We start from the raw sequence: 131,167 nt of genomic DNA on the forward strand, positions 1-131,167 counted from the left end.
TGCATATAGACTATTCTAGATTAAATCAATTATGTAACAAAAAATATACCTGCATGTGCTACTTATTTGTTAAAATTATGTCCAAATTTTATATATTTGCTCAAAATTCTTTTTCCCTTCGACAGAAATACATAACTTTTTTTGTTTTAAAAGATAAACACAAGCTGTTTTCTGTTAAATTATTTGTATATTCTGTTTTATATAAATGACCTTTAAAATTGTGTAATTTGGTTTTCAAATAACTCATATTTATCAAATGTAGAAATAACGTCTTTTTTTGCTCTATACTTATTAGATTTAAAAAAAAAATGCACTATTTACGTTTTCATGAAAATTGGCACACACAAACTTCTTACGTAATCAAACCAAATGGCATTTAAAAAAAAGATGGGTCTATGAACTCGTTTTTGAGTTAAATAAATTTGAATGATAAAAATCAGTCGAAAGATTAATCTTTTTTCCGACAAGTCATGGTTTGACGCAGTACCACCTATAATAACCCCGATACGGGAAATTTAAAACAATTTAATTCTGAAAACTCAAGGCCTTATTCATAACGAAATAATTGATGAAAAACAAAAATGTCAGACATGAATCAACGACAACGAACGAACTAGAGATGTTTTACTAATTGTGGTGTGTCGATGGATATGTTCAAATTGTCGTAGCCATAATAGTTTTCCCCCATTTTCGATGTGACCTATCAAATCATGGTTATCATCCGGTTTGTACAAATACAGCAATGCGATGGATACCACATCGGGAAAAAGATGTGTTGCCTGTCCGGGCCAAGTGCAATCAATCCCGTTTTAGGGGGGTCGTGTTACTTAAGGAGGCTCGAGGGTATAAAAATTTCAGAAAAAAACAAACATTTGTTTTTCATTACAAATTTTATTTATTTCCTTTTGTAGTTGTTACTTTATCATATGGTACAAAAATCATTCAAAACAATCAATTCGTGTTGGCACCTACATGACTTTCAAAACGTATACATCATTGAAAAAGTTCCAAATTATCTCCCTTTGGTGGAAAAATGCCATTTTTTGGCTCTAAAATTGAAATATCTTTTTCAACTCATCGGTGACCTATCTTTTTTAATATAATTTCCATATAAGCTGTACTTAAACTAAATCATTGTAAAATTTTAGCGATTTCTGTAATAAATTTCTTTTTTTTATTTCGATATTACCTTTATTTCTCCTATTACTTCAACAGAAAACAAAACACCTAAATACAAAAATGTATGCTTCTTCAGACTCGGACTTCTCTTGAACTGAATTTTAATGTGCGTATTGTTATGCGTTTACTTTTCTACATTGGCTAGAGGTATAGGGGGAGGGTTGAGATCTCACAAACATGTTTAACCCCGCCGCATTTTTGGAGCCTCTGGCCTTTGTTAGTCTTGTATTATTTTAATTTTAGTTTCTTGTGTACAATTTGGAAATTAGTATGGCGTTCATTATCACTGAACTAGTATATATTTGTTTAGGGGCCAGTTGAAGGACGCCTCCGGGTGCGGGAATTTCTCGCTACATTGAAGACCTGTTGGTGACCTTCTGCTGTTGTTTTTTTCTATGGTCGGGTTGTTGTCTCTTTGGCACATTCCCCATTTCCATTCTCAATTTTATTCTTTCGAAGGCAGATTGTGAGCGCAAATGAACGGTGACCCCACTTTTTTATTTTATTTTATTTTTCTATTAACTATAAGATAAAGTTCATTTATAGAAAAATATAGAGAAATCCTATATAAATGATTTAGACCCGCGAACCCCCTTAATCTGTATTTTTCTATGCTTTTTTAGTAGATCGGTGTCTATCTTTTGGTCGTTTGTCGTTTTGCCATGGCATTGATAGTTAGTTTTCATTTTAAGAGTATGACTATCCTTTTGGTATTTCTTCTTTATTTTTTACATCGTTTGGAATTATGCTGACAAAAGTTATTTATTTTATAAAGTTGACATTTTTTATTTTTCAGATTGTTATAAAAAGAGGCATATGTAGTATGATTGTCAATGAATCAACAATTATATCCACTTGAGACAAAAGTATGTGGGTATATTAAACTCTTATGTCACTATTCAGTTTAAAACTCCAAATCGTATACTAAAGTAGTAGGAGTAAGAGCCCAGGTACGACAAAATGTGTACTAATAGGAACGAGTAAATCAACATCGTAGTATAATAAAACAGTCAATGTAAACAAAAACACATATTATATGACTGACAGGATCTGACAAGAACAAACCTAGCTTCTGCATGGGGACCGGTTATTTTGGTCAATATTCTTTAAAGATGTAAATAACACATATTGTATTTTGAATATTTTAGAGATTTTATGGTACATTTGTTTTATTTTAGTCAAATGCTTATATGTCTGTGGCTAAAGAATCATATACTAGTATGTTTCACTTTTTTTTTTATCTAAAAATATCTGTATTACACTTTTCTCTGCTTAAGTGACAAATAACCCGACCTACAACAGTCGAGTATCCCTGTGAATAAGTCACTGAAATAACTAGGGAATTTACCCAGTTAATTCGTATTTATAAATAGTTAGTTATGTCACACCTCTGAAAAAGGGGGGACATATTGTTATTCTACGAAAAATTCCTCCACACTTTTTGTCCAGTTTAGTTCTCGGAGATGACTTGACATATATTGATAAAATTGCACCATAATGACAATCCCCATGTGCGGATGTGCACTTTGGGTTTGGAATTTTCAAGATGGAAACGGCAAATAATGTGAAAACCGAAAAATGGTCTAAATTGAATAGAACTTTCAGAACTTATATCTCATCATTCGAAAGCGTGCCATTCATCTTAAGAACTTTCAAAATGGCTACCGTTGTCATGGAAGCAGTCAAAACACGAAAAAACGAAAAGAAATTCTTAGTTAATTAAAAACCAATTGTTTAGTGAACAATTGAAGGTCTTTCCACCGTAAAACATGTATTCAAATATGAAAGAAGCGAAATTAGGTTTAAAATGTCATTTCAATCGTCAAATGATATAGCTTATTACACTGATTAAAAAAATATATGGTTTCTTTTCAATATTTTTTTTAAATAATTTGTTACCTCCGGTCTGCAAAATGTTACTTCCGATACTATTTGATTATTTACTTGACACTGATTCCAAAAATATCTGATTCTAAATACTTATATTTCAAGGTCACTTCCGGTTGTTTTTTTTCAAAGTTAATTGGTTTGAAAGCAAACACTCCCATGGCTTTATCATGTATACATATGAGATAAAAGTAAAGGTCAAAATCTAGAACGTCAAATCAATATATTAACTTGAGATCAATTTCAAAGTTATAAACAAAGGATCTCAAATCAAAAGACCATATGTCTTAATTATATTTGGTTTATGAGTTATATCACAATAAGCGTATTTTTAAATACAAGAGGGGAGAAAACTCCCTTTTGCGTTCAACGTACCCTTGCAATCTTACGACATGTCGCAACTAACAATTAAGTAAAAATAATTTGTCGATATGTTATACAGTTTTTGGATATAAGTGAAAATAAGCCAAAATCAAAAGTTAGACTATGAACTTGACCTTTGACCTTGACCTAATTTTTATTTTTTTGGACCAAGGACCTCAAATCAAAAGATCCTAGGTCTCTATTACTTATGGTTTACCAGATAGAAATGCATATCACTTATATCAAATGCATAAGGGGAAATATCGCTTCGGTCAAAATACAACTTACAAATCATGCGAAAGATATAACGAGCAATTTTATAAAATAAATTTGTCGTAATATTTTACGGTTGCAAAGGAGTAGTGGACACAAGGAAAACAGTGTTTGGGGAGATAACTCCTACAAAAAAAGCTGTTCGATTACGCAGGGTAAATGTCAAAGGCGCATAAACTGTTCAATATCATATACCAAATATCTCAGCGACATATTGAGAAATAAATATTTATAGCAAGAACAAAATTAGGCGTAAGAAAAAAAAATAATCAAAAGAAAAACAATAGGTCTTTCCACAGAAAAGTTGAAAGACCTAATTAATCAATCAATCGTTACAGATACGACCCCCAAACCACATCTTTGTAACAGCAGTGTGAACTGTAGAGTTGATTGACGTTGGAATTTTGTAGATTTCTGCTGTTACCATGGAGATAAGGCTTAAAGTGTAATATTGACCCATATGGGAAAAAACGTCGAAGTAACATGTTCTTATAAATTTTAAGCTCATTCCTGTTAAATGCTATAGAAATGCAATCTGTCTTTGAAATTTTCATAATGGCCGCCGTTGTCATGAAAACGGAAAAAAAAACAACATTGTACACCTCTCAATTTGAGACCAAAAGAGTATGTGCAGACGATCAAATACAAATCTGTACTGAAAACATCTTCTAGAATACTAGAAGAAAACTAATATACATTTGTACAAATTAATGTGCTTCTATTCTATACAAAATCGTGCTTTGAAGAGAAAATCGACACTAACAGAAAAAGAAAACGTACACATAAGTGACATTTCTGCACTGGCATTAAAGTGCACATTTTTGTCAGGTTCTGCACTTTCATGTTTATCCCGTCCTGATGAAGGTAAATAAATCCAGACACACGGAATTAACCGTGTTTTTTTCATCTTATAGAACTGGTTATACCACTGTTGGTAGATTTTCAATGGTATCACCAACTAAATAATGATTTTTTTTTCGTGATTTAACGCTCGTCGTTAAACACTCATAATTTGTTTTTTCACAAAAAGTGCATACTATTTCCTACAATGACAAAAGAAATTACATTGTGTGCATTCCGTCTCTATACATGTTATCTGTTCAACGTCCCCACCTGAAAAAAAATAAATATACTAAGTTTTCGCTTATTTTAATATTACTTTATTGAGCTTAATGATGACTGTACTTAGCTGATCTTAGGTAACATTAAATAAATCAATCTATAAAATATGGCGGGAAAAGGCTTACTCGGACTTTTACCTTATAGTTGCATTGGTATTACTTCGATCACATATCAAAAGAAAGAAAATCAAGAGTCTGCTTAAACTTTGTCAAATGACCTTTTTAGAGCTATTAAGGCTTATATTAAAAGATAAATAGGTGTAATGGGTCAAACTATTTTCCCTTGTAAGGTATAGAAAAGCACCATGAAATCCGAACATCTGACACAAATTCCAAAACCTCACCTAAGTACATCCTTAAGGGAAAATTACAGCAGACTCTCAATATCGTGATATTACCCAATGGCATGTGACTTCTGTATATAAGACGAACTTTTGTCCAATCGTCGAAAGGAAATAACCTGTTATAAAAGTATTTGATAACAGAATTATACTTTCAGAATACTTGGCCATATCGTTTTTTTTGTTTTTTTTTTTGTTTTTTTTAGCCAGGAATACCCATATGCCCATAGAACACCGACCTAAAGCATGAAAGCTGGCCAATCTTAAAAATTAAGATCAGTAAAGATTTAGGTCTTGCGCATAAAGCGTCGAACACAAAACATTGGTCTTTAAAGGTTTAATTGTATATGAATTATGTACTATCATATAAAAATCACTAGGCAATTTTTCTCTATTTTGAGTCTCGTTCATTTATATCTTTTGCCTGGCGGAACGCCTTTCATGCATTATGCTAGCATTGTTCAATTTGTTTTCAAAAACATAATAATAATATTTGCATTTTGTAGATTTGTTTCGTTTGAATTTTAGAAGAAACAAAAATAATATTGTATCATTATGTTGTTTGTTATGAGAATGCATATAATTATTTAACTTGATTATGAACTGAATTTAAAAAGAAGATGTGATATGATTGCCAATGAGACAACTCTCCACAAATGACACAGAAATTAACAACTATAGGTCACCGAACGACCTTCAACAATGATCAAAACTCATTCCGAATTATAGACATGAAAACTATTTTCAACGTTATAGGGATAATGATGTACTACACTTAACGTAACTATCTCTATTCATATTTTTACTATTCTATACTTTTGATATGTAATCTATCAAAGTAAACTAAATTGTCTTCGTAAAGTGAGAGAAAAACACATTAATACTAAACAAGTCTACGCACAAGAATTTTAATATAAAATGGCGTTACGGGCAACATGCTTATGATTGATCATGTATTTAAAAAATAAATAAAATACATATATCAATCAAGAAATTAAATTCACATTATTCGAGCATCTATCGCTGCAACTGCAATAGACGATAGAGTGTAGATGTATAAATGTGACTTCAAATAACTTAGACCATAAGGAGAAAGTTACGAGCCGCTTGATTATACATCTATCAGAAACATAACTCGTAGAGTTTTGAATGAAACCTCAAACAATGTGAACTTAATAGCAAAGAGAGCCTTTAAAAGAGAGTATTGACAAGAGCTTGAAGCATAATTTGAAGAACACTTGTTACTTCGAAATATTATACCTCTCTACGCGTGACATGTTGAGCGCTGGCCCATCCCATGTCAAACATAGGTAACTCAAGTATATTAATACCTTCTCTTAAATTTTATACCTGCATGCTGAGCGCTGGCCCAGCCCATGCTTAGAGGGTATGGGCTCACTTTGCAACCTTAGACGGATAACCTCGAGTGAAAAAACCATTTGCACACTAAAACATGTATCCAAAAGAACTGTCAAATGGACAAACAAATGATTCGTTCACCCGACGAGAGGGCTGCCTAGTTACCCGTTTTATTCAGGGCTGCATGAGAACTCAGGTAATAATTTTGTGACAAGTAAAGAATGGGTAAAATCCATTATTACATTGCCCTCATAGCACGTTACCAAAGCACAAACCACAATCTCGGAGGTGTAAAGGGGCGGTTGGCGGGTCAATAAATACAAATAAACTTATTACAAAAATAAACATGTATATCTATCCTATACAAAGTTTCAACTTCTTCTATAACAAAATTTCTGATAGCTATAGACGATGTTGGGAAGGAGTGACCTCCAGTTTGACGCGTCTGATTTATCAGATAATCTTTGACAAAGTAGAATTTCAAAACACTGCGGTTAAACAATTTTCAGACATCATAAATAAGTCAAGAATAAGAGATAAAGATACAAATGGCAGCTGCAAGGAAATAAACACTTACATAAACTTTAATTAATGAACATTAATACACATATAAAATGCACGATGGAAACACTGGTCTGAATCATTAATATGTAAACTATCAAAGCAATCTACTGTGGACTCATTAATTTTCGTGTGGATCAATTTTCGTGGTTTGCTGAAAACTTGCATTTTCGTTGATATTTGATTTCGTGGTTTTGCGAAACTTGTTCCCACTCGCCTTATAATTACAGCTCCTCTGGTCATGTTATAACTGGGGATCTAATTTAAACATAATTCAACATGAAAATCTCCGAAAGGTGATTTCTCATGGTCCTAAGTTTAGAGAACCCCAACACATCAATTGGAACCACCATAACTTCAAAATAATTATGGATTCCATTGAGGACTACGCCAGAGCATGGGCTAAGCGAGAAGAAGTTGAACTGGACACTTTGTCAGAATGGGTTAAAACAATCAGGTCTCTGATAAAACATCGCATTCACAAGTTGAAAAACTGTGTGAACGATCGACCAAAGTCCGTTTTCAGAGACAAAGAGGCCATGAAATGTCTATCCTCTCTTCATGAAGTTGTTGTTCCTGCGGACAAAGCTTCAAATAATATTGTCTTTGTATGTAAATCGTATTACTACAAATGTCTTGTAAAAGAATTGGGTATAAAGGAGCACTCAGGTAATCCCACATACCTGAGTATCAGGTCAAAGAGGATCAAAGAAGCCAGATTATTTAATTTCACTTTCAGATATATTGATGATGTTCTTTCCATAAACAATCCGAACTTTTCTGATTGGGTTCCATAAATATATCTTCCAGAACTAGAGATTAAAGAAACAACAGACACGGCTTGCTCCGCTTCATTTTTAGACTTACATCTCGAATTTGACTTGCACAGTCATCTCAGTACCAGAATCTATGACAAACGAGACGATTTTAATTTTGAAATTATAAATTTCCCCCACCTAAGTAGCAATATACCAACTTCCCCTGCATATGGGATATATATTTCCCAACTTATTCGATATTCAAGAGCTTGCAGCTCCTACTCAGACTTTGTAAAACGTCAGCAGTGTCTGAGTAGACAGTTGATGAACCAGGGGTATGTCAAACAACGTCTCGTCCTTTTTCTAAAAAAGTTCATCGGAAGGTACCAAGACCTTGTTGATAAATATTACGTATCAACTTCACAAATAATACACGATGGTCTTGATGTATAGATTCTGCGCACTGATGTTGTTTATCATCTTAACAACGTGTTTTATAGTTCTTTCATTTGTCTTTGTTCTATTATTAATATTACTTTTACTGTTGAATGGTTTTATGGGATATTCGTTTGACTTTAAAAATACAATATTATATGACAGCCGATGATCTCAAGAATGCTATACAAGCATTTTTATTATTCAATCCAAGACTACCATAACTTAGCAGGCACCAATTTAATTGACCCGTGACGGGTTTCTTTTGGGCATGAAAGTTACTAGTCTGCAATATAGCATGTATAGAGAAGTATCATGAAACAAAAAAAGACTAACGATTATAAACCGGGAAAAAAGTTCTGTATCTATTAGATATTATCCAAACAACATTTCTTATAGTCCAAATTTAGGCTAGGGTCCAACCTATATGCATTCGTTCGGGGGTTTCAAAAATGTAGTTTTGTACGGCACTAGAATATTTTGAAGCTTTATTGGGAATATTATATTAACCGTTTTATGCAACCAGTTATGCCATGGTTAATCCTGAGTGTGCAAGATATGCATTAAGTGTATCTGATGTATTTAATACTCCCGCATCCTCTGGCATAAGTAGGTTATTGAACCTTATCCAAAAGCTTGATAAAAAATGTCTTATCGTCAAATCTGATTATTTATATCAATATGTAAAAGTCTAGTTCACTACTTTCATGCACGAGACGTCACAGGGCAAGACTTGGCAGTGAACCAATAAAAATAATCGATTAATTGAACACATTGGATTAACGGATGGAGTCACAGATTCAAGGAGTCTGGAAGAAGTTTAGCAAATTATAAATCGTATCGGTTTCATACGACAAGCATCAAGCTGCAACTCTCATTATAAATAATTCCATACCGAATATGAAAAAGAATCGTAATCCAACGTTAAAGCTAGTTTTTGAGTAAAATTTAAGCTACTGTATAATTATGTGAATTAGACTAGTTGTAACAGGATCGGGGTCGGTGACTGTGTTAAGCAAAATGCTATCATTCGGCAGAAAAAATGATACAGATGATATTGTAAGATTTATTTGGCAGGAAAATATTTCATTGTAAGATAGTTTCCATTGCCATGAAATTTTATCCTGGAAGTTAATATATTTAATTGTTAAAAAAAAGAAATATCTGCAATAGTATATGGCATAAGACTAGACGTGTATTTGAATATAAGATAAATTGGTAAATAAAAACCAAATAAATATATTACAATGGGAATTAATTTCACAGATTATAATTTAAAAAAATATCGGAAATTGATTTTTAAGTAAATATAATTCTTTTAAAAGACAATTGTCATGGAACAAAATATATGAAACAAACCCAGACGTAATTTCACAGATCTCAATTATGAAATAATATCATGATCACTGAGAAAATAAGGATCAATATGTTTACTGCAAGATCGTTTCTAAATTTCCGTAAAATAAATTGCGCTTATCCGTTTGGAATAAGTTTTCTACACGTCCAACCAAACTTCAAAACCAAATCTTTATATATCTATGGAAGAATTTAGTAAAGGTTTTAGGTAACTTGTGGTGACGAATTCCCTGGCTTAAAATTTTACTAGTAATATATAGATTCCATTAGTTAAAATGAAAAATGTCACAACAGACACGGGCATAGCGAACGAGTTGTAAAATATAAACACCGTAAGCTGGTGCCATCCACAAAGGGAAAATTAACAATAGGGAACGAAAAATCGTCCCTTTTGTCGTAAATTTTAGTGTGGAGTTTCCCATGTGAAACAGAAATATCTAAATCTAGGAAAGGACAGGTATTCGAGACGTGAAGCAAGTAAACATGAGCATGCATATTGAAGATTATGTTATATATTTTACATTAAATACATTCGGTGAACAAAAACATTTACTATAAGAGCTGTCCCATACACTTTATTATTCTCATTAATTCCATGTGTTTTTTAGCGGTAGTAAATTCGTACGTACTAGTCCAGAATACATTGAAGCTAGTTCATTGAGCCGAGGCCATATTTAACTTCAATTTCGGAAATCACCATACAAATTAATATATATAGGCTTACGTCAAGTAATCTAGACTGTTCTCGACCTGGGTAGGGTACAAATGTACAATAATTGCCTGTTTTAAATAAAGTCGGAAGAAACAAGAGTAAGAAAACTTTAAAAAATGAAGTTCAAAAATAATGAATAAAGAAATCCAAATGTAAAATGAAAATAAAGTATTTCAAAAGTTAAGTAAAAGTACAAAAATTATGCTTCACGTTGTGTTTAAAATTAAAACTTATCAAGATAAAGGGCCGGGTGACTAACTCTTGCCAACTGCATTTAAAGTGGCTGCTTACTATGTCCTCAGAGAAGTGACGGCCTGTGCACGGTGGACTCCGATTATCTAATTAAAAGATGATTTAAAATTCCTAATCTTGTCATTTATCAGGATGATTTTAACAGAACCGGTCCTTAAGTTTACTTGAATAATTAAATATTCTTAAAAAACATTATAGAGACATCAAAGTTAAATACTAAAACAATTAAAATAATAATCCTAACTTTTATCTTAATATTTTCAAATCACATACATGCATATTCAACTTAAAATAAACAATTAATTACAAATGACAATCAACAGTCTCGGAACCTTTTTATAATCGTAACAAGATAAAAACAAATCTCAATATAAACACCTGTAATGTTTAAAAAAAGGAAAACTTTGAATGCATTACAAGTACCTTATCTGGATAAAGTAGAGTTAAACTGGCGCTCCATATGTAATTGCACTTTGATTATTGCCCTTTGTTGTTTGTCTGTACAGGTATATTTTTATTTTAATCATGTTAATATTTATCTGCACTTTCAACATGCTTTATAAACCTAACGTTTTGAAATTTATGTATAATCAGAAGCTAAATTATACATAGGTGAGACAACAGTAATTATTGCTAAGGGAAATTAAAACTAGTAGGCTTAAGTAAAGTAGTGAATCGTCCTTGGTTGAAATGCGAAAATCATTAGACCGACGTCACAAGTTATATTTAATCACGAATGTTGGAATGAATTTTATATTCAGATATGACTTTCATCATTGTTGTTTTAAAAATAATTGTAAAAATGGTCGATAAGATGATAAAAAGAATATATTATATAGGTAAACAACATTTCTTATGGAACGCTGGAATAACATTTCAATTTCTTAGTAAAACATTGGTTAAATGTGTTTTTCATTTCAACTGAATTGAGCAAAACTATAATGCATTAAAAGATATAAATAAAAACAGCCAAAGAAAAATGAACTTGACATTAATTATAAAGTACTTGCAACTTACTGTTTTGGCAATCAATCAGGGGTCAGCGATTAGTCACTGATCAGTCAAGTTCACGTTTAACTCACGTCACCAATCCGTCAGACTTATAGTTAAAGTATTTGACTGATCAGGCGGATAGGACCGATTGACCTTTCTGACGGATTGAACTCTCATACGTCACATGATAAACTAATACAAATTACAGAATCTTAGTTTCTTTTCATACAATTGAAAAGGCGGTTTCACAAATATGAAACTTTCACGTACAAGTGGTCAACATTTTTTTTATTAATTATTCAGTAAAGTTTTAAGAATTTAAAAATAACGATAAAACTAAATTTAAATATTATTATTCATGTTATCATGGTCATTAAAGAATGGTCATTTTCTAATCTTTTTAGGCTATATATTTTCAAACTTGGAGAGTTCTTGACTGTCCCTTTGGTATCTTTCGTCCCTCTTTCTAAGACGTACAGTGTTAATCATGATTTTGAATTTATCGTTTTCTGAAAATGTTCTCGAAAAAAATATGAAATGATCATTAATTGCATATTTCAGAGTATTATTTTCAAATATTTTTAAGTATTTTATCTTTATAATTTTCAAATTCTATAAAAAAAATATGTCAAGGCCATTTAGATAACAAATTACTAATGTAATTGCTGCATTTTCTTTTAAAAATACGAAATATTTGTAATTTTGAACAATGAAAACAACATTATAGTACATTTTTTCTGATATTAAATGAAAAATAACTAATCCTAAACTATCAAAAGTACAAACATCCCATGGCGATCAATAATTTACATTCAAATAAAGAAATGATTGCATTCTCATTCAACAAAACAAAAGTTTATGCATATTTATCCTTCATTTATTCACATTTTACCTAAAATATTCCTGATGTACAAAAAGTACTGAAATTAAATGGTGATTCATTATTTCTATCAAAATGAAGATATTATTGCATTCATATTCAACATGTTCAATACAAACTAAAGTTTAAGCATTACTCTATTAACAATATTATGAAGATATCTAACCTTGAGGCCTTTGAAATAACTAGTTACAAATAACATTGCATTTTTTTTTGTCAAAACAAGAGAAACAGGTTATTTTAAGACATTGCCAACAACATTATAGTATATTCAATACAACAAAGATTAAGCGTTATTCTTTTTAAAATATTAAAATTCTTATAAAAAAAATCTTAAATTGGAGCCTTTAAAATAACTAGTTACAGATAATTTTGCAAAATTTGTTTAACAGAACAAGAGAACACTGGTGGTAATTTTAAACAATGCAAGCATTATTTTTTGGTATATTTTCTCTGATATTCTTTTACTTTTATGAAAAACAACCAATCCTAAACTATGAAAAGTACAAACATCCATTATGGCGGTCAATAATTTTCAAAACAATAAGAAATGATTGAATTAATTTAAAAGATTCTATTACTTTTTTTCGAGATCATGAAGATAAAGAAGATTGGTCATTAAAGATTAAGGCTGAATGTTAATAATGTTATTCCCCTTGTAATCGACTTAATAATATTTCTTTCCCGTACTAAATCAAATATTAAAGATACTGGCTACAATTACATTGAAATGTAACAATAATAAAATAGTTATTGTTACATTGGAGACTTCCGAAACAAAAAAAGTTGAGGAACAAATCATGGTAACAAATGATAAACAAATCGTATGATTTCTTTGTGATTTCAAAGTTACAAAATTATACATGCAAATGAGCTAACAAATCACAATAACCATGATAACAAATCACAAACAAATTGCTTACAATTCATAAGCAAAAAATAAACAAATTGTGAAGAAATTGTTTTGAAATCATTAACAAATCAGAAGTAATTGCTTTCCTACTTCAAGCAAATCACAAACAAATTGTTTTCAAATCGTAAAGAAGTTGTAAAGAAATTGTTATCAAATCTTTTACAAATCAGAAGTAAATCATATTCCTACCTCAAGCAAATCACAAACAAATTGTTTTCAAATCGTAAAGAAGTTGTAAAGAAATTGTTATCAAATCTTTTACAAATCAGAAGTAAATCATATTCCTACCTCAAGCAAATCATAAACAAATTGTTTTCAAATTATGAAGAAATTATAAAAAAATTGTTATCAAATCTTAAACAAATCAGAAGTAAATCTTATATTCCTACCCCAAGCAAATCACAAGCAAATCGTAAATAAATTGGCATCAATCATCAATACACAGATTAAATCATTTACATCCAGATCAAAAATATGTTCTGCCCTGAAACCCCCAAACTTTGAAGCGCAATTGTCTTTATTTTACCTTTAATACATATGTAGCTACTTTTCTAATTACAAAAAGGATATACATACTATCTATGGTTGCGATGAGGGACGAATTGTTCCCTCTGTGTATGTTTCTATTACTTTTCTCCCGAATTGGACTACATCGTATAATGAAATTTGAAAAAAACCAAAGCCAACCACGTGTACTTAGTAGAAGGATGTCGAATAGGTGAGGGGTCTTAGCCTTTGTCCAAATCTGCTACATTGTAATATAGCTTTGTCCATTTTGCTCGGGACCTGGTCAGCAAATAACAATTAAAACATTGAAACTTGCCAGTGAATTTTGTCTGCTGGCTCGGAAAGCTAGACTTGGAATGAATGTTTTGATCTTTTTCATGTTTTTACACATCTTTTACACAATTTTATTTTGAAAATTAATACTTACAGCACAAAATTATCATGATTATAACGAGATACTGAAATGCACAGTTTCTGAATTTTAAAGATTAATTAACGTGTGATTAGTATTAGTTGAATATGTGAAATTGTAAATAAATAACTGAGATTCCTTACCACTGTCATCTTTCATAGACTGAATAAAACTCCTCATCTTGCAACCTTTTTTGTTCAGTAAATGTAGAACAGTATTTGAATTTGACCTCAACCGGAAGTCAGAGAGATAGATAAACAGAGAAAATTTGAATGCATTAACATTTTATTCATTGTAGAAATCATCAATGAATCGCACCAAGAGAGCTAACAAAATTAACAAATCATATTCAAATCATTTCATATGATATTCAAAGTTACCAAATCATAACGAAATCACACCATTCTAGCTAACAAAGTTAACAAATCTCTTTTAAATCATTTCATACGATATCCTAAGTAAACAAATCATAAAGAAATCGCACAAAAACAGAAACAAATTGCTTGCAAATCATACAATAGAAAGAAATCACAAAGAAATCAGTTTTAGGGAATTTGGAAAATTCTGATTTGTTTGTGATTTTTTTAATGAATCGCAAGCCAATGGTACTAACAAATTGAAAGAGATTTGAATACGATTTGAAAGCAATTTGTTCATTTATTTTTCTTATTTGGGTTATTGTTGCGGGAATGCAAAGTTTGGTAAGGAATTAGTGACTTATGACCATGATGACTGTAACAATGATACTTGTGTCTACAGTTACTTTGTGTTATTGTTACTGCAGATTGATTAAACTTTAACTTTCTATATTTCTATATGTTTGTTCTATAACTTCCATGATCTCACTTGTATTTTGTTTATCATTTAGGAAGTCTTTAGCCTTTAACATGGCAACAGAACAGATTACAGATCACTTAAAATAGAAACATATCTCATGGCAGACAAGAAATTAGAGAAATGTTACATGTCTTATGAAAATATAGATATGGCAGAAGGTTCCAGTATTATTTCTTCAGACAATATTAACAACAAGTTAGAAATGTTTATATACCAGCAAGACCAGAATGGTCAAGTAAAAACAGAGACAAATGGAGTGTTTCATAATGGTCAAGTAAAAACAGAGACAAATGGAGTGTTTCATAATGGTCAAGTAAAAACAGAGACAGATAAAGTGTTTAATACTGGAAATTTAGAGGAATCAATTAACATATCTTCTGACCAGATCGCAAACAGGTTAGAGGCGTACAACAGTAGACATGGCAGTACAGAAACAGCTATTTCTATTGATTCTAATTCTCATATAGGTAATTCTAATTCTCATATAAGTAATTCTAATTCTCATATAGGTAATTCTAATTCTCATATAAGTAATTCTAATTCTCATATAGGTAATTCTAATTCTCATATAGGTAATTCTAATTCTCATATAAGTAATTCTAATTCTCATATAGGTAATTCTAATTCTCATATAGGTAATTCTAATTCTCATATAGGTAATTCAAGCAGTTTACAGAATGACAACATAACAAATTCCAGTGAAAAACCTTTTGAATGTGGGGTATGTGGTAAAGGGTATATTAGTAGTTATTACTTGACTGGACACATGTTAAAACATACAGGTGATAGACCATTTCCATGTGAAGTTTGTGGTAAAGGGTTTCGTATGAGTAGAGACTTAAAGAGACACAAGGTCATACACACTGGTGAAAAACCTTATAAATGTGAGGTATGTGGTAAAGGGTTTAGTGATAAAGGATATGTATTTCATCATAGGAGATCGGTTCATGGTGGTATCACCTATAAATGTGATATGTGTAGTCAAGAGCTGTGTAGTAAATCTAGCTTACAACGTCACTTATTAACACATACTAGTGATAAACCTCACGAGTGTGATGTGTGTGGTACATGTTTCAGTCAGAAACTGGGATTACAGAGACACATGCGAGTTCACGTTGGTGATAAAATTCATAAGTGTAATGTTTGTGGGAAACGTTTTAGTTATGCCCAGGGTTTGAGAAGACACACGAAGATACACACTGGTGAAAAACCCTTTACCTGTGATGTATGTGGTAAAGGATTTATTCAAGCTATTCAGTTACAAAATCACAAGAGAAAGCACGCAGCCAAAATCGTTGATGATAAAATTCACAAGTGTAATGTTTGTGGGAAACGTTTTAGCTATGGCCAGGGTTTGAGAAGACACACGAAGATTCACACTGGAGAAAAACCCTTTTCCTGTGATGTATGTGGTAAAGGATTTATTCAAGCTATTCAGTTACAAAATCACAAGAGAAAGCACGCAGCAAAAAACGTTGATTATAAAATTCACAAGTGTGATGTTTGTGGGAAACGTTTTAGCTATGCCCAGGGTTTGAGAAGACACATGAAGATACACACTGGTGAAAAACCCTTTTCCTGTGATGTATGTGGTAAAGGATTTATTCAAGCTATTCAGTTAAAACATCACAAGAAAAAGCACCAAGAAGATAACATTAATGAACAAATGTCTGTAATGTCTGTGGAAAAAAGTTAAGTCTACGTTTTATCTTATAAATTCACAAATTTGAACACACATTAAAGATGTTCCTCACTTCATTGTTGTTTTAAAGGGTTTATGTACCTAATAAACATTTGAGAGCACACAGGGGTAATAAAAAATATACATCATTTACATGATTGTATGTTATCTGGAGATCACTGGTTTTAAGGCAATTGGCATAATCAACAGGTGGTAGTCAGCCTTATTATTTTGGTAATATTTATAGGGGTATCTCCAGGTCAATGATACAAATATATCTTATTTCACTGTCATACAGTTTGAAATGTCTTATGTATCTGGCCTGGAATAGACGTATTTACACTTGTATGCAAATTTGTCCGCCATTACGTAAAATCACACAGGTTCCCGTAAACTTTGACATCATAGTTTAAATTATTTTACGTCACAATTTAAAAGTGATTGTTGCTTGACGTCAAAAGGTGATTCGGAGTAGATCAAAGGTCATTCGGAGGCAAGATTCAGCTAAATACCAAAAGTGTAAATACGTTTATATATAACAATAAAAACATACTTACGTAATTGTCATGATAATGTTGGTTAATTTATAGTACATGCCATTGTGAATCATTGTAAACTGCCACCATAATGTTACACTAAGTTTTACATAATTGTAGACCTGAAATAAACATGATCAATCAGTATTTTCAAATGGTAGTATTCCAAATTTTATGATTTTATCACTTTTGTTAGTTTTCAAAATATAGATACACTGTCATGACTGTATACATGATATATTCTAGCAAAAACGGTAGTGCTTCAAGACTTTTATATTTTGTATTTAAATATTTGAACATTGTTGAATTGTATGGAAGTTTTTTTCAAAACAGTAATTGTAATGTGATAGTGGTTTTTCATCAACATAGTTCTGTATGTTATCATGGTTATAATAGCCTGAGACTAGTTAAAATGTAGTTTCAGATAATAAGATATATCTGGAGTAGCTGGTTGTTTTCATTTTTGTTGAGCCTGCGACTTTTGTCGCAGAATGCTCGACATAGGGAAAGTGATCCGGCGGCGGCGATGTTACCTTACTTCTAAAAAGCTTCATGTTTTAGAAGGTGGATGCTTTATACAAGTTTGATATATAGATGCCTTATGTTACAAGTTTCCGTCTGTCACATTTTTATTGTCCTTGACCTCATTTTCATGGTTCAGTGACTATTTGAAAACAGTTAAGATTTTTTGTAATGTTAATTTCTCTCTTAATTATTATGAGTAATAGGATAACTATATTTGGTATGAACGTACCTTGCAACGTCTTGCAAGGTCCTCGTGCCCGTCTGACTTTCATGAATCAGTGAACAAGGTTAAACTTTGGTGGTCAACTCCATATTCCAAATACTATAATCAATTGGTCTAGTTTATTTGGTGTATGGAATGATTGTAAGGTGTACATATCTAACTTGCAGATGTCCCCTGACCTTGACTCATTTTGATGGTTCGGTTGTCAAAGTTATGTTTTGGTCTGTTTTTCTAATACTATAATAATTGTTCATCGTAATAACTGTATTACAGTACTAGATCAGCACAATTGCCACATTTGGTTAACTTAATTTTTACACAAGTAAGAATCGACCTACAGAGACTTCCGGTTTTTGGTGAGTATCATGTCTTTCAAAAAAGGAAACCATTGAGTGATCGTTGGTATACAAAACTAGTTGAAAGTTGACAACCTTCCTTTTTCCCAGGACCTGGCGTCAGTCGTCTTTTGTCGGTCGTCCCTTGTATTTCTCAATATATTCTCGTCTAAAACTACATTTTACCAAACTTTGCTACTACAAATGTATTACAACTGGGGTATTTAGTTTAAAAAGTATGTCCATTCACCCCGTTTGCAAACCAATATTGTCGCCAAAACAAACAAAAAAGAGGTAAAACGTAAGTTATGTTATTTGCCTTGAAAATGGACATGGATAAAGAAAATCAGACAGAACAGACATGTACGGAATGTTGAACTCTGCCTATTTAGGTATAAGAAGATGTTATATGAGTGCCAATGTGACAAAATTAACTTTCCGTCCAAGTCAAAGTAAACCATTGTAGGGCAAAGTACGGTCTTCAACACTGAGCCTTGTTTCATCCCGAACAGCAAGATAAAATATCTAGTTTAAAATCTTTCAAACGGGAAAACCAACGGTATAATCGATAAAAGAAGAAAAAAAGAGAAACAATTTTAAACCACATCAACAAACGACAACCACTGATCATTAGGTTCCTGACCAAGAACAGGTGCAAACAAATGCAGCGGGTTTTAACGTTTCACTAGGTACTAACCTTCGCCCTTACCTGACACAATAGTGCAACATATAAAGACTCACTATAAAATATCAATTGAAATGGCTTAACTCAATCAAAAGACGTATTAACACAAATGAACATACATTGAACTATGGCACAATGTAAATACAAAATCAATATAATAAAGGTGAGATCTTCAAAAAATTTCAACAAGACAACCATATAACCTTGAACAAAATACCACCAAATAAAATAACGAACACGGTAAATGTAGATAATTCTGTTGCAAAAATATAAAACAACACGTTTAGTAATTTATTGCGTCCGAAGCGCTTTTCTGGATTTACCTTCATCAGGAACGCCCAAAGCCAAACATTTGAAATCCGAAGATGTATAAGTACCGAAAATCGTTGAAGAGCTATATGATAAAATACCTAAAATAAATAGCCAAATTCATCTAAAGCCAACTTTGCCTGAGGGAGTTGAAACCTTAGTTTCATAATAATTTCAAAATTTGAAAACGTAAGGTATACAGCAATGGATAACAGAAATATTTGTTTTACAAAATAAATAATTATGTTGTTCATAATACACAAAAAAGGGACTGAAAATATATGTCATACCAAACACTTATCAAAGCTGGTATATGATATAAAAAAAGAGAGAGACGAGATATAACCCTGAATAAGTAAACATTAAATAGTTAAAAATCATTACAAATTCTACCAACAGGTCAAATTAACATGAAAGTACGATTTGAGAGTACTTGCAGTTACTGAAAGCTCGGTCTAAAAATCAAAAATAGTTATCAAAGGTACCAGGATTATAATGTGGTACGCCAGACGCGCGTTTCGTCTAAATAAGACTCATCAGTGATGCTCATATCAAAATATTTATAAAGCCAAACTACAATGTAGTAGAAAGTTAAAGAGCATTGAGGATCCAAAATTCCTAAAAGTTGTACCAAATACGGCTAAGGTAATCTATGCCTGGGATAAGAAAATCCTTAGTTTTTCGAAAAATTCAGTTTTGTAAACAGGAAATTTATAAAAATGACCACATTATTAATATCATGTCAACAGCGAAGTGTTGACTACTGGGTTGGTGATACCCTCTGGGACGAAACTTCCACCAGCAGTGGGATCGACTCAGTAATAATAAATATCATGCATCAGAGACTTAAATCAACTAAAACCCATTCCATGGATTAAGTATTTTAACGTCATGGACAGTCAAAGAAGAAAGGACTTTTGCAATGCCAAGAATAAAAGTATCGACAGGCTGTAGGATATAAAGGAGTACACCTCTATATAGAAAAAAATGAACGTGGATGTGTACAACCCGTTTGAAACGTACAAATTTAGTTATGTTTTCAATTGCGGTGACAAAATAGATATAATTACAGCATCGGTAAGATAGCCTTTATTAAAAAAAATAGGTTTAAAGGTTCGATGAGCAGAGTTTACACGGATCACATAGGGATTTCCACGCTTTTAATACAATATTATCGTAAAATTTAGGATGTGAAATACCGTTTTTTATAAGTTTACTACAAGTTCAGACAAATTTACTTAATATCAAATCTTTGAAAGAATTTAGTCAATGTTTTAAGTAATTTAAGGTAACGAAATCCCTGACGTTTTACTTTACCAGTGATGCATCGATGCGTTCGTTTAAATATTTGACATCAATACTCTCACGGGCATAACGGAGGAGTTGGGATGTATGAACACCGTATGATGGAGGCGAAGAGACATTGCCGTCTAAAAAATGACAACTAACAATAGGAATGCAAAATCGTATCTTTTGTCGTATATTTTAATATGGAGTTTCTCTTTAGAAATCGAAATGTTGAAATCTAGAAAAGGACAACTACTGCTGTTTATATTAGATTTGGTTATAGTAAATTACGTTGGGTAAATTTCGTTAATATATTTAGAAAACTCTGGATTATTTAATGAAAAAATATCATCAACATAATGAGGCAGACTTAACTATATCGGTTGTATCTTTTATCTCTAGTTTGAAAGGATAGATGCTTTCAACATAGTCACCAAATGTTGAGTTATTTAGTGAGAGAACATCATCTATATAGCGGAAAGTAAAGTCAAAGGATATTGCTTACTTCTTTTGTTTCTTCCTAAGAAGTTCAAGTCTGAAGTCGGCCTCATTAGAATAAAGGCATAAGTTTGCAAATAGCAAAATTTGGCACAATTGAATCTCATTGGAATGCCTATACATGTAGTTGTTAAAACACGTCCTCGAGCTCCAAACGTAACAAATATGTTGTCAATCAAGAAATCAACTTCTTGTTAATGTCAGTTTCACAGATTTTGTTTTGATTTTTTTTGTTTGAATCAGAGTTATTCTTTACAAAGTAGGATTTATTCCTCCCTAAGACAAGATACTTGTATCTACGATGGCCATTCTTTTTTTATGAAACAAAGCAATGTTAGCTCTTTCAATTTGTCTTATAGTTTGAAATGGGGAATTCTTGTGTAAAGTGTCGAAAAGTTAAATGTTTTAATACTATTGCAAGTTGAAAGAGTCTTAGATTACATGTATTTTAAAAGATCTTTATGTATCAACATCTGATTCACACCGGCTCTAGAATAGGCAGTCTCAGAATAACTTTGAAAATGGCTTTGATTGCTGATAAAATAGATATGTTAATAATTTAGGAAGAGGTTTCGTGGAGCACTTGAAAGACCCAGCTGTATATCGTTGTGTGTAAGGACACTGACTAGTACGTAGTTTAGGTATCCAATACAGTGATGGAAGATCAAGTTCTTTATCTTTTGTTGGAAACAAAGGAACAAAGAACAGACCTATGATTATCCAGGATGTTCTCTTTGATAATTGTCGTGGGGGTACATGTTGAGTTTCCAACTGAATTGTCAATACCTAATTCATTTATATTCGAGTTGTTTATGTAATTAGATTTTCACACAAAAACAATGTTGTATGTGGCTTTATTTGTGTATAGGGGCAAAAACATATTTGTAATGGAAGTAGGCCAAGTGTATTGCAAAATTTGGGTCTTTAAAGATTGACGTAGCATGGTATTGACAGACGCCATGTAGATGAGTTTTTTTTCAAATATAGTTTTTGTGACTAATATCTTAAAAAGTATAATAGATAACAAAAATTATTAAGAAGACACGATCAACATTTATTATAACTGATGAAATCGTCAGACTTCTCAAAATAATGAAAGTGTTTCCCTTATTTAATGACGATGCTTACCAATTTATGACGCTTTTGCTTTACATTTTAAAAGTTTCAAAATAGATGGGTAGAAATTTGAAATCACAAAAAATGATCAGAAAGACACGATCTACATTACTATAAGATATCATGAGGAAATAATTTGACGACTCAGTTATACAAGATCTACTATTATCTCATTTCATTTTATCTTATATTCTATGACAAATTTGACAGGGTTATCGGGTTATCTTTCTTGAAATAAGGTAACCACTAACATATTTTATAAATCATTTTACCCTTTGAAAGAGAGAAATTAATATAGACCCGTCAAATTAATGATCGAATTGCAATAATTGATCAGAATATCACCGCTTTTACATTTTTTCAATGTGATAGATATGTGTTATCATGGTTATGAGCATCTTTTGATAACTGCTTAAAATCTGTGTAAATATTTCATTCGTGTCTGTGCTTAAACTCACGAAACGTCCAACCAAAGCTTTTCCAACTTTAATATGTTGTTACTAATGACGACATGGAGGTCAAGTTTGATGTTGACGATTTTCACTTTCACCGTTCTGGAGTTATGGTTCTTAAAAGATTGAAAAATGTTTCCAGACGTGTCCCTGCTTTATCCATAGCTTTTCAAATATCATGAATATTGACATGTTGTTAATGGCGACAAAATGGAGATCAACGAAGTTAAAAATCATTAATGTCGAATGTCACTTTTACAGTTCAGGAGTTATGGTCCTGGTGATATTGAAAAATGCCAGTTAAAAAATCCGGTTTGCTGTCACTTTGACAGCTTCTTGTTTTATCTTTATTGGTAAGACCAAGTACAAGAACCTAGAAATTTTGGAAAGCGACACCTGTCCGCAGGATTTCAGTTTGTTTACACAATTGTTTGAACATTTTTATTTTTTTAGCAGTATTCAGTATATAATTACTGCTTCTTCTAGGCCATTTATAGATAAAATCTAACACTCTCATAAATCACATGTATATGGCACTCTGCCTGGTTCTTATAAAGAGCTGTACTTAAATGACTTTAGAACTTATATTTAAATTGAATTTAGTTAATTTATTGTATAACAGTAACTGTACACACACATACACGGAACTCGTGACAGAAGTACATGTTTGTTGCTATAAACAACATGGGTATATTCTTTATTTTAATATTTTGCAAAAAGAGTAAATACTGTTTAAGCATTATGCAAAGTTATTTAATTGTATTTGGTATTAGATTTTATGCGATTAAATATTAAATAACGGTAGTATGACAAAGATTTTATTAATTTTAAAAGTTTATATTGTTCCCATAGCAACAAATTATTATAAAATTCGTAAGGGTTCCGCGGAACCCAGTGTCTCGCCTACTTTTGCTGTTAATCGCAGTCTCAACAAAAGTGAGGAAAAAAATCAATAAAAATTTCCCTCTCAATACTGTCTTTTGATTGAAAGAAGCTTCCAAATTTGGTAAAAATCCAGGATAGTTTATGAATCTAATAAATGTTTTATAAACTTTAACTGCAGACTGTATGTAATGTTAACTGGAAGAAAAACTAAGTCCATTTATAAGTAAAATACAGAAAAAGTGGATTTTATTTTTACAAAATTTACTTCTGAATAATATCTTATGATCAGAAACAAGCTTTTGTCCAAGTTTGGTAGAAATCCAGGATAGTTTAGGAACATTATAAAAAATTTAAAAACTTAAACCACAGAGTGAATGTTTTGTTAATCTGGCAAAAAAACTAAGTCCATTTATAAGTAAAATACGGAAAAGTGGAAATTTATTTTTACAAAATTTTCTTCTTGATACTATCTTATGATCATAAACAAGCTTCTGTCCAAGTTTGGTACAAATCATGGATAGTTTATGAAAGTTATTTAAATTTTAAAAACTTTAACCACAGAGTGAATGTAATGTTTCCTCGCAGAAAAACTAAGTTTATAAGTAAAATACGGAAAAAAATGGAATTTTATTTTTACAAAATTTACTTCTGGATACTTTCTTATGATCATAAACAATTAAGCTTCTGTCCAAGTTTGGTAGAAATCCAGTATAGTTTAAGAAAGTTATTAAAATTTCAAAAACTTTAACCACAGAGTGAATATTTGTGGACGCCGCCGCCGACGACGACGACGACGGAATGTAGGATCGCTTAGTCTCGCTTTTTCGACTAAAGTCGAAGGCTCGACAACAAAACATTTGAAATTACGTATCCTTTTTAGTTGAAATGATTCAGTTTATTTTACATATTGTATTATGCATTAACCTGTAATTTAAGTTTTGTAAAGCTGTTAAACTTGATAAAATAGAATTTGAGCAATTTTTATTTAAATTAGTTAAAATTTACATAGGGCTATGCCCCTTAATTTAGTTCAGTTGTGAAATTCTAAATTTATTATCAAGTGAGGCTTGCTTTTTTATTGTGTAATATCTGTCGCACTTTGATTACTGATTTCCAACAATAAACATCTTCATTTACCAGAACTTTCTCTTTGTTTTACACCAGGCACTAAAAGTTATTAGACGCAGCAGAAAAGTCAGTACGACATAACTAATAAGATAAAAAGTTATTAATTATAGGTTAAAATATTGTCTTAAACACTGGATCACACCGAGCAGCAAACAATAAAGAACCCCAAAATTACTTAAATGTATAAAAGCAAACAGGAATTCCAATGTTCTATATTAAAATGAAGATGTGGTATTACTGCCAAAGAGCTAACTCTTCACAAGAGATCAAATGACACAGACATTAACAACCAAATATAGGTCACCCGGAATGGCCTTCAACAGTGGACAAACCCCATACCAAAAAGTCAGGTATAAAAGGCCCCAAAACGGCTTTATTAATGTACCAAAAAAATAAAAGGAAAACAAATATGATACACAGCAACTACAAATGACAACCACGGATATACAGGCTCCCAACTACATACAGAGTCTGAACATGATAGCGGGATCCCAACCCCTCTCCCTCTCAGTTATACCTGGGATAGTGTCTGATATCACAGTAAAACATAACTTGAGCAAGACCCATAAAAATCAGTATTAATCTTTATAAAACGAAAAACGTGAAACACCTATGAAACATAGCAAAGAATGACAACCACTGAACAACAGCTATAGATTCCTTTAAAAAATAGTTCTAGTTCAAAATCTCTAATCGGATATGTGACCTTCAGAACTGATATATTGCACTCACCTTTGCTCAGATATACGATAAAAAGTAATTGTATAGTAACTGAAACCTAAATAATTATATCTGAAAAATAATGAAAGAAATATGCCATAAAATTAAATGTTTTAATTATGAAATAAATATAATAATAATCCCCGTCTTTCTGTTAATTTTTTTTTACAACAAACACCTGTTTTGGTTATATTTACTGGATATAGATATGTTCCTAAGCAGTTCGTATACGTTATTATAGTAGTTACGGTTTCTTAGGTCTATCATATGTCAAATCAACATTTTGTATATTGTTAAATATTTTTCAATGATGTGGGTACGAAATAGTTAAAATTGCGCTCCATATGTATATAATTGTTTTTGATTATCGCCCCTAGGTTTTCCGTTTTACTGTTCGGCTATTGTTTACTTTGACTTTCATTTGATTCCAATGAGAAGGTGTTCCATAATTGGAATTAAATACGCATAGGAGAAGAAGAAGTACTTCATGTACGTAAAACAACTATTGGAAAACAAATACAAACATGGTGAGTTGATATGTATTTTTGTATCCACAAAAACTCATACCTTAGAAAACAGTAAACACAATGTTCTAGCTTCAAAATTATAACGGCATATTATCTATTTACAAGCTTTCTCATGAATCTTTCAACGGGTTTTCATCATTATCTTCACGATTATTAGACCGAATTTAAACCATATTTGTAAACACAAATATTGTAAAAACGCCTATGGAACGTCGAAATAACATATACGTAATGAAATTTTGCTATTTTATATGTTATCCGGATAAACGTACTGTGACCCTATCATTTCTTTTGATATTCTCAAAGCAAAAGCTAAAAGCTACATGAATATGGAACGCCACAGCTGTCTTATGTGGAACTCTGATATTTACTTTATGTTGTTTTATTATTACTTAATGATATTTTTTCTTTACTTAATATGGTTTTGACATTACGTAATGATGTTTTAATATAACTCAATAGGGAATAGTCATTCTATATATAGATTCTACCACTGCATCGAGTGTAATACGAAATTTATCCACTCGAGACAGTTAAATTTTCAAATTTAAAACGCGAAGCTTTGAATATTTAAAATGTAAGAGTGGATAAATATCGTATTACACGAGATTTTGTGGTGGAATCTGTTTCTCTAATGATTTTCGAACAATATTCAGGCAATCTTATTCCTTCTTTTCGAACTATATATAGATCTGCAAAAAGATGAGCTCTTTCTATGTGACGTTTTCATGCCATCACAATAGGAAATTCAGAGAAAAGCAAGAACATTCGACGTCATAATCGTATTTTAACCAATGAAGAACTGAGATCAAACGAACCACACGTTGATTAAATTTTTATACGACCGCAAACATTTTAATTTTTCGTCGTATATTGCTATCACTTTGGCGTCGTCGTCGTCGTCGTCCGAATACTTTTAGTTTTTGCACTCTAACTTGAGTAAAAGTGAATAGAAATCTATGAAATTTTAACACAAGGTTTATGACCATAAAAGGAAGGTTGGGATTGATTTTGGGAGTTTTGGTCCCAACATAATTAGGAATTAGGGGCCAAAAAGGGCCCAAATAAGCATTTTCTTGGTTTTCGCACTATAACTTTAGTTTAAGTAAATAGAAATCTATGAAATTTTGACACAAGGTTTATGACCACAAAAGGAAGGTTGGGATTGATTTTGGGTGTTTTGGTTCCAACAGTTTAGGAATTAGGGGCCAAAAAAGGGCCCAAATAAGCATTATTCTTGGTTTTCGCACAATAACTTTAGTATAAGTAAATAGAAATCAATGAAAATAAAACACAAGGTTTATGACCACAAAAGGAAGGTTTGGATTGATTTTGGGAGTTGAGGTCCCAACAGTTTAGGAATAAGGGGCCAAAAAGGGGCCCAAATAAGCATTATTCTTGGTTTTCGCACCATAACTTTAGTATAAGTAAATAGAAATCTATGAAATTTTAAACACAAGGTTTGTGACCATAAAAGGAAGGTTGGGTTTGATTTTGGGAGTTTTGGTCCCAACAGTTTATGAATAAGGGGCCCAAAGGGTCCAAAATTGAACTTTGTTTGATTTCATCAAAAATTGAATAATTGGGGTTCTTTGATTTGCCAAATCTAACTGTGTATGTAGATTCTTAATTTTTGGTCCCGTTTTCAAATTGGTCTACATTAAGGTATAAAGGGTCCAAAATTAAACTTAGTTTGATTTTAACAAAAATTTAATCCTTGGGGTTCTTTGATATGCTGAATCTAAAAATGTACTTGGATTTTTGATTATTGGCCCAGTTTTCAAGTTGGTCCAAATCAGGGTCCAAAATTAAACTTTGTTTGATTTCATCAAAAATTGAATAATTGGGGTTCTTTGGTATGCCAAATCTTACTGTGTATGTAGATTCTTAATTTTTGGTCCCGTTTTCAAATTGGTCTACATTAAAGTCAAAAGGGTCCAAAATTAAACTAAGTTTGATTTTAACAAAAATTGAATTCTTAGGCTTTTTTGATATGCTGAATCTAAACATGTACTTAGATTTTTGATTATGGGCCCAGTTTTAAGTTGGTTCAAATCAGGATCCAAAATTATTATGTATTGTGCAATAGCAAGAAATTTTCAATTGCACAGTATTCAGCAATAGCAAGAAATCTTCAATTGCACAGTATTGTGCAATAACAAGAAATTTTCAATTGCACAGTATTGCGCAATAGCAAGAAATCTTCAATTGCACAGTATTGTGCAATAGCAAATATTTTCAATTGCACAGTATTGCACAATAGCAAGAAATATCTAATTGCACAATATTGTGCAATAGCAAGAAGTTTTCAATTGGAGTTATCTTTCTTTGTCCAGAATAGTAGTTGAATCAACTTAAATTATTGTTTTATACAATATACAATGTATATTCACTTTTACTACCAACTGATAAATTAAAACAATCTTTACCCTTCAGTGATAACAAGCACTTTATTTTACATTTTAATATTTTATGATGTATTTAAATGAGTAGTTATTGTTGCAAACTCCATTAGAAATTTGAATTGAGATCAGTTTTAGAAAAAGGGAAAGGGGGATGTGAAAAAAAAAATGGTGGTGGGGGGGGGGGGGTAAATTTTTCTCATTTCAGATTTCATAAATAAAAAGAAAATTTCTTCAAACATTTATTTGAGAGGATTAATATTCAACAGCATAGTGAATTGCTCAAAGGCAAAAAAAAAACATTTTAAGTTCATTAGACCACATTCATTCTGTGTCAGAAACCTATGCTGTGTCAACTATTTCATCACAATTCAAATTTAGAGCTGAATCCAGCTTGAATGTTGTGTCCATACTTGCCCCAACCATTCAGGGTTCAACCTCTGCGGTCGTATAAAGCTGCGCCCTGCGGAGCATCTGGTTTTTTTTATACAATGGGTGCATAAAGGGATAAATTGACAAAAAATTAAAGAAATATATATATATATACGTAAAATTCACAGGCACTTGTCTCAGAATTTGTTTTTCTATTTACCTTAATATAATAAGGTATAAAGGAAATTTTTTTCTGAGACAAGTGCCTGTGGTAAAAATTGATGAAAATGGGAAAATCATCTAAATTAGGTACTTTCAACATGTTCAAAGGGCGGTACCCAACTTAGTTTATTTTGACACCTTCTTGAGGAATGAAAAAAGTGCACTGCAAAATCCTGGTAAGTTTTTATTTTTCTAAAACATTAAACATTTTTGAAATTTATTTATCTAGGGCATGCTATGCCTGAAATGTTTTACAGATGCGGTTTTTCTGTACCCTAGAGTAAATTTTGAGGTCAAAATACAGCCATTTTAGGCAAAGGGTCCACACGAACTTTAAATACGAAAAGATACATGTATATGGAACGCCACAGCTGTCTTAAGTGGAACTCTGATATTACTTTATGTTGTTTTATTATTACTTAATGATATTTTGTCTTTACTTAATATAGTTTTGACATTACGTAATTATGTTTTAATATAACTCAATAGGAATAGTCATTCCTTAATGATATTTCGATATTACACTATATGGTTTCGTATTGACTTGATATAGTTTTGTCATTACTCAATATGGTTTTGCCATTACTCGATGTGGTTTCACCATTATTTAATATGGTTATGTCATTAGTCAATGTGGTTTTGATATTACGTAATGTGTATGTGACTTAACGTAATGTAGTTGTTTCATTACATGATGTGGTTTTGTTATTTCGTAATGATGATTTGTCTTTTCTTTATGGTTTTAACATTACGTAATGATGTTTCAAAATTTGACGATTTTACACTACTTGATGTGTTTGTTTCATTATTTGATGTGGTCTTGTCATTCTTTGATGTGGTTATCCCATTACTTGATGAGGTAAAACCACGTCACCAATTCGGAAAAACCTGTTCTATTTTAACAATGTTTAAGATAGATTACCATGTTGTATGTGCCTTGTATGCGTGTGGCCATCCATCTAATTAGTGTTCAAATTAAAGTTCGGGTTACTGTTTGAGTTAAACTTTGAGTTAGTTTTCGAACTCAAGTCATGCTTAAATTAGAGTTCTAGTTAGCATTGAGGATCATTGAGTTTCGAGTTGGACTTCGAGTTTGAGTCACATTTAAAGGCAGAGTTCTAGTTACAACTTTGAATTTGAGTCACTTCTTGAGGCAGAGTTTGAGTAAGATTCGAATTTAAGTCTCATTTAGATAATTAAGATTTCGAGTTGAAATTCGAGCTATTTAATATGTCTTTTTGAGTTCGTAATTAAATTTTCTATCGCGGAACAAGGGCTTTTGCTCGGGCTTCCGAAAAGAGGGCCCCGGGATATACATACTAAATAAATAATGTTGCAGTATACAAAACGCAACATAGGAGTTGAAATAAAGTTAGATGTGGTGTGATTGCCAATGAGACAACTATCCACCAGAGTTTAAATGCAGTGGATGTAGGAAATCATATATAGGCAACCATACAGCCTTCAACACTCCGTATAGTCAGCTACAAAAGGCCACCATGCACTATGTCATGTATGTGACAAAATCTATTTTTTGACAGATTTCAATATCGTTTGTTTAATGTGCTTTTGATGGGTATCGCCAAAGTTAAAGTTCAAATTAAAGTTCGAGTGGTTGTTCAGAGTTATTTGGAATGAAAAAGGGGAACGGCAGACAATAATAAAAAAATAAAACCCAAACAATTTACAGTATTTCGGACATAATTGGGATATCCCCAAACCACTTGGTCCTGTAATTTGATTCGAAGTTCTCAAATAGAAGCAGTATTATAATCAATTTGTAAAATAGTCCACGGAACGCTGTGTCTCGCCTGATATTGCTGCTTTCAGTGTAAAAGCGTTATTTTGATCGGCTGTACATTCATTGGTAAAAAAAAATTTAAAAAAATGTTTTTCTGTAGATGCTTTTTCCTGATATTGAGGAAAAACTCCTATCCAAGTTTTAAAACACTTCATGGGGGTAATCAATTTATCATGTCAAAACAGTTTACCAATGTTAATTCGTTTTTTTTTAACTAAAACAAAACTGTATGGTTTTCAACAATGAGCAAAACCCATACCCCATAGTAAGCTATAAAAGGTCCCGAAATGACGCCACTTTCGACGACGTTGTTCTGCCGCTACATTGATGTCGCAGGCTCGACACAGATCAAAAGACTAATACTTTTTTGTTAACAAATGAGACACTTCAAATCATCTCACACGTAAGTTACAGGAAAATCGGGGGAGGGGGTTTCGGACTAAGCGACAAAGCATCAATACTATAAAATAAGAATTCTCCGATTTTTTTTAGCGTTAATGATCATTTGAACATATGCGAATATCAATCTTTTACTTTTAATCAATCGAATTCTCTGATCTACCTCGCACTAATTGAAAAATACACTTTTTGGAATATCGGTTTCACATGTGACGACGAACATGTTCCAATTGTCGTAACCATAATACTTTCATCTTTTACTCGAATGTGAACTTCCAAATAAAACCAAATCACTCGGTTTGTAATTTCGCGAATAACACGACGGGTGCCACACGTTGAGCAGAATCTCCTTACCTTTCTGGGATCACCCCGATGGATATAAATTACCCAGTCATACCGTTCTATTGAGTCAGCCAATTGAAACTGAAAGTTGGGGGCATAATGTTTAACCTCTGTCCGTCCGTCCTTCTTTCCGTCCCATTATTGGTATATAGTTATTCCGCATAACTCCTCCAACAGTTTGAATCCTAGGAAGTTTTCTTTTTACTGTCTGTTTGTACATATATTGAAGGTGTGCTGCATGTGGTCAGGGTTTAATTTTTATCAATATGTGCTCTTTTGGGAGAAAGTTGAACTTTGTCATTTTTGGGAAATTTACTTGCACAAGTAGGGCGTTTCAAGATAACTCCTCCTACAGTTTGAATACTAGGAATTTATCACTCTGCTAGCTGTTTGTACATGTATTGAAGGTGTGCATGTGGTCAGGGTTTTTTCTTTTTATTATTTTTCCTCTTTTGGGAGAAAAATTGAACTTTGTCCTTTTTGGGGTATAAGCGGTTAAATGAGTGGAGTGCAGGGGCATCACATTGTCTAGTTTACATTTCTTTTCTCGTGTTGTGCTGTTATACTACTGTTACAGTCCGATGTTCGCTCACATACATGTTAAACTCCGCCACGTGCACTTTCTTTATGTACCTGCCCCAAGTCAGGAGCATGCACATGAAGTTCAATTGTTGTCGTTGTATACATATGTGTCATATTTGTTTTTTGTACAATAGACCGTTAGTCTTTTCGTTTGATTTTTTTTTCACATAGTGCATGGTGGCCTTCTGTAGCTGACTATACGGAGTGATGAAGGCTGTACGGTTGCCTATATAAGAACCACTGCATTTAAACTCTGGTGGATAGTTGTCTCATTGGCAATCACACCACATCTAACTTTATTTCAACTCCTATGTTGCGTTTTGTATACTGCAACATTATTTATTTAGTATGTATATCCCGGGGCCCTCTTTTCGGAAGCCCGAGCAAAAGCCCTTGTTCCGCGATAGAAAATTTAATTACGAACTCAAAAAGACATATTAAATAGCTCGAATTTCAACTCGAAATCTTAATTATCTAAATGAGACTTAAATTCGAATCTTACTCAAACTCTGCCTCAAGAAGTGACTCAAATTCAAAGTTGTAACTAGAACTCTGCCTTTAAATGTGACTCAAACTCGAAGTCCAACTCGAAACTCAATGCTAACTAGAACTTTAATTTAAGCATGACTTGAGTTCGAAAACTAACTCAAAGTTTAACTCAAACAGTAACCCGAACTTTAATTTGAACAATAATTAGATGGATGGCCACACACATTTAAGGCACATACAACACGGAATTCTATCTAAAAATAGAACAGGTTTTTCCGAATTGGTCTCGTGGTTTTACCTCATCAAGTAATGGGATAACCACATCAAAGAATGACAGAACCACATCAAAGAATGACAAGACCACATCAAAGAATGACAAGACCACATCAATTAATGAAACAAACACATCAAGTAGTGTAAAATCGTCAAATTTTGAAACAACATTACGTAATGTTAAAACCATATAAAGAATAGACAAATCATCATTACGAAATTAAAAAAACACATCATGTAATGAAACAACTACATAACATGAAGTCACATACACATCAAGTAATGTTAAAACCACTTTGACTAATGACACAACCATATTAAATAATGGTGAAACCACATCGTGTAATGACAAAACCATATTGAGTAATGACAAAACTATATCAAGTCAATACGAAACCATATAGTGTAATATCGAAATATCATTAAGGAATGACTATTCCTATTGAGTTATATTAAAACATAATTACGTAATGTCAAAACTATTTTAAGTAAAGACAAAATATCATTAAGTCATAATAAAACAACATAAAGTAATATCAGAGTTCCACTTAAGACAGCTGTGGCGTTCCGTATATACATGTATCTTTTCGTATTTAAAGTTCGTGTGGACCCTTTGCCTAAAATGGCTGTATTTTGACCTCAAAATTTACTCTAGGGTACAGAAAAACCGCATCTGTAAAACATTTCAGGCATAGCATGCCCTAGATAAATAAATTTCAAAAATGTTTAATGTTTTAGAAAAATAAAAACTTACCAGGATTTTGCAGTGCACTTTTTTTCATTCCTCAAGAAGGTGTCAAAATAAACTAAGTTGGGTACCGCCCTTTGAACATGTTGAAAGTACCTAATTTAGATGATTTTCCCATTTTCATCAATTTTTACCACAGGCACTTGTCTCAGAAAAAATTTCCTATATACCTTAATATATTAAGGTAAACAGAAAAACAAATTCTGAGACAAGTGCCTGTGAATTTTACGTATATATATATATATTTCTTTAATTTTTTGTCAATTTATCCCTTTATGCACCCATTGTATAAAAAAAATTTAATCAACGTGTGTTTCGTTTGATCTCAGTTCTTCATTGGTTAAAATACGATTATGACGTCGAATGTTCTTGCTTTTCTCTGAATTTCCTATTGTGATGGCATGAAAAAAAGGCGACCATGCCTGATGACGTCACATAGAAAGAGCTCATCTTTTTGCAGATAGTTCGAAAAGAAGGAATAAGATTGCCTGAATATTGTTCGAAAATCATTAGAGAAACAGATTCCACCACAAAATCTCGTGTAATACGATATTTATCCACTCTCGACAGTTACATTTTAAATATTCAAAGCTTCGCGTTTTAAATTTGAAAATTTAACTGTCTCGAGTGGATAAATATCGTATTACTCTCGATGCAGTGGTAGAATCTATATATATATCCCTTTTTTGGGGCTATGATCGTGAAAAAAATCTCAGTTCCACAATTATTCCTTTATTTCATACTTTCACTAAAGATGAGGTCTGTAGGATGAACAATCTGAATAAATTTAACTTGAACAAAACTATAGGTAGGTGATTTATATAAAAAAATTGTATCATATTTTGATGCTTTTTTGTGTCAAATTTACCATGCTGTCGATTTTGTAAATTTTTTATTTTCCTTGTTTTAAGAACAAAACGCATATTATTTCAACTTTTTTGTTATAAATGATTGAAAAAATACACATCTAAGTACTTTGAAAAGAAAAAAAATAAGGCTACAGGAAATAGCTATGATTTGAGATGGGTACATTCACATACAGAATGTGAGTGTAGGTGGGAGGGATGTTAAACAAGTTTGTAAGCCCTCAACCCCTCCCTGGATAGTGGTGTAACATTACAGCATAAAAATATAAAATCAATTGAGAAATGGCTTAACTCATCAGATTGATAAAAAATAAACTTACTACTAACAAAAAATCAGATCTATAGTGGAAGTTGACGCTATGCTTGTATTTTGTTTACTATTTACAAAAAAAAATGTAGCATACAGAATGTGAGTGTGGGTAGGAGGGATGTTAAACAAGTTTGTAAGCACTCAACCCTTCCCTGACCTGGGATAGTGGTGTAACATTACAGCGTAAAAATATAAAATCAATTGAGAAATGGCTTAACTCTTCAGATTGATAAAAAATAAACTTACTACTAACAAAAAAATCAGATCTAGAGTGGAAGTTGACGCTATGCTTGTATTTTGTTTACTATTTACAAAAAAAATGTAGCATGTTAAGGAAATGTTCTTTTACTTATTTTTTTTAGCCTTTAACATGCATGTTTGACAACTGATCAAAGTACAGACCATTTTGAAACATCCTTAATCCAGTTGATAGTTGAAAAGAAACAATAGAAATGGTAAATCTGACAAGTTAGAGATGATGTATACGTACCAGCATGAACAGAGCCAACAGCAAAACACAGAAATAAATAAAACCTCTAAAAATGAAAAGATAGATGGATGTTCTTTAATCTCCCCTAACCAAATATCAAGCAAGTTAGAGATGTATATATCAGGTATGTACCAACAAGACGGGAATGGATGCGAAAAAACAGAAACAGATGAAATGCTTAATAGTGAACATTTAGAGGGATCAATTGACATGGAAATGACTGATATCTCTTCTGGCCAGGTCACAGACGGGTTAGATGTGTGCCAGAGTAGAGAGGAAAGTACAGGCACAGTAATCTCCCTTGATCAGATCGCTCATAAAGATCATTCAGGCGATTTACAGAATCACATAATAATAAATTCTAGTGAAAAACCTTATGAATGTGGTGTATGTGGAAAAGGGTATAAATATAGTAAAGACTTGTATGGACACATTAGAAAACATACAGGTGATAATCCCTTTCCATGTGATGTATGTGGTAAAGGGTTTCGTATGAATAGAGACTTAAAGAGACACAGGATCATACACACTGGTGAAAAACCGTTTAAATGTGATGTATGTGGTAAAGGGTTTAGTGAGGTAGGAAGTGTATTTAAACATAGGAGAACGGTACATTTTGGGGATAAACCATATAAATGTGATATGTGTGGTCAAGAGTTTAGCCAGACTTCTAACTTACAAACGCACATAAGAACACATACTGGGGAAAAACCTCACAAGTGTGATGTTTGTGATAAAAGATTTAATGGAAGTCAGGACTTACAGAGACACATGAGAACCCATACGGGTGAAAAACCTTATAAATGTACTGAATGCGGTAAAGCCTTCAGTGACATAGGAAATTTAAACCAACATAGGAGAACGGTACATATTGGGGATAAACCATATAAGTGTGATATGTGTGGTCAAGAGTTTAGTCAGAATTCTAACTTACGGAGGCACACAAGAACACACACTGGTGACAAACCTCACAAGTGTGATGTGTGTGGTAAAAGTTTAAGTGGGAGTCAGGAATTACAGAGACACATGAAGATACATACTGGGGAAAAACCTTATACATGTGATGTATGTGGTAAAGGATTTATTCAAGCTAGTCAGTTAAAAAATCACAAGATAAAGCACTCTCAAGAGACGACATTAAAGACCAAATGAATGGTATGTCTGTGGAAAAAAGTAAAGTTTAAATTCACAAATCAGAACACATACTGACGATAAATTTCATAACCTGATTGATGTTGTATTTAAGGTTTTGTGTACCAACAAACACAGGAGAGCACACACTCGTGATAAACTTTATATTTAATATGTATTCTAGTTGGAGTTAACTGGTTTTTAGACAACTTGCATATAGACAACATGTACATGATGTACAACTGGTGGCAGTTAGTAGATATAAGAAGGTATGAATATCAATGAGACAATTCTCCATCAAAGCCACAGTTATAAAAGTAAACCATTATAGGTCAAATTACGGTCTTAGCCTTAGCTCGAACCGAACAGTAAGCTATAAAGGGCCCAAAAATTTACTAGTCTAAACCCATTCAAACGGGAAAGCTTTATAATTTTTATATTTTTTATGTACAGCTTGACATGTCTTATTTATTTAGATATAGGAAGATGTGGTATAAGTGCCAATACTCAGCTGGGACAACTCTCCATCCAAGTCACATATATAAAAGTAAACCATTATAGGTCAAGGTATGGTCTTCCACACGGAGCCTCGGCTCACACTAAACAGTAATTTAACATGGAATAACAATGATGAAAAATTAGCAACTTAATTGTCAGATGTATTACATGCAATTGTAAACAACCACAATGATTTTTCACAGATGTGACAAACTTTACATATAATTATGATACATGTAGTTGTAGTCCTGAAATAAATTGTAATATTCAAAATTCATGATATAATCAACTTATTAAAATGTAGATCTATTGTAGTATAATTCTAGTGCATGTTGTGTTTCAAGAACTTTATTCTTTGTTTTTATTTTTGAATTGTGCATGTTATATGGAAGTTTTTTTCAAACAATAATTGTCTTGATGAGACAATCTATGTTCATCCTCTTAATCATCATGATCATGTTCATATATGTTATAATTGCCTGAGATATGTGAAGATGTAGTTTCAGATAAAGATATATCTGGAAAGGAGATGTTTTTTCTCTTCTTTTATTAAAGTTTAATTTATAATCTAAGGTTCACATTAGTTTTAAATGCAGTGGCGGATCCAGAGGGGGGGTTCCGGGGGTCCGCACCCCCCCTTTATTTTGGCCGATCAATGCATTTGAATCGGGACATATGTTTGCACCCCCCCTGCACCCCCCCTTTGCCCTGGGCTAGCACCCCCCCTTTCGAAAATTCCTGCATCCGCCACTGAAATGTGAGGTTCATAGATTCAATATTTCATTATAAATAGATATCAGAAATTGTTGTATGAGCATGATGAGTGCCAATGAGACAGCTCTAAATCCAAGTCACAATTTGTAAAAGTAAACCGTTATAGGTAAAAGTACGGCATTCAACACAACGATTTGGCTCACACCGAACATCCAGCTACAAAGAGCACCAAACTGACTAGTGTAAACCCATTCAAACATAAAAACCAACTTAATCTATAAAAAACGAGTATCGAGAAACACTTTTATATGAATCACAAATAAACGATAAACGACAACCACTGAACATCAGGTTCCTGACGTTGGACAGGTGCAAACAAATGCAGTTGGTTAATTTAAACCAATAATAAACGTTTATTATAAACGTTTTAGTAGGTACAAATCTTCACCCTTATATTACATGAAACAATAGTGTAACATCACAGCATAGAAAGACACATTATAAACATGATTAAATATCAAATAAAATGGCATAACTCAATCAAAAGACATATTAACATAAACAAGTGAATATACACTGAACGAATAAATTTGTTCTACCACACAATGTAAATACAAAATCAATAAAAAAAAGGGTGTAAAGTTCCCTAACAAGTCTCGTGAGTCTATATAAATGTAGTAAGTATATCACGTATATTTACTAACAGACATTATATTTGTTAAAACTAGGAATTTAAAAAAAATGTAGGAAAAGAAAAAAATACTTTGAATAAGCATGATCTAAAGTAAAATATTTGGGTAAATTTGGTACCATACGAAAGCTCAATTACTAGTATTCACTGTAAACCCTTTCATGCCCTTTTTGAAATATTTTTTTGACGAAAAAAAAGATGAATTTGAAACTAGAGGTTATACCCTGTTGCTCTTATCATGCTTATCAGAAGTACATGTTTTTATACTACGTAACTTCCTGGAACCGATGTAATGCGACCTATAATGCAATTAAAGTCCTATTTGTTTTATTTTTTCCAATAATAGTCGTGATGAGGTAGTTCTAGACATGATATGACTGTCACTTTATTTGAACCAAATAAACAAAATAGCTATAATTATAATATTATATAAGCTTGAAATTGCAGATTTTACTACGACAGAATCTTGATTTTAGTTCCAAAGAGTTTTGTTTTAGGTTATAGAGAATAAATATTTTAAGGTTTTTCTTGTCATAGAACACACCGAGGGGTGTCAGGATTGATCAAATGAAAGACCGACTGTAGGAAGGTCTTTCTTTGAGCAATCCTGACACCCCGAGGGGTGTTCTACGACAAGAAAAACCTTAAAATATGTATTATCTGACTTATATACCGTCAAAAAATATTATTTTTTATAAAGATTTTCAAAATTTAGTATCCTATATTACCGACAACACAAGATGGGATATTTCTTCCTAATGCGTTCAGGTTTTAATACGCCCTACGTCTCATTTAGAATGTGAAATGAAACTCGCTAATTAATCTAGATATAAACCTTTTATAAAATATTATTCATACACAATAAAAATTACTGTAACTGCATGAAGTAAGACACAAATGTAGTGTTACCATCCGATAACGGTGTATGACAAATACAAGACGCATTGTAAGTAATTTATTGTACCACAGTTTATGGAAAAGGGGGAGGGGTATCTTTTTTTTTCTATTTGTAATGTCATTTCTATCGCGGAAAAGTGGTTATTTTTTTAACAATTTTAATTTAATCGAAGGAAAAATTCAGAAAGATTGTCTTTTGAATAGCAATACATTTTATTAACAGATAATCAGGATATAATTATATACCCTCCGCACCCGACCCTTTTCTGAGTTACGTTAATGTTATTCAATAGAATATAAGATTATCTTATTAGTTGATCATTTGATAGAGTAAATGGTATACATAAATTAAAAAAAGTTAAAAACTGACACAAAGACGAATATAAATACATGTAGGTCACAGTATGATTTCCTATTCAGCGTTTATCGCATGAAATATTTGCCACTGGACGTTAAGCAAGCAACCAAAAATCAACCAACCTATTCAGTGTGACTCAATAAGATTTTCAAAATCTAACACACGAATATGTTAAATCTGGCGTTTTATTTATGAAAGTCTATATTAAAATTCATCTCACATATATGATAATATTTCTTTATTGTAGCGATAAATTAACAAAACTTCACGCGTTATTTGTTTCTAAAATTAAAATGCGGGCAATGAAGGTTTCTTTTACATCTATCATTGATTGAACTTTAAAATATAAATTTCTAAATCGGCAACAAAAAACTATCAGACGAATAAAATTTTGAAGTAAATTATAGATTGCATTTTTATCAAGGAAAATAATGACCTCACACAGGTCATTATTTTATGCCTTTGAGCATATTTCATTGAAACATGGTATCGTCCGGGTTGATTCTGAGAAAGAATGACCTGTCGTTCTGAAAGGAAATAACTCCATATAGGTATATAATTTTGGATGATGATTGAATTTTGAAGACAACATTTAACGATTATGTTAACAAGGTTAGTTATGACACAGAAAATATTGAATTTTGAAAATTACATATATGCATTGTACTGAATGAAGGTTTGGTTTTATTTTGATGACATGTTTAAAAATCGTGAATAAAATTTAATGATGAAGCTATTCAGACATTGTGTTAATGTTTTTTTTTGAAAATCTCATTATTGTTCATCATGTTCATTGACATATTAGTTTGTTTTGATTATGTTTGAAGTGATTAGATTATAACACAATGTTGACTACTGTACCCCTTCTTTTGATACTTTTACCTATTGTGTCTGTTTGTTTTGTTCACACATTGTTGTCAATATAATGGAATTGTATGCGACTGTCATACTAGTGAGGCTTAGTTAGCTTCAAAACAAGGTTAGAACCACCATTTTCTATAAAAGAAAATGCATGTACCAAGTCAAGCTAAGAATATGACAGTTGTTTTCCATTCGTTTGATTTTGCCATTTTTTAAGGGACTCTCCATTTTGAGTTTTCCTTGGAGTTCTTTTTTTTTTTTTTTACTTTTACATTACTAGATCTGCCCAATTGCCAATTTTAAAAATGCTTCATATCATACTTTATTTCTTAACATGTAATATGAGTAATAAAAGACTTTCAAACAGATTTCCAGTTTTTTCAACCGGCCCTCATTTTCAATTTCTAAATGTGATAATTCAGTCCCTACAAGTGTTCGCGAGGGCCTTAACTGTTTGCTTTTACTTTTTACGATAAAAACGTTTCACGTCTCGTGGATTGTGAATAATGTTCTCTGTGAGAATGGTGAGGAAAAGCCTGTCAGCAAATATCTTAATGATATCGAAATAAGTAAATCCCGAGCTAATTCCGAATGATTATTAGACGGGTTTTTTTTAACGTTTTTTTTTATCCTTTCTTGTGTTAATGTAGCCATCGTAGAGCAGTGATATTACGACTATGTTTTCTGGTTATTGATGTCAATGATTACTTCGACTTGCGAAAGAATCATTCTTGTGTTTAGAGGTTAAGAGTAAATGTTTAACGTGAAATATGTAAAATTTACTCCACCAACTAAGTATCTGACCGTTTTAAAAAAAAATATAATGGAAAAAAATAGTTGTTAACTTTTTCAAACAAACAAAAAGTTAAATCAGTCGTGACTCTTAAAACGTACAGAAGCCTATTTTAGTTTACAAAATATAAGAGAAAGAGTGCGCACTAAAACAAAAGTAGGCGGGGACAAACAGATTATTCACCTAAAGCTTCAAAAATGAAAAAAAGACCCAATGTATTGTATTTATTATGGAATACCAGAATTTATTTTGCCGTTTATTTATATCTAAATTAAACCCGATTGCAATTATAAACTAGTAAATATTTACAAGGATCGTGACTATCTTGTAATTAGTTGTCGAAAGACTAATTATTGCCACTCTTTGTAATTTAAGACGTCACAAATTCAATGTAACATGTATATACGAACAATATATTATTGCATATGATGATAAAAAGTTCGGAAGATAAGAATATTAATCATTCTTTGAAAGTTGAAGATGTAATTGTAATTGGGAGGAAAAGTTACTCAGATAAATGTTTCAGAATTAAAGATTAAAATATTAACTAATTTATATGAAAACACATGAGATCTATGAATTAATAAAACATGTTGTAAACAACCTTGAAGGTTGATCAAATTAATGGCGAAACCAATAAAAACTCATAATCAAACAGATCCGTGTTTAAAACGCAAGAAACACTTAAATCTTTACATTAAAACTTCTAATACACGACGGGTGCCACATGTGGAGCAGGATCTGCTTACCCTTCCGGAGCACATGAGATCACCCCTAGTTTTTTGGTGGGGTTCGTGTTGTTTATTCTATATCTATGTTGTGTCATGTGTGCTGTTGTTTGTTTGTCTTTTTCATTTTTAGCCATGGCGTTGCCAGTTTGTTTTATGAGGATGACCGTCCCTTTGGTATCTTTCGTCCCTCTTTTTTAAAAAAAAAGGCGAATTCAATACATTTCAGAAAGAACATCGGGCATGCAATATTTTGTTTAAAAGAGTTAAGGGATTATTTAGAAATAAAAAAAGTAAAATATTTTTAACGTTGTCTTATATTTCACGTATCAGCATATGCTAAATAACCAGTATGTAAGGTAAAATTGTTGTTTGTATAGTATAAAACATCAATCGTCAGCGCCAATCTTTATTATGTAACGAAATCTTTCTTAATATTTAAGTCACAACCTAGGATAAATCGGGAAAAAAATTACAAAACAAGAATAAGAGTTTTTAAAATACATATAGCCCGATAGAGAAATTCCAAAAGATAGGCAGCTATATTTAGTGCTTCCTAGCAGACATTTAGTAAATTGATATAAAATTGAGAATGGAAATTGGGAATGTGTCAAAGAGACAACAACCCGACAATAGAAAAGACAACAGCAGAAGGTCACCAACAGGTCTTCAATGTTCAAAGTTCCCGCACCCGGAGGCGTCCTTCAGCTGGCCTCTAAACAAATATATACTGGTTCAGTAATAATTAACGCCATACTAAACTCCAAATTGTACACAAGAAACTAAAAATAAAAATAATACAAGACTAACAAAGGCCAGAGGATCCTGACTTGGGACTGGCTCAAAAATAACTATATGAAACAGAACTTTCAATAATTTAAATAATCAAATAGTGCCAAAGTCGTAACTCGACTACTAACTGTGTATTGAAATAAGTCCCGATTCCTTATTAACCTAATATCGAATATACACGGTCTCCATGCTTTGAACAAATCATATTCCTTGAATCGCATAGGAGGTACAGATGGGTGCAGTCCTAACCTGTACAGCTACTTAACTTAATAAGCAGACTTTATGACTTGTTAAAATTAACTTAGGACCGGTTTTATGACTGCTGTGACAGGTCCTATGACAGAATTTGTGTTAACTTAAAAAGAAGACTTGGTCCGAGGACTGTTTAAAGATTACGCGAAAAGTTTACTTCAGGACAGTTCCATGGCCAGAACTGAAGTTAACTTTGCCACAAGCAGTCCTACACACAAGTTAACTTATCACCAGGTCTGCTATCAAAAGTCAAACCAGAACAGGTCTGCTCTTGACAAACCCAATGACTGATAGGACTGTCCTGTGAACAGGTCTGCTCTTGACAATCACAATAACTGACATGACTGCTCTGTTAGATAACAATCTTGTCCGCAAGCCTGGTTTGGTCTGGTCCGGTTAAACAAACCAGTCCACAGGTTTGGTATAGTCAAGCAGATCTGTCCACAGGTCTAGTCTGGTCAAGCAGACCTGTCCACAGGTCTGGTCTGGTCAAGCATACCTGTCCATAGATCTGGTCTGGTCAAATAGACCTGTTCACATGTCTGGTCTGGTCAAACAGACCTGTCTAGAAGTCTGTCTGGTCCGATCAAGCAGACCTGTATACTAACTACTCTGGTCTGGTCAAGCCACCTGTCCTGTGAAAAGGTCTGGTCTGCGGCAGTCCTAAAAAGCAGACAGGCTAGGGATATAACATATAATATTAGTTACATGGTGTGTTAGTGACCTAATACGATATATATGGGGTCAGTAAATTCCATATTGGGTGAGTGCGAATTTGTATTTCACAAGCACACCGTGGAACGAGTTATCTTGCCGACTATCTTGTATTTTGACTAGTGATTAAGTCTTCAATACTTAGTATTAAGATCCTACTTCCATTAGTATATACAGAAAAGAAATGCCCAAAATAACACCTGTTTAGCTTTATGTCAATTGTTAATTTTATGTATCAATTTCTTCGTCTGTTGAAACCTTCCAGATTTCGTATTTTGTTTTTGAAAGGGAAGTAACTCATGCCAACAATAATAACTTGTTAGCTTTTAAAATTATGAGTTAAGAATTTAGTTCAACCAATTTCTTTGTCTGTTAGATCCTTTCAGATTTTTCTTCAACACCGTTTTGTTGTTATGAAGGGTTGTGCGATCTTTTTTGTTTTGAAAGAGAAGTTACTCCTTACTAACCCCTTATGGTAACTAACTCTATATTCTTTAAGACACCCAAAAGAAAAATATACATAGTGACCACGTGTAGTTCTTTAACCAATCATATCTCTATAAATCTATAGGAGGTAAGATAAATGTAAATATCTTATCTGTCCATAGCCTCAATATATAGAGACAGGCATATTGATGTCCAATGTAAATAGAGAAATAGATTATGTACTATGTACAACGGCAATATTGTACAAGATGAATACCATGTTATTTTAACATTTTTTATTTTTATTTTATTTATTTGGTCTTTTTAACTTTTTTTTGGATTCGAGCGACACTGATGAGTCTTTCGTAGACGAAACGCGCGTCTGGCGTAAATACAAAACTTAATCCTGGTATCTATGATGAGTTTATTGATATAGTGATGCAAGAAAACAATATATAAAGAAATATTATGGACAATATTTATCCATATTTTAACTTGTACAGTTATGATCAGTTCACAATGTGAAAGAACTTAATAACTTAGGTAATTTTTTTTTCGAAAAAGGGGTAGGTTCAGTAAGACCTCTTTTTGGCCCAAAAATACAGCAGATTTAATAAAACTGTTAAAATGTAATCATTTAACTATTTATTGGAAAGTAGAATACTTCTGTTAGCTAAACATGGGCTGTTTTTGACAATACAATGCACATGTATCGGGTACTAGCATCATTTACTCATGCTTATAGTTACCAAAGGTACCAGAATTATAATTTAATGCGTCAGTCGCGCGTTTCGTCTACATAAAACTCATCAGTGATGCTCAGATAAAAATAGTTATAAAGCCAAACAAGTACAAATTTGAAAAGCAGTGAGGACCCAAAATTTCAAAAAGTTGTGCCAAATACATTACTGAAATCTTCACAATTTAAGCATTGAACCTAATTTTAGACTGTTTCCGTCTTAAATTGAAGTGGCCGCATTTATGTCATTCTTAATATTTAAATGTAAGTTATGTTTGATGATAACATATTTAAAGGTTGAGGATGAACACGGATGCTGCCACTTTCATTTTTGCCAAAAACCATGTGATAAGTGACGTAGTATGGTATATTTGATAGATTTTAAATATTTAAGCTTGAATTTGAACGTCTTTCATGACTTTAAATCAGTCTAAATCTTTCACATTAACTTATTGAATCTACTAAAGTAGAGTGTAATATTAATATCATTAATTATACCAATTACACATATGACTGAGAATGACAATAAATTCATAAGATAAATAAGGACTACAACTACATATTACCTAAGGAGTAGGTCCGGGAAGGGTCAATATAGCCCAAAACTTCAGGTTCATCTGATGAAAGATTTTTTACACTTTTCAAACACTTGAGTGATTATTAATTAATTTAGGAATTTAATGCTTCTTTTGTATATTTTTTTAGAGTAAATCATTGGCCGAAGTACCTTTTGTATGAATCGCGGATTAATATATTACTAAAAGAGGCTTCATAAATAATACTTATAATTACTTTTTTGCCAGGATTATTAAAACACGATTCCTATCAAGTTTTTTTTTAATTAACCTGTGCCATTTATTATGGAGGCTTGTGTCGTCATGAATTTATATTTCATTTAAAAATTATTGTTAATATCAGATTGACTCGAGATTGTTGTTAGCCAATCAAATTAACGTTTCATAATGCAGCACGCATGTAATGTAATTATATGTTTATCACACTTTCACATATAAATGTAAATTATTACGGAATTTCTGATATCTAATGATAGGGAAACGTTCGATAGATACATTTTTGTGTTGCTTGGAGAAATGACGGAACTACCTAAAAATGTCACAGTAAACATCACAACTTCAAGACCATCAGATAACTTCGGGATATTACCGCTATCAGTTGGTATACCCATCATTTTAATAACATTTTGCAGCATCTGTGTATCCTTAGTTGTTATTTTCTACCTGATCAGGTCAAAAACGGGAAATTTCTTCACATGGAAAGTCATCGATAGATTCAGCTTATACACAGTACTTCTTGATCTCTTCCTTTATACCACCCAAACATCATATGGTATTCATCAACGATTTGGAAAATCTACCCGCATAAACGATTTGGCATGCTCGATTTATGGAATTTTAATACTTGAGTTTGCAGTTGCGCAAGTTATTCTTTGCTCTGCGATGGCTGTTTATGCTTTCAGCCTTGTGGTGAGAAATCAGAATTTGAATTTAGGAAAATGGGATAGTTTTATCATCTTACCCGCAATTGGAGCAACACTAACCGAGTTCACAGTTGCAGCATACTTTGACAAGTTTTCACCAAACCCAGTCTAGTAAGTAGTATACGTAGTTCTTTTTATGGAAATCTGTTCTACTTTGTAAATAAGTGAATTGATTATACAAATGTAAAATGTTAAAAACATTGTTTTGTTATCAGAAAAGTACTATCACATGTATCATTCTCTATTCAAATTGTGCGCCATTTTGAATTTTTAATGAATCAAGTATAAACAAAAAGTCAATTAAACGGTTTATTATGTCTACAAGTTTATTGCTTCTACAGTGAAACCTGTCCAAACCGAACACCCACGGGACTCTGCGTTTTGTTCGGTTTTCACAGGTGTTCGGATTGTAGAGGTAAACGGAAGTCGACACCCAAATAATTTGGGCATTTACTGACAAGGGATAATAGTTGACACAACAGACGACAATTTATGTTTGTGTTGATTTAGACGTAAATGTAAAATATAAGTAGATGAAGATAGACGTATTGTTTCATTTTTGTTTATAAATCAAACGCCACTCCGTCATTCACGCTTGTCGCTTTGAGATGTCCGACGTGGAGCGATTTTGCTTTTTATAGTAATTTTCTCATCCATTATTTCACTGACCAATTCAGATTCCCAGTAACTTTCAAATGACGATTCCGTAGTTGAATCGAGATTATCATTGTATACACAAGTTCTCGGACTAAAACTGGCCACCCGCTGCTGATTGATGCTTCGTTACACGATGAGAGTGAAACAACAGCAGGGGTCCAGTTTATTCTCGGACTTTATTGTTGCTAAATAGCTAACGGAAATCTTCGAGAGCATCCGAATCAAATAGGGAATCCGGAAATCGAAAGCCATTGACCTTGTTGTGTTGCGCGACTTCTTTATCCAGTGACATGCTTTAAAACTATAATTTAATTAAACAGTTTAGCTTCAGAATCATTATGACAGTTACGATTTTGTGGCTGTAATTATTTGAGTAACGTGCATTTCATTGATCTGAGGGAAATTTCCTTTCTTGTCATTATCGGCGATGGGGTAGCTGACCAGTTTAACGTTTCTTTACAAAACAAATCACTTTATAAATAGACACAAACATGCTTATTAGTTTGTTATAACAACTCACTCGTTAATTTAACCTCAAATACCCTCGGGGATATTATGTCATCTGTATTTGTTTAATTAAATCATGCAAATAATTAAAATGCCTTTTTGTTTTAATTGCTATTGATCGATTTTGACAGGTAATTTTTAAAGATAAATTTACTTACGAGCCTCAAAAAAGCGTTCGGAATTCGGTGTTGACAGGGTTCGGTTTTTTTCAGGTTAGATTAATGTTAACTGATAGGGACATTTTGTTGGACTTTGAAAATTGTTAGGTTTAAACTGAAATTCGGTATTATCAGGGTTCGGTTTATCCAGGTTTACTGTATTTTGTTTTTTAAAAAAGAGAAATTTTACGCTCGATTATATATTTTGAATCTACATCTTTCGGTTTTAATTTTGTTTTTCTATTGTTTGCATTGGCACTACTTTTCTGTGATAGAAGGAATTAATTAAAAATCAAAATTACTACAAGTTATTAATGAAATGAAAATAACCGTGTACTATATACTTACATGTGAGATTCAAATATTTAACCATTTACAACTATTCATTTATCATTTAATAACATAATAGTGAATGAATAATTAAATGTAAGCCTCATACAGAAGATCTTTCTGAAACGAAAGAGAACGTTCAAAGTTTGCTACAAAGTTTATAAGCGGTTGAATTACTTCCGATAAAGTCTTTCTTTCAAGAAATGATCTAAAATCGAACATCGATATATTTTTCGAACCAGGCCAATAGCATTATATGAATCTAAGTAATGTCTATTGTTAGGTTTTTTTATATACTTTTCTAAAGATAAACTCTGCCTATTATATGATAAAGTTATCTGCAAGTTTTTATTTTCCTCAGGTGTAAATCGGAAACGAAAATGATTTGGTTTGTTGCCGTTTGTCGTTTGGCTATTTTCTAAAAAAAATTAGACTTTTGTTAGCTTCCTTTGGTAAAGTTAAGTACGATAAATAAACTGTGTCTACTGAAACCCTTAAAATAATTACTAATTATAACCGTTTCATTTTTCAGCTGTTCATTAAAAGAAGAACGTGGATTCTTAACCTTTCACTTTATACAAATATGTCTTGGTATTCTTATTTCATTCGTCATCATCATAGTCCTGTACTTGATCATGTGGTGTTTTATTAAAAGACAGACAAAAATGATGAATAGATCCTTTGGGCAACAATCAGCGGTCAACTCGAGACGTCTTGCTTTGAAGCTGTCACTGTTTGTGCTAGTACATGTTATTCAGTTCGGCGGAAATGCAGTCGAGGGATTATGGATTTCGATTGAAGAACCACCAATGAATGTCAGATATGCAACAATATTCATAGGCGCAACCGGAGGTATAATGAACGGTTTGGTGTTTCTAACAGCGCGCAAATGAAAAACATTAACAGAGACATAAATATTGTAATGTATAGTGATTTTGTTCTTGTGATTGTCGAATTCAGTGAAATATTGCAGGTGTCGTAAGCTTTTGTTATCCAATGAATGACAAATATGCAACAATATTCATTGGCGCAACCGGAGGTATAATGAACGGTTTGGTATTTCTTACAGCGCGCAAATGAAAAACATGAACAGAGACATAAAAATTAGGGCGACGAACCAAAGTTAAATCATAAAATAATGTTATTGTCATGGTTTTGTATTCCAATGTTGGAAACGTTACTGTTATGTAAAGTGATGTTGTTCTTGTGATTGTCGAATTCAATGATATATTGCAGGTGTCGTAAGATTTTGTTTATCCATTAAGGTGCATATATTTAGCCACTAATATATTGCCCTTTTGCATTTTATGTTTAATTCACAAATTGTGGTAATTAATAGCCATTTTGTCATACAGGCACACTCATTCTTGTTTGAATAGTATTTAAAGGGATACTGTTTTGATTTTTATACAAGTAAACACCAGTTATTAAAATCATTTATTTGATACTTCGAAACAAGAAAAAACTTTGCAAATACGAAGGGCTTTGACCAAAACCAATCAAAAACTATGAATACGTGATAATAAACATGTTGCATTCATGTTGATATTTTCCCCATGCAATGCAAAAAAAAAAGATTTAATTTAAGTTTTACCTGTTTCCATGATGGATGACCAAACCAGGTTGATATATCATATTTTAGAAATTGGAGGGCTTTAATTTGACACTTATGTAATAGTTCAGCGAAAAAAAACATGAATTAACTTGTTAAGAAGCATAATTATATATTGATTTATGTATTTCTTTGTTTTGTTTGTTCTTGCGGTTATTTGTACTGTATTCCTTTCGCGTAATGTTGCCTTTTTCGAGTAATTTTTTAACATTGCCATATAAGCGGGAGGTTTGGCTAGCAATTTAACCATGCTCAACGCACCATTTTTCTTAAGATGTCCCGTACCAAGTCAGAAATATGGCAGTTGCCATCAAATAGTCCTTTTCCATGTATGATGGCGTTTGTTTTGTTGCAGTTCAGTGTTTCAGTTGTTCCGTTGTTTTCCTCTTATAGTTGATGCGTTTACCTCGGTTTTAGTTTGTGATCCGGATTTGGTTTTGCTCAAACGATTTATGACTTGTTCACCACTGAAGCTTTTATTTAACTTGATTACTAGTATTTGATTTGTTTGACGTTCATTTTCCCTGAATTAGTACACATTTTGTTTAGGGACTAGCTGAAACCCGCCTCTGTGTGCGGGATATTCTCGCTGTGTTGAAGACCCATTGGTTCTGCTCTTTCACCGGATTGTTGTCACACAAATGAGCGTTTTAGATAGCTATAAAACCATGTTTAATCTACCATTCTTTACTGGGAGATATACATATTCGATAGGGATTTAATAATCAATGTTTTGAGTACTTTTATCAGGTTTTCTGACTATATGTATCTATATGACATTAAATTTCATATTACAATTGTAAATTAATTGTTTTAAGGGGTGAACTGTACGAACGATAGAGTTCTTTCGAGAAATCGAAACAAAAAGCCACCAGAATAAACTCATTAATATGCGTAGATATCATGGTGTGAAATAGGTAAAAACCAACATTCTAGTTTGAAAAGAGGATTCCAGTAAAATACAAATGATAATGAAGAATTTACGAGCTAATAATAATTCAATGTAACATACACAGATAAGGACAAACGTGATTGTCAATATCAATGAAAATGTTTTATTTTGACAATAATTGAGAGGAAATTAAGTGTACATACAATAACAAATGAATGTATTTTGTGTTATCAGTAAGAGTGAAAATTTATATAAAATGAATAACTGTATTATGTATTGATGTTCGTAGAACTAATATTGGTTATATAGACGTGACTGTGTTGTAAAAAAAGGTATGAGTTTATGTGTATTAATGATATTAAATAAAATATAAATAAAACGCAATCAGTTATTGGACATGACATTTTAATGAAAAGGATCCCCAAAAAATACATATTACAGGAAACACATGATATTATGTTAGAATTTGTATGGAACGGAAGAAAAAAAAGGTTGCTCGGAACATTTGTTATTTACCCTTATTAAAGGGTGGTATGAACATAAAGATTATAAATTTTATTGGTTTTTTTAAAGTAAAATCACAAAAACACTGAACTCCAAGGAAAATTCAAAACGTCAAATGGCAAAATCAAAATCTCAAACATGTCAAACGAATGGATAACTGTCATATTCCTGACTTGGTACAGGCATTTTCTTATGTAGAAAATGGTGGATTGAACATGGTTTTATAGCTAGCTTAACCTCTCACTTGTATTACAGTCGCACCAAATTCCATTATATTGACAACGATGCGTGAACAAAACAAACAGACATTATAGGTACAAATGTTAATAATACAGCAGTCAACATTGTGCTACATACCTAATCACTAAAAAAAACAAACATACACACATGTAACAAAGAAGCATAAAATGGCATACAGACCAACATATAAGTAAAAATTAAAGGAAAGAATACACAAATTTACCATAGTACAATTACACAATGACGGGATGCATGTTTATTGATACGAGAGTTTATACATCTCAGTGTTGACGATATAGGCAAAAGAACTGACATGAGATGTTCCCATTGTCAAATTTTCTTTGTTGGTTTCATATATATAATTTGTTATTTAAAAACTCAAATGGTTTATTTTCATTTGGTCGATGTGAAACTAAACGAAAAGATACATAACGTAAGGGTACCCGAATTGCACCGAGTACCCAAATTGCACCTATTTAGAAAAAATAGCAACGGAAATCTTACAAGATTTCCTAGAGACTAAACAATTTGTATTTGTATGATTTGATACTATGCACGTCTTTCAACATAGGTAAACATATTTAGATATACACAAAACGTTCACAGTATTTATCAACAGATGGACTGTTTACTGAAAAAGCAAAATGTACGAAAACGTCATCATGCGACGTCATTAAAACGTCATCGCTTTAAAATTAGCAAATACAATATATTATAAGTTTCCATTTCGTAAAATATGAAGAGTAAGCATGGACTAATATCCAATTGTTCAAAATATTTGAAGAAATTAAACAAAAGCTCGGTTATTAGACTTTTGACGATGTGAATATAAGCATGGATGCAATTTGGGTACTCCTCATTACAGAATCATGGATAGTTTGGAGGTTGATTCAAACCCATTTTTTATGACTCAATATGGATTTTAAATTAAATTGGTGTACCTATACAATAAAGAAGGATAGGGCTACAAAATAAACACATTAAGGACATTTATTTTTTGATCATAATAAAACGTAGGTGAAAAAACTGTCAAAATAGGTGCAATTTAGAAGAACATACGGAATATGAATTTAACTCTTTTGTAATGGTGAGGTCTAACGACACAAAGTCAGTTGTAGTAGTCATAGTTTAAACATGTAAAAAAACTAGTTCATCCATATCGACAAAATAACAGTCTTATCCTCAAATAGTTATGGTTATAAAAAGTGAAATAACAAAAAGGACTAAACTCCGAGGATATTATATTGACAACGATGTGTGAACAAAACAAACTGACATATTAAGTAAAATATCAAAAATAGGGATATAGCAGCGAATATTGGGTTATAATCATAATAAAATATAAAACAAAACATGTAATATAAAAGCAAAAAAGGCATACAAACAAAGCACATTAGCAAAAATGAAAAACATGAATACAAACATTATCAGAAAAAAAGTGCAGAGCCAAGTCATATGTATCAATGAAACACAAAGAGAAGATTTCATACACCAAGATCATATTTTGGAAGATATACATTTACCTACAGCAGGAATTATCACAGCCAAAAGTGTACAAATACAAACCGAAACAATTAAAGAACTGCATGACTCAAAACATATATAACATAGGTATAAAAGAGGGGCGAGATATCGATACCAGAGGAAAATTCAAACTCATAGATCGAAAATAAACTGACAACGCCATTGATAAAAAAGGAAAAGATAAACAAACCAACTATAGTACACAAGACACAACATAAAATACTAAGCAACACCAACCCCACTGAAACCTTGGTGTCTCAGGTGCTCCGGAAGGGTAAGCAGATTGAAGTGATAAAAATATTTACTTTATTTACTTATTTTCGGCACATAATTTCTATTTAATTAGTAGGTTTATTTCAATTATACTTCCAGATGGTGATAATTTTGAATGCGATGCCATCAATGGGTAATCAACGCAGCAGCAGGAAAACAAAGAACCAGAGGCTGAATTCGAAAATATATATATATTATATCAGCGAAATCAACACCATACTAAACTCTAAAATATACAAATAAACCCAAATACAAAAACAACACCACATGACACGATCAAAGACTACGGTTTCCCGGCTGGCACAAACATATTTGCGGTTAAAGATGTTTTGTGAAATTTAAATCCTCCTTTAAACCACTCTGCCAATGTGGAATCACGAAACACACAGCAAACCACAAAGTACGGTCTTATCAAACATAATAAGCTAAGGAAAATGGCAATGATCAACATAAATTAACAAAGGATACTTTATAGTAACTGACATGCTTGTTTTAGACTGATCGAAGGATTATGTCTTCATGATATTAAAATGAACCACACACCTAACGTTAGTGGTTAATTATCATACTTTCCCAAATTATAAGAATCGAACATAACTCGTATCATACCAAAAACTGGTTGTAATTTAAGTTGTTTATTATCCTTGTGTAGACCATATGAATGAATCGATATTAATTTAAAACAAATGGCATCCTTAATGACATGACAAAAATATCGGAACAATAATAAATAAGTTTATTGAAAGGAGAATTGAGTTAGATGACGACATACCAGACCATGATAGAGATTTGAAATAAAGTGACAAAAATATGATAGGTCCCTGTTCTTGTTGTTTATATGAAAACAATTAAGAATTTGGTGGGTAATGATTCTTTCTTGGTTGTCAGACTTTTATTAATAACAAATTTCTCTTTTTATAAAAATTTGAAAAAATTACAAGGCTTTTATAAGATTTTTAAAATGCCTTTATAAACTATTTTATAGAATGAAAGATATTTTTGTAGATGTTATTGATGTGTAAACTGGTGCAATTAATTCACAAACTGAATAAAAGGCTTCTAATGAGTAAGTTGCGGTTTTGACTTCATGAAACCAACAGATATTCGATTTATACATAGAATATATAATGATATAATATCCTTCTAAAATATTTCATTTTAATGAGATATAAGCCGATTTAGAAACAAAAATGAAACGATTGATTGACATATATTACACCTTTTTGTCAGGTAAAATATACAACATCTTTAATAAACACCCAGTGGTCGTTGTTTTAAGCTATGTTCATATGTCAAAGCTTACCAACTTGTACGAAACGTAATTTACCAAGCAGCATGTACAAACAAACTCTCATTTAAATGACTGGCTGCTGCGCAGTTTATAGCGCATAGTGTTATGAAAACAGACCACCGCTTATCTGAAAATATTTCAAGATAAAAGCAAGTCAACATATCAATTTTGAGTTGCTTCGAAAATGATGAAACAATTTATTAATGACACTTTACACAACACCTCTACGAGTCGAGGTAATTGGAACGCAATACCAAATGTTGTTGGTGTAACGATTATTGTTATAACATTTACCAGCATCGTCGTGTCCTCAATTGTCTTAACTTTCCTAATAAGGTCAAAAACAGGAAATCTTTTTAAATGGAAAATCATCGATAGGTTCAGCCTATATACGGTTATATGGGATCTCTTGTTGTATGCAGCTCAAACAGTATTTGGTATTCATCAACATTTTAGGAATGATATGAAATTTAACGAATTAGCATGCTCAATTTACGGAGTATTAGTACTGGAGTTTGCATTTTCACAAATAATCTTTAGCACGGCAATGGCTGTTTATGCTTTTAACCTTGTAATAAGAAATCGTCATATGTTACTTGGAAAGTGGGATTTATTTTTATTGTGTCCTGTTTTTGGATTCCCTTTGATTATGCTGACAACAGCTGCATGTTTTGGACAGATTGCACCAAACCAAGTATAGTAAGTTTAATTTACAATGTCTTATAGTTCTAGTAATCAGACATTGACAATACAAAATAAAGAACATATAAGAAGAAAATTGACCTATATAAAGTTGTTGTCCTTCAGAACGATAGGTCATTCTTTCGACATGTTCGAAGAATCATCACAGACGATATCATGTCTCAATGAAATATGCTTCAAGGCAAATAATAATTACCTGTATGTGGTCACTATTTTCCTTCATAAAAATTAAAACTTTTATTGACTTCAACATTTAATATGTTTGATAGACACTTTTGAAAAAAAGTCTTGATAGCAGCTGTAAGCTTTAGACTAGCTAGACATTCATACATATTATCATTTCTAACAGTTAAAGTGTCTGCATTATTTTATTTTTCATGCGATTTTTTTACAATCATGCATCGTCTTTTATGGTTTGATTTTCATTCTTTAGTTGTTCATTGAAAGAAGAGCGCGGATTCCTGACCTTCCATTTCCTAAAAAATTTCCTCAGTATATTTCTGTCATTCGTTGTCATAACGACATTGTACCTGATAATGTGGTGCTATATTAAAAGACAGACAAATACAATTAATACGTCTTTTGGACAACAGTCAGCTATCAACGCCAGACGTCTTGCTCTCAAATTATCACTGTATGTACTTATACATATAATTCAATTTGGCGGGAATTCAGTAGAAGGTCTATGGATATCGATTTAAGAACCTCCAATTGGTGTAAGATATGCAACAATATTTACTGGCTCAACGGATGGTATACTGAACGGCGTTGTTTATCTTTTAGTGTATAAATGAATAGACTGAAATTAAAGGTATATTGCAGACATTGAAGAATATCGAGTTCATATGAAAATGTATTTCATTAATCAATCAATGTTAGTGGCCAAGGTGGTTATCGCGATGGACAGAGTGAATGCGTTGTTATCTGACTATCCAATTTAGCATGACTTCGAATCCCAGCGATAAAAGAACAAAACTTTCCTTCTGCAAATTTGCTGATTTACCATTGTTGTGTTGATATTAAATTTATTAAATTATGAATACATTGAAAGTGTTAACAGTGATTTAGAACGCTTCGCTGTTGAAAAAACATTGATATTGTAGACATGAGTGTTGGATATATAAATAATTTACATGTGACTGCAGGATACATAGACAATATACACCTGATACAGTTAAATTTTTGTACACGTGACTGTAGGAAACACATGTCTCATACGTGTATGTTGAACAGATGACTGTTGATGTTGAACACTGTTTTGAAGATGTATTGATGTTGTACACGTGACCGTATAACACATTGATGTTCTTTGATGTCTAACACCTGACTGTAAGATACACAACTGTAACCTTTTTTATTGTAAACTCTTACTCCTCATATTTTTGCATAAAACTATCTTTCAAATGAATATCTTTAATAAAAGTAACTATTTATCTATCAAGAAAAATAAGCTCCTTTCATACATGTTAAGATAATTGTGATATAAATGGTACATTTATCCTGTACATATTGTACAAGCCTTTGATATATTGTCAACATGGCTCTAATATACATATGCATTGATAAGTTTAACTCTATTATTCATTAACATTTGTTTAGGGGCCAGCTGAAGCCCACTTCCGGGTGCGGGATTTATCGCTGTGTTGAAGACCTATTGATGGCCTTCGTGTTTTGTTCAAGTTAGTCAAATCACATTGTTGACCTCGACAAAAATGAAAATCATATATCAAAGAGAGTCTAAATCAGATGAATATCTGATGCATAGAACTTTAAGTAATCACTAGCCAGTTGAAACTGAGGTTTGTAAGTTCAAACCCTGCTCCAATGGTTGCACTCGACTCCAATCTAAATGGACTAGGATTGTCAGTTTTTTTCTATGGAAGGGCAGTGCTTTTGTCAAAGCACCTCGGGTTCATCCACCAATAAAAATTCAAAAAGCGGTGCTAAAAAGTTGGGTTAAAACACAAAAATTTAAACCAATCAAATCAGAACTATAGGTAATAATCATGTCTTTAGGGTGAGCAAACAATGCGTTTTGAAAGTATATGCGCACGCTTCATGAATGTGATCGTAGCTTTTTGGAGTCAAAAAATCATTTAAGGTGTGTTTTGTTTATTTAAAAAATAATCCTTTAACAAATGGATAACCTATTTCAAAAAATTATGAAACAATTTGTATACAAGTATTTTCAAAGTAAAAATATCGCAGTTGTGAACTGAAACATATTTTTATTATCATATACCGGTATATTCGCTATGATAAAAAAAAAAGTCTGTGCATTTACATGATTTTTGTAAGTTGAAGTACTCAACAAGAGAGTTTGGTTCGTTTTAAGAAATCGTTTTTCAAATAAAGGCAACAGTAGTATAATATACCGATGTTCAAAACTCATAAATAGATAGAAAAAAAACAAATCTGGGTTACAAACCAAAATCGAGGGAAACGCATTAAATATAAGAGGAGAATGACGACACAACATTCAAATGTAACACACACAGAAACAAACTAAGCATTAGACAAAATCCGACGAGAATAACAAATATAACATCATAATAGTATTCATATTAAAGGAAATCTTTACTTTTACACCTTTCGCACATTAATACCATTGTTCAAAACTCGCTATTAAACTGATGATCACCAAGTCAGACTTCCCTATTATCTGCTGAAAACTCAACCTAGAAGACAATCAAAGTGATCAATTAAATATTGTCAAAGAAATGATGTTTTTATTCAGAGAAAAAACTTTAAGAACGTTAAATAAGAACAACCTAAATATATGATAAAATCTCTGTAATTTGCTAGATTGGAATATTCGTTCTATTTATAAAATTCGGCTCATTAACCTTCTTAGTTGTATGTATAATGATTTACAAGTCGTAATGAAACGGCATGCTGTCAGACATATATACATATAGATATTCATTATTGCGTCCTGTGATATATGGCAAATAGATATTTTTTTTCCAAATATACCTTGTTTCCTTATTTGCAGTCTTAATTGTTTTTTATAGTCATGATTCTCTGACTTGCATCAACTAATTGAGGGATGAACGAAATATTAACGCGAATCATTTTATAAATTCCAAAATCTTCATTTATGTACAAATTGTAGAAAGTAAAATCACAAAAATACTGAAATCAGAGGAAAATCAATTCCGAAAGTCCCTAATCACATGGCAAAATCAAATGAAAAAACACATCAAAAACGAATGGACAAGAACTGTCATATTCCTGACTTAGTACAGGCATTTTCAAATGTAAATTTAATCACTATAAACATATAATCATGATAATATAAGTTGCACAGTCTGCAATTTTCCTAATACGGAAATTTATCGGGTCAATAAAATTCCTATCGGGTGAGGCGAAGCCAAACACGATATGAATTTTATTGACCCGATAAATTACGTGTTAGGACAATTGAACACAATATTACGAAATGTATCCTGATTTTTGTTATATTACATATTATTATATTCAAATTCAATATTTGGACAATATCAACCAAACATATTTTAAATATTTAATCTAAAACTGTAAAAAATTAAAAAATCATAGGACTATAAAGCAACTCTAAATTATATTTTTTTACACGGTCAATGGAATAAGGGATATAATTCCAATTGACGTAAAAAAAGTTGTACTGAAATTTATTAGGACAATATCATCCAATCAAATTTCGAAAAAATACTCTAAATTAGGATAAAATCACTAATCATGTTAATTGACAAAGTAATGGTAAAACTGTGCAATATTTTTGATAAAAAATAAGCATTCATTGATTTCAATTTATTACAATGGATGTTGGTGAAATTAAGAATGGAAAAGGAGAATTATCAAAGCAGCATCAAACCGATTATAGAACAGATAACAGCTCAAGGCCACCAACGGTTCTTCAACACTGCGATAAAATCCTGTAACTGCAGACGGGCTTCAACTGGCCCCATACAACATGAATACTAGTTCAATGTTAATGGACGTCACACTCAACCTCGAAACATATAAATTTACGTAAGTTAAAAAAAGAATATTACAGACGTTCATGAATTGGTTCAGGTGCAAACAAGCGGCGGGGTTAAACATGCAATGTAAGTTCGCAACTCTTTCACATACTTCTTGACAATGTAGAATAAACAAACACACAATAACACGCCGTTTAAAATAACTCTGAAGTCAATGTCTGTAATAGCGGTAACAGAGGAAATTAAGCAAATAATAATGATTAACATAGATTAACATAGATTATCAGCAGTTGCTGACATGCCAGATCGATACCTAAATTAACAAGAATGTGTCCCAAGTACACGGATGGCCCATCCGCACTATCATTTTCTATGTTCAGTGGACCGTGATAATGGGATAAAATCTCTAATTTGGCATTAAAATTAGAAAGATCATATTATAGGAACATGTTTACTAAGTTTCAAGTTGATTAGACTGCAACTTCATCAAAAACTACCTCGACCAAACAATTTAACCTTAAGCGGGACAGACGGACGGACGAACGGACGGAAGAACGAACGGACGAACGAACGGTACAACGGACGCTCAGACCAGAAAAAATAACGCCTATAAATGGGGCATAAAAATGTAAGTCTTCAGCATATGAAAAGCAGGCACAATTACACCTGTTAGGGGTTTAGTATCGTACCATCAAAAGATATACGAATAACGTCAACAACTGGTTTCAGAATAAGTGTGTTTTATTTTCAAATAATTAGATTTTGGATGTAACGTGTCTTCTGATTGGCTGGCAGTGTTGTTTTTATCAGCTCAAAGACATAATTTGTTCATGCAACCGCGACGTCATCAATGCTTTTTCATTATTTACTTTGGATTAGAATAGGAAAATTAAGTTATAATGATGGACTGTAATATTTTTCTGTCTATTCGAAATAACATTAAACATGCGGTGCACACTTTAAAATAACATACTACGCGCGTTATTTAGTATGCACTACATTTTTTTATGTTATTTCTTCATAGACAGACAAAGTATTGCAGTCATTCCCTAAATACCCTATGGTTATTTTTACCAACACATTTATATAACGACTGTGCAACAAATATCAACGTAGATATATTATACAATTATGGCCCGTTGAAAAGGAAAAGATTCAAAATAGTCAACACGAAAAGGTTATTTCACTGAGGACGGAACCGAAATTAAATGATTTTTTTAGGGTTGGATATTCATTGCTTCTAAGGGACCACAATTATTATACAAAACTTACAGTGGGAGGGATTATGAACCATTGAAAAAGCACTACCTTAGCTAAAAACAAAAACACAAGTTTTTTAAACTTTTGAAAGTAAATGTGTGTCTTTGAATTCCTCGTATGTTCAACACAGGTAGAATATTTTTGACAAATATTGATAGCCCGTAAAAGGACCGTTTATAAGATACATCATCAGAACTAAATCAATGTCCAAAGCCTTGTTTCCTCGTTACTCAATGGGCTTTCTGTACAACATGAACGTTGCCATTATGTTAACTTGTGTCTGTGACGTCATTTTCATGGGAGATAACCCGTGTAGAAATCAAGAAATTCAAAAGATTAATCGCCGGTAAATAATGAATAAGACCTCATAAACACGTAAATTCCCGTGTCAACGTGCACTCCAAACTCCATTGTGGATGGGGAGTGTTATGCCGACTGACCTGCTAGGGCTGTATCCTAGGTTTTAGATTATGGACCTTCATTTCACTGTGTCACGAATTTGTATCTGATAATGCTTCCTTTCATCTTTAATACTACGTCCGAGACTCATCTACCAGAACTCTATAATCGTGGTTAGCGGACTGCCAAGCTGACCAATCTGGCACTGAAAGCAGCCGTTGAGAAGTAGACAAACATCAAAATAGTAAAAAAACAAAACAAAACAAAAATAACTCAAAAAAACCAAGATGATGGCCTACCAAAAATTGCGTCCTTACCTGCTCCTGACCTACCGCAGAAAATATTTAAAAACTCACCAAACGCATTCGGGCACCGAGCCGACCGTGCGAGGGATGAAAAGCCAGTCAAGATCGTTAAACACTTCCATCGTCATTATGGACTGATTGTTAACTTACTACGCGACGTTATTGTAAGGGGAGTAAAACGACCATTCATGATCCTCTTAATAAACAACGGTTTTAATTGTTATCAGGATAATGCAGGGACGCATACAAACAATCAGTATCAACTCATTGTCATTACCAACTCGTTCATTTCATCATGTTCCAATTGAAAATCGTCTTAACTTGAATGACAGAAAGACTCGACGGGTCCACAAACCATTCAGCTACATACTGCAATTTTCTTTTTATTGAATGGAATGATTATTTTTGTTTACAGCTGACGATTCAAATGACCATCAGTATAAACGGCGACGACTGTTCTTGATGAAAACGAACCTGTACCAGGACACTGACTGTAATAGTGATTTACCTTGGATTCAGTGATGTGTTGCATTTGGAGTTCCATGCAATCTGACACCTTAATCGAGTTTTTAAACAAAATTGCATCGTATTTTCATTGTAACATGTTGAGATCATATATGCTGCTGAGAATCCTGCGTTTACTCTTAATTGTATAATTTAGTTAGAATCATATAGAACTATCATAATATTTTATAAATTATTTTGTATCAAAAGAAACAATTACTTGGTGTTCCAAAATTTTGCTTTATCGACATTGTGAACGTGCATATATAAAATTCATTACACATAATGAGCTAACTATGCGGTATGGGCTTTGCTCATTGTTGAAGGCCGTACGGTGACCTATAGTTGTTAATGTCTGTGTCATTTTGGTCTCTTGTGGACAGTTGTCTCATTGGCAATCATATCACATCTTCTTTTTTATATTAGTCTTCATTTAAACGTTAGAACCATACGTCTGTTTAATAACACAAACGAAAAATGTCAAATTAGATGTACTTCAAAATCTGTAGTATAAACAAACTGCCTTTGGATAAAGGAGTAAGGGTAGAGTAATACACGAGGGGGGAAATATCACCTAAGACGAAGTGTTAATCACCCTCATACCTAATTCATTTGTGGATATTTTTTCATAGATTCTTGTTCATTTTTTATTATTGTTCTTATCTATATTGTATACAAACGTTTTATCAACATGATTAAACTTTTAAGGATCTTGTTTATATTATAAAGACGAAAAAATAGTCCTCTGATGAAGGAAAAAAATATTGCATATATCATATTCTAAAGCTTTGTGTTCGAAAACGCTCCAGTATTGTGCGCATAGCAGGTTTTGATTTTTAAAATGTATTCAAAGCTCGTGCTAAATATTTTTTAACTTGTTTCAATATCAGGATTATGTACCATTTTGCATTTCACTTTGGGTCCATTCCGAAACAGAAATGAAACATTATGCATAAGAAACGAAAGACTGATCAACATGAACCCAATCTATAACTCGGGTTATATACCATGCTTCAGAACAATAAGAAGATCCTATTTCAATAGTCATGTTGTGGCAATCGTCACGTTGTTCGTGGTGACTACACATTCGGTGATACCATGAGAGCCAAAATTCGTTCCTGTGAGAAAAAGTTCTAATGAAACTAATATCACAGGGAATAAGTTCTTGGAGAACTTATTTCATAGATTATTTATATTTATATAAAAAGAAGATGTGGTATGGTTGCCAATGAGACAACTCTCCACAAGAGACCAAAATGACACAGAAATTAAGAACTATAGGTCACTGTACGACCTTCAACAATGAACAAAGCCAATACTACATAATCAGCTATAAAAGGCTCTGAAATGACAATGTAAAACAATTCATACGAGAAAAGTAACGGTTTAACCTATATACAAAAAATGAACGAAAAACAAATTTATAACACATAACAAACAACATCCACTGAATTACAGGCTCCTGACTTTATAGTTTGTTTCATCTCTATGAAATAAATGGCACACATTACCTGGTGAAATAAGTACCGAGTTGGTGAAATGTGTTCCTTTCCTAGTGAAATAAGTTCTTGGTTTGTGAGATTTGTTCCTAACCTGGTGAAATTAGTTCTTGGTTTGTGAGATTTGTCCCTCACCTGGTGAATTAGGTACCGGGTTTGTGAGATTTGTTCCATACCTAGTGAAATAGGTTGCGGGTTTATCAGATTTGTTCCTTATTTGGTGAAATAAGTAGGTGTCTATTTTTGAAGGCCGTATGTTGACCACTAAATGTTTAGTTGTCTTTTGTTAAGACCTTATGTTAACCTCTATAATGTCTTTTTTGGCTGTCTATTGTGTAAACCGAATGTTGACTACTTAATTTTTTAGTTGTCTATTGTTGAAAGCCATTTTTTGAAATCAATACGTTTCTTTTGGCTGTCTATTGTTTATGTCGTATGCTGACTACTAAATGTTTTAGCTGTCTATTGTTGAAAGCCGTATGTTGACCTCGAAATGTCTCTTCTGACTGTCTATAGTAATCATATGCTGGACACTAAATGTGTTAGTTCTTTATTGTTGAAGGCTGTATGTTGAACAATAAATATTTTAGTTGCCTATGTCAAGCGGGATGTCAAGGCCGTATGTTGACCACCATATGTCTGTTGAAGGCTGTGTGTACCTCTAACTGTTTTACTATTGTTTTTGTCGTTAAGGTTTTGAGTCTTGTACTTTACATCTCCATATTTGTCAATAATAACTGACATATGATATGTCATTGCTAAATTGTATTCATTTTTTATTTATCACTCTTCTTTTGAATTCGTTTTATGAAAGTTATAACCAAATATGCATTTATGTTAAATGAAGATATAACAAAGCAATATTAATTTCAAAAGTCGAAATTCTATAATCACTCAAATAAAAAGAACGAAAATTATAAAATAAAATTAATTATAAAACACAGAGAATTCAAGTCTAAATATCAAAACTGGGAATTTCATATCAAAGGTCAAAAATAATAAACGAAGCTGTTTTTGTTTCCCTTATTACAATTGCATAGAATTCAGAAAGATAAAATGAATTAAAAGCAGAAGAAACTCGTGTCTAAACTGTTATTTGCTTCGATGGTTAAGATAATTATAACAATTAAAATTTTAGCATCGCCAAAACATAATAGCATCAATATATCAAAAACATTTTACGATTAAATATTTGAATCAAAAAGAAAAACATTTCTTTATTATTTCCATAGAAGATAGTATTATGTTTTCCTTCATTTTCAAAACCTTTCATTTATATGTTTGAAAATTTAACAGATATCGTTTTGTTGAACATTTCAAGGACGACGTATAAATATACGTCCTTGAACATTTGTATATCGAAATGGGTAAAGTGTTAGAAAAGGGACACTTTATTGGACACACTGTCCTAGATTTAAGATATCTAAAGTAAACAATTTCTATTATTTAATACTTCAAATTGTCCGTTTAAAAGGATATTGTATATTTTCCTTTCAATACAGTTGTAATCCTTCATTAAAATAGTATTATAGTTTCATAAACATAGACATTTTTAAAAGTTGTTAATATTGGTTATGAAATTATAATCTATTTTCTCTTTTTTTTTTCGGTGACCTTTTATGTTTATAATTAACGCTATGTGTAGTAAATTGAATATCCTTCATAAACTTGTTATCATTTTTAACAAAGGCTTTATAACCAAGGCTCGGTGTTGAAGACCGTACTTTTACAAATTGTGACTTAGGTTGTGAGTTGTCTAATTAGCAATCATACCACATCTTCTTACATCTATTGAAATCTTGATCAAAGATGCATTTTATTCTCAATGTCTTTTGGAATTCTGTTTTTTTAATTGCGTTTTTAGTAGTTATTATCACATTGTTTCTGTTCCAATCTCGCCGCCCACATGGCTCGCCACCAGGGCCGATCATGTTGCCACTTTTGGGTAATTTACCAATTCTGTTACAAGGAAATTTAATTGAAATCAGCGAGAAGCTAAAGGCTACATATGGAAGTATATTTAGCTTATCACTTGGAGGAAAATGGGTTGTATTTATAAATGGAAATGAATATCTACGTGAAGTGTTTGTTAAAAATGCTGACTTCTTTTCTGACAGACAGTTTTCTTCATTGACAAGGTTTTAGAGAGCAAAGGTATGCATAGACTACTTTTAATATTGTATTGAAATGTAAAATAATGAACTTTTTTACAGAGAATCTTTAATGTTTAATGCATAAGGTACAAACAATATGAATTGTTGATTGTACTCATTAGAAACATAATATATTTACATTGAAAATTGATGTATTTAATATTAATACTTATTTTTCGGTTTACGAAAATTGTTGAATTTTATTATTTATTTCAAAAATATGAAGCACATTGTCATTATTACAAAAAATGGGCGCTGCAAAACGTTGTCTGTAATAAATCAAAACTTTATCAAATGAAAAATATGTGAACACTGTTGTGTCTTGCTGAATAAACACGCTGTTTATATACTACAAACTTTTTAACATACATAACTATATTAAAATGTAACATCACCGGTGTTATTCGGTTTATCGAGAGAAATTATTGTGAAAGAATATCTAACCGTGGTCAAGTATTGCCTGGCGATTGTGGAAGATCTGGTACCGGATCGTGAAAGAAATCTAATCGAGAAGACATATGAAAGGTCAATTAATAATCTAATTTAATATATTACACGGACAAATTTACAACAAAATAAAACTGTCTGTCGAAATGGTTCAACATTATGATCAGTATGTAAGAAAATCCAGTTTTATGGTACATAGTTTTTACAAAACAACAAAAGGCAGGTGCAGATTGCTCCTCGACATTTCAATGACACCAAACACGTAAATAAAATGATTTTTATTTCAAAAATTCGAATAAAATAAACTACTATTCTCCGAAAAAGGCCTTTCTATTTGAACGTATCAAATGGTTATCATAGTTATTTTGAATGAACATAATCTGTCAAAAAATTATTGATAAAAAAAGTACTGTATTTACACAAAATTGATATTTCGGATCGTGAAAGATCACGTACCGCTTTTTAAAGACCGTGAAAAGGGTTGCGAAAGATCTGATGATATGAAGACGTTCAAACTATTTTTCAATTATATGAATATAATTAATATTTGTTATTGGTATTGAACAAAATTTAGATTGGCATGACCGACCTGGGTCTCTTTTGTTGGTGAATAGGGCTATAATCGTGCAATGCCATTGGATCTAAATTAATTATCTTATAATACCAAACAGACTTGTCCCTCATAAGTTTTGTTTTCTTATACAAATTTAATTTTATATGTATAGTTTTGAATTCTCCTTTTTATGCCTATTATATTATAAAGTAAAGATCCTCAATAAATGTAAGCATTTCAAAGTATTGATATTTTCAGGAAATGAAAGTAAAAGAAATAAACACTACGGCAATAAGAAAAGACATATATACAATAATAGTGCCTTGACTTGACATATCAACGATATAAGGATGAGGCTTAGAAACGGGGAAATGCGAGGCTGTGCCGAGCATTTTCCCCGTTTCGGGCCGAATCCTTATATCGTTGATATGTCAAGTCAAGGCACTATTATTGTCTTTATACTGCAATCTAAAAAAAAAATGTCAATTGTTGTTTAGTGTGTTAATGTTATTTATTTGATTTAGATATTGGGAAAAATCCCCCTTTAAAAAGGCCTCATATCACACAGGACGAGAAATATAAAACACGATGAAATGTACATCATTTATACCTGTTGAAAACCACAATCAATGGTGAACGAATTCGTTTGTTTACAGACTAAAGTATCAACATAAGCATAAAACATAATGATTTATAGGTAGCAAACAAAAAATATTAATAAGTGAAATAAGTTTTCCCAAAAATTGTAAAAGAAACAAGTTTGAGTCGTTAAACGCATCGTTGTTTACATTGGAAACAAGAACAGGTTGAAGAGGTCGTATGAATAATTAAATATAATTTCGACAATTTCTATTTAAATATTCATGAGGAAAAGTGATATCAGGTCAGTGACTGTATATGACATAGAAATATACGGTCAACGCATTTTGACTGCTCAAATAGAACGAGTGCAGTATAAAATAAATTATATGCTAAATGGACACAGTATTTGTTGTATGGTGCACATGTACAATGTATGTCTGCATGTTTCATATATGACGTCAGTTGTATTTGATATATTGAATGATAGAAAGATGTCTATATCTGGCTGTCGGATAGGATTCATATACTTTCGACCTAATGTTCCGAATTTATCGGCCAAAAATAACTTTTGCATTTGTCAGTTTCTAAGGTACTGTAAGCATCGGAACACCTATATTTAGTGTACGCGATGTTTGTAGAGATTTGTTGGAATGGTTCATCTGACCTTGGCCTTTTTTATAAATCATTGATAATCTTAAGCGTGTGTGATACTTGCATTAAAACCCTTAAAGACGTTCAACAAATATAGTATCATAAGAAAAGCAGACTAGACATTTCAGCATTTGCGCTCTGGTATTGTTTAGTCTATAATATATAGTTACCTCATTATAATTAGAGATCAATCCACATCTGCTACGTTGCATATACAGATAGATCTAACTTCAGGAAGTACGGTTGCACAAAATGTTGGTGTTCAATCTCAAATTGTTCATGAAAGATGCTGTTTTTTATGGTTAAAACGTTGCATAACAATAGTATTGGATAAATAGTGGCGTTCTGTCTGAATTGTACAGACCGATTCTCATAGCTGAATTTTTCACACTAATTTACATATAACTATGTTTTAGTTATTATTTTTTTAACTATCGAGGTAAAGTGTTGAATTGAAAAAAAAAGATAGCTGTAATTTTCGTTCTTATCAAAGTAGTTACAGGCTTCAACCATGCATTTGCAGGTCTATCAAGTGGTAAAAGCAATATTGATTTCTGTTCATCGAGTCTGGACACGCATTATCTTTCACGATAAAAAAAATGCTATGTCTGATCGTTCACGATCAACTTTGATGAAAAAAAAACAATAAAAGTTCAAGGTTTTCATAAACAAATGTATGGTTTTAAGGGAAGAGCATACTTGTAATTTACTATACTATCGGACACACCAAAGATTAATTTCAAATATATCATGATATAATGAAATATGACCATTATAGGAACAAAAAGCGTGTTTTTTTTATTAATTTCATAGACATGCATTGCGCCTTTTGTGTTTTTTTACAAAGTACTGCATATTTTCTTTTATCTAATTGCACAGTAATGTTTAGGAAGTTGAATAATTTTGACAGATATATTTTTTGTTCGGATTTGTTCCGCGTTTTGAAAATTCAGAGATTTTTTTTTACAGATTCTGAAGTAGAATTAACTTTTAATTACATTCATGATCCGGTACCATAGCTTGACCACGGTTATATATTCTTTCACGATAATTTCTCTCGATAAACTGGTCACGACAATTTTGAGCCCTTTAATTTCGAAGAGGGCACAATGATATATGCTACTGTAATGCGGTACATTTTCCTATTTTGCATGTCATGCATGTGATAAAAAAATAAAATGAAGCAAATTCACCTGAGTGTTACATGAAAATTAATGATTCTGCATCGTTTTTTAGATAGTTTTACATGTTTAGAATATTATATTTTTAGCACTAGTATTTTCAAAAAAGTTTATAAATAGCCTATAAATAGAACATGCATAATTCATGAATCGTGACGTAGAGCGGTCTACGGGATCCCTTAATTCTTCCGCTTACCAAAAAAAGAAAGAATATAAATGTTGATGAGTAAACGGTTTGTTTATATTATGCCTCAGCTTACCCAGAAACATGAGCTAGCTTCCTTAGATTATGTATGTAAGTTAACTTATAGTTTAAGAAGTGTTTTTGATTCATTTTTCAGCTGTAACGGCACAAAATGGTCTTGAATGGAAGACTCACAGAACATTCATGGTTACAGCTTTACGCAACTTAGGATTTGGGAAGAAAAGTATGGAATCCAAAGTTTTAGAAGAAACTCAACATTTTCTCAGAGTGCTTAGTGATTCAAATGGAGATCCAATCAACGTTTCTGATCCGATTTACGTAGCAGTCTCAAACATTATTTGTTCCATTGCTTTAGGGGGAAGATTTGATTACAATGACGTGGAATTCAAAAAGTTGATAAACGTAATTAATGAGTTATTATCCAATCAGAACATTCCTGCTATCAATCTACTCCCTATTCTCCAGTATCTGCCGGGCGATATATTTGGGGCAAAGCGTATTATACAACAAACTCATTTGTTAAAAAAAGAGTTTAAGCGATATATTGCTGAGCACAAAAATACTATTGATCCTGGAAACAGTAGGGACTTTATAGATGAATATATCATAGAACAGAAAAGGAAACCAGGCTTGACAGGTACAACGTCCATTCATCACAACTCGGCCGATTCCGTACCTTTATAGGTGTCAGATCACCAACTAAGAGTCCTGTTCTGTTCATCCAAACTTTGCAATTTTCCCAGCTTTCTTATTAATAATATTCTACTTTAAGTTAATTAACTTTATAGAAACTAGAACAGTGAGGTATATTCTGAATTGTACATGTATCAGCTTTCTACATACCAATTTTAAACATAAGATTAAAATCATATAAGCATGATAAGAGGTCTCCCGAATAGAGGTACTAAAAATAACCTCTAATTTTCTGGAAATCTTAAATTAATATACTATGGAGTGCATTACTCCTCAATTTTGAATGCAAACTCAGACAAGTAAATTTTGGCTCAAAATGGTCTTAATATATTTTTCTTTCACCAAACATTTCCTTTCACAATTGTTGGTTAGTGAGTAAACAATGACATCAAATGTACTATGATTGTTTGTCCGAGTAGGCCTACTGTCACATACGTTCTAATAGAACGAGAATACCGGATTCACCCGAGGATTGACGATTGGTAAAATTATCAAATTAGAATATTCAAATATGATATATTGACTTTTTTTTGGCTTTATGTTATAGCTTGAAAAAAGTAAGTGAGCCCCATTTTTTCTTTTGACAAGCTAAAAAAATATGCTATGAGAGCTACTAATTCATTTCAATATGAATTTTCATCATTAATTTTACCTTCTGTAACATTACGATAAACTTTCTGCGCATAATCTATCGTCTATACAAACTGTTACCCGAATAATGCCAGTCGTTATACTCCGCCGATCTCCGTCTAATCTCTGATTGCTATATTAACCTCGATAGCTATAGGCCGCAAGAGGGCGCCGAATTATTCGAGTTATACAAACTGTGTCTTTCTTTTAACAACATGAAACTTTTAGAAGTTATTATCACTGTAATGGTTCAAGGACACAGTTATCGTCCTTCGATTTTAGTTGATAGTCCCTAGTGTGAACAGTGTATAACTTGCATTTTTTTGGTGCTGAATCTTTATGTTAAGTAGTGATTTGATCTCCCTTAACACAGAATTGTCAATATTTTGAGTTAGAGCTGGTAGAAGTTTCTATAGAATGTTTATATTATTTGTCCCCATAGTAGTACACTACACTTTAAAAATCTTTTTGAGATAGCGCAGGCGCGATTATTTTAATTTGAATTTATTGTCTAAAAGAAATGCACTACAAAATAACTGTGTTCTCGGGCCTAATGGTCTTAATATATTCCCTGTAAGACGTTAAGAGAATGAAAGGGATACATTCTAAAAAAGGGGGAGGATACCAATTAAAGGGACATTCAAACTCATAAATGGAAAATAAACTGACAACGACATGACTAAGAAAGAAAACGACAAATAGACACAATAATAGTACACAAAACACAACATAGAAAAATAAAAGCAAGTGAATAAACAGACCCTTCTCGACATGTGGCACCCATCGTGCTGCTCAAGTTTCTCATCTAAACTAAGTGCATGTGAAGCAACTTTCTTTAATAAACTTCATAAGTCATTTTGAAATTTTCAATTGTTTTATTATAGATTTGAAAATAAGAGTTATAAGGTATCGGAGATGCATAAATAATTATCAAAACAATATAGAAACCCGAAACGTCTACAGAAAGCATACTACAATTTCCCTATATCTTTTGTAGATGACAATTACCCTATATCTTTTGTAGATGACGATTTCCCTATATCTTTTGTAGATGACGATTTCCCTATATCTTTTGTAGATGACAATTTCCCTATATCTTTTGTAGATGACGATTTCCCTATATCTTTTGTAGATGACAATTTCCCTATATCTTTTGTAGATGATGATTTCCCTATATCTTTTGTAGATGACAATTCCCCTATATCTTTTGTAGATGACGATTTCCCTATATCTTTTGAAGATGACGATTTCCCTATATCTTTTGTAGATGACAATTTCCCTATATCTTTTGTAGATTACGATTTCCCTATATCTTTTGTAGATGACAATTCCCCTATATCTTTTGTAGATGACGATTTCCCTATATCTTTTGTAGATGACGATTTCCCTATATCTTTTGTAGATGACAATTTCCCTATATCTTTTGTAGATGACGATTTCCCTATATCTTTTGTAGATGACAATTCCCCTATATCTTTTGTAGATGACGATTTCCCTATAATATCTTTTGTAGATGACAATTTCCCTATATCTTTTGTAGATGACAATTCCCCTATATCTTTTGTAGATGACGATTTCCCTATATCTTTTGTAGATGACAATTCCCCTATATCTTTTGTAGATGACGATTTCCCTATATCTTTTGTAGATGACGATTTCCCTATATCTTTTGTAGATGACAATTTCCCTATATCTTTTGTAGATGACGATTTCCCTATAGCTGTGTTTGAGTTGTTTGGTGCCGGCACAGATACTATATCAAATACTATAACATGGTCAGTATTATATCTTCTGAAAAACCCGGATATTCAAGATCGAATGAGAGATGAGTTGCTTTGTACTATTCCTACCGATAGACCACCAACAATGGCGGATAAATTAAATCTACCGTTCTGTGAAGCTGTAATTGCTGAAACACAGAGACTAGCAAATATTTTGCCTTTTGCACTGCCACACGCAGCTACCGAAGACGTGATGATTGGCAAATTTAAAATTTCGAAAGGATCTTTCGTCATACCAAATTTGTCCTCAGTAGCACATGATGAAGAGCTGTTTCCAGACCACCTTAAGTTTGACCCTTTGCGATTTATAGACAAACAAGGAAAGTTTTATGGTCAGGAAAGAATTGTTCCATTTTCACTAGGTGATTAAACAGATTTAAGATGATAATAATTGTATTATATTGTAGTTGTAGCCTTCTCAGGTCTTGAGTAACCAATTTTTACAGAAGAAAATAATCAGGCTTTTTGTTAACTTAAATCGAAAAACACAACTTATTCGCGAACAAGTTTTTCATGGCGGCCACAGGTGTCTAAAAATCTGTATGAAGACTTTATAAATTACGTGTGACGTAAAGTTAAAAAATAATTCAAAATGTCTAGACAGAAACACATTATTCACAGGGAATGAATGATGATACTTTTGTATTACAAAGAAAACAAACGAACTTATAATTTGTATAAATGCTTATCAAAATTAAATTGTACAGTTAGACCATAAATTTAAATAATATGTAGTATCACAATTTGAACTTTTAATTCGTTTGCATTTAAAAGGAGAAAAACTAAATCATCAAATCGTGTTATCGATTTCCTCTATATCATATGGTTTGTCTTTTTTATTATTTCTCTTTCATGTGCAAGCTCTTGCTTTATTTGTTCTATAATGCAATAGCTTTTATTAATTTATAGTCATTAAAAGAATCGTTGTAGGAAATATAAACTGTCTATGATTCATGAATAGAGAATTTCTATTCCTTTTTTTTTTCAATTAAACGTAAAAACTTTAATGACAAAAGTAAACACGTAAAACAGCGCGTTTTTAATCAATGAATAAAATTAAATTTAAAAAAAAGTGTTTATGCCATTTAACAAATTATAATTTTCAGCCAAACAATTTCAAGTCAGTATCATACAATAAAGTCCCAAACATATATTTGTGTATAATAGATGGATCTGTTAAGGTCGACGACATTTATCGAATAACAAATGTGTTACAGACTGCTTTACATGTTTTCAATTGGTAAACTGTATTCCACAAATCGCATTTGTCAATGACCAGAATTTTGAATATAATTAACAATGAAAATGGGGAATGTGTCAATAAGACAACAACCCGACTAAAGAGCAGACAACAGCACAAGGCCACCAATGGGTCTTCAATGCAGCGGGAAACTTCCGCACCCAGAGGCGTTGTAAAGCTGGCCCCTTAAGGGACAACATCAACAGTTCAATGTTGGATAAAAAAAACTTAATTCATATAGTTTTTTCACTGACCCCCCCCCCCCCCTTACCGCCCCCCCCCCTTTCTAAACTTAATTTGTGTAAAATTGATTGACCAATAAGGAAATATATAAAATTGATGTCAATCAAACAAAACTTGCAGCAATTTTGACCCCCCCCCCCTAAAACTATTTTAAATTAAGTTTTTTATCCTTCATTGATTTTTTTATGTCGTCCCTAACAAAAACGTATTCTAGTTAAGAGATAGTGGTCACGCTTAACTAAGAAATACACAAGAAACTAAAATTAAAAACCATACAAGACTAAATAAGACCACAGGCTCCTGACTTTGGAGTGACTTTAGGACAGGCAAAAAAAATACGAAGGGGTTGAACATGTTTCTTGATATCTCAACTCTTCCCCTATTCCTCTATCCAATGTAAAAACTGTTATAATAATAAGTCAGTAATTCGCTTTCTTGTGTCGTCTATAGTTAACCATTGTTTTCTTGTAGGAAAACGAACGTGTCCGGGAGAATCCCTCGCCAGAATGGAATTGTTTCTCTTTATCACTTCAATGGTAAAGAAGTTTCATATTCTACCAGAAATAAATGGTATATTCCCATCATCAAAAGGACAGTTAGGAATTGCATATGTTCCAAATCCGTTTAAAGTTTGTTTTGTTGAGAGGAATTAAAGTTCATCATAAAATTCAATGTATAATCAAAAATAGTCAGCTTATTGTATTTCTCCTTGTAAATGTATTTGTACGTGTGTATAAGATTATTTATATTTTTTGTATACTTAATCAACACACAATCTGTATTCTCATTTGAACCTGTGATCATACGCATTGCTCGTATCTTGAACGAACTTCTAAATCAAGCAAATGGAACACACATGTACTGGGTTAAATATAAAAATTACTATATCATACTTTGATTAAAACAAAAACAAAAACAAACAAAAACAAAAAAAACAAAAAAAAAAACAAAACAAAAAACTTACTGTTTACTTCGTAGCAAACAGCCAATCAAATAAAACAGTTTAAAGCACATATGTATTATTTTGAAATATTTTGAACTTTAAAATTAATATCTATTCTTACATTCCATGTCATGGATTATTCTCAATGCGTTTATTGGCGTATCATAGTTTTTGACAGTCGAAAAAAACATACAAGAATTCATTCTAAGTTACTGTATGACACAAAATTTATTACAATACGACAACCATATACATGTACTACTATAAACTAAAATATAAAAAAAAATATGTTATTTGTCTTTTTCACTACTAAAAATAACTGCTACATGTACATATACTAGAAGTATACCATTTCACTTTTTAACAAGCTGCATAGTCTAAAAGATCCAATGCAGTGTTTTATGTAGTCTCTTTTTGATTTTTATAATTCCTGTCGAAAAAAAAATAAAAATTTTCTTATCCCAGGCTTAGATTACCTTAGCCGTATTTAGCACAACTTTTTGGAATTTTTTATCCTCAACGCTCTTCAACTTTGTACTTCATAAATATTTTGATATGACCGTTACTGATGAGTCTTATGTAGACGAAAGCGCGTATGGCGTACTAAATTATAATCCTGGTACCTTTGATAACTATTTTCCTTTACCAATTTTAAATTTACAGTATGACTAAACACCAACAAGAGGAGCTTAACCTAATAGATTCTTGAACAGCCTCTTAGTCCGAATAAAGTAGAAAGTGAACACAATAATCCAAGTCCCTGTCTAATTGAAGACACTCATATTTAATCATGTTCTTTAATTATGTTGAAAAACGCTCTAAGGCACTTGAGAATCTGGATGATACACCCCTGATCTAAACAGAGATATCCCTTACTTATGATAGATTGACCAAAAGAGTATTTATGTGGTCATATAAGTATGGAAATAAGTCAATTAAAAACTGGTGCTTCAGAGTAATGACTAAGTTTAAAGAGTATAATCTTGAACAATATTGTATCTGAGATATATTGTTAACTAAAAATTTAATTAAGGATATAGAATGCTTAGCTATTGATTTATATTTAACTGAATGGCATATTAAGTTGGTTTCGAATGAATATGCCAAACTACGGACTTATAAATTATTTAAAACAAAATTTAAGGTAGAAAATTACATTTTTAAAACTATTGCAGGAAATATAGAAGTGCTTTTGCAAAATTTCGCTGTGGTGTTGCGCCCCTAAAAATTGAAACGGGTCGGTATCAGAACTTATCTATTAATGAAAGAATCTGTTTTAATTGTAATGATACCATTGAAGATGAGAAACATGTAATTTTGAAATGTCCAGATATGCAGATTTTCGTGCTGTGTTGTTTAGTCATGGTAATTCTTTTTGTCATGAATTTAATAGTATGTCAGATGACGATAAATTTGTATTTTTATTTAGTGATGAAAATGCTTAATTTTATACTGCCAAAATCTGCTGATATTTGACTGAAAAGAAAATGTTTATTATATTCTTAAAATTTGTATACTTTTAATTTGTGTTAATATGTTTTATATTTTATGTGTGTATATATACTATATGTAACTGTATATACCATTTTTTTTTTATAGTCTCTCATAACTCTTTTTAGAGTGGCTCTTTGTTTTATATTGGGAATTGTAATGTTATGTAAATGTTTTATAAGTGGTGAGACTCAAATAAAATATTGTCTTGTCTTGTAAAAGATATCATTAAATAAATATTTGAACCCTGGTTGGATTCTAAAGAATAAGAATGTCCCACTACAAAAAAAGAAACAATAAGAGCTTTGCCTTTGACAATATATAGCTGGTTCAATTTTATTCGTTAACGAAACAGCCTCAGAAAAAGCGAGTGGATGTTCATTTAATCGTCAATAGATAAGCATTTTTAGTATTTTTCTTTGCTTTTGTAAAGATTCAACGCAATGAATAAGTTCCTCGGTTGAAAGGTTCTCCAAAAGTATATATTGGCACATGTGACTCTGTTGGTATTTTCTGGTTATACTTACCAAACACTTGACATAAATGGCATGATTTTCTGTATAATGTTGCATCATCTTCATGTAGAAATCTCAAAAGAGAGTGAATGATAGCAAAGGCCAAAGGGAAACTCTAAGTTTTCCTTATACCAAAGAAACCGAAGTATCTTATGCATACATCTTATGCATACATGTATCAAGCCATTCAGCGTAAACATACCTTTAAATCAATAACATAGTTTTTATGGCCGTTAGAGTTCCAGGTTAATGGAAGTGTCTAGTCACTAGATGAGCTTATTGCGAATATATTCAGTTTATACGAAAAGAAAAAGCTGTGTTATGTTAATTCAACAGATTTTTAACTAATTTTTTAATTGTTTTTTCTGTAAATCAACATACGGAGTGATTTTAGTTACGACAAAATTAAGTCCACAGCTTATTTGAAAATAAAAATTAAATAAATAAAGCTACTTTTTCATCAATTTCATGGCTTTTTTAGAATTGGTTTCTGATTTAAACTTTGAATGGAATAGGTATTACATTAATTAAAATTTATAATGGAATAGATATAATAATGATCTCAGTGCAGGATTGTACATTATTATAATAGGTTGTTTGTTTATTTTCTTTCTGATTTGCCTTAATCATTTGAAGATAAATATCTCTATCACTAATAATTTGCATTTATGTAAAGCGTAACATTTTTATACATAGTTTACAGTAAGATAAGATTTTATCATTTATACATTCCATATTTTGTAATATTTCAATATTGACAGTTCTATGAAACGATCATAGCAGAAGTGTCTTTAAATCAGATATGTTATAATTTCAAACGCATTGAAAACACCAGTTTTGGCAGTTACAAAAAAAAAAACTCCAGCAATATGGATAGCTTTTCAAGCAATTGTTGACTTGCATGCAAAATCATTAGTTAAATTCCAACTACAAAAACCTGTATAATCTTCATCACACATAGATCCATTAAGAGGCTATCCGGGTTGAAGGTCAGGGAAATATGGACAGAATCTGACACACGAGGATATATTGGATAAAGAAAGAAATTTCGCATTACAATGTTAACATACTACCTACAGACCCTTCGAAAACCTTTTTTCAGGGGTTCATAATGTGTAGAAGGAATGGCACGTTACAAGAGGCACCATACTTCACCGCTCTATTCTAATCGAACGTGGCTGCGTACTTATATATCCCGCAAAGTCAAACGGACTATCAATGTTGATAAGTGTTTATTTGAAGGTTAGAAAAGTAAAATAAAATACTATATTTCTATGTCCCAGTCTCCTTGGGTGAGGAGTATGTCAGTTATGGATATTTCAAAGATTTGGACTCTTAATTATACATCACAAATCTTCACGTCCAATGAACTACAGTGGAGATCACTTCTAACCTCTCATTAGAACTGTCAGGAGAACTGTCATAGAACTATTCTAACCTGTCCTAGAACAGTTCTACCCTAGAACTGTTCTAACCTGTCCTAGAACAGTTCTACCCTAGAACTGTTCTAAGTAGAACTGTCAGAATCAGTTCTAGGTAGAACTGACCAAATCAGTTCTAGGTAGAACTGTCAGGATCAGTTCTAGGGTAGAACTGTCTAAATCAGTTCTAGGTAGAACTGTCCAAATCAGTTCTAACCGTAGAACTGTCAGCAGAACTGACTAAATCAGTCAGGACTGTAGAACAGTTCTAAACTGACGTCACTGCAGTAAGGGCACTTTAGAATTTAGAAGAAATAAATCACTTTCAATTACTTTGCTATATAATAGCAGATTTTCTATATTTCTTTCTGAAAATACGTTACATGTACAAATATTGAAGTGAATAGGAGGTTATCCAACTCATCGGAGAAATATTTTTATAAGATTGCATAGGAAACATCATTGTTTACGTTTCTTCGTTCACCGTTTTTAACAGTCTCTTCATACTGTCATAATATATCTCTGCATTTAATTCATGGAATTTTAATCGTAATTTACCTTGTTTGCCTTGGATTTACATTCATTTAAGATTCTGTTTTGACAAATGTTCATACGAAAACTGTACAGTGGATGAATTATGGGATATTAATGATAAAAGTGTTGTATTTTAACGTAAAAAAACTATATACATTTGCACCATCTCGTCAATTTAGCTAGACTTATCCATAACGATTATAAATGATATCTGGGAGTCTGAAACTCAGAAAAATATACTCATCTGAACATGAATGAAGCATTTGCCACTGGACGTTCGGCTACAAACAAAATCATGCATTTTTCTTTGCCTTCTTCCATTTGTCTTCAAATTATATTAACAGTATACTATTCCAAGAAGAGAACTTCCCATACATGTACTTTTTATTTTAAAATAAAGTATATGAATCAGTCATGTGAGTGTTGGATGATGCCGTAAAATAGTTTTGTTTCAAAAAAAAACATCACAAACTAACTGACTTAAAAAGTCACTTTAGTGACGGTTCATTATTATGGATACAGAGAGAAAATAAGGGTGCGCTAAATTTTTAGATATGGTATAAATACACCTTACCGCTATTTGCCTGCCATTACTGGATATGGCACAGGTTCCCGTAAAAATTTGACATCATAAAACAAAATATCTGACGCCACAATGGAAAAGTGATTGTTGTATGCTTCAAAAGTTCAAGAGGCTGGGTCAGCTAGGATTAGCAATATAGGTGTATTGTGTTCCAAAGTTGGTGTCATTTTTATCATACGATCCGTTCTGACATAGAAATATTATTGGTTTACAATGAGGCCATATATATTTACATGAAATTAAGTGTAAATAAGTTCAGTTTTGGTTGATATGGTCAAATAATTTTGTTAAAACGACTCGGTCTGATACATGTATATCGAAACTACTGAAATTTGTTTACAATTCAATATTTTGAATAAAAAGAGGACTTGCAGAAAATTGCTGGTACTCTAAATTGATGTGAAAAATTTTTTTTAGCCAATGTGTTACAATCATGTGACCATATTGCTGTCATTTGAATTATACAATGATTCCATCGTGATATGTAACTAAATGTATAAGTGATTTACTATGCGGCTATATATATATATATATATATATATATATATATATATATATATATATATATATATATATTAAGATTTACATTATAAAGTGTAAATATGGTCAGTTTTGGTTGATGCTGTCACATATGGTCAGTTTTGGTTGATGCGGTCAAATATGGTCAGTTTTCATGGTTTTGGTTGATGCGGACAAATAATTTTGTTATATCCATGAGTCAGTCTGAGATATCAAAACTACTGAAATTAGTTTATGGTTCAAAATTTTGATTAAAAAGAGGACATGCTGGCACACTGATGCGAGCATAATTTTGTTTTCCAATGTTGCTTTCCTTTATCATGTTTATATTGAACAATCCATCCTGATATAAAAATATAAGCACGCGCAATATAAAATTCTACTCGGAACAATATTCCCCAATATTCATGCAATAACCCTATAATATAGATCATTTGTATTATAATGATTATACACTCCATCCTTACATAAAAATATTACAGATTTAATATGCGACTATAAGAGTTGTATAAAAAAGAGCAAATATGGTAAGTTTTGGTTGATGTGGTCAAATATGGTCAGTTTTGGTTGATGCTGTCAAATATGGTCAGTTTCGATTATTACAGACAAATAATTTTGTAACATGAGTCAGTCTGAGGTATGAAAACTACTGATATTTGTTTCTGATGCGATATTTTGAATAAAAATAGGAAATGCTGGCACCCTCAATTAATGCGAGAAAAAAAAAATTGGTCATTGATTTCCAATATTGCAGTTATTTATATACTACAGTCCCTCTCGAACTAAAATTATAACTGAATTGCTGTGCAGCTATATAGATTTACATAATAAAAAGCAAATATGGTAAGTTTTGGTTGATGCAGTCAAAAGATTTTATTACACGACTCAGTCTGAGGTATAAAAACTACTGATATTTGTTTATGATTCAATATTTTGAATAAAACAAGAACATGCTCATTGGAGGATCAAGGGGAGGGGGTCCAGGGGTTGGAACCCCACTTTTTTTTAACATCAATGCATATGAATGGGAGCATATAGTTCGACCCCCAGGCTGGATCTAGCTGCCCCTGCATGCTGGCACTATAAATTGATGTGAACAATTACATTTTTTTTCCAAAATTACTGTTACTTGTATATTACAGTACCTCTAGACCTAAAATTAAAACTGAAGTACTGTGCAGCTATATAGATTTGCAGAAAGAGAAAGCAAATAAAGGCAGTTTAGATTGATGTGGTCAAAAGATTTTTGTTAAACAGGTCGTCCGAGGTATGAAAACTACTCGTAAACAGATATTATATTGGTTATTGAGGTCCGATAAATTTGTTATGTGATAATGAGCCATCCTGACTCCCGGAATAACAAATGTAAAACAATTCAAATAATAATGCCCCCCCCCCCCCCTTATACTAACGGCCTAATTTATGTACAAAAATTGAGAGAAAAACAAAAATTTATGTAACACATCAACAAAAGAAAATCACTGATTTACATGCTCCTGACTTGGAACAGGCACATACATGCAGAATATGGTGGGGTTAACAGGTTAAACATGTTCTCTAAGGCAGCAACCATTTGATTTTCTGGGGGGGGGGGGGGGGGGGGGGGCTATGGGTTTTTTTTTTTTCTGTACAAACTTTTTTTTCGACTTCGGCGAAGAACAATCTATTTTTTTAACCGACAAACCGAAAACAATTTTTTTTCTTTCAATTTTAGCATTACATATAGTGGCAGCTGAGGATGAAACAAACAATTTTTTTTCTCAGGGTCCAAAACAAATTATTTTTTTCACCAAAAACTGGAAACAAACTTTTTTTTCCAAAAAAAAACATACCCCCCCCCCTCCCCCCCAGAAAATCAAATGGTTGCTGCCTAAGTCTTGCCGATTATAAATCTGAAATAAAACCGGCAAAGAATTTATTTAAATCAATTTTAGCCGCAGAATTTATAAATCAATTTTAGCCGTAGAATTTATAAATCAATTCTGGCCGTAAAATTGATAAAAATCAATTTTAGCCGTAGAATTTATAAATCAATTTTAGCCCTACAATTTATAAATCAATTTTAGCCGTAGAATTTATAAATCAATTCTGGCCGTAGAATTTATAAAAATCAATTCTAGCCGTAGAATTAGAAATCAATTCTAACCGTAGAACTGTTCTAGAAGTAGAACTGACCAAATATCTGGTCAGTTCTAGCTAGAACTGTCAGGATCAGTTCTAGGGTAGAACTGTCAGGATCAGTTCTAGGTAGAACTGTCCAAATCAGTTCTAGGTAGAACTGACCAAGTCAGTTCTAGCTAGAACAGTTCTAACCTAGAACTGACTAAAAGGTGTCAGGCTGACATTTCTACGTACTGTTCTAGAACAGTTCTCCTGACAGATTTAATGAGAGGTTAGAAGTGATCTCCACTGTATATTATCTGAACTAGACACAAAAAAAACATAATACTATGAAAAGACTTACTGACCTTAAAATGTATGCTTCTTTTGTGATGTCTGTGCATATTTCAAAATAATGTTGTAAATTTATTTGTAGTACTCTTAATCTAATTACGAGCTTTGAAATCGTTCTTTGATGTGGTGACCTCAAAAACCTCCTATAGTATTTGACCATATATGGAATTACGTTTCTTATCCCATGTGTAGTATTTTGTATGTGATAACAACCTGAAACTAAAATTCAACATATAATGATAAAAAACATCCAGCCTCGTAATCTAGTATAAAAAAAATCGTGTATGGACATATTTGACATTGCATTTATAGGTAACAGTTTTTTTTGTTTTTTTTGGGGGGGGGGGGGGTTCTCACTGCAGGAAATTTCATAGTTGGTCACATTTATTTAAATGAAATAAATCAAAAATTTATGGTTGTGATCGCAAATGCATCTTTTCGAGAAAAACAATAAAAATGAAAGTGAAGGTTTTCTGGTTAGTGGGAGATATTATGAAAATAATTGTGCAAATAGTGATTCAAGCATGTAATTTGGTATAAAGGTTGAATAAATGATAATTAAAAAAATTCAGCTGCTGGCCATAAAAAAAAAACATTTTTTTCAAGATGGCTACCGCTCATCTTACAAATGGCGTCATATCCAATTGGCTACATTTAAAAAATCCCTGAAAGCTGTGTTATAGGTATAATCTAATGTAAGTTTTGATGAAACGTAAATTCGAGGGTATCACCAGCCAAGTAGCCAGTACTTTGGTACTGGCATGAAAATACGGATTTTTTGTGTTATTAAAATTTGCTGTTACAAAATGATAGAAACTATAATAAAGTAAGGAATGTATCTCCCTCATGCAAAGCTCTGATTCCTTTCACGGATTTGGCTATACTTTTAAAACCTTTTAGATTATAGCTCTTCATCTTTTATATAAGCTTTGGATTTCAAATATTTTGGCCACGAGCATCACTGAAGAGACATGTATTGTCGAAATGCGCATCTGGTGCAAGAAAATTGGTATCGTTAATTTTATTACAGTTCCTAAAGTACGACAAAACAACACATAAATGAAGAAAAAGAGTGACTTCCGGTTCCAAAATGGCGTCAAAAACATTGAAATTTACATTTCTATCAATTTAACAAGTAAAATTACTTTCTTTGTTAAGTTTGAATGCGTACTTCTAATGTTTGGTTAGAAAGACAGGTTGCTGATTTTATAATTATCTGACAGTTGCCAATACAAAAACCCGTACAAGGAGGGCCAGAACGGTAGCATTTGAAGTTACCAACACAGCTGGATTTTTGCCTCCGCATTTCAAAAGTTTCTTTCATACAACCCAAGTGTTCATGACTTGGTACATGTACCTGTAAAATACATAAATCAGGCTGAGCCCAAACATGTCCTCCTTGATATGCTTCTCTTTTTGTGTGCTCTGGAAAAGAACCTCTTGTAGGCGGAACTGCATCACAATGCCGCTGCTTCCTGGAAAACCTTTCTCATCGTGCCTCAATAACAGCAAATGTTGATGTTGTTCAGTCATACATTATGCAAACAAATGATTCTATGATGTCCATGTCTGTGTCTTCATTCTTAAGCGAAAAAAAAACGTCCGTTAAATCTGACCTCTTCCCTTTACCAGGAAAATTCGACAGAGTGTCGCATCCACTGAATGCATGGAAGAAAGGAAGAGCAGCTATACGAGGACCAGACACATTTGATATGTCACGTACTGGAAGCCATCAAAGGTCTTTATTCTTTCCAAAACCTATCCACAATTTGTTCCACCTAATTTTATGAGTGATGCAATTCATAATACCACTACATCTAGGTCAGTACTACTAGTTCTTAAAATTTATTTTTACAACAATTTTCATAATCATGCCAAACATGGGCAAACATTCGTGTATCTGCTTCTTCATTATTGCAAGGGGATAGCTGGGAAGTGTCCTTATTGGAATTACAAAATTGTTCACATTAAGTATTTTTATTAGTCTCTAAAGAAACAATTCTGTCGGAAAGAAACTTAAAAATAATCGTTTCGTTGTCATCTTCACAGAGAAAACTACTACCCTTGGTTTTTACCAGAACCAACACCTTTCCGTCTATCACAAGAATCTTGCCTTTGTCTTGTCACAGCCTTTAAATTATTCATTCAATAAACATCAAATATAATGCCTACTCTTGAATACTTATCGAAGCAAGATTTTATGTAAGGCAGTATGACATAATTTGCATAATCATCAAATATTTTGCCAATAGTTATCAAAGGTACCAGGATTATAATTTCGTACGCCAGACGCTCATATCAAAATAGTTATAAAGCCAAATAAGTACAAAGTTGAAGAGTATTGAGGATCCAAAATTCCAAAAAAGTTGTGTCAAATACGGCTAAGGTAATCTATTCCTGGGATAAGAAAATCCTTAGTTTTTCGAAAAATTCAAAGTTTTGTAAACAAGAAATTTATAAAAATGACCATATACATGTAATTGATATTCATGTCCAAACTTGATGGCCTGGAATTAACCATTGCTGCCCCACCAACGATAAATGCGTCAGAATGTTTCAAGTATACCTATTTGCAGCGTTTAATACCACTGTTGAAAGTGATATCCCGAGACAAAGACGGAGGAGCAGTTTGGTTTTGTATGGATAAAGAATTATTCCAAGTCAAACTGTCAACTGTGACAAGAAATGAAAAGTCTAGAGAAGATCATGAAGTCTTTGATATCGCAATCACTTTTATGGTGACAAAGACATTTCCAGTTTCATTTATGGCTTGGAGTTTATATACATATCTTACCTGCTTCTGAATAAATAATTTCCGAACTAATGCAAACAGAGTATTTTTTTTACAAATCTGATGACTTTTCTAGCAATGAATTTCCAAACTCGTATTTACAAAGCCTTTGAAGCGTTTAAAAAAATCCTTTTGAGTTTTCGTAGAGTCTTCATTATGTTGGTCATCTGTCGTAGAATGACTCAAACCACTGGATCTTTCAAATTCATCTTCTAGTCTACTGACTTTTGGTCCAGCTACCACGTATTTTTCTCGACAGGATCTTCGGTTAAAGCTATGGCAGCAAGATCGCCCTTCACAATTGCATTATTCTGTGTTTGTGTCTGATCAATTGTGCCATTAGACAAAAAAATGCTGGTCTTATGTACAGTGAAATTATCATTTCCAAATTCCATTGCCACCTGTGGGTGATGATCGGGAAGGGAAGCCATATCTCGGAGTTGGATCGGTAAAGACCGAGCATAATTAACACGATCAAGTAATATCGGTTTCGGTGAGGGCACATGGCCATCCATTATCACGCAATATTTCACCCATAACTTTATATCAAGTCATTTCAATGTGCAATCCACCAAACATGACGATAAACTTATGTTCCCCGTACAAATCAGGTCATTCCCACTTAATTTGCTAAGCCATTACCAAAAGTGGCTGATCTACAATTGATGTTTCTCAACAGTGGAATCATAGAAGTTTCACTTACTTGAACAGCTCTAGAAGAGCCTCGATTTTTTAGTAATGAGACGACCTACGATTTATACCAGTGTGCCCTGGTAGTGCATGCAAATCTCTCATTATGTCATTAAATAGTTGTGCAAAACAGTTAAACGTATCTGTATCGTAACCTTGAAAAATGTTATCAAACACATTCATATCATCAAGTATTAAAAAAATCTTCAATGAAGAGAAAAATGTGTGCTGTAGTAAAAAAAACCCGGGGTGGATCAAATATTTTGCCCTTGAGGTCAAAGGTCAAGGTCAACTGGCAGTTTTCATTTTATGAGACATAATGTCTTATTGTAATACATGTACACCTTCATACCAAATATCATGAAATATTTTCAAAAGATAAATAAGTTTTCATGATTAAATACACAGATTATTGTGAAAAATATATGAAAATAACCCATTTTTATTCCGTTGCCATGGTAACGGTGTAAAAGACCCCAGCTCAAAAATCATTAAACTTGTAGTACACATGTCAATCTTTATAGAAATATTTAAAATATTTAAAAATTAAAAGTACTTTATGAGATTTCATCTCCTTTTTATGATCTTTTTACCAAGTATCCAAAATATGCCCAAAATGCCCTTTTTTGACCGGTCAGCTTCAAAATTTAGCAATACTCAAGCTTTAGCATTTAGTTTTCAAGGACGAATGATGCTTGTTATAAAAATCAATTCAAATACCAGTTAAACATAACCTTTTCTAGCACATTCAGAGTAACAAAATTGTGATATTTTTGTAGATATTTTTGGAAATTCAGGCATTTCCAGTAGATGGCGCTGTAAAATCTAAAAATAGCTTAAAATAAAATTTTAAAGTTAGAATTTGTTTTCTCTTGACTATCATAACATGTGTGCAAAATTTAATTGCATTTGGTTGACATGTCATGTGGACCCACTTATAGGCAATTTGCATGGTTCTAGCAAAGACTGGGTGTTAATACACTAAATATATAGTAAATAGTTCAAATGTTTTTGAATGAATTTTGTTACATTTTAGGCACGCGTTAACCATAGATATGTCAAATATTCATTTCTATTAAATACGTCACATGTAAGAAAGGTAGCCAATAAACCTCATAAATATTTTTTTACTAAAAAGTTTTCCAGAAAATCAGTTTTTTTCAAACTGAAAAAAAAACAGTCATTTAAGAAAAAGTCCGTGGCCATCTTGAACAAAAGATTTTTTTCAATGGCCAATAGTTTTTTTCTTAAAAAGTATATGCTCATTTTCATGCTTGTATCACCATTTGCACAAATCCCTCTATTTTGCAACACTGAGTAAATGTATTTCAATTCAATTGTAAATATTTTTATGTTTCCTCAAATCCTAACATGATTTTACATATTTAACATATTTATTATTTACTTTGTCCAATTGAGTGTAAATTCTGGTCCTAATTAAAATATGTCATGATATAATATAACGAAATAAATAATGCATATTATGTCATTCAATTCACAAATCTTCTTAAGAAATAAGTATGTAATAATCCACCAGAAGTCCCGGCTTATAGGTGTACCTAGTCTAAAATGAATTTAGTGCAAATTCAATCGGTGCATGTTTTTATGAATTTATTAACTTATTTTAGCACAAATTTCATATGCACTGAATATACGAATAGAAAAAAAGGACTTTTTGTATTCACATTGTAAAATGTCAAGTACACTCGAAGGACGTGCCGAATTGAACGTGTTAACAAACTAAATACCCTCAATACGTCATAATGATGAGGAGGATACAACAAATATGATGTACAATGTGCAATAAAGAGAATAATGAACAAAGAGATACCTGACATTTGCTGGTTTTTAAGACGGATATTTAAAATACTAAATATTCAAAATGTCTTAACTAGTTGTCCTGTGCAATAGGTTCCTTATTTTTAGCCTGAATCCATAAAATATTATTCAAATTGGAATTCTAAAAAAATATGCAAGACTCGAAATTCAGTACAGAAATAAAGTCTTCTGAAAATTTCATACCGGGTATATATTTTTAGGAAATCTTTCGTAAGCAATGTCAAATACACATTTCAATTGAAAAGATATGGTTGTGATTCTATAATAATGTTTTTTTGTTATGAAAATGGAGATTTGTCTAAACACAAATGCTATAGATATGAGCAAATTATGGAATTACAGCCCGATAGACTATGTAGACTTGACCAAAGTTCATTTTATTATTTATAGATTAAAGTGGAACACATCGATTAAATGACCCTATGAAAACATCAAAATAACTTTCATACCATTACAAAAAACACAATGAAATTTTTTTTGTGTTATTAAAATTTGCTGTTACAAAATGTTAGAAATTATTATAAATTAAGGAATGTATCTCCCTCATGCAAAGCTCTGATTCCTTTCACGGATTTGGCTATACTTTTTGGACCTTTTGGATTATAGCTCTTCATCTTTTATATAAGCTTTGGATTTCAAATATTTTGGCCACGAGCATCACTGAAGAGACATGTATTGTCGAAATGCGCATCTGGTGCAGGAAAATTGGAACCGTCAATTTAATGTACAAGGATAAAGTGATGTAGAAGGAAAAACGTATTTCTAGGTTTGGTTTTGTTTTAACCGTGCGTATACCTTTTTTTCTTAAAGGGGCTTAAATAAATGAAGGTGTGTAGGAATCGGGAATTGGTACCATAACCGCATTACACAATTTACTCCTAGTTCATTGAAATGTTTTAAAAGAATACGCAATGATTTTACTCGCACAGAACTGACAGAATTAAGAAACGCTAGAATAAACCCTTTATTCCTTATTTATTAACAGCTAAATACCTCTCAAACATCGTGGTACATAAACCAGTATGTAATTTTTTGTATTCAATCTTTTTTGTTATACAATCGTCAAAAGTGCAAAATGTATTTCTTTCTAATTGAAAACCTCGTACAAGTCGGACACAATTCAAAAATAACAACAACAAACGTGATAAACGAATGGTAACAACCATTTTTTTCTGTACTTGTATTCAGTATTGCATTATATTTCTATTCAAACAAAAATATAAGATTTAAAAAAAAACTTGTTAATCAATGCCGACACCTGTAAATTATATAATCTTACCTTCAACAGATTTATGGGGATATGATTGGTTAATGGACTACACGTGGTGACTATGTATATTTGATATAGGTGTTATACCACCATTGAATTTCCCCTATTAGTCTTTGTTAAATTTTAAATTTGCACTTTTCAAAAAAATGTGCAGAATTTATCTTTGTTTCAAATAAAGAAATACTTGGCATGAGTAAATTTTTATCCTGTCCAGTTCTATAGAAAAAAATTCACATAACATTTCATTGCATATAAGAAAATAACCATCATTGGAAGTTAACCAATCAAACTCTCCCCTTATTTTATCTGTGTTCAAGGTTTAGTCACCATGTAACCTGAAGATTACAAAATTTTCTATAGAAATCCCAAATAAAAAACTAATGGTGTTTTGAAATGCCCAAGACATATGTTTATGACACAGAAATAGTTTTATTGCAATAAAATGTAGGATTAATTACCTACAACTGTCAAATTCAAGGGAATATTTTTTTCGACCTACTTTCGTATACAACCGGATGTGACGTACCATGATTTGGTGGTATTACACCTATAGGGTGTCACATGGTTAGTTACCATATAGGGTTAGTAAGGAGTTACTTCCTTTCAAAACAAAAAAGATGCCACAACCCTTTATAAAAACAACACTTGTTGAGGAAAAATCTGAAAGTATTCAACAGACGACGAAATGACGATGATAGATTGAAATAACTTCATAACACTCAATTAAAGCTAACAAGTCGTTACTATTGGCATAACGGAGTTACTTCCCTTTAAAAAAAAGAAATCTGAAAGGATTCAACAGACGGAGAAATAAATACACGAAATATATGGGGTCAGTAAATTCCATATGGAAATTCGAGCTTCGCTTTCATCCTCATATGGAATTTACTGACCTCATATATTTCGTTTTAGGTCACTACCACACCATGTAACTAATAATATATATTGTCGTCCCCTGGGTGAGGTTTAAATCATTACTTTATTTTGTTTCCAAATCATGAGACAAATGACTTTGATACAAGTATTGGTAGAGTTTCAATCAATATGAAATCATTTTTTAATTATTGGACTACCATTTACCCGTAAGAACCAATTATGCTTCCTTCAGTTGTCTATTTTTTTTAAGAAAGAACAAGGCTACTCTTAAAAGTATAAGACGGTTTAAGGTATTACTAATGTTATTTCAACTGATCGGGCGGAGCTTACGTTTTATTTTGTATACGGACAGTCTATTTGAAAATGTGTGTGATAAGGGTGATAGCCGTCATAGTAATTATTGATTTCTAATCACCTATCAGTGTCACCAAACAGATATACAAAAGAAGTGAGCGTTTGAAAAGGGAAAATTAACTGGACACATCATTGATTATTTTATTTCAAAACAACCGTCTAAAGGTGGACTTGTCTTTAATTGCGGACCGGTTAAACCCCGCCCATTCAAGTGAAATAAATCAAGTAATAACATAGCTTTTTCAAGGTAAATGATAGTCCTATAACTGAAATAAAGAACGAATAAAACAATATAATGAATTACGTACAAGCAATGTGTTAAGCCAGTAGAATATATTGATAATAAAAGAACATATGAGTGATCTAATAAAACATATTGTAAATAAATTAAACGAGGATTCGAAGTTATTTGAAGACATCAAGAGTTCGTTCCGATTTTTTATTTCATTCTCATTTACTTCTCGATATTAGTTAAATGATTTGGATTTTGACATCATCTGAAAAAGAAAATGTTTTGAATATAACGTATGAATCATATATAATTAATATTCTCTCTCACTTATTTATATTTACAATAAATTTGCGTTGTTTTGTTTTGTAAATTTTGCTTTTTTATGTTCGACGTTTCTTCTTATAGATGTGTATTTCAATGTTCATAACCTTTCACCTGGATATTATTCGATGAAACAAGCACGTACTGAAGGGATTTCTCATTAAAGAAGGGAAGTATGTGTAGCATAATTTGCCTGTAATCATTATTTTCATAGTTCTTGTTGAACAACAGTGATAATTATAAAAGGAAGGAAAATAACGAAGGTGAACTCAATTTGCCCGGAAGAAGAAGTATCTTTCTCTTAAGTTTTACGAATAAAAAACTGCGCATTGAAGTTGCACACTGAAATAATTATGAAAGATGAAGAATAGCCGTATTTTGATGTCATCAGTAATGTTCTTTATTGAAATTTGACCCTGATTATACATATTTGTAATTCAGTGTTCGTAAGATACATCTAACAACTCCATTCCTGTGTCGTACTGATGATCGAGTCGAGTTTTTAAATCTCAAATTAATGAACCTATTTTAAGTTTTGTATATGCATCATTCATGCAGAAGAAGATCTTTCTGCTTTTAACTAGCACAGTTCTGAATATATATAATTGCATTTGTGTAGGTATAACAGAACTTTCAATTCTACTTAGTGTTTTGAATGCCCATGTTAGTTAAATAATTGTTATTTTATATTTTCTTTTCACATATTTCATGTATTTGTTTACTTAACTTGATAAACTAATGCACGAAATATTCTGGTCAAAATTAATAGTAGTATATACATCAAGAATGACGTTCATAATTAAAAATACTTACAAGGTTGACAGCAATGTTGTGTATACGAACAATCCTGATGAATGTTTACATCATGCGCTGGATTGTAAAAGTATCCTATTCTACATCTACGCGTGGTACAATATCCTCCAATAGAGTGGCAGGGATATGAGCTACCTTAAAAATTTTAATTTCATGTCTAAGTTTTTAAATGTTAATAGTATACACAATGCACCTAAAAATACTAAGAATGCTAAAGGTGTGTCACACAAAAATAAGGGTGCAACTGTAAAGACCTACACATTTTGAAATGTATCAAATGTTACTTTTCAACCCGATAAACATTAAATTCTTTTTTTTTTATATTTCTACTTAATACGATTGAATGCCATATATTTACTAAATTATATCTTGTCGGCATATTTCATATACGAATTTAATCATACATTCTGTCTTTAACTTTAATGCATCCACAACTACCGTTTGAGAAAACTAATGACATACAACGTCCTTCACCCTGTGACTTTCTTATTTATATGGCCTTTTAAATACACCTAACATTTAACCTAGGGTTGATTCTAGTTTAATGATCTTTTCAAATCAAATTTAAGTTTCTCTTATTCAGTTATTTTATTAACAAAAAGAATATCATTAATAGTTACCCCTCGAGGACACATCAAGTCCGAATGAGATAACTATTTTACATCCCAGCTGTTTTTATTAGACGAAAAACCATTTACAATTCATAAAATCTAGTTTATTACGCCACACAACCATTATGATATACTTTATATATTACCATATGATGTATACATTTTATGACACCCAAACACGATGAGTAGATATCAAATAATGTCAACTCGCCCCACTGGCCAATCAGCCCACACTATATCGCCACTTTATAAAAAAATCGCCCCACTCTTGTTTACCGACTCGCCCCACTTTTAAAAAAGTGTAAAATCAAATTGAACAATCAGTCTGACATCTCACTTATTAACGAAAAGGATTTAAACTCCTCTGTATAAAGGTCTGTCAACTCGCCCCACTTATAAAATATCTTGCTTCCTATAAGTATGTTAAATTACTGATAGTTCGTATCCAGTCGTCCTGGTGTAGTGGTATTTGTCGTAGCTTGATATTCTAAAGGTCGTGAGTTCAAGTCCCAGCATATACACTGGATTTTTTCTGCGTAAATTTTGATAGATAGTCTAGATGTATAAAAACAATCGGTAATTCACTAGTAAATATTTAAATCTTTCAAACGTGTCTATCTCTCAAACGTATCCATTTCAATTAAACGTTCAAAATGTAAAATAATAACAATTTCAAATTCCTTTTGAAAATTTCAAACGGAAAGTCTTTAATTAGTTGGCAGAAGTAAAAGCTTTAAATACAAAAAAGTCAAGAAAAAAAACACATAGACGATTGTGTTCAAATTCATTTCCCTTTAATATGTCCAAGTATGTACATGTTCTGCAAGGACATCAATGAGAGGGACTTAGGGTCCAGAACCTGTAGAAAAAAAAGAATTAATAATATTATCTTACTTTTTATATTTCTTGGTTGACAACATTTTTGTTACTTTTTGGGGACGTGTTTTTTTCAACAGACTGTCTGCATTCCTATATGGGAACCAATTGTGCCCCTTTTCTTTTCGCTAAAAATGATGTTCTCTTACTAAATAATTCAAAATTTGGTGACGACGATGAACGCATCTATCCGTTCGAAAAAGAGATAAAGAATATAACAGATACAGTTAAGTATGACTCATATCTTGACTTACATTTAGAAATTCACAATGAGGGTCAGTTGAAAACAAAACTTTACGACAAAAAAAGTGATTTCATCTTCCCATTGTAAACTTTCCATTTCGAAGTTTCAACATTCCCGCAGCGCCTGCATACTGAGTATATATCTCTCAAATTGATACGATATTCTCGGGCTTGTATTTCCTATCATGATTTCTTTGATAGAGGGTTGCTGCTCTCAAGGAAGCTATTAAATCAAGAGTTCCAAATGGTGAAGATGGTTGACTTCGCATAGAGCAGTTTTCATGCACAAAGATAATTATTTCGATTGAATACTAGGCAAATAAATAAATGGCGATATATATTTTTTTCAAGATCTCATCAATTCTTATTAAAATAATATATTTTCTTTTATAAAGTGATGTGTTATATAGTTAAACCAAAACTTTCAAAACACCAATCGGTAATGCAAAATGCTCCAAAAAATATAAAAAACTTAAAATAATGTGTTCATGTTTCAAAACAAAGTCAACATAATCACTATGAAATCATGTCATGTTTAAATATTTTTTCGTAGAAATAAAAAGAAAAAAAGAAAAGGATACAAAATTAAAACGACGAGGGAAGGAAACTATTAACTACCTCTTCTATCTTCTACAAGGAGATGTAAAAAAAAATAGTGTAATAATAAAATCCTTTAACATACCTGTTGCAAGTATTGCTGCAAAAAGAAACAATGCTAAAAATATACAGTGTGCCTTCATCGTGATATATTTAATAGATGAAATGCAGAAAACTTCTTTTTATAAGAAAACAGAATCGATATTGATTATATAAGTCTTCTGGTTCAAATGTAATACAATAATAATCTTGTTCTTTAAAAGATTAAAACATTCTATAGCCATACTAATTTTTAAGAACATATGCACGTTGCATTTTATAAACTTGATTAATGAAGGATAAAACAAGCATTACTTAAGTTTCAATAGGTATTTAGTTATTCAAATACAGTAACATACGTTTATCGTCATAAAATAAAAACAAAACATAACTTACAATTATTTCTATAGTCTCAGACATCCTGGTTTTATAACCAAAAAAAAAATACATCTAGAATAACGTCATTAAAAAAGAGTTTCCCCTTTATAGATTAACTTCCTTCATATATATAATTTTGAATATAGAAAACCTAAGTTTCTATAGTCATGAAAACCTGTGAAGTTCTGCAAATTGTTACAGGTTATCAACAACTATTATTTTATTACACAAACCGTCAAAAGCGAGCAATAAAAAGACTTCCATAAGCCATATTTACCAAGACTTGACGAATCAAAATCGGATTCAAGAGTAGCTAAAGATACAAGAGTGACAGTCATAACGTATATGACAGATAAACAGTACTCAGACTGAAATGCAAACTACTTTTTAAAATATTAAATATTGATCTTCCACATGATTGGATAAGACTCCAAATGCGGGATTATTCATCACTAACCAATGAATGTTCTACAAGATAAGTTGCTGTGATTTTTGTCGTTTTTTTAAACTATGAAATAGATTTTTCTTCAAGACCTGAAAATAACAAATATATTTTGGTTACTAACAGGAATTATTCGTTTTTTTAAATGGTAGACAACTTCTTATCAAATATATCAAACAGATTAATAGTTATTTTATTCTCAAAATAAAATGTTTGATCGTAGCCACATGGCATGAAAACCATAATGGCTTCATCATTCTCTGAACATTACAATATTGAAAAAATATTAAATGGATAGAATCAAATAAAAGCAAAACCATTCTCATATCTTCAAAATAAAGTATTTTAGATTTGAAGAACTGACACTAACCATGTGAAGACGAAATATTGTTTTGCAAGATATTTCATTTAATGTTGATGTATGAATATTATTGTATTTAAATTTGCTGTGATACTTTTTTTATATCACTCAAAATTAGGACAGTATTTCCATCATGCCTAACTCTGATTCAGCTACCGGATTCTGATTTTCCGTTGATCTGTTTAGGGGTGTATTAGTTCTTGAAAGTTTATGTTATATTTTGACTTTCTGATACTAATGCCGCGAACCTCACTTGGGTGACGAAAGATTGTCACAATGCGAATCTTGGTACCGTAAATGTTAAAACTAAATCTGGGTCTATACATTGGCTGGTTAACCTTTTGTCTTCACCATAACTAGAAAAAAATGGTACTGAAATGAGTAATATACCGATACTTATGCTGTCTATTTTAAATTTGCTGTTTCAAAAATAAAAAAACGATTTCAAATTAAGGCCACACCAATATAATTTCTTGTTCGACGGACCCGCCCGCACCTATTTTTTTCAAAACTGATTTTTTTTATTTTTTTTTTTTATTCCCGCTTCCCGCATCCGGAAATGTAATCGTGTCCATTTCCCGCACCGTTTTTTTTGTAACTCTTATAAAAAGATATTTACACTTGTTTTTATAATCACAGTCTTACCTGTATATAACGATTTTAAACATATAAGCACCCATTACACTGTGAAAATATCTGAATTAATATTCAATTCAGCATGATACACATTTATCAGAAGACTAAGAGGGAGTGTTCCGATATAAATATATAACAGAGGAAAATACCAGTCAAAACAAAACATTGGTTTCCTTCCCCTTACTTATATTCCCTATCAAGAAATGTTCGTTGTTAGAATAAACTTCAAAGAACTTCGGAAGGAAATGCCCTCAACTGCAATTAAATTGTATGCTGGCAATACGAAACTAATCCATACCCGCTGCAGGTTTATGCACATGTCCTGATTGACTCACGGGCCTGTCGTTCAGCAGTTACAATGTAGATATCGTTTGTTGATGTTCATAAACATTATTTGGTATTTTCCCATTTGAATATACAAATTAGATCGTTGGTTTTCCTGTTCGAATTGTGTACACTTATAATTTTGGGGTCCCTTATAGCTTACTGTTTGGTCTGGGTCAACGCCATGTGTTAAAGGCCGTACTATGACCTGTATTTGGTATCATCAGGTTAGGAACAATCCTCCCTTAAACAGGGCAATATAGGATCATTTTACTGTTGTAGAAAAGAAATACCAAGGATTTTTATAGTGCATCTATACAAATCCTTTGAAAAACTTCGAATTTATTACTTAAAAAGAGGAGAAATACATCATATTTTAAACAACTAGACAATGCTAGAGGGGTCCACTTGTTTTAAATAATATTAAATAAAATGTGTTAACATGGCTAAGGTCCAGGAATATCACAAAATTGTTGGACATATTTTTACCATTTAATACCAGATAGATATATAGTTTTTTGGGGAAATATGAGCCCTTTTGTACTAAAAAGTGTTATTTACAAAAAAAATACATTTCATTATAACTTATATTGACCCCTCATAAAAGGGATACTTATAAAATTGTTCTTAACCTGATTATGACTTGGATGAAGAATTGTCTCATTAATTGGCACACATACATATAGCAATTCTAATAATTCAATTATTTTTTGGTGAAACAGGAGAAACATACTTCATAAATTAAAGAAATGTCAAAGTACAAGTTATAAATCAAGTTTTAATATTGTCAAAACCTACTATTTTATATTTACAAAAAAAAAAAACATAATCGCTCGCCTTTACTTTTTAAGCTTCGCCTCAAAAATTTGCAAATTAAATATTTTTTTATTAAAATTTTCAAATCGCTCGCTCGCCTCAATTTTTGGAGTCCAAAAATCCGTAGAACAAGAAATTAAATTGGTGTGGCCTAAGAAATTTAAAACCCCATGCTTTCATGCTTTTGTCAGGTTTTGACGTTCAAATATTGTGACCTTGAAAGCTGGAAAAACATAAATTACCGAAATGCACATACAAATTATATATATTTAATTAAAACAATAACCACTTTTGTTCATACAATGTATGTCTTTCCCTTTCTCTGTAAATAAGCCCACCAATTTCAAAAGAGTGATACAATTTAAAGGTGTTATTGTTGCTGTGTTACGTATTTTCGTTCATTATTTTGTATATAAATTATGTCGGTACCTTTTCTCCTTTGAATTGTTTTACCTTTGTCATTTTGGAGTCTTTTATAGCTGACTATACGGCATGGGCTTTGCTTACTATTGAAAGCCCTACGATGACCAATAGTAGTTTATTTCCGTGCCATTTGGTCTCTTGTGAAAATTGTCTAATTGGCAATCATATCACATCTTCTTTCGTCCATGTATTAGTCTTTGAGTAGTCTAGACGGTTGCATAAATTGGCGGACGGAATAATATATCAGTTAACATATGTAAATTAATTTTTCAATGCATCATGTTAAATAAATAGCATAGCTGATTGTCGAAATATATGTTAAGTATTTCCACAGCCTGCAAAGGAATTATATGTTACATTACATCGGTATATTACTCTCAAATGAACTTTATACATATATATTTAATATTCATATGTATAAACTATCAATAATTAATATGTTTATGTTTTTCGAAATTCCTTGTATGTTTGAAATATTAAATATATAGTTATATGAAAAATATTCATTTAAGAGTAATATACTGATGTAATGTAACATATTAATTCTTTGCAAGCTGTGGAAATACATAATACATGTTTTTAAAAATTAGCTTTGAAATATGATTAAATGTGTTAATACGCATTGAATCGATTTTTAATGTTGTGTCCTTGTTATGTTTCTGCACCATATATCAAATACTTTAAATGTGCCGTATTTAGTTTAGCACATTAAAATCCCTTTTCTGCAAAAATTTCAGTCTAGTTTCAATAGCTATACATTAACCTTTGTAATAAATCCGCAAAATCAAAATTAGTTTGTATATGTTATATGTGACCATAAACATAGATTATAACATGGCATTTTTCATATCAGACCTCTAATCAACCCTAGGTCAAGATATCAGCCCGAGAGTCGACAGGCTCGAGGGGTGATTTTAACCATGGGCTGATAAGAAGTCTATATGAAAATGGCATGTTATGTTCCTTTAATCATATACTACAGCAGAAGACATACAGACAGGAACGATTTTTCTAAACTTTAAAAATGCTTTTGTTTTATCAATTGTTTTGCAGTTTTTATTATCTATTTTCCTGATTCCTATTTTTTATCCAACTTTGTTATGTTTTACTCTAAAAACGAACCATTGGGTAATATTTTCAGGAATTTGCCGAATGTCGAAATGGCATGCAATAATAACCGGAAGCAGTTGATATAAAGCGGAAGTAGTTGATATAAACCCAAAGCAGTTGATAACAAAAGTCATATCACACGGCTGAAATTTCAGTAGACATAAAAGAAAATAAGAGATTTATATATAACGTCTTCTAATTTTACAAATTTTTGTATATGTCATTTATCTTATTTTTTGAAGCATAACCTTATTGAATATGTTGTAACGTATTTTGACCAATTACTCATGATAATGTTTACAAATTAATTTAAAATGTTTACGTAGTTTTGTAGTTTTTAATCATGGCATAATTTTTTATTTTATTTTATTTTTTTGTGAGTCGATATTTGTACATGTAACTTTTGAAAGAAAATAGAAAATCCGATATTTAAAGTAGTTGGAACTGATTTTTTGCAATTAATTAAAGTAAATATTTCCTATTAAAAACCATTTTTTAATTTTTTTCTGGTTTGAAACACAAATACAAAAATTTTAAGACAAAAGTCATGTTAACAAAACACAAAAAAATGAACACGAAGTTTATTTTTTAATTTACAAAATTAGTTAACGCGAAAAGTAAACACGCGTTTCTTTCAAGTGCACGTCAAAATACACGTGTTAAATCTGTAGTAAACGCCGGATAACTTTAAAGTTCACTTAAGTGCACTTAAAAATAAACTTGTGAAATTTGAAGTAAGCGGATATAGAGTAAACGAGCGTTTACGCGGGTAGACATTATAAATTTTCATTTTGACCGCGTTAACGGTATTATAGTAAAAACACGTAAACTAGCTTAGTCACTGATGAGTCTTGTGTAGATGAAACGCGCGTCTGGCGTAGTAAATTATAATCCTGGTACCTTTGATAACTATTTGCACCACTGGTTCGATGCCACTTCTGGTGGACGTTTCGTCCCCGAGGGTTTCACCAGCCCAGTAGTCAACACTTCGGTGTTGACATGTATATCAATAATGTGGTCATTTTTACAAATTTCCTGTTTACAAAACATTGACATTTTTCAAAAAACTAAGGATTTTCTTATCCCAGGCATATATTACCTTAGCCGTATTTGGCACAACTTTTTGGAATTTTGGATCCTCAATGCTCTTCAACTTTGTTCTTGTTTGGCTTTGATACGAGCGTCACTGATGAGTCATATGTAGACGAAACGCGCGTCTGGCGTACTAAATTATAATCCAGGTACCTTTGAACTATTAGTAAATATAAAAGTTGAATTTAACAAACGAAATATGTGCACGCGGCGTTAACGTCACGGACGAGCGATATCGCGGGTGTATTCTAGTTTAATAGGGTAAATTATGTTATTGTATTTGATAAGTTATTAAAGAATGGTTGCAAACCGATCTAACGTATTCGTGGTATTGGTGTTAACCTCAGAGGAGATTTTTTTCCGAACTGACGGACAGGCATAAGCAAATACCCTTCAAAGCGACGTATGTTCATTAGAAAATATAACTAATGAGACATTACTTTTAAAATTGACAGCATTTCTATAACAATGACATATCACCCTAGAATATGTCATTGTGGGTAACATATATTTATAGAAAAATGTTCTTGAATCTGCATTTCATTTGTGTAGAAAGGTTGGTATTCTATTTGTACGTATCGTAAATTGACAGTTTGATTATTTTGAAGAATTACCTAAAGAATAACTATATGATATGAACAAATGATTGAATTTCAACTCTGTTTACATCTATTATCAAATTGGTACAGCAGACTTATATCATATCAAAGGCTTGCTAAGAACTCGAGAATTCGTAAAATAAACTTAAAACCATTACTGATTTAGTAGTCTTATATTTGTTTCGGTCATATTTTTGTAAGAATTTTTTGTAGGACTGCTAGTCATTTTGGTCGTAAACAGCTTTAAACTGCACAATCTGTTATAGCTTTAGACATAATTTTAAAAAGTAGGAAAAACATTTTAAAAATATAGTATTTTATTTAGGTGTCATTTAATAAATAAGGTGTTCGTAAGAAAAAGCTTATTGATTGATCTCGACATTCTGATCATTTTTAGCGTCTTTTTTATTTCTAAGATATAAGCTAATCAAGCTTTTTCGATTCTGAAATTTATCAAATTGACATGAAAATGATTACATTTGTGAGTGTCCAGACTTGTGAACAGAACTTGTTTTAACAAATGATTCTTCTCTTAATCATTAATTCTAGTTAAAAATTTAAAAAGGGAACAAATGATAACAATATGCAATGTAGTACGACCTATCTCTCTCATAGCAGTGTAACCCCTCCACATTATTTATGTATGTGCCTGTCCAAAGTCAGGAGCCTGTAATTAAGTGGTTGTCGTCTGTTTATGTGTTACATATTTGTTTTTCGCTTATTTTTTTTTTTTTTACATAAATAAGGCCGTTAGTTTTCTCGTTTGAATTGCTTTACATTGTCTTATCGGGGCCTTTTATAGCTGACTATACGATATGGGCTTTGCTCATTGTTGAAGGCCGTACGGTGACCTATAGTTATTAATGTCTGTGTCATTTTGGTCTTTTGTGGATAGTTGTCTCATTGGCAATCATACCACATCTTCTGTTTTATAAGTACATGACTTTTTATTTATTCCGATAATGTGAGCCATATGTCATAATCGACTCTATTTTGTGGTCAAAGATATGTGAACAACTATAATTTTAAGGATGTTTTCAACGGAAGAACTTATAAAATTGAAGAATGCATTTACCTCATTTGATACAAATCATATTAAGCTGTAGAAAACCCCTAGAAGCAGAAACAATAACACTTAGATAATTTCATTTCTTTTTATTTTCAATTGGTTCACTATAAAAATGAAACCAACATTTAATCATCTTACCACCTTTGTTAAAAGTTACAGCTTTCGCAATATTCTTCTAATTTATATAAACATTTACTCAATCCCGATTGAGTAGTAGAAAGAAGCATAACATCATCGGTATACATTTAAAACTCAAGTGTTTTAGTACTTCCTATTTCAGCTAGTACAGTAAGTATCAAAAATACACTGCAAATTATTGACAAATATCTTGAAAAGATTGGGATTGTCTAAATAAAAAATAAACTTTAAAGTGTAGCTGTTAATTTATCTTGTAATCTAACTTTTAAATTATTATTATAATACATGGTGTTATTGATATTACAAAAACAACCCCTATCGCAACGGGTTTTTTTTTTTTTTTTAATTTTAACAACAAGGCTTCATGCACTACAGACCTAAAAGCTTTCCCAAATCTACAAGACATGTGTATAAGTAATTATTTGCTATACATTTTCTAATTAGAGTCCTCAAAATAAACAAATGATCTACCGATCTAGATTTCTGTAAGAATGGAATAAAACAATTACCCATTGCAAGTTATATTTGTAATACCTCTATAATCCGAAGGATCATAATTTTAACCTGATTTAAAAAGTGATAGTATATACTCTGTTTTCCAATGCTTTGGACTGAAATAAGCCCATAATATACCTCTTAACCATTTTACATAACATGGAAGCAAATTTAATTCACTACATGTGTGCATTATGTTTGAAATGCAATTTAATCCAAAAGATTTACCATTTGTTATGCCTGCACTGCTTTTGTCTCGTTTTTTTTTGTAATTTTATAATCAAGTTCAGAAAAAGTCTTTCTTTGTTCTAAAGTACAAAATTAATTTGCATAATATTTGCTAGCATTTTATTTTTATGGTCTGATTCGTTATGCGACTACCTTACCTTTATCACGGCTTATACGTAATGCCTTTATGTCTGGAACTTGTTTTCCCTCTTAATGATTTGTTAGCTGACATTTCTAAAAAATATGATGAAACGAATGTAATGCAGCTCCAACATCACTTTGGGACTGAATCTCAATATTTTTAAAATCTTTAATTCTAACCTTTATCTTATCAAACTTAATCATGTTAATAGCATTTAAAAATGATTTAGAAGAGATTATTCCCATTTGTGTTTCAAATGGACATTATCCAAATTCTATTTCAAACAATTACCATTAACTGAAGCCAATAGTCTTACTGAAAATCTTACAATCTAAGTATTGGTGATCAATATGAAAATGCAAAACATTTTCTAAAAATCCTCAGATACCAAACAAAGAAGTCAAGAACACTTTTACCATTATATTGGTAAAATGTAAATTTACCTACTAGTTGGTTATGTCCAAATGTGCTATCATTCAATATTCGAATTTGACTTGAAATACATATATTTAGCAATTATTTACCTCCGGAACAACACTTTATTTTGGTACTGCTTTATTTTATCCAGTTCAAATTCCTTGCGTAAAGGTACACAAATAATATAATGACATATGAATTCTTCAAAATTGGCTGTCTTTGCATTTAAATCCCCTAAAATTATAACTTAACCTTTATCTTAACAGGTTGCTATTTCATCGGAAAAGTAAGACAAAACATCAAAATCCTTATCTTTCTATAAAAAAGAACTATTGGGATGAATTAACAAAAACATGAAAATATATCACTTTCAAAACCAAAAATATGTTTTACCCAATACAAGCTTTTGAAATTCTAGCCATATGTTTTTAAGGAATTTTACACCCATTCTTACTTTTTTGTTGATTAAAATTTCTAAACCACTATATCCTTGCTTTTGTTATAGGTTGTGTGTTCATGTGTTATGTAGTTGACCTGTTATATACATGACATTTAGTTGCAGGTAGTCAATCTTAATAGGGGAAATAACTCTAGCATTGCTTTTTTTACAATACCTGGATAAGTCTTTACGACTAACTGTAAATAAAGTTTTATTTCATTGTACAAATATTTACGATAACAGTTTATTTTTACCTACAACGTACGATATCGTATATGAAGCCTAAATAATAATTTGTATATCCTTCATTAATCATGTTTATGGAACGCAACCTTGATATGTTTTTTCAAACGTAAGTACTAAAACATGTCAGGACGATATTACAATTTTATGAACAATAATTATTGTAGTGCAAAATAAGCAGAAAACTAGTCTACTGAACATTGATTTTTTTTCTTTCAAAAACATATATAAACACTATTTTGCTTGTCACCTTTTAAATATATCACAATGAAGGCACACTGTATTATTTCAGCATTGTTTCTTTTTGCAGCAATAATTGCAACAGGTATGTTAAATAATATACATTACAGTATAATACGTAAATATGCATGTCATTGTAAAAGAAGAGTTTGTTGATGGTTTTCTTCCTCAACATTTTTTTCTCTCAAAATTAATTACTTTTTTATCTTTTAAGAAACATGGTGTTTGGTTTTTATGACCGATTATGATCAAACGTATATATATATATAAATTTACCTGTTGCTGCTCACAAGGAACCAAGAGTTCTAAAAGGCGAATTCAAAATGTAAATTTTACGGACGCCATCACGAGTTGGCTGATCGTAATTGAATAACCGAAAATTTACAATTGATTTGCAAATAGCATTATACTAGAATTAAACTTAAAAATAGTATATATTTTCTTATAAATTCCATAAAAATAACGCAACCAAATGTCGAAAGAAGTTCTATAACAATTGCAAAAACTAAAAAGCTAGATATGAAAAAATTTCAGCTACATATATACACAATTTCGTGATGCAATTCTAATATTACTCAAGCTGACAAGATATAGTTCAGTACATACTCGGCATATGATCATATAAATTAAGATATCAAATAACGTCATATCAATGAGCTAATTAGAGTAGTTACATTTGGTACAATTACAAATGTGTAGTTCTGCACAGTTGTGCTATTATCTTTATTGGACACACTTTATCAAAAATAGAACTATTAAGTGCATAGTGTATTTATTTTGTACATCATTTTTCGTTTTAAAATAAGACATCAAATCTAATCTTTAAGGTAACTCATATCCGCACCCCTGTCACAAAGTTGGAGGATATTGCTCTTTTCGAAGATGCAGCAAAGGGTATCAAGTACACCCAATAACTAGTATTAGAGATTGTACTTATGGACAACATTGCTGTCAACCTTGTAAGCATTTATTTTTATTCTGAACATTACTCTAAACTTATATTGCATTTGTAACTACTTCCTGCTTATCAAAATACAATTGCATTCGTGCATTTGTAAATCAAGTTTGGTTAACATGTAAATTAAAAAAATATATAAAATAGTTAACCCTGATTATTGAACTAAAATGTTCGAAGAACAAACTTAGTAGAATGTCTAGTTCTCTTATACTTAAATATATGCAATAATTCATTTCGAACTTTGTCAGTTAAAAATTTAAGACCTTTGTTGACATGCACGAAGCTTATACAAATACTATAATTGGTTTATTACTTTGTGATTAAAAAAACTCGACTTGATTTCAATGCAACATAGAAACTATGTGTTTAGAAAGGCAAACTGAACTTTTTCCATGCGTTGAGAGAGAATATTCAGTCTAAAGTGAATAATTCGTACTTTTTATTTAGCTTCCATTCTTTTTCAGATATTGAAAGATACTAGAACGGACACTAAGCTTGCTTTCTTCCAAAACAGTAAACTGATATCTTGAAGTAAATAAAAATACGATAGATTATAGAACTAACTCTTGATGCCATCAACTTCTTTATCATTTCATTCAATAATTTTACTGTCTATTTTATTAAATACTGTTAATATACTCCTTGAATTTCTGAACTCATATAAGAAGATGTGGTATGAGTGCCAGTGAAAAAACTTTCCATCCAAGTCACAATTTGTAAAAGAAAACCTGTATAGGTCATAGTAAGGTCTTTAACACGGATCCTTGACTCACACCGAACAGCAAGCTATAAAGGACTCCAAAATTTACAAATGCTAATTTCCTGTTCCTTTGGATTTTTCGAAAAACTAAGAATTTTCGTATCCCAGGCACAGATTACCTTGGTCGTATTTGGCTCAACTTTTTGGAAGTTTGGATCCTCAACATGCTCAATGCTCTTCAACTTTGTACTTGTTTGGCTTTATAAATATTTTAATATGAGCGTCACTAATATGATATTATTACGTAAGTATTTCTGTATTGGCCTTGTTATTGGTCCGAGGCTTGCTGTATTGGCCTGAGGCGAAGCCGAAGGCCAATACAGCTGGCCGAGAACCAATAACAACGCCAATACAGAAATACACGTAATAATATCTTTATTAATTAACTACAGTGTTACAATATTTTTTTAATTTCGTTTCAAAAGAGATAAATATTTTTACCTTGAAGTGGAACTATCCAAATCTCAGCTTGTTTCTTTTTATTAGGCCTAGATGCAATACATGATGATCTGGTGTTGTTTCCAGGTGTCTTCAGCATTTTCTCATCTGATGAATTTTTCTACCCTTTTCAGTCACTATAAAGTGTTACAACTTAAATTTAGACGCAACACATAAATAGTAATTGGAAAGGTACTGCCATTGCATGTGTTATGCAGAAACTAATTTAAAATCGAGGTGTACAATCGTGAAATTATGAGGTCGTCAAGAAATGAACTTTGTGATAATCTACTCGTTCCCCAAACCTGAAATAGTTCTATCGTCTGCTTTCAAAATACCTTTTAAATGAATGTGACCGTCTTTCGACTAAAATGTATGCCATATTGACATTTTCAGCATGTTTAAGATAACTAAATGACAACTGCGACTTCAAAACAACTGTTTACTTTCAGTTTGTGTTTATCGTGACTTTCGATGTAAAGTCTAGAGACGTTCCGAAATCCTGCACTTATGTCAACTCGGCCAATATAGAATAACTCGGCCAATACAGAAAAAAATCTATATTGGCCGAGTTATTCTGTATTGGCCCAGTTTACATATTATATTGCATAGGCAGTTTTCATCATATTAAGTCCAATAACAGTGTAGTTAATTAATAATGAGTCTTATGTAGACGAAACGCGCGTATGGCGTACTAAATTATAATCCTGGTACCTTTGATAACTATTTAAACCATTCTAATGGGAAAACCAACGGTCTTATATATACAAAAAACGTAAAACGAGAACCACATCAACAAAAGACAACCACTGAACATCAGGTTCCTGCTGTAGGACAGGTGCAAATAAATGCAGCGGGTGTAAACGTTTTAATAAAACCAATCTTCACCCTTACTGAAACAATAGTGAAACATCACAACTAAAAGAAGACACATGAAATATCAATTGAAATGCCTTTACCCAATCAAATGACATTTGATCACAAGTGATCATATATTGTAACGATTTGTGTTACAATTTAAATACAAATTGTATAAAATAAGGAGTATTATGTTAAACAATTTCAGAAAGAGAACCATTAAAATAAAAAAATACCGCAAAATAGGATAATATGCAGAGGTAAATGAAAATAATTTATTTGTAAGGTATACAGTATATATGAAGAACGGAAAGATTTTTTATAGAATAAACAATTTTGTTGTTCATAGTACGAAGAAGTGAAAATTTATAGTCATATATCAAATCTGGTATATGTTTTTAAAAAAAGTGGGGAGACGAAATATAATACTGAAAAAGCAAACATAAAATTACAAAAAAGCAATGCAAAACACAAGAGTTCGATTTGATCGTACTCGCACCAGAGACTTAAATCAACTAAAACACATCCAAGTGATTTAGAATTTTAATGTCTTGGTTTTGCACTGATATGCAGAGGCTTTTGCATGGTTGTTGTAATTTTGTAAACCCTTGTTTTTTTATTTTTGTTCTATTTTATTATTATGTATGTACAAGCCACGATGTTATTTCGATAGCTACGACATCGACGAGAACGTATCGATATCAATATGCCTCTTTACTGTATGTGTTGCACCAAACTAGAAATTTGCCGTCGATATCGATTTAATATTGTCTATTAAATATTATGTATCCTGCAATTCGGTGTCTGCCAGACTACGATTGTGTTTTGCAGAGTGTAGTATAAACCTGTGTGACCTCAGCATGTGTATTGCAGTCGGATTCCAATGACGTATTGGTTGACCTTATGCGAACTAACGTTTACTTTTATACGTTCTGTTTGTTTTCAAACATTTCTTTAGAGCAATAGGAATTAAACCAATTTTCTGATAACAGACAAACATGAAAAGCAGTATTTTCTATGACGACAATCATCGATTTCAAAACTTGAATGTGTACATGTGTAACAAAATCAAGCATTTCGGCATGCATGTTACATGTAAGTTAATGTAAAGTTCAGTTAAAAATTTTGAACTGTAGGACAACACGTGCACGTCTGTTTCAAATTGGACAATGTTTTGTTATTTTTTTTTACTGTTGAAATTAGATGTTATGTTAAAATAGATAATAATTCACCTTGAACGATGTATTATTGTTGACCATTTGAGATTCTTTTGTTGCGAACCCGTGTTCAGCTGAATGTGTAATTTAATTATTACTACGCGGGCCTCATGGGATTTTAAGTTCAAAATAAATGCAAAAACAGTCTTTCAAAGCACAAGCAATATACAGAATTAATTGTAGGATAAAGACAATAACTGTTTAGTGTCTTAAAATATCAGCTGTATTTGTACTCGGCTGGAAACAGGAATACTAGCCTGCTATAGATCCAGTCTATGGGAGAAGCGAATCGATAAAAACTTTTCTTACATCACGTAGCGATATAGCCTAATATCAATTGTAAATATGTAGACATTCCATGCGGAAAATGTTGATTTCGGCAACGACAAATTAAGAAAATACTAACTTTAAAACTTATTGTTCAAATATAAACAACAATTGAGTCTGAATAGACATTCATAAGTTAGATAGAAGTAAACGTTTATGTCCGTGTAAAATTTGAAGTGCTGTGATTTTCTTATATACATAAATACACAAATGCTATTTTTCTAATATCAATGCAATAGTTTTAAAATAACGGTGTTTTTGTTATATCAATATTATACTTATTAGTATTAATGTTTGACTGCTGTACCCATGTTTTGACAATTTTACCTATTATGTCTATTTTGTTCACGCATCTTTGTAAATGTGACAGAATTTGATAAGACTGTCATACACGTGAGAGGTTTAGTGTTATAGAAACAGGTTCAATTCACCATTTTCAAAATTTGAAAATGCATGTACCGATGGGTTTAAATAAACAATGTCGTAATCAAATAGATAAGTATCAAAATTATTGTTCACATTTATAACATTTAGCAAATTTTATAATGAACGAACCAAAATAATATATTTCTGATATGCTCGCAACGCACGCATGGAAGACTTTCTTTATTGATAACAATGAAACTAACTTGTGACAAAGAGGAATTATAGTGTCCTCGTTCAGATTGATTCGACAAAATCTGACCTGTTCTTTTGAATCTCCATTTTTTATACAAATTATACCGTTGGTTTTCCTGTTTGAATGGTTTAACACTAGTAATTTTAAGTTGTTCAATTTATAGTCTGAGGCTATTCAGTTGGTATCTTCAAAGTTCGGGACATCAGCATTTGTACATTTTAATTTGTTTGGAATACTGATTTATTTTACCATTTGAATATTCATTGTTATTTGGAGCTGTATTTGATTGGATTATTTGCATGTCTATTGAATGTTTTTTTTCTCTTTTAAGTAATGATATATTTTGTCTATTTCGATATTACCCCTGTGGATAGGCTATAGCAGTGTGACCTCAAGGGCGGATCCAGCCGTTTTCAAAAAGGAGTTCCAAACCCAGGATAAAGGGGGGGTCCAACCATATGTCCCGATTCAAATGCATTGATCGGCCAAAAAATTGGGGTTCCAACCCCCGGATCCCCCCTCCTGGATCCAGCACTGGACCTATGTTTAGAATCTAATAGGTCTGTAGACTATTTACAACCGCATTTAAATGCCGCCATTGTATCATCACTTCAAATAGATTTGATTTAGATTTTTTTGTGTTTTAACCCCACTGTTAAGCACTGCATTTAGGCTATTTCGTGGCGGCCAGTTTTTATTGGTGGAGGAAGCCGGAGTGCCCGTGGAAAACCACCGACCTTCGATAGGAAAACTGACAATCCTAGTCAATTAAGAGTCAAGTGCACCCACGTGAGCTGGGTTCGAACTCAAAACCACAGTGTTGACTGGCTAGTGATTACAGTAGTAACTACTTAGACCACTCGGCCACCGAGACCCCACTTCAAATAGAATTAGTCGGTTAAACCATGTGATTGAAAAAAATAGACTGAACAAGTTGTTAACACTTTCATCTATCAATAGGGTCAGGCAACATTTTCAAAAAGTTCATCTAGCGTTAATTTTGTTACAGATACGAAATTTTAGTGATATTGATCCTCAAACATTAAGCCGGTCATGAACTAAGTTTGTGAATTATGTTTGCGGTTTTCTTAACAATTATGACGTGTCATTGTATTCATTTTATATCAGAAAACTATAGCAGTTATATTAGAAAAGTATCACATTCATAATTTTTTGATATAAAAGAATCATCGCTATGATATAAGGCAAACATCGCATTTATATAATAAAATATAGTAGTATCTTTGACTTATAGGTGATTTTGGTTTAGCAAACAATTGAATTCATCTCAATTGCATTCCACTGAATTTGCTACGTGATATTTATTGAATGTGTACATCTACAAATGATAAACCGTGTATTTATGTTTCATCTATTCAACAATTCAATTTTCTCGTTTAAATACACCTTGCTTGTTATTACATAAAATAAAAATGTCACCCTGTTTTAAGAAAAGAGTCATTACGTTATACCAAGAAATCTGCCTTTCTTCGTACAAAATGTACAAATGCTAACATTCGTCTGAAATTTCCCACAATGCAACTCGTTGATATAAGACAATATCGCTCGTTGATATAAGAAAAAAAATTTTATCGAGTCGCTTCTTCCACAGACTGAGATCGCATTACACCTGTTTCTTAGTCTCGTACAAATACACCTGATATTTAAAGTCAATAAACGGTTATTGTCTATATATTGTCGTTTGTTTTGTAGGTTTTTGACCTGTTTACAAAACTTTGAATTTTTCGAAAAACTAAGGATTTTCTTATCCCAGGCATAGATTACCTTAGCCGTATTTGGCACAACTTTTAGGAATTTCGGATCTTCAATGCTCTTCAACTTTGTACTTGTTTGGCTTTATAAATATTTTGATATGAGCGTCACTGACAAGTCTTATGTAGATGAAACGGCCGTCTGGCGTACTAAATTATAATCCTGGTACCTTTGATAACTATTTGATGCGAATTAGAATTCTGAGTGTGTCGAGTGTTTAATTGACAATCATGCGATATTATGCGAGATTTTTATCAAACTGAGGGCAAAGACATATTCAAACACCGTTTTCCCGTTTACCTGTGATGTCGTTGAGTGTCAGATGTTTTTTGGTTTATGTTTATTAATAATAATGAAAACGCATTGTAAAGAATTTCAAGACTTTGTGTTTTAAAATTTAGAGATAATATTGGGAAAGAAATATGAAGGAAACTTGAAGCTTTACTTCACATACAAATGCAACAAAATGGTTGATAAAAACGAAATGAGGACCTACAAGTTTCTTAAAATTTTCAAGTACTTTGAGGGAGGATCGGTGCAGAAATATATTTTTTTCAAGATTCAGAATAATTTCCTGATACGTGCTGACGTAATAGCATCAATATCCATTCAACGGGGATACTACATATTACTCCTCTTTGGCTTGTGTCCGGCAGATATAAAAAAACAGTTTAAATGGTTACAGAGCTCGTATGATTGTCATGCAAAACAGAGCTCTTTGAAAAGTTGTAGCTGGTTATTATACAAAGTCAATATAATGAATGACATAAGTATGTTCTTAGATAGTCATAAGAGGATCTTGAGACATTTCTAAGATATGTCGTATTAAAGGTCTAAGAATTGCTTTATGAAATCTGCCCCTGACAACTGAATTAACCTCTTAAAAAATAGCGTTGCGACTTTTAGATGACGTTAAGATCTAAAGAGCCTTCATCAATGTGGACATGGAAGAAAATACAAAATCACTCCAAGCTTTTGCAAAGGTAATAGGTGAAAATATGAATAAAAAGAAAAATCCATTCCAGGAATATGACATTTGTTGTCCATTCATGTGATTTTGCCATTTGATGAGGGACTTTCCGTTTTGAATTTTCCTCTTAGTATTTTTGTGATTTTACTTTTTCCATAAATACATAGAGATTGTGGAAGATGTATTACAAACTATGACCTAAAACCGAATATAATCATTAAGTTACATTATACATCTATGATGTTCATTCAAGTAATTTTTTACCAAAACATATATAATTCAAGACATTTATCATTTTCCATGATTTAGCCAAGTATTTATAAATGAATTGGATCAGTACAAAAAATGTAAGCATTTGAACATAAAATGTATGTATTAAAATATTTTTCGATTGGAATGTAAAAATAATGCAATGACAATTATTTTTACTATCGTGATGAACTTACTTAAAGCTAAACAATCATAGCAAAAGATAAGAAGTGATATGAATAAAGGTAAACCAACAATTCAATAGATTAAATGAAAAGCAACTTACAAATTTACAAATTGATTGTGATATCAACAGGATGTTCTGTTCAAATGTGACGGTAGCGATGAGAAGACGTAACATCATTTTATATCTTAATGTATCACATTAATCATTATTGATAATAGATGTTGACTTTTGCTTGCGTCTGCATCTTCTCTGAAATGTTTTAAGGGAGCTACCATTTTATTTTATGGGAGGGGGAATGTCCTGCATTTCATCTAGCTGAAATCTGTGTACTGTCCTTTTATTTTTCACTCTATTCGGTCCTGCAATTATTTATTTTTCTAGTTTATCCTGACTTTTTTACATACATTTGCATCCTGCTTTCATTTTTGCAAAGTTTCTCATCCTGCTTTTATTTTTGCAAAGTTTCTCATCCTGCCTTTTTACAATTCAAAACTCTTGTCTAGCCTTTTAAAATTTCATCCTATCCCCCTTCCTCCGGCCCTATTCTTTACCCAAATGAATCAAATGGTAGCTCACTAAGATAGAAATAAATGAACCAGTCCAAAATATTACCGTTATTGGGATAAATTTGATAAACATTAAGTCTAAAACAACCAAATGACATCTAATATGAATGATTGCACCTAATAAGTTTAATTTAAAGGTTTATTCAGTACCATTCCAATCAGATACATCATAAAACCATGTCGCATTCCTGAAAAATGTTGAATGGAAAGTAACCTTGTGAAATGTCAAGCGAATTTGAATGAATCAGAAATAGCTATGTTTGGTAAAAATAGCAAATGTTCCTTGCATTTATTTGTACTGTAGTCTTGTCATGTAATGTTATCATTTAAGTGTTATGTTATTTAGCAATGCCATAAAAGCTGGAAGTTTGGCTAGCAGCAAAACCAGGTTCAACCCACCATTTTTTTTAAATATCCAGTACCAAGTCAGGAAAATAGCAGTTGTGTCTAATAGTTCGTTTGTGTGTGTGTTGCATTCTCGTTTTGGTTTTTTGTTGATCTTCACTGTTTCTGTTGTTTCGTTATTTTCCTCTTATAGTTGATGTGTTAACCTCAGTTTTAGTTTGTAAGCCGAATTTGTTATCTCTAAATCGATTTATGACTTTCGAACATACCACTGTTGCCTTTGTTCCTCCTTATTTAAAGTTCATGTGTTTCCCTCGGTTAAGGTTTTTTTTACCGGGATTTTGGTTTTATTTCATTAAATCGATTGATGGAATACTACTGTTTCCTTTATTTAAAACAAAGAAAGGAAATTTAAAAAATCATCTCCCTTATTTCATTCAAAAGCATACAGAAATCATATATATTTTGTATTCCTTAAGAGGCAACAAATAAATTGACGTTAGGAGTTATTTTCAGTAATCCGAAAATGTTTTTTTGGACAATTTTGTTCCTTTACCAAGTTTTATTGAAAATTTTGAAATTTACCTTTGGTATATAACTCATGAACATTTCTTGACGGAGAGTTAAGAATGTATTCTTCCGACTTTTCAGTCTCGTTCAGTCTCGTTGAAATCTCGTTCTTGAATTATTTCCAAAACATATGATACAAGTGAAAAATATCAATGAATTTTAAAAATATTATAATCAAACATAACTCTGTGAAAAAATTGTGTATTTACAATGAATGGTTTTTGAGTAATCCAGTTTTCAAATTTTACGACCAATCAAGTCTTTATTTTTAGTCAAAATTTTAAGAAAATGGGTGAAGGATATAAAAGATTATTTTACAAGAATCATGTACATCCCATATCATTTTGGTCTTTTCAAATTTCTTAGATATGTAATTTTTCAATCATTTATAACAAAAAAGTTGAAATAATGTGTATATTGTTCTTTAAACTGAGAAAAATCACAAAAATACAAAATTGACAGCATGGTAACTTTGACACAAAAAAGCGTCAAAATATTATAAAACTTTCTTATATTGACACCTACCTATAGTTTTTTTAAATAATATTTATTCAGATTGGTCCACTTCAACCTTTTAGAAAGTATGAAAAAAGTTTAATTGTGGAATTTTTTCTCGAGAATAGTCCAGAAATTGGTAAAAATCGATGAAAAATGGGGGAAATCATCAAAATTGGGCATTTTCAAAGGACCGCAGCAAAAAAAGAAGTGCACCACATATGATTTTTTCTTCACCAATTATTTTGTTACAGTCTCATAAACCCAAAAACAGGTTAAGAAAAAAAATTTAATTCTAGAAATTTTTGGCTCCTCAGAGGTGTACATCCTTATTATCTCTATAATATAATTTTCCGCCATATATTCCTTAGCCAATAAAATGTTATTTCTAGAGTTGGTAGTTAGTTTCATACTATATTTATTTATTTATTTATTTTTGAAGAATTTCGAAGACTTTCTTTATTGTATCGTCTTCTTTCAGTTTGAATCCAGGTGTTTCATTGGTTTTTTCCTTCTTTTCTTCTTTCTAACAAGTATGTTTTTAATTCAGAATTTGAATGTTTAAGGTGATACCCAACAATTAATTTGGCTTGTTTAATTTTCATAAAATTTTGTCAAAGTATTTACTTTGACACTTTAACAAAAAATATAAAAATTAAAAAAATTTTGAACCAACCGTTTTGTCAGAAAAATTACACTGGTTATATAGCAATTTGTCAAACACCAATTTTGATCATTGAGAAGCTTAATATTCCTTTTACAACACAACGTAATTAAAACGTCTAGCTGACTTTACAGAGTTATCTCCCTGTAGTGTTAGGTACCACCTTAAGACCGATCATTTAAACTTTTGTTAATTTATTCAAAATGTTTCTAGATTTACCTAGATTCCGTGCCTTCTGTCATGTTTTGACATTTATACCTACTTATGTAAGATGTTAATTGACTTATACGATTTTATGATTTATGATTAATTGGGTTTGAGACGTTAAATGATTAATTTACATCCTTGTCAGAAACCATCCTCTACCGAAATAATGATTAAAAATACAAGCCATCTAATATCGTATCAACAACGGTATGTTATAAGAGGCAACAGTATTTTACCTGTGTTCAGTTGTCCCATATTTCTAAGAAACATTGGGGCTATTCTTCAAAATATTAGACAGTTTAAGATAACATAATGGTTTCTTATAGATAAATGATAGCTTTATAACTGAAAAAAGTACGGTAAAAAAAAGTATAATGACGTCACAACAATATTTTAAACCAGTCGAGTACATCAGTAATGAAGGAACATACAATATATGAGTGATATCTTCTTAAACATATTGTAAAAATATTGGACGGGGATTCATAGTAATTTAAAGGCATCACGAGTTCGTTCCGACATTTCTTTTATTTTTCATTTATTTCTCGATAATAGTTAACAGATTTTTCTTAGCCGCCACTATAGTATCCGACATCATCTGAAAAAAGAAACGGATTTTAATATAACGTATGCATCATACATATGTTGTAGAATTAATATTCTCCCTTACATATTTCTATTTACATAAATTTTAGGTGTTTTGTTTTGAAAATTTCTCTTTCTTAATATTCGGCGTTTCTTCTTATAGATCTGTATTTCTATGTACATGAACCTGTAACATGAATACTTTTTGATGAACTAAACACGTTTTGCAGGGATTTCTTATTCAAGAAGGGTAGTATGTGCAGCATTATATGCCTGTATTCATTAATTTTTGAAGTTCTGTCGGCACAACAGTAATGACCACAAATGAAAGGAAACAAAACGGAGGTGAACTAAATTTTCGCAGAAGGATGAGGAATTACACTGAACGTTTTACTTGTAAAAACTGTACATAGAAGTTACTCTCTGATATATTTATGTAAAGACAGAGAATACCTGTATTGTGATGGCAGCAGTAGTTTGATCCTGAGTTTATACATTTGTAAATTAGTGATTGTTAGATACATGGAACAAGATCAGTTGCTTTTCTTTTTCTACTACTCGATTCCTGTGTTGTACTGATGATCGAGTCGAGTTTTTAAATCTTCAAAATATTTTTTGTATATTCATCATTCATGCAAAAGGAGATCTTTCCACTTTTAACAACATGTAGCACAGTTCTGAATGTATAATTCATATTTGAAGGTATGACAAAACTAGCAATTCTGTTGTCTTGAAAGCACATATTCTTTACTTTATATTTTCGTTACACATATGTGTTGACCAAAATTGATTAACTAATGCTCGAAATATTCTGGTCTAAATAAAATGTAGTATATACACTAAGACTGACGTTCAGAATTAAAAATACTTACACGGTTGACAGCAATGTTGTGTATACGAACAATCTGGATGACTGTTTACATCATCAGCTGGATTGCAAAAGTATCCTTTTCTACATCTACGCGTGGTACAATATCCTCCAATAGAGTGGCAGGGATATGAGCTACCTTAAACAATTAAATTTCATGTCTAAGTTTTTAAATGTAAATATTGTACACAATAAGAACACAATGCACCTAAAAGTACTAACAATGATAATGGTGAGTCACACAAAAATAAGAGGTCCACTATACAGAACTACACATTTTCAAATGTATCAAATGTTACTTTTCAATCCGTTAAACATTATTTTTTTTATCATTATTTCTACTTAATACGATTGAATGCCATATATTTACTGAATTATATCTTTTCGGCATTTTTCATATAAGAATTTAATCATACATTTTGTCTTTATTAACTTTAATGCATCCACAGCACCAATGAAATACAACATCCTTCCCCATGTAACTGCCTTATTTATATTGTCTTTTTAAATACACCTTACATTTAACCTTAACCTGAAGTCGATTCTAGTTTGATAATCTTTACAAATCAATTTTAAGTTTTTCTTATTCACAATATTTCATTAACAAAAAGAATATTAAGTTATCTAACTTCTTAGCATAGGTTTTGTTTTAAGAATTGAATGCTTCTTTTTGTAACTTCATTGGGGTGTAAAAGCGTTGACCGAAGTACATGTGCGCACGGTCAACGCTTTTACAACCCTATGAAGTTACAAAAAGAAGCATTCAATACTTGTAATTACATTTTTTAGCAATGATCATGAAAACACGAATTTTATTATTGTTTTATTTAATTCACCTGTGCACTTTATTGTGGGACCACGTGTTATCACGAATGAAAAGTTTTATTAAGCAATGCAATTGCTTACGGAATAACACGTGATGTGCAGTAAGCCAGTCAGAATAAAGTATCATAATGAAACATACATCTAATGTAATGATATGAAAATAAAAACAACACGTTATACATTTCTTGCGTCTGAAGCTTTTTTCCGGATTTACCTTCATTAGTGACGCTCACAGTAGATATTGCTTAGTATAAGCCTTAATTTTGTGAATGCGGTGTTGCATATTGTCTCTATTATGAGTCTTCAATGGAGTCTACTGCAATATTAGGACCGATAAGGTTTGAATCGTTCAAAGAATGTTTGTCACCGTATAAGAACAATCAGTCATTAACTAGTAAATATGTAACACTTTGAAACGTTTCTATCTCTCAAACGTCTCCATTTCAATTAAACGTGTCTTGTTCTAAATGTAAAATAATAACAATTCTAAACTCCTAAGAAAATTTCAAACGGAAAGTCCCGTATAAGTTGGCAGAACTAAAAGCTTTAAAAACAAAAATGTCCAGCAAAATATCACATAGACGAACGTGTTCAAATTCACTTCCCATTAATATTTCCAATTATGTACATGTTCTGCAAAGACATCAATGAGAGGAATTAAGGTACAGAACCCATAGAAAAAAAAGAGTTAATAATATTATCTTACTTCCTATAATTCTTGATTGACAACATATTTGTTACGTTTGGGGTGTGTTTTTAATAGACTGTCGGCATTCCTATGGGAAACAATTGTGCCCCTCTTCCTGCCGACTTGTTTCTTTTTTTATTATTTTTATAATGCAGACTTCATACAGGAACTTCCTAGGAAGAACCATCAGGAGTTAGTAATATCCTTTAACTTTTCTTTTCACTAAAAAGGATGTTCTCTTACTAAATAATTCAAAATTTGTTGACGCTGTTAAACGCATCTATCCCATCGAACTAGAGATAAAGAATAAAACAGATTCAGTTAAGTCTACCTCATATCTTGACTAACATCTAGAAATTGACAATGAAGGTCGGTTAAAAAGAAAACTTTACGACAACAAAAATGATTTCAACTTCCCATTTGTAAACTTTCCATTTCTAAGTAGCAACATTCCGGCAGCGCCTGCATACGGAGTATATATCTCCTAAATTGATACAATACTCCTGGGCTTGTATTTCCTATCATGATTTCCTTGATAGAGGGTTGCTGCTGTCAAGGAAGCTATTAAACCAAGAGTTCCATATGGTGACGCTGGTTGACTCTACATTGAGCAGTTTTCATGCACAGAGATAATTATTTCGATTGAATAGACAAATGAATATATGGCGATATATATTTTTTACAAGATATCATCAATTCTTATTAAAATAATATATTTTCTTTTATAAAGTGATGTGTTATATAATTCATCCCAAACTTTCAAAACACCAATCGATAATGTAAAATGCTCCAAAAAATATAAAAACGTCAAATAATGTTTCATGTTTCAAAACAAAGTCAACATAATCACTATGAAATCATGTCATGTTTAAATATTTTTTCGCAGAAATAAAAAGAAAAAAAGAAAAGGATAAAAAATTAAAACGACGAGGGAAGGAAACTATTAACTACCTCTTCTATCTTCTACAAGGAGATGTAAAAAAAAATAGTGTAATAATAAAATCCTTTAACATACCTGTTGCAAGTATTGCTGCAAAAAGAAACAATGCTAAAAATATACAGTGTGCCTTCATCGTGATATATTTAATAGATGAAATGCAGAAAACTTCTTTTTCTAAGAAAACAGAATCGATATTGATTATATAAGTCCTCTGGTTCAAATGTAGTATAATAATAACCTTGTTCTTTAAAAGATTAAAACATTCTGTAGTCATACTTTTTTTTTAAGAACATATGCACGTTGCATTTTATAAACTTGATTAATGAAGGATAAAACAATCATTACTTAAGCTTCAATAGGTATATAGTTCTTCAAGTACAATAGAATACGTTTATCGTGAATCATATAATGAAAATAAAAAACAATTTACAATTATTTCTACAGTCTCAGACATCCTGGTTTTATAACCCCCAAAACACAGTTGGAATAACAATATTAAAAGAGAGTTTCTCCTTATAGATTCATATATATCATTTTGAATATAGAAACCCTAAGTTTCTGTAGTCATGAAAACCTGTTAAGTTCTGCAAATTGTTACAGGTTATCAACAACTATTATTTTATTACACAAACCGTCAAAAATTAGCAATAAAAAAGACTTCCATAAGCCATATTTACCAAGACTTGACGAATCAAAATCGGATTCATGAGTAGCTAAGGATACAAGAGTGACAGTCATAACGTATGATAAACAGTACTCAGACTACAATGAACTCTTCTTTTTAAAATATTAAATATTGATTTTACACATGAATGGATAAGACTCCAAATGCAGGTTTATTCATCACTAACCAATGAATGTTCTGCAAGAGAAGTTGATGTGAATTTTGGTCGTTTTTTAAACTATGAAATATATTTTTTCTTCAAGACCTGACAATAACAAATATATTTTAATTACTAACAGAAATTAGTTGGTTTTTTTTAAATGGTAGACAACTTATTATCAGATAGACCAAACAGATTAATAGTTATTTTATTCTCAAAATAAAATTTTTGATCGTAGCCACGTGACATGAAAACCATAATGGCTTCATCATTCTCTGAACATTCCAATATTGATTTATAAACCTTTGATTCAATCAAAACTAATACCTGTCCTGTAATATTCAATTAATAGAATCAAATAAATGAAAAAAAATTCTCACATCTTGAAGAACTGACACAAACCATGTCAGGACGAAATATTATTTTGCAAGATCTTTCATTTATTGTTGATGTATGAAAATTATTAGGTCTTTCCACCTTTCCGTGGAAAGACCTATTGGTTTTCTTCTGATTATTTCTTTTTCTGCCGTCTGAGATGCTTTTTTGTTCAATAACATATCGAATGGATTTTTGGCCAATGATGTACAGTAATGGGAATTTCAAAACTCACCCTGTATGATTAAACACTTATTCTTATAGGAGTTATCTCCCAACGTCCCCTTTTTCTTGTCATCGCTATATCTCTAAAACCGTAAAAGATTTAAACAAACTGTTTTCACCATATTGTTCGTCTACTCTTAAGAATGATTTGGTTATTTTTAACGGGAGTGATTGGAAGACATCTTATGGGAGTTATTTTCCTTTGAAAATTTAAGATAGGCGATATGTTGGATAAATTCATACGTTATAAGTCGTAAAAGCCTACAGTCTCTTGATATGAAGTCATTGGTTTATTTGAAGGAAATTGAGGTCAAGGTCAAAGGTAAAGGTCATGTTCTGAATTTTGAATTTTGCTTGTTATCGTTATTCAAAAAAAACTGTAACAGTAAATGATATGGTGTGTTTACCAAATAACTGTTTACAATAAGACACAACTTCAGCCTGTCTAAGTCGAATTGTTTTGGTTAACCCTTATAGGAGTTTTCTCCTCTTATGTATTTGAAATCAGTATATCTTCACAACCATACAAGTGATTGACCTCGGGTCTTTCGATTTGAGTTCACTGACCTATGACCTTGAAATTGAGGTCAAGGTTGAAGGTCAAGGTCATATTCTTAATTTTTAATTTAGCTTGTAATCTATATTCAAAAGAAACGGTAACAGTTAATGATATGATGTGTTTTCTAAATAACTGTTAACGATAAGGCCCAACTTCAACCCTTTTAAGTCGAAGTGTTTTGGTCAACCCTTATAGGAGTTTTCTCCCCTTTTGTATTTGAAATTGATATTTCTCTACAATCATACAAGTGAATGACCTTAGGTCTTTTGGTTTGAGATCACTGACCTATGACCTTGAAATTATGGTCAAGGTCAAAGGCCAATTTGACGTTCTAGATTTTGACCTTTGCTTTTCTTTCTTGTTCATTATAAAACAATTAAGTCTTCTGCATATAACTATTAATCTTATTTTTTTATATCAGTTAGAGGTACCAAATTACATAAACAAGAAGTTACATTGTCTAACCTCGTTTTTTAAATTTCATTCTTATTATCGAGGTGGAAAGACCTTCAATTGTTCTCTGAAGAATTGATTTTTAATTCTTTTTTTCTTCTGCCTAATTTTTTTCTTGCGGTGTAAAAATGTTTCAAAAGATGTTGCTTAGTTTTTTGTATATGATATCATACAGTCTATACGCTTTTGAAACTGACACTGTTTGACCGAACACTTTTCTTTGTAAGAGTTATCTCCCCAAACACTGTTTTTTTTTGTAATGAGATCTCATCCGCAACCGTAAAAGAGAGCGACATATTTATTTTTCCAAATTGCTCGTTATATCCTCAGGATGTTAGGTTTTATTTTGACCGAAGCTTTACGAGGACTCCATATTCAAGTTAAAGTTGTTTCCCCTTTTGTATTTGATATAAGTGAAATGTATTTTCAACTAAAAAAACATAAGTGATAGAGGCATAGGGTCTTTTGATTTGAGGTCCTTGGTCCAAAAAAATTAAAATGAGGTCAAGGTCAAAGGTCATGGTCATGTTCAAAATTTTTAATTTGGCTTGTTATGTCTTATTTTCAGAAAACATATAAGATATCGACAAAATATGTTCACACAATTGTGAGTTGCGACATACTGCAACACGTAAATTTTGATTAAAGGGTACATAAACATTTGATGCGAGTTTTTCCCCCTTTTATATCTTATATTAGTTGTATGGTGATATAACTCATGAATAATATCAAGTAGAGGCCTAGGGTCTGTTGATTTGGGGTCCTTGGTTGTTGACCTTGCAATTGAGCTCAAGGTCATAGGCAAAATTAACGTTCTAGATTTTGACCTTTGCTTTTACCTCATATGTATACATGATAAAGACATGGGACTTTTTGCAAAAGGTTGCAAGCAAGCAAAAGCCAACCGGAAGTGAACTTTTGTTTACCGGAAGTAGCTAATTTTTGTTCTATATGAATGTAAAAGTATATAGAACCATATATTTTTGAAATCAGTGTCAATTAAACTATCAAACTATACCGGAAATAACATAGTTTGAACAGGAAGTAAACAATTATCTCCCTTATCTATATTTTTTTCCATAGAAACCATACTTTTTTGGAATCAGTGATCAGTAAGCTGTCATTTGACGCTACAATTGACATTTAAAACCAAATTTTAATATTTTCAAATAAAAAAAGATCCTTACTGGTGGGAAGACCATCAATGGTTCTCTGAACAATTGGTTTTTAATTGTATTCAAATTTGCTGTGTTACTATTTTTAAATCGCTCAAAATTAGGAAAATATTTACATCATGCCAAAATCTGTTTCCGTGTCTGGATTTTGATTTTCCGTTGATCTATTTTCGGTGTATTACCTCTATAAGGTTTGTGTAAGATTTTGACTTTCTGCCATCTGCATCGAACCTCATTCGGGAGACGAAAGATTGTCACGATATGCACCTTGGTACCGTAAATGTTATTACTACCTGTGGGTCTATACATTTGCTGGTTAACTTTTTTTCTTCACTCTACTATAGCAAAACATTGATACTGAAATGCAGATGCTAATGCTGTCCATTTTAAATTTGATGTTTAAGAAATGAAAAACGATTTCAAATTAAGAAATTTGTCAGGTTTTGACGTTCAAATATTGTGACCTTGAAATTAGGAAATGTACATACAGATTAAATAGATTTCATTAAAACAAATATCGATTTTATTAACATGTTGGTTTTTTTTCTGTAAATTATCCCATGAATTATGAAAGAGTAATAGAATTTAAAGATATTACTGTTGGTGTGTTACATATTCTCGTTCATCATTTTGTATATTAAGTAGGTCGCTAGTTTTCTCGTTTGAATTGTTTTACATTTGTCATTTCGGAGCCTTTTATAGCTGACTATACGGCATGGGCTTTGCTTACTGTTGAAAGCCCTACGATGACCTATAGGTGTTTATGTTTGTACCATTTGGTCTCTTGTTAAAGTTGTCTAATTGGCAATCATACCACATCTTCTTTCGTCCATGTATTAGTCTTTGTGTAGTCTAGACGGTTGCATAAATTGGCGGACGGTATAGTATGTCAGTTAACAAATGTAAATTAGTTGTTACTGCATCAATTGATAAAAATATTAAATAAATATCATAGCTGATCGTCGAAATATATGTTAAGTATTTCCACAGCCTGCAAAGGAATTATATATTACATAAACATCGGTAAATTACCCTCAAATGAACATTATACATATATATTAGGGTTCATATGTATAAACTATGAATAATTAATATTTTTATGTATTTCGCAATTCTTTGTATGTTTAAAATATTAAATATATATTTACATAAATGACATTCATTTAAAAGTAATATACCGATGTAATGTAACGTATTATCCCTTTGCAAGCTGTCGAAAAACATAAAACATATTTCGAAAATCAGCTTTGAAATATGATTTAATGTGTCTATAAGCTTTCATCCGATTTATACTGCACTCGTTCTATTTAAGCAGTCAAAATGCGTTGACCGTATATTTCTATGTCATATACAGTCATTGACATGATATCACTTTTCCTCATGAATATTTAAATAGAAATTGCCGAACTTATAATTAATTATTCATACGACCTATTCAGCCTGTTCTTGTTTTCAATGTATACAACGACTTAAACTTATTTCTTTTGCAATTTATATAAAAACAAAAAAAAAAAACATATTTCACTTGTTAATACTTTTGGTCTGCAAACTATATCATTATGTTTTATGCTTATTGTTGATAATTTAGTTCATTTTCAAACAAATTCGTTCACCATCGATTGCAAATTTCAACAGGTACATTTGTAATGAACATTTCATCGTGTTGCTTGTTTCTCCACCTGCATGATATGAGGCCTTTTATAAAAGTTTCCCAATAATTAAATCAAATGGTAAAACTAACACATTTGACAACAATTGAAAATGTCTTTTTTAGATTGCAGTATAAAGACAATAATAGTGACTTGACATATCAATGGACTATTATTGTTTATTTATAATGCTGTGTCCTTGTCATGTTTATGCACCATATATCAAATACTTTTCTTATCATATGTGAAGTATTTCGTTTAGCATCTTAAAATTACTTTTTGGCATAAATTTCAGTCTAGTTTTAATAGCTTTTGATTTTGACCATGGCCTGATAAGTAGTCTGATTTGAAAAATGACATGTTATGTTCTTTTTATCATATACTTCAGCAGAAGACAAACAGACAGGAACTATTTTTTTAAACCTTGAAAAATTATTTTGTTTTATCAATTGTTTGGCATTTTCTTATTATATATTTTCCTGATTCCTTTTTTTCTTTTTTTTTATCCAACTAAGTTATGTTTTACACTTAAAACGAACCATTGGGTAATATTTTTTGGAATTTGCAGGATGACGTAGAAATGGCATGCGATAATAACCGGAAGCAGTTGATATAAAGCAAAAGTAGTTGATATAAACCCGAAGCAGTTCATAACAAAAGTCATATCACACGGCAAATTCTTCAAAGCCGCGATAAGGTGCTTCGGCATGAAACCAAATTTAAATTATGGTATAATTTATATATTAATTTTGGTAGTTGATATTTGTACATGTAACTTTTGGAAAGAAAATATAGGAAATCCGCTATTCAAATTAATTATGTAGACGAAACGCGCGTCTGGTGGCAGCAAAAGAGTACGATCTAGCTCTCCCATAACAGCGTAACTACATGACTTTTTATTTATCCCAGTAATGTATTTGTAGAACTTTTAGTCCTCGCAATCAAACTTACTAAATGTTTCAAAGAGGCTGTCTGTTTGATGTTTCGAAAATTAAAAGTACAAGTTTTGCATATTCCTGAGTCATATGTTTTCAACGAGAGAACTTTTGCAATTGAAGAATGCATTTACCTATTTTGATACAAGTCATATCAAGCTGTAGAAAACCCCCCGAAGCAGAAACAATAACGTCTAGATATTTTCATTTCTTTTATTTTCAATTGGTTCACCATAAAAATAAAACCAACATTTAATCATTTTACCACCTTTGTTAAAAGTTACAGCTTTCACAATATTCTTCTAATTTATATAAACATTTACTCAATCTTGATTGAGTAGTAGAAAGAAGCATAACATCATCGATATACATTTAAAATTCAAGTGTTTTAGTACTTCCTATTTCAGTTAGTACAGTAAGTATCAAAAATACACTGCAAATTATTGACAAATATCTTGAAAAGATTGGGATGGTTTAATTCAAAAATAAACTTTAAAGTGTAGCTGTTAATTTATCTTGTAATCTAACTTTTAGATTATTATTATAATACATGGTGTTAATGATATTACAAAAATAACCCCTATCGCAACGATTTTTTTTAAATCTTAAAAACAAGGCTTCATGCACTACAGACCTAAAGGCTTTCCCAAATCTACAAGACATGTGAATAAGTAATTATCTGCTATACACTTTCTAATTAGAGTCCTCAAAATAAACAAATGATCTACCGATTATATTAATATTTGTAATACCTCTATAATCCGAAGGATCATAATTTTAACCTGATTTAAAAAGTGATAGTATATACTCTGTTTTCCAATGCTTTGGACTAAAATAAGCCCATAATATAATTCTTAACCATTTTACATAACATGGAAGCAAATTTATTTCACTACATTTGTGCATTTTGTTTGAAATGCAATCTAATCCAAAAGATTTACCATTTTTTATGCATGCACTGCTTTTGTCTCGTTTTTCTTTGTAATTTTATAATCAAGTTCAAAAAAAGTCTTTTTTTGTTCTATGTACAAAATTGATTTGCATAATACTTGTTAGCATTTCACTTTCGCGGTCTTATTCATTATGCGACTACCTTACCCTTATCACGGCTTATACGTAATGCCTTTATGTCTGGAACTTGTTTTCCCTCTTAACGATTTGTTAGCTGACATTTTAAAAATATGATGAAACGAATTTAATACAGCTCTGACTACACTTTGGGACTGAATCTCAATATTTTTAAAATCTTAAATTTTAACCTTTATCTTATCAAACTTAAACATGTTAATAGCATTTAAAATGATTTAGGAGAGATTATTTACAATTTGTATTTTAAAGGGACATAATCCAAATTCTGTTTTAAACAATTACTATGAACTAAAGCCACCAATTGTCTTACAGAAAATCTGACAATCTAAGTATTGGTCAGCAATATGAAAATGCAAAACATTTTCTATGAATCCTCAGATACCAAACAGAGAAGTCAAGATCACTTTTACCATTATATTAGTAAAATGTAAATTTACCTTGGTTATTACCAAATGTTCTATCAATCAATATTCGAATTTGACTTGAAATACATATATTTTGCAATTATTTACCTCTGGAACAGCACTAGATATTGGTACTGCTTTATTTTATCCAGTTCAAGTGCCTTGCGTAAAGGGACATAAATAATATAATCGTCATCATAATTACTTATGAATTCTTCAAAATGGACAGTCTTTGCATTAAAATCTAAAAAAAATAAAATTATAACTTAACCTTTATCTTAACAGGATGCTATTTCATCGGAAAAGTAAGACAAAACATCAAAATCCTTATCTTTCTAAAAAAAAAACTATTGGGATGAATTAACAAAGCCATAAAGATATATTATTTTCAAAACCTAAAAAATGTTTTATCCAATACAAGCTTTTGAGATTCTAACCATATGTTTTTAAGGAATTTTACACACATTCTTACTTTTTTGTTGATTAAAATTTCTAAACCCAAATATCCTTGCTTTTGTTGTGGGTTGTGTGTTCATGTGTTATGTAGTTGACCTATTATATACATGACATTTAGTTGCAGGTAGTCAATCTTAATAGGGGAAATAACTCTAGCATTGCTTATTTTACAATACCTAGATAAGTCTTTAAGACTTACTGTAAATAGAGTTTCATTTCATTATACAAACATTTACAATAATAGTTTTTTTTTTTAACTACAACGTACGGTATCGTATATGAAGCTTTATTAATAATTTGTATATCCTTCATTAATCATGTTTATGGAACGCAACCTTGATATGTTTTTTTTTTCAAACGTAAGTACTAAAACATGTCTGGACGATATTACGATTTATTGAATAACAATTATTTTAGGGCAAAAGAACCAAAAAACAAGTCTAGCTTTTCATACTGAATATTGATATTTTTTTTTCAAAAACATATATAAACAATATTTTGCTTGTCATCCTTTATATATCACAATGAAGGCACACTGTATACTATTACCTTTGTTTCTTTTTGCAGCAATATTTGCAACATGTATGTTAAATAATATACATTACAGTATATTTTTTTCTAAAAAATAATTACTTTTTTATCTAAGAAATATCGATCGTGTTTGTTTTGTTTTTTTTATTTTGACCGATTGGTGTGGAACGTATATATATATATATATATATATATATATATATATGTAGGACTCTAAAGTGTGATGGTACTCTAAAGTGCGATTGGCACGCTAAAGTGCAGTAATCTACGCTAGAGTACGATGCCATCATGGTGTATCACGCTAAAGTGCGATGGTTGTTTGTTTGCTAAAGTACGATGGAATATCACGCTTAAGTGCGATGGACCAACAGTGTAGTGTTAAAGGGCTTAAAACGTATTTTCCTACATTGTACAAAATAATGTTTTAGCGGAAAATTTATGATTTACGCATGAAAACATGTACCTTTATTTTACAGACTTTAATTTTCAATAAAGTCGACAATATTTTAACGGGGACCGCAAAATAAATTACAACATTAACAATGATTTCCATGTATCCGCTTCTAATAGAAACAAGATAAAGGATAGTTATGCGTATACTTTTGTATCTGTATAGTAATATCGTCGACTGCAGGACACAAGTACTTCTTCCAGGACTCGGAAAAATTTTGCCTCAGCCAACAAAGCACAGTAAGGTTTACATCAATTAAGTCAGGAACATTTGGTTTAAAATTGTTTATCAAATATGATACATTTAGCTTTCGGCATGTTCATTTTTTTTTTTTGTATAAACGACTGTTCACGTCATTATCCATAGTTCGTTTATTATGTCTATACTTTCGCAGACCATCGCACTTTTGCGTATGTTGACATCGCACTTTTGCGAAGACCATCGTACTTTAGCGTGACCATCGTACTTTAGCGTCCCCATCGCACTTGATAGTCCTACATATATATATATATATATATATATATATCTATTTACCTGCTGCTGCTCACAAGGAACCAAGAGTTCCAAAAGACGAATTTAAAATCATCCCTTCGTTGATTGACCGTTATGGAAAAACCGTTTCACAGATGATATCGCATATGTTCCTTACGTCGTAACTATAATCCCCTTCCCTTTCCATTAATGTGACTTACCGAATTAGACTATTTTTTGTAAAAAAAAACATGAGCACCCGACACAGATCACCCAAGTTTATGGTGGGGTTCGTGTTTCTAAGTCTTTAGTTATCTGTGTTGTGTCATGTGTTCATGTGTATTATTTGTCTGCTTATATTTTTCATTTTCAGCCATGACGTTGTCAGTTTATTTTCGATCAATGATTTGACTGTCCATCTGCTATCTTTCGTCCCCCTTTTACTTTATTACTGTAAACAAAATACTGTATCATAAATTTGAATAAGAATTATTTAGATCTTCACAATAGTTCATTATTCCACATATTCATTTATACAGTGCAACCTGTCTAAACCGAACATCTTCTGGACTTAAGATTTTGTACGGATTTGGCCGATGTTCGGTTTTATCGGGTTCACAACGCACATAATTTGATATGACGGTGCTTACGAACATGCATAGTTTATACAGGTTTTCTGTTTATACAGGATTCGGTTAAGCCAGGTTTCACTATATATCCAATCCAAATAATAATTTCCTTGAATATACCACAGCTTTCTCAGTACTCAGAGTGTAACATGATATGCACATATTTTAAACCGTATTAGAATCAAGAAGTTTACTCTACCTTTTTAGTCTTCTGTGAAATGAAAAAATGCTGAATTAGAAAATTTAAAATTGATTTGCAACGAGCATTAAACTAGAATTAAACTTGAAAATGTTATATATTTTCTTATAAATACCATGAAAATAACGGAACCAAAGTGCAAAATAAGTTCTTTAACAATTGCAAAAAGTAAAAATCTAGATACGAAAAAAATCAGTTATACACAATTTCATGATGCAATTCTAATATTTTTCTAGCTGACAAGATATAGTTCAGTAAATACTCGGCATATAATCATATAAATTAAGATATCAAATAAAGTCATATCAATTTTGGTTTTAAAATAAGATATTGAATCTAATCTTTAAGGTAACTCATATCCGCACCCCTGTCACAAAGTTGGTAGATATTGCACTGTTCGAAGATGCAGCAAAGGATATCAAGTACACCCTATAACTAGTATTAGAGATTGTATTTATGGACAACATTGCTGTCAACCTTGTAAGCATTTATTTTTATTCTGAACATTAGTCTCAATTTATATCGCATTTGTAACTACTTCCTGCTTATAAAAAGACAATTGCATTCGTGCATTTGTAAATCAAGTTTGGTCAACATGTAAGTTGAAAAAATATATAAAATAGTTAACCCTGATTATTGAACAAAAATGTGCGAGGAACAAAATTAGTAGTTTGTCTAATTCTCTTATACTTAAATATATGCAATAATTCATTTCGAACTTTGTCAGTTAAAAATGTAAGACCTTTGTTGACATGCATAAAGCTTATACAAATACTATATATAACAGCAAGCTATAAAGGACCCCAAAATTTACAAATGTTAATTTCCTGTTTACAAAACTTTGAATTTTTCGAAAAAGTAAGAATTTTCGTATCCCAGGCATAGATTACCTTGGTCGTATTTGGCTCAACTTTTTGGAAGTTTGGATCCTCAACATGCTCAATGCTCTTCATTTTTGTCCTTGTTTGGCTTTATAAATATTTTAATATGAGCGTCACTAATGAGTCTTGTGTAGACGAAACGCGCGTCTGGCGTACTAAATTATAATCCTGGTACCTTTGATAACTATTGAAACCATTCTAATGGGAAAACCAACGGTCTAATCTATACAAAAAACGTAAAACTAGAACCTTTGAACCACATCAACAAACGACAACCACTGAACATCAGGTTCCTGATGTAGGACAGGTGCAAATAAATGCAGCGGGTGTATACGTTTTAATAAAACCAACCTTCACCCTTACTGAAACAATAGTGAAACATCACAACAAAGGAAGACACATTATGAAATATCAATTGAAATGCCTTTACCCAATCAAATGACATTTGATCACAAGTGAACATATATTGAACGTATAAGTTGATTTGTATTACAATTTAAATACAAAATCCATAAAATAAGGAGTATTATGTTAAACAATTTCAGAAAGAGAACCATAAAAATTTTAAAAAATACCTCAAAATAGGATAATATACAGAGGTAAATGAAAATAATTTATTTGTAAGGTATACAGTATAAATGAAGAACGGAAAGATTTTTTATAAGATAAACAATTTTGTTGTTCATAGTACGAAGAAGTGAAAATTTATAGTCATATATCAAATCTGGTATATTTAAAAAAAAAATAGTGGGGAGACGAAATATAGCACTGAAAAAGCAAACATGAAATAACAGAAAAGCAATGCAAAACACAAGAGTTCGATTTGATCTTACGCGCAGTCACTACTAGCTAGTTAAAAACCAAAACAATTAATAATAAAAAATGCACCAGAGACTTAAATGAACTAACACACATCCAAGTGATTTAGAGTTCTAACGTCTTGGTTTTGCACTGATATGCAGAGGCTTTAGCATGGTTGTTGTAATTTTGTAGACCCTGGTTTTTTTTATTTTTATTCTATTTTATTATTATATATGTACAAGACACGATGCTATTTCGATAAATACGACATCGACGAGAAAGTATCGATATCAATATGCCTCTTTACTCTATGTGTTGCAGTAAACTAAACATTTACCGTCGATATCGATTTAATTCGGTGTCTTACTTTACAAAAACAGTCCTACAGATATCGCTATGCTGTATCTATAAACTAAACAGATATCGCTTTAAAGCTCTGCAAACTGCCTGACTACGATTGTGTATTGCTGTTGACGAATGTAGTATGAACCTGCGTGACCTCAGCATGTGTATTGCAGTCGCATTCCAATGACGTATTGGTTGACCTTATGCGAACTAACGTTTACTTTTATACTTTCTGTTTGTTTTCAAACATTTCTTTAGAGCAATAGGAATTAACCAATTTTCTGATAACAGACAAACATGAACAGCAGTATTTTCTACGACGACAATCATCGATTTCAGAACTTGAATGTGTACATGTCTAACAAATCGAGCATTTTCGGCATACATGTTGCATGTATGATGTAAGTTAATGTTAAGTTCAGTTAAAAAATTGAATGTGTGATTTAATTATTACTACGCGGGCCTCATTGGATTTTAAATTCAAAATAAATGCAAAAAAAGTTTTTCAAAGCACAAACAATATACAGAATTAATTGTAGGATAAAGACAATAATCTGTTTAGTATCTTTAAATATCAGCTGTATTTG

The 131,167-nt window shown here is 31.6% G+C and overlaps 3 protein-coding genes and 2 long non-coding RNA genes across 11 annotated transcripts; 3 read left to right on the top strand and 2 right to left on the bottom strand.

Moving 5' to 3' along the window:
* Nucleotides 1-11,058: 11,058 nt before the first annotated feature.
* On the top strand, nt 11,059-17,802 carry LOC143049916 (uncharacterized). 5 transcript variants are annotated; one of them, XM_076223686.1, is made up of 3 exons: nt 11,059-11,103; nt 15,171-15,606; nt 15,754-17,802. In XM_076223686.1, the coding sequence occupies exons 2-3, from the start codon at nt 15,237-15,239 to the stop codon at nt 16,833-16,835; spliced, it is 1,452 nt and encodes a 483-aa protein (XP_076079801.1). In that variant the 5' UTR covers nt 11,059-11,103; nt 15,171-15,236; the 3' UTR covers nt 16,836-17,802. The 5 variants fall into 5 exon arrangements, with proteins under 5 accessions (XP_076079801.1, XP_076079802.1, XP_076079803.1 ...); XM_076223687.1 differs by having other exon boundaries at nt 15,775-17,802; XM_076223688.1 differs by having other exon boundaries at nt 15,796-17,802.
* An 8,095-nt stretch (nt 17,803-25,897) lies between these two features.
* LOC143049917 (uncharacterized) lies at nt 25,898-82,893 on the top strand. 3 transcript variants are annotated; one of them, XR_012970361.1, is made up of 3 exons: nt 25,898-26,046; nt 35,215-36,781; nt 82,803-82,893. XR_012970361.1 is itself a non-coding variant. In XM_076223690.1 (3 exons), the coding sequence occupies exon 2, from the start codon at nt 35,328-35,330 to the stop codon at nt 36,492-36,494; it is 1,167 nt and encodes a 388-aa protein (XP_076079805.1). In that variant the 5' UTR covers nt 25,898-26,046; nt 35,215-35,327; the 3' UTR covers nt 36,495-36,497; nt 36,950-37,538. The 3 variants fall into 3 exon arrangements, 2 of the variants coding, with proteins under 2 accessions (XP_076079805.1, XP_076079804.1); XM_076223690.1 differs by lacking the exon at nt 82,803-82,893 and adding an exon at nt 36,950-37,538 and having other exon boundaries at nt 35,215-36,497; XM_076223689.1 differs by lacking the exon at nt 82,803-82,893 and having other exon boundaries at nt 35,215-37,538.
* On the top strand, nt 64,753-75,717 carry LOC143049005 (cytochrome P450 2C3-like). Its single transcript, XM_076222827.1, has 4 exons — nt 64,753-65,210; nt 68,965-69,465; nt 71,854-72,294; nt 73,887-75,717. Exons 2-4 carry the CDS (start codon nt 69,012-69,014, stop codon nt 74,066-74,068), a joined length of 1,077 nt encoding a protein of 358 aa, XP_076078942.1. The 5' UTR covers nt 64,753-65,210; nt 68,965-69,011; the 3' UTR covers nt 74,069-75,717.
* A 6,532-nt stretch (nt 82,894-89,425) lies between the features above and the next one.
* Nucleotides 89,426-93,513, bottom strand: LOC143049006 (uncharacterized). Its single transcript, XR_012969987.1, has 3 exons — nt 93,474-93,513; nt 91,062-91,196; nt 89,426-90,192 (listed from the first exon to the last, which is right to left on the bottom strand). It is a non-coding gene; the product is annotated as an uncharacterized LOC143049006 (long non-coding RNA).
* A 21,106-nt stretch (nt 93,514-114,619) lies between these two features.
* LOC143049007 (uncharacterized) lies at nt 114,620-118,256 on the bottom strand. The gene is made up of 3 exons (XR_012969988.1): nt 118,204-118,256; nt 115,680-115,814; nt 114,620-114,820 (listed from the first exon to the last, which is right to left on the bottom strand). It is a non-coding gene; the product is annotated as an uncharacterized LOC143049007 (long non-coding RNA).
* Nucleotides 118,257-131,167: the final 12,911 nt, after the last annotated feature.

The sequence above is a fragment of the Mytilus galloprovincialis genome, chromosome 10 (assembly GCF_965363235.1).
Source record: "Mytilus galloprovincialis chromosome 10, xbMytGall1.hap1.1, whole genome shotgun sequence".
Lineage (NCBI taxonomy): Eukaryota > Metazoa > Mollusca > Bivalvia > Mytilida > Mytilidae > Mytilus > Mytilus galloprovincialis.

What these genes read in the sequence shown, in the direction of transcription:
- LOC143049916 (XM_076223684.1), top strand. Translation starts at nt 15,237, where the DNA reads ATGGCAGACAAGAAATTAGAGAAATGTTACATGTCTTATGAAAATATA.
- LOC143049917 (XM_076223689.1), top strand. Translation starts at nt 35,328, where the DNA reads ATGATGTATACGTACCAGCATGAACAGAGCCAACAGCAAAACACAGAA.
- LOC143049005 (XM_076222827.1), top strand. Translation starts at nt 69,012, where the DNA reads ATGGTTACAGCTTTACGCAACTTAGGATTTGGGAAGAAAAGTATGGAA. An exon ending in AAGGAAACCAGGCTTGACAG is followed by an intron (nt 69,466 to 71,853) that starts GTACAACGTCCA and finishes TATCTTTTGTAG; the next exon opens with ATGACGATTTCCCTATAGCT. An exon ending in AATTGTTCCATTTTCACTAG is followed by an intron (nt 72,295 to 73,886) that starts GTGATTAAACAG and finishes GTTTTCTTGTAG; the next exon opens with GAAAACGAACGTGTCCGGGA.